At 42.2% G+C, this 139807-nt stretch overlaps 3 protein-coding genes across 4 annotated transcripts; 2 read left to right on the forward strand and 1 right to left on the reverse strand.

The window, feature by feature from the left end:
- Positions 1–3165: 3165 nt before the first annotated feature.
- On the reverse strand, positions 3166–23955 carry LOC109906907 (gonadotropin-releasing hormone II receptor-like). The gene is made up of 4 exons (XM_020504727.2): positions 23263–23955; positions 12801–13326; positions 3980–4181; positions 3166–3606 (listed from the first exon to the last, which is right to left on the reverse strand). The coding sequence occupies exons 2-4, from the start codon at positions 13323–13325 to the stop codon at positions 3188–3190; spliced, it is 1146 nt and encodes a 381-aa protein (XP_020360316.1). The 5' UTR covers position 13326; positions 23263–23955; the 3' UTR covers positions 3166–3187.
- Positions 23956–49001: 25046 nt separating this feature from the next.
- On the forward strand, positions 49002–95032 carry LOC109907415 (transcriptional repressor p66-beta). Of its 2 annotated transcripts, none has more exons than XM_020505363.2 (11): positions 49002–49377; positions 74700–75074; positions 75583–75712; positions 75923–76054; positions 76683–76811; positions 77519–77686; positions 77992–78376; positions 78741–78943; positions 81339–81449; positions 85502–85718; positions 90426–95032. In XM_020505363.2, exons 2-11 carry the CDS (start codon positions 74701–74703, stop codon positions 90560–90562), a joined length of 1986 nt encoding a protein of 661 aa, XP_020360952.1. In that variant the 5' UTR covers positions 49002–49377; position 74700; the 3' UTR covers positions 90563–95032. The 2 variants fall into 2 exon arrangements, with proteins under 2 accessions (XP_020360952.1, XP_020360951.1); XM_020505362.2 differs by having other exon boundaries at positions 49004–49377; positions 85502–85742.
- A 767-nt stretch (positions 95033–95799) lies between these two features.
- Positions 95800–103054, forward strand: LOC109907419 (DNA-directed RNA polymerase III subunit RPC7-like). Its single transcript, XM_020505378.2, has 8 exons — positions 95800–96021; positions 96518–96653; positions 97020–97149; positions 97774–97842; positions 98217–98273; positions 100919–100989; positions 101131–101250; positions 102254–103054. Exons 2-8 carry the CDS (start codon positions 96534–96536, stop codon positions 102338–102340), a joined length of 654 nt encoding a protein of 217 aa, XP_020360967.1. The 5' UTR covers positions 95800–96021; positions 96518–96533; the 3' UTR covers positions 102341–103054.
- Positions 103055–139807: the final 36753 nt, after the last annotated feature.

Here is a 139807-nt window from a genome sequence, read left to right on the forward strand (position 1 = left end):
GAAAAACACCAAAAGAAAGATGCCCAGGGTCCCTGCTCTTCTGCGTGAACGTGCCTTAGGCATGCCGCAAGGAGGCATGAGGACTGCAGATGTTGCCAGGGCAATGAATTGCAATGTCCGTACTGTGATAAGCCTAAGAAAGCGCTACAGGGACACAGGATGGACAGCTGATCATCCTCGCAGTGGCAGACCACGTGTAACAACACCTGCACAGGATCGGTACATCCGAACATCACACCTGCGGGACAGGTACAGGATGGCAACAACTGCCCGAGTTACACTAGGAAAGTACAATCCCTCCATCAGTGCTCAGTGCTTATTGTCTGCAATAAGCTGAGAGAGGCTGGACTGAGGGCTTGTAAAGCCTGTTGTAAGGCTGGTCCTAACCAGACATCACCAGCAACAACGTCACCTATGGGCAGGAACCCACCGTCGGTGGACCAGACAGGACTGGCAAAAGGTGTTCTTCACTGATGAGTCATGGTTTTGTCCCACCAGGGGTGACCCCTGGACAAGGCAGTTAACCCACTGTTCCCTGGTAGCCTTTCATTCTAAATAAGAATGTGTTCTTTACTGACTTGCCTAGTTAAATAAATGTTAAATAATAAAAACATCACTTTGGATCTAAGCAATTACAATTAATACCTGACCATGAATGCCGTGTTCAGACAGGCAGTCCAATACTGATGATTTTTCCATTAATTGGTGTTTTGACCAATCACATCAGATCTTTTTCAGAGCTTTTGTGATTGGTCAAAAGACATATTTGTGAATAGAAGATCAGAATTGACTGTCTAATTGCAGCCTAAAATACAGTGGAACATTTTAGCCATGCATGGCATGATGACAATAGTTGAATAAATCAGATGAGTAAACAGAGACGATTAGGCTGAGAACAACACAAGACATTGAGAAAACACAAATACCTGTACATACATTTGTTCCTTATTAAACTATGACCAGTTGCCTACTCACTGGAGTTTGATTTTCTGGGGCTACCGGATAACGTCTCTGGCTCCACGGAGACCTACATTGTGAATGTCTTCCCTTTGACTAAAGCGGTAAACATTTATTAGAAACAGTGTATCACAACACATTTTCTGTCTTTATATTATTAGCATCCCCATTAGCTGTTGCAAAAGCAGCAGCTACTCTTTCTGGCGACCACACAAAACATGAAACATGACATAATACAGAACATTAATAGACAAGAACAGCTCAAGGACAGAACTACATCAATTTAAAAAATAAATGAAGCCTATGGACAGACTTACTCGGGAATTAGTTGTAATGAGTGTTTGGTTCAACAATGCATGTCAAGTGTGCCCAGTTCATCTTGATGTAATTCCAGTGAGATGATCCAGAGGACAGAAATTCAAGAGAAGTCCTGAAGTTCTGTCCTCCCTGGCCAAAGTCCCAAAGTATGTGGTCCAAAATATTTTATAATAAATATGATCTTCCTTGCATACATAAGAGTTGTTTGGTTCGTGTCAGAAGCAGAGCGGTTTTCTAGGAAGTCTGCACTGTTCTGTAAATATGATCTCATGTACTGCAAACAGGGTCTTCACTGCAATCTCAAAGTGCAAAGTAATTCAGTGAAGATCTGGACTATTAATCGAAGGTACAAGTTAACTAGATATTCTCCCAGAGACTGGTTGAAAGGAAGGGTTTGAGTCTTTTGTGTAAGACACTGGAGGTCTTTACATTCATAGTGGAACTGGCGAGATTCCCTCAGTAATAAGGGTAATGTTCTCGAATCCTTTCTTAAATTATCCCAGCTTTGTGTAGCTGTATGTGACACAGGAAATAGGGCCAGTTTTCCTGGTCCAGATTAAGCACAAACCAAGACTAAAAAGCTTTTTCATTGGAGTCTCCATTGTCCACGCATTTGATTAAGTCGTCTTAGGTCTCTATTCAATCTGTATCGCTGAAGCGTTACAGATTGCGCAATAGAAATGTAAAGGTAATTTCCGATTGTGCTGACATATGTAGCGTTTACCGTGAATGCTAATGCAGGAACCATACCTTTAAATTTCAATCACATTTTAATGTTGAATTTCAGCGATACAGATTGAATAGAACCCTTAATTTGGGTCTGGGAAATGGGCACTAAAGAGTTCAGGGAGTAAAATAATCTGTATACCACACACTGTAAAAAAATATACAATTTAACCATTTGATTAATCAGCATTATTCTGTTAGTTGAGTGGACTTCAAAAATACAACAATTTGAGCTAATGTTTAAGTGTGTTTACTCAACAATCTCTGCCTGAAGTGAAATCAGCTGAATTTGGAAAAGCTTGTTGAGAAACTCAAACCGATGCCATCATTATCATATTTCCCAGCATGCTCTCCTGCGGGTTAATTTTCAGAATTGTTTGTTTTAATAACTGTGTTTTTGCATGTACTTTTGATTGGTTGATTCATCTTATGCTACACAAACATAAATAACATACATTTTTCGAAACTTATCCAATCTGTTAGTAGTTGGACTTTTCTGAGATAGTTTATATGATTTAGGTAGTCTCAATAATAAATATTCCCTACCCCACAGTCATTCTGAATGCAGGTTTCAGTTGTTGGATATCCTCACTCTGTCTGGATTCCAATAGGGATTACACATCACTGCAAGCCAGTATAATGTGATTTGTAGGTTTGATGTGGCCTGTAAATTAGGAGTTTCAGACTTCTGTGTTAGGGTCTAATTAGGCCCTCAGAGAAAGGCCTTATGATTTATGTAATGTATTGTCATAAAGAGTTGAATTTTAAAGATAACATATTCACTTAGACACTCACTTGGTGAAGGCTACGGTACTGAAAACCATTGAACACAACAACCATGTTTCTGTCGCTAACAAATACAGCCATGGGTGGTAATTACAATTAACTCGAAAGGCTGGGAAATATGAAAATTTCTCTGGGAAATATGCAAATAAAGTAGAATATGTTCTCAAGTTAAATTATATGTTCACTCAACCAAAAATTCAAAGTCGAGTGAACAAATTTTGAGCAACCTCACAATCCTGTTGCAGCTGGTTGTCTTACAATTGTAGGTTGAATCAACTTCAATGCTATTTTGTTGAGCAAACTCACAATCCTAGTGCAGCTGGTTGTCTTATAATTGTAGGTTGAATCAACAATTGTATTTTTTTTTTACAATGCAGTTAAACAAGAGGCCCACCAATATCTACCCCAGGTTTCCACTTGGCTGGTCGCCACTGGGGTTATCAGACTCTGCCTCACCGCTTGCCCTGACCCTCCGACACGCCAGGCGGTCCAGGGACCTTGGGGAGATGTTCTGCGATCGGCAGCGGCAGCAGCAGTGGACCACATCAGCCAGATCGGCCCGGAAGGAGGGCGTGAAAAAGCCGTATATCACTGGGTCGCAGCATGTGTTGAGGTTGCCGAAGACGAAAAGGGCGTGGTGGACATACTCGGGCGTCTCCTGAAGCATGGCCGGCTGGAACCAGTACCAGATACCCAGGAGGTAGTAGGGCGTCCAGCAGATCACGAAGGAAGCCACGATCACGATGGTCATCTTCAGGGTCTTCATTCGGGCCTTGGGGATCATGTCTGTGCCACTTCGCCTCAGGCATGGCGCCCCACCTGGAGTGATTTCAGACATACACATTTTGTGAGGAGAAATGGAATAGTACTATGTAAATTGAAGGTTGTGATGCCCTGAGTCTTCCTGATCATGTGACCCGACCAGGACCTGCCTCTGTTTGATTGATTCATTTGTCCTAGATGTACAAAAATATGAGATTTTCCTGATCAGACAGTAACACATTTTGGCCCTAAATATGACAAGTATGTGTTGTCAAAATGTTCAATAGTCAAATATATCACATGGGAGCAAAGAATGAAGTGTGCAGTCTCTTCACCTTTTACACACACACACACACACACACACACACACACACACACACACACACACACACACACACACACACACACACACACACACACACACACACACCTTTGCCTTTGTGCATCTGACGGCTGATCTCGATGAGGATGCGGGTGTAGCAGAAGCTCATTACTAACAGGGGGACCACATAAAGTGTGACAAAGTGAAACATGTTGTAGGCCGTCTCTTGCCAGCGATGGTGGAAGCTTCCATGCGTCACACACTGAGTGAATTCCACTCCCTCTGCTTTGATTGCTCGAAAGATGAACAGCTATGAGAGAAAGAGAGACAAAGGGGAAGTGAGAAATCATGATAAAGGTATATCAATCTATCAATAAAATGTTTCGTCTCAAGCCCTTTTGACTCTAACAGTTGTCGCAAAGGTCTTTAAAGTAAACTGGACCTATGCATACTAAAGCACAGGGTCAAGGAAAATCTCCCTAGAGGGAAGAAACCTAGAGACAAATGAGATTCAGGGCTCAATTCAATCGAGATAGAGTGATTGAAATATAAAGGCAATGTTTCTGCATCCTTGGAGACTGCATTCACAGTAAACGCTGCCTATGCTGGCTCAATCAGAAATGACCTTAAAATTCCAATAGCGCTATAGCACTGAACTGCTGCAATACGGATTGAATCAAGCCCTCAGAGGGTGGGACCCATCCTCTGGCTGTACTGGGTAGAGGATATGTAGCACCCATCAGAGATAAACGAAGAGTATTTCTGTCTGTAATAAAGCCCCTTTGTCGGGAAAAACTAATTTTGATTGGCAGGGCCTGGCTCCCCCGTGCATGGGTCTGGCTCCTAAGTGGGTGGGCCTATGCCCTCCCAGGCCCACCCATGGCTGCGCCCATGCCCAGTTATGTGAAATCCATAGATTAGGGCCTCGTGAATTTATTTAAATTTACTGATTTCCTTATATGAACTGTAACTCAGTAACATTTTGGCGTTTTTATTTTTGTTCAGTCAGTGGAGTGAAGAAAAGTATAATTACAAAGAAATGACGCACATGCAGCAGCCTTTTAATGACCTAATCACAAATCTATTACAAAATCAATCTATTCTAATCTGTTAGAATTATGATTTCTTTCAATACAGTTTCTGCACCAGAGGTGATATGATATAGTAGTGTTATGATACACCACATTAATGAAAGTTTGTGGACACCTGCTCATTGAACATCTCATCCAAAATCATGGGTATTACTAAGGAGTTGGTCCCCCCATTGCTGCTATAACAGCCTTCACTCTTCTGGGAAGGATTTCCACTAGATGTTGGAAAATTTATGTGGGAACTTGCTTCCATTCAGCCACAAGAGCTCTAGTGAGGTTGTGCACTGATGTTGGGCGATTAGGCTTGGCTCGCAGTCGGTGTTCCAATTCATCCCAAAGGTTTTCGATGGGGTTGAAGTCAGGGCTCTGTGCAACTTCTTCCACACTGATCTCGACAAACCATTTCTGTATGGACCTCACTTTGTGCACGGGGGCATTGTGATGCTGAAACAGGAAAGGGTCTTCCCCAAACTTTTGCCACAAAGTTGGAAGCACAGAATTGTCTAGAATGTCATTGTATAGTGTAGTGTTAAGGTTTCCCTTCACTGGAACTAAGGGGCCTAGCCCGAACCATGAAAAACAGTCCCAGACCATTATTCCGCCTCATCAAACATTATAGTTGGCATTATGCATTATGGCAGGTTGTGTTCTCCTCCACCAAAGACAGATTTGTCTGTCTGACTGCCAGATGAGGACGTGTGATAAATCACTCGAGAGAACACGTTTCCACTGCTCCAGAGTCCAATGGTGGTGAGCTTTACACCACTCCAGCCGACATTCGGCATTGTGCATGGTGATCTTAGGCTTCTGTGCATCTGCTCGGCCATGGAAACCAATTTCATGCAGCCCCCGCTGAACAATCCTTGTGCTGACGTTGCTTCCAGAGGCAGTTTTCAACTCAGTTGTGAGTGTGAAAACTGAGGAGAGACGATTTTTACGAGCTACGCGTTTCAGCACTCAGTGGTCCCATTCTGTGAGCTTGTGTGTCCTATTACTTCGCAGCTGAGCCGTTGTTGCACCTAGACATGTATATTTTTGTCAGCAAATTTTCACTAATCTTCTCCATTACCTGCACTGTAAATAAATACCACCTATTTTTGCACCTGATCTACTGACTCCGTCTCAACAGTTGCTGCTCCACACCAACTAAGTAGGCTGCCGGCTTCTCTATTTTAACACTGAGCACAAGTGTGAGATGGTTAGGCCAATACTTCGTGTTATTGTTGAGGATGGCAATAAATTCATACATTTTCCGTAAGAGCTGGTACTAGATATCAGGAATGGATGAAATTAACTGTCTATGCTTTTATCTTTTACACTGTATTTTTTTCATTTTGCTGTATGATAACTTCCTATTAATGCAAATTCTTGCACATTCTCAGTACTTCATTTGATTAATGACAGACTGTCATACACTCCACTTCTTCTTGCTAGCTGTTTTCCACTTCCTCCAGCACTAGTACACACATTGTCACACCCTGATCTGTTTCACCTGTCTTCTGCTTGTCTCGATCCTCCACCAGGTGGCTCCTATTTTTCCCCATTATCCCCTGTGTATTTATACCTGCATTTTCGGCCTGACTCGGACCAGCTCTGCAACACTGTCTCCCTCCAAGGAGCCACCATTGGACAAGAGGAGTTACTTCATAACCTTGTGGAGAGAAACGAACCTGCCGGGCGCTTCTCTCCCAGTGCTCCCTAATCTTCGAGCTATACCCCTCTTCGTTTCCTTCAGATCGTTTGAAGATAGCGTATCTTATAATGCTGATGTCCGGGAGGGGGCTCGCATAGGCTACGGCAGTGTGGGAGCAGCAATCCACCGTTTGCCTTAGTCTGGTGGATTTCATGGAGGAGGTAAAGAAGGTGTTCGATTTTCTGGTATCCGGGAGTGAGGCGTCTCGGAAGCTACTTTGGCTGCGTCAAGATTCCCGTAGTGTGGCAGACTACACGGTAGTCGACAGTGCCTGGAACCTGGAGTCCCTGTTTGAAACCTTCCTTCACGGACTATCGGAGGGAATTAAAGATGAGCTCGCAGCCCATGGACCTCGGCTCCCTCATAGCCTTGACCATTAGGATCAATGGGCGGTTACGGGAATGCAGCAGGGAGAGGTCTGTTCCTGGCCACACGCGCTTGTTCACGGGTTCCCCCATCTTCACCGGAGCCCATGCAACTGAGCATGGCTAGATTGTCTCCTGAGGAATGTTTACGCAGACAGAGCTTCAAAAGTTGTATTGTGGTACTTCAGGACATTACATATCCACCTGTCCAATAAAATACCAGGCTCATCTCCATGCTATCCTGCTGTGGGGTGACCAGTCTAAATCTCTCCGGGTGCTCATGGACTCTGGGGCTGATGGGAGCTTTATGGATGCTACCCTGGTGTCGGAGCTGGGCCTCTCCACACAACCCCTCTCCATTCCCATGGAAGCCAGAGCGTTGGACGGATGCTCTATTGGCAGGGTCACTGACAGTACTGTTCCCATCAGCCTGCGAGTGTCAGGTCACCACAGTGGTTGTGGTTCTGGCTGCAGGGTTCATTCATGCATCCGCCTCCCCGACTGGCTCAGGGTTCTTCTTTGTCGAGAAGAAGGAAAAGGCCCTGCGCCAGTGTATCGACTACCGGGGCCTTAATGACATCACAGTAAAAATACCTTACCCTCTACCACTCCTCTCCTCGGCTTTCGAGCCTCTCCAGGGGGCAACCATTTTCTCGAAGTTGGACCTTTGGAACACCTGGGAAGGAGATGAATGGAAGACAGCATTTAACACAGCTAGCAGGCACTATGAGTACCTGGTTATGCCATTCGGTCTGACCAACGCTCCGGCAGTATTCCAGGCCCTGGTCAACAACATGCTCCGTGACATGTTGAACAGTTTCGTGTTAGTCTACCTCAAAACATATTTTCCCGTTTGGCTCAAGAGCATGTTCTCCACGTCCAACAAGTCCTCAAGCACCTCCTGGAGAACCAGTTGAGAAATGTGAATCTCTTTTCTGGGATACGTCATCGCTGCAGGCAACATTCAGATGGATCTTAACAAGGTGAGAGCGATGGTGGAGTGGCCCCATCCCACATCGAGAGTGCAGCTTCAACATTTCCTGGGATTTGCACATTTCTACCGGCGCTTCATCGGGGGCTACAGCACGCTGGCTTCCCCCCTCTCTGCACTCACCTCACCCAAGATTTAGTTCATGTGGTCACAAGCTGCTGACTGGGCATTTTCGGATTCACTACAGCCTCCATCTTAATCCATCCGGACTCATCCCGTCAGCTTGTGTTGGAGGTCGACGCCTCAGACGTTGGAGTGGAGGCCGTCCTGTCCCAGCTTTCTGCCCAGGACCAAAAGCTGCATCCCTGCCCTTTCCTGTCCCGTCGTCTTAATCCCACTGAGAGGAACTACGACGTGGGAAATAGGGAACTTCATGCAGTCATGATGTCCCTGGAGGAGTGGAGACACTGGCTAGAAGGGGCGGAACATCCATTCTTAGTGTGGACTGGCCATAAGAATCTGGAATATCTCTGCACCGCCAAGGGCCTCAACTCAGGCTCGTTGGGATATGTTGTTCACTCGTTAGCCAGGCCCCCTCACGGGTCCGTCTGGGAACACTGCACCTTGCGAACCAAGTTCACGATAACCCAGACGAGTGTAGCTGCCAGACAGGAGGTAGGGAGGATGGTCTCTGTGTCAGACAGTGTAGCTGCGGAGTTATGCAAGCGAGAAAGGGCATCAGGCTTCACATTCTTGGATCCAGAGTGGTAGGAGATGGTAAAAATTAAAATGAGTGAACAACAGAGCCCAACGAGCCTGAGTTGAGGTTCCTGGCGTCTCCACGTTCGTCGCCGCCTGCACTGTGTGAGTGCAGAATAAGACTCTGCGGCAAGCTGTGGCAGGCCTCCTACAACCACTCCCCATTCCTCACCGCCCCTGGTCTCATATATTCCTGGACTTTGTCACTGGTTTCCCTCCGTCTGATCGCAACATCACCATCCTTATGGTAATGGATATGTTTTCCAAACCCGCCTATTTCATTCCCCTTCCCAAGTTACTCTCAGCCAAGGAGACGGCCCAGCTATTGGATCAGCATGTCTTCCGGATCCATGGACTTCTGGTTGACATGGTTTCTGATCGTGGTCCTCAGTTCTCGTCCCGATTCTGGAAGGCGTTCTGCACCCTCATTGGGTCATCGGCCAGCCTGTCCTCAAGGGTTTCATCCCCACTCTAACGGCCAGTCGGAGAGAGCCTATCTGGACCTGGAGATGATTCTTCATTGCCTCGTCTCTGCCAACTTGTGTGGAGTACAAACGCAACACCCTTCCCTGCTCGGCCACTGGTCTCTCGCCCTTCGAGTGTTCCTTGGGTTACCAGCCTCCGCTCTTCCCTGAGCAAGAGGAAGAAGTCAGCATATCCTCGGCCCAGATGTTCGTCCACCACTTTCGGCATGCCTGGAAGAGAGCCCGTCCACTCTTCAACCACCTCCATGTACGGGTGACTGGCGGACCACCACTGGACCCCGGTTCCCGCTATCATTTCGGGCAGAGGGTATGGCTCTCCACTCAGGATCTGCCCGTCCAGGTCGAGTCCCGTAAACTTTCCCCTGCTTTATCGGCCCTTTCTCAATCTCTAAAATACTTAGCCCCACTGCTGTTGGTCTTCTGGTCTTCTACCAGAGAGTTTCCTGTTTCTCCTGTTCTCAAGTTCTTGTTTTCGAGTCTTCCCGGTTCTGACCTTTCTGCCTGTCCTGAACCTGCATGCCGTTCTATCCCTGGGTCATATCCTGAGGTGTGACACATCAATGTTAATTAGCATATTTTCTCTGGCTTTGTCAGCTTTGCAGACACCTCTATCAGACACACTAATCTCCTATAATTACACACAACACAATGGCACGGTGAACCAGATGACAATAACTTCCCTTCCCTTGTAACACATTCCATCATAATTTCCTCATATCTATAGCTATCATAGCAGGGAAAAGTTGGTGACATAATTTATCATCATGACATATGATTGTAAATTGGTTTTCTGGTTGTAGAAACGTCAGAGATATTACACCTAGGTAAATGTTTCTTTCTGGACTAGTTTAAAAATAGTATACACCCATGACGTCGGAATAACTTCACTGCAACCAGTTTTGTCAGCTGGGATAGCTTCACTTCGCTATTGTATTTTTGGCACTGTTTTTGATGAGGGTGTTTGCCATTGTTCTGCTGTATTGAAGTGCTAATTAAATCGGCCTGCAGTTACCTCCCACTGAGCACAGACGTCATTTCAAGGTCTACTTTGGATTTACATTTGGTAGAGTTGTCAACTAACATGAATTCAACTTGAAATCAACAAAAAAAATGAAAAATGAAAAAAAATGACCATATTGTTGGGTGAAAAAAATATGAATCCAATCCGTTTCCCACATTGAGTCAACATCATCACATCTTTAAATGACGTGGAAACAACATTTGTGGAAACAACGTTTATTCAACCATGCTTTGTGCTGAATTACTTTAACCGCTTGCCATCTCCACCAATCCTTGAAAGTCATTGGTCAGGCATCCCGGGTGGCGCAGTGTTTAAGGGTGCTGTACTGCAGCGCCAGCTGTGTACTGCAGTGCCAGCTGTGCCATCAGAGACTCTGGGTTCGCGCCCAGGCTCTGTCGTAACCGGCCGTGACCGGGAGGTCCGTGGGGCGACGCACAATTGGACTAGCGTCGTCCGGGTTAGGGAGAGCTTGGCCGGTAGGGATGTCCTTGTCTCATCGCGCACCAGCGACTCCTGTGGCGGGCCGGGCGCAGTGCACGCTAACCAAGGTTGCCAGGTGCACGGTGTTTCCTCCGACACATTGTGGCTGGCTTCCGGGTTGGATGCGTGCTGTGTTAAGAAGCAGTGCTTCCAACCTTGGTTGGGTTGTGCATCGGAGGACGCATGACTTTCAACCTTCGTCTCTCCCGAGCCCGTACGGGAGTTGTAGCGATGAGACAAGATAGTAGCTACTAAAAAACAATTGGATACCAAGTAATTGGGGAGAAAAAGGGATTAAAAAAAAGAAAGTAATTGGTCAATTAGTACGCATGAACAAGGAAACACTCAAAATGAGATGGCTTTAGTCGGCACATATCTACTTGATTATCATAATGTAAAGTGTGTGCCTGCGTGCGTGGGTGCCTAGTAAATTAGATGGACTCTTCACAACCGCAGTCATCAGTGCTGTGTTTAGTCACCATAATATGGGTTGTCGTAATTTCTTAACCAGGAACATGCATTTGCTGTAGAATGACCATCCATGTCAAGCATGTGCGTGTGGTTGGGAAAGGGGGCATATTAATCTGTCCACAACTCACCACCAAACCTCCTGTCTAACATCTGTCCCTTCTCCACGTTCGACTGGCTCCCCCGCCTTGTGCCTCTCCCTCTGTCCCTCTTCCTACAGCAGAAGTTCTGTGTTTTTCCCTTCTTCCTGTTCATTTAGAACACCAGTTACTGACTAGCACCTCAAAGGTCGCATCCACTTACAGCCAGAAAGGTCACCTCTACGAGACTCTGACATTAAGGGGATTGGATTTGTGGAACCTCTCTCTCTGTGACAGTAAAAACAAGGAGGGAACACTCAGCTTTCCTTCCCAGCATGGTTAGATTTCTATTTTCTCTTAGTGCAGTGTAAGGAGACCTTCAACTAGGAACTGTAATTGATGGAGGGTCCAAAGTACTGTACATCCGACTACAAATTGATCTGTGAGCATGGAATAAAATCTACTCCCACATTTAAAAAAATTCAAATCAAATTCAGTGCTTATTGGCATGAAATACATATAAATAGAAAAATATTACAAAATAAATTATTTGAATATGAGTAAAATTGCATAAATCCACATGCTTTGTTTCTAAAGACCAATTGACAATACATCTCATATTTTTGGATATAGAGTACTTACATTTGAGTGAACACAATCTCTTTCTCCCTCCCTGCCTTCTCTCTCTCCCTACTTGTCAGGGTGGGTAAAGGCTATGTCATTCACAGCCCTACTGTTTGGATTGAGGTGGGACTATTATCAATATACAGGTGACCTCCTGAGCCAATTTCACAATTTTATTTGATCATAGCAACACTTTGTTACCAAGCTGACAACTGCTTTAACTGCTTCCATTTCTAAGCCATTCAACTCATATTACTAAAGCTTACTAAAGCATATCAAGAGCCGGTGTGCTTGTCCTATAGAATTAAAGTTGAATACACTGAATGCTCTCTATTTTGCTGAGAGATTATTTCCTAACAATGCACCACCCACCTACCCATAGGACTTAATTTGATTGGCAGATCACTGACAGTATGCTCTATTGTGTGAGGAAGACAGTGAACAACTTAAGCTCGATTGCTGCCCTGCAATCTTACTAGCCAAGAATCCAAACAGAATAGCGCTCCATTTCACTATTGCTCCAATACACTGATTCACTCTGGACCTGTTCCATTAGAAGGGCACTTGGACCGGCTAGAGAGTATTCCTCTAAGAAAATATAGGAATGTTTAGTCTACAACTCACGTGGACAAATGTTGCCCAACAAAGTATTTTTGTGGATGGTGATCCTGTCACCGACCGATTCGTTATGTATAAACGTTACAGACATAGGCGTAAATTATTCATTGAATGCGTGCGCAAGGTGATTCAGGGAAGGGAAAACCATAATGAAATGGAGTGATAATCAGTGTGGATATCAGGCTAGTAACAGCAATCTCAAGTGGACCACTGAATTCCTAACATAAGAGAGAAATACAAGACTTACTAATGAATATCCATGTTGTTATGTTGTAGTCTGAGAACAATGTAGTGGCTACCGTATGTACACCTACCTGTGGGGAGGCCAGGAGCAAGCTGAGGACCCAGGCAACCAGCAGCATCCTCTTGTTCCTGCGTCCGGCGTCCAGCGCATCCAGGGGATGCAGAATAGCATGGTGGCGATCCAGGCTGACCACCACCAGGATGAAGGCAGACGAGTGCATGGCAAACAGCTTGAGGAAGCACAGCAGCTTGCACATGGCATCACCGGCATACCACTGTACGGTGACGTTCCACGCCGCATCCAGCGGCATCACAACGAACGTCATCACCAGGTCTGCAGAGGCCAGGCTGGCAATGAGTGGACGGAGATGGGCAGCCAGGCGGCGCCCGCGGCCCCGTGCCACGCTGAACAGCACAGAGAGGTTGGAGAAGGCAGCGAACACAAAGAGGACCATGGTGGCGGCCACGCGGACGCGGGCAGCGGCGGTGAAGGTGGGAGCCTCCCAGTCCATGAATGATGGAGGGAGGGAGGAGTTAAAAGAGGAGTTCACTACTGGGAACATTGGAGTCGCCGATGACATCCTGTCATCCGACATCCTAGGAGGAAGAAGGGAATAAAATCATTATCCTTATCGTCATCATATCCTCATCATCATAATAGTTTTCATTTGTAATGAGCTTTTCATAGGAAGAAATCACTGTACAAAGTGATTCACTTTACTTGATTTGGTTTATCTGAAAGGGACAATGCACATTAGTCAACATTTCTATAAATGTGCCAGATTTAGCCAGCCGGATCATTTTCAACAGCTCTAAGTGAAAACATTAATTAATGTAACATTGGCCCAACAAGGACAACATTCTCTTGGCACTAATAATTAATTTAGGATGATGAATATAGGAGCACAGGCACACTGCCAGCTTACTGTCTAAGTGCAGTTTCAGCCTCCTAAAGCTGATATATACGGTTTGGCAGCTGATAAATGGTTTGGCAGCTGATAACGGTTTGGCAGCTGATAAACAATTTTCCAGCTGATATACAGTTTGGCAGCTGATATACAGTTTGCCAGCTGATATACGGTTTGGCAGCTGATATACGGTTTGGCAGCTGATATACAGTTTAGCAGATGATATACAGTTTGGCAGATGATATATAGGTTTGCCAGCTGATAAGCGGTTTGGCAGCAGATATACAGTTTGCCAGCTGATAAACGGTTTGGCAGCAGATATACAGTTTGCCAGCTGATAAACGGTTTGGCAGCAGATATACAGTTTAGCAGATGATATACAGTTTAGCAGATGGTATACAGTTTGGCAGATGAGAAACAGTTTGGCAGATGAGAAACAGTTTGCCAACTGATAAACGGTTTGGCAGCAGATATACAGTTTGCCAGTGTATTCCTTTGCAGCTGCAAAGGAAACTAATGATGGGTCCGTTATTTTGACCTCAGTAATATTCCTTAACACCTGCAGTATTTTAAATTATGAAAAAGCTTTATAGCTAAGGCAATATAGATAATCCAGTATAGATAATAGGTTATAGATGGGACACCAACTGCTAAGCTAATGGTGGATCAATTATTTTCTCTTCAGTAATGTTCCATTTAACAACACCCATCTTAATTTCTGAATTAGGCAGGTTCAACAGGTCATACATACAGTACCAGTTTGGACACACCTACTTATTCAAGGTTTTTCTTTATTTGTACTATTTTCTACGTTGTAGAATAATAGTGAAGACATCAAAACTATGAAATAACACATGAAATAACACATGGAATCACGTAGTAACCAAAAAACTATTAAACAAATCATTGTATATTTATATTATTCAAAGTAGCCACCCTTTGCATTAATGGCAGCTTTGCACACTCTTGGCATTCTCTCAACCAGCTTCACCTGGAATGCTTTTCCAGCAGTCTTGAAAGAGTTCCCACATATGCTGAGCAGTTGCTGGCTGCTTTTCCTTTGCTCTGCGGTACAACTCATACCAAACCATCTCAATTGGGTTGAGGTTGGGTGATTGTGGAGGCCAGGTCATCTGATGCAGCACTCCATCACTCTCCTTCTTGGTCAAATAGCCCTTACATAGCCTGGAGGTGTGTTGGGTCATTGTCCTGTTGAAAAACAATTGATAGTCGCACTAAGCGCAAACCAGATGGTATGGTTTATTGCTGCAGAATGCTGTGGTAGCCATGCTGGTTAAGTGTGCATTGAACTTTAAATAAATCACAGACAGTGTCACCAGCAAAGCACCCCCACAACACGACAATGGGCCTCAGGATCTCATCACCGTATCTCTGTGCATTCAAATTGCCATCGATAAAATGCAAATGTGTTCATTGTCTGTAGCTTATGCCTGCCCATACCATAACCCCACTGCCAAGGTTGACATCAGCAAAACGCTGCCATCTGCCCGATACAGTTGAAACCGGTATTCATCTGTGAAGAGCACATTTCTCCAGCTTGCTAGTGGCCATCGAAGGTGAGCAGTTGCCCACTAAAGTCTGTTACAATGCCGACCTGCAGTCAGGTCAAGACCCTGGTGAGGATGACGAGCATAAAGATGAGCTTCCCTGAGACAGTTTCTGACAGAAATTTGGTTGTGCAAACCAACAGTTTCATCAGCTGTCCGGGTGGCTCGTCTCAAATGATCCCGCAGGCGAAGAAGCCGGATGTGGAGGTCATGGGCTGGCGTGGTTACACTTGGTCTGCGGTTGTGAGAAATTAACATTCTATTTTCTGGCAATATCTCTGGTGGACATTCCTGCAGTCAGCATGCCAATTGCACGCTCCCTCAAAAGTTGAGACATCTGTGACAAAACTGCACATTTTAGAGTGGCCTTTTGTTGTCCCCGCACAAGGTGCACCTGTGTAATGAACGTGCTTTTTGATCAGCTTCTTGATATGCTACACCTGTCATGCTACACCTGTCATGTGGATGGATTATCTTGGCAAAGGAGAAATGCTCATTAACAGAGATGTAAACAAATTTGTGCACAAAATATGATAGAAATAAGGTTTTTGTGCGTATAGTGCTGGGTTTTTCATGCGCAACAGTTTTCCATGTGCATCAAGATTGGTCAACCACCCAAAGGACATCGAGGCAACTTGACACAGCTGTGGGAAGAATTGGAAGAATGGAGGGGATGGCTGCCATTTTACCTGCTCCTAACAAACTATGCTATTTTGTTCGTTTTTTTGCGTTGTAACTTATTTTTTACTTATTTTGTACAGAAATTTGCTGCTACTGTCACTTAGGACCCAAAAAAACTTCTGGACATCAGAATAGCGATTACTCACCTCGAACTGGACGAAGATGTTTTCTTTAACGAGTATCGACGAGAAGCATATACTGCTTTCTCGTGAACGGGCCCTAATCCCCATCATTTGATTGAAGAAAAGAAGGATAAAAAGGGGAGCGGAGGACTTGCTGCCTTCTGAGAAATCGTAGGCGAGTGAGTCAACCCCCTATACCATCAGTCCTATTAGCCAACGTGCAATCATTGGATAACAAAATGGATGAGCTCCAATCAAGACAATCCTACCAACGGGACATTAAAAACTGTAATATCTTATGTTTCACAGAGTCATGGCTGAATGACGACATGGATAACATACAGCTGGCAGGGTTTTTCGGTCCTTCGGCAAGATAGAACAGCTGCCCCCGGTAAGACAAGTAGTGGAGGTCTGTGTCTATTTGTAAATAACAGCTAGTGCACGAAATCTAATAGTAAGGGAGTCTCAAGGTTTTGCTCGTCTGAGGTAGAGTATCTCATAATAAACTGTAGACCACATTATTTACAAAGAGAGTTTTCATATATTTACATATATTTATATTTTTCGTAGCTATCTATTTACCACCACAAACTGATGCTGGAACTAAAACAGCACTCAACGAGCTGTATAGGGCCATAAGCAAGTTGGAAAATGCTCATCCAGAGGCTGAGCTCTTAGTGGCAGGGGACTTTAATGCAGGGAAACTTACATCTGTTTTACCTAATTTCAACTAGCATATTAAATGTGCAACCTGAGGGAAAAAAACTCTAGACCACCTTTACTCCACACACAGAGACACATACAAAGCTCTCCCTCGCCCTCCATTTGGCAAATCTGACCATAACTGTATCCTCCTGATTCCTGCTTACAAGCAAAAACTTAAACAGGAAGTACCAGTGACTCGCTCAATAAGGAAGTGGTCAGAGGACGCAGATGCTAAGCTACAGGACTGTTTTTCTAGCACAGACTGGAATACGTTCTGGGATTCTTCCGAGGGAACAGAGGAGTTCACCACATCAGTCACTGGCTTCATCAATATGTGCATTGATGACGTCGTCCCCACAGTGACCGTACAATTGTAACCCAACCAGAACCCATGGATTACAGGCAACATCCGCACTGAGCTAAAGGCTAGAGCTGCCACTTTCAAGGAGCGGGACTCTAACCTGCACGCTGATAAGAAATCCCACTATGCCCGCCGACGAAACATCAAACAGGCAAAGCGTGAATACTAGACTGAGACTGAATCGTACTACACTGTCTCTGATGCTCGTCGGATGTGGCAGAGCTGGCAAACTATGACGGACTACAAAGGGAAGCACAGCCACGAGCTGCCTAGTGACAAGAGCCTACCAGACGAGCTAGATAACTGCTATGCTCGCTTCGAGGCAAGCAACATTGAAGCAAGCATGAGAGCATTAGCTGTTCTGGACGACTGTGTGATCACGCTATCTGTAGGCGATGTGAGTAAGACCTTTTAACCCGTCAACATTCACAAGGCCAAAGGGCTAGAGGCATTACCAAGACATGCACTCAGAGCAAAAGCTGACCAACTGGCAAGTGTCTTCACTGAGATTTTCAACCTGTCCCTGACCGAGTCTGTAATACCAACATGTTTCAATCAGACCACCATAGTCCCTGTGCCACCAAGGTAGCCTGCCTAAATGACTACTGATCCATAGCACTCACGTTTGTAAGCATGAAGTGGTTTGAAAGGCTGGTCATGGCTCACATCAACACCATTATCCAAGAAACCCTAGACCCACTCCAATTTGCATACCACACCAACAGATCCACAGATGATGCTCTCTATTGCACTCCAAACTGCCCTTTCCCACCTGGACAAAAGGAACACCTACGTGAGAATGCTATTAATTGACTACAGCTCAACGTTCAACACCATAGTGCCCTCAAAGCTTATCACTAAGCTAAGGACACTGGGACTAAACACCTCCCTCTGGAACTGAATCCTGGACTTCCTGACAGGCCGCCCCCAGGTGGTAAGGGTATGTAACAACAGTTATTTCAAACCGTCTTCTTCAACAGAAGATGAACAGCAGAGGAGATAAGAATCTTGGAGATGGGGAAAGGGCCAATAAATGTGGGGAAAGTTTGTGGCACTCCACCCGGAGGGGCAGATCTCGAGTGGACACCCATACCCTCTGCCCTAGACGATAGTGGGGAGCCGGGGTTCGGTGGCAGTCCGCTTGTCGTCGAGAACTGGAGGTGGTCTTGAGGAGAGCCGACCGGGCTCTCTTCCAGGCACGACGACAGCGGCGGATGAATATCTGGGCCAAGGGTATACCGTCCTCTTCCTCTTGCTTCGGGAAGAGCAGGGGCCGATAATCCAGGGAACACTCAAAACGCGAGAGACCAGTGGCAGAGCAGGGGAGGGTGTTGCGGGCGTATTCAACCCACACGGGTTGCTGGCTCCAGGTGGTGGGGTTGGCGGAGACAAGGCAGCGAAGAGTCGTCTCCAGGTCTTGATTGGCACGCTCCGACTGGCCATTAAACTGAGGGTGGAACCCTTGAGGAGAGGCTGGCCGACGACCCAATGAGTGTGCAGAATGCCTTCCAGAACCGGGACGAGAACTGAGGACTCTGGTCAGAGACCATGTCCACTAGGAGTCCATGGATCCGGAAGACGTGCTGCACCATGAGCTGGGCCGTCTCTTTGGCAGAGGGTAGCTTGGGGAGAGGAATGAAATGGGCGGCTTTGGAAAATGATCCACTACTGTCAGGGTGACGGTGTTGCAAACAGACGGGGGAGAGGAGAGGGAGAAGTTAAACTGGGTGAAAAGCAGGGCCCCCTAGCTTGCCCTATGAGACACTTGTTGGTGCAGAGATATTCTAAGTTCTTATGATTTGTCCACACAATGAAAGGATGTTCTGCGCCCTCCAACCAGTGCCTCCACTCCTCCAACGGCATTTTCACCACGAGAAGCTCATGATTCCCCACATCGTAATTCCACTCCGTGGTGTTAAGACGATGGGAGAAGAAGGTGTAGGGATGTAACTTGAGGTCCAGGGCAGAACACTGGGACAGAACAGCCCCCAGTCCGACAAGCGTTGGCCTCCACCACGAACTGACGGGATTGGTCAGGATACACCAATATGTGAGCTGTGGTGAAGCGGTGCTTGAGGTCCCGGAAAACCCAGTCAGCAGCTGGGGACCACGTGAATAGAATCTTGGGAGAGGTGAGTGCAGACAGTGGGGAAGCCAGGGTGCTGTAACCCTGGATAAAGTGTCGATAAATGTTGGCAAATCCCAGGAAATGTTGCAGCTGCACTCTGGACATAGGCTGGGACCAATCCACCACCACTTTTACCTTTCCGGGATCCATCTGTACATTCCCCACAGTGATGATGTAACCAAAGAAGGGCAAGGTGGAGCGATGGAATTCACACTTCTCCGCTTTCACAAAGAGCTGATTCTCCAGGAGCCGCTGGAGGACTTATCGGAAGTGGAGCACGTGTTCTTGGGCTGAGCGGGAGAAAACAAGGATGTCGTTGAGGTAGACAAAGAGGAACCGGTTCAACATGTCACGGAGAACATCATTAGCCAGGGCCTGGAACACAACTGGAGCTTTGGCAAGACAAAATGGCATGACCAGATATTCATAGTGACCGCTGGCCGTGTTGAAGGGAGTCTTCCACTCGTACCCTTCCTTATCTGCACAAGGTGGTAGGCATTCTGCAGGCTCAACTTGGAGAAAATGGTGGCCCCCTGGAGCGGCTCAAAGGCCGAGGCTATGAGTGGTAGCGGGTAGCGATTCTTAAAAGTGATGTCATTGAGGCCCCGGTAGACAATGCACGGACACAGGGTTTTGTCCTTCTCCACAAAGGAGAACCCTGTGCCGGCGGGGGAGGCAGAAAGACAGATACACCCTGCAGCTAGGGAGTTCTCGATGTAGGTCTCCATATCCTTGGTCTCCGTAACCGACAGAGAGTACAGTCATCCCCGAGGTGGTGCCTGCGGGAATTGCGGAGAGGTCTGGGGCAACTTCCAAGCCCACAGGAAGACGTCCCAGGGCAGTCTGCGCTACCTTTAGGCAATGGGCATGGCAGAACGGGCTACAGCCCATGATGGCACCAGCAGTACAGACAATGAGGGGATTGTGTTGCTGGAGCCAAGAGAATACCAAAACCACGGGAACCTGAGGAGACTAAATTAGCATGAATTGGATAGCCTCGTTGTGGTTCCTTGACACTCGTAGGTTGATGGGAGTGGTATTGTGGGTGACCCGGCCTATAGAATACCCGTCCAGTGCTCTAACATCCATGGGAATGGAGAGGGGCTGAGTGGGGAGGCCCAGCTGGGACACCAGTGTAGTGTCCATAAAACTCTCATTGGCCCCAGGGTCGATGAGTACCCAGAGAGATTTTGACTAGTTCCCCCACAGCAGGATGGCGAGTAAGAGGAAAGGAAAAGTTCTCTGTATGGCCCATCAGAGTACTAGCCCCTAACAGTGAGCCTGATCTTTTAGTGGGCAAGAGGACACAAAATGACCAGTAGTCCCGCGATACAGGCAACCCTTTTTGTGAAGCCTGTGTAAACGTTCGGCTGGAGACAGCCTAGCTCTGCCTAGTTGCATCGAGTAGCCTCGGGTTCGGCAATGGAGACATTGGGGACTTCTGGGATGCCTTGGAAGCGAGGTGGAATCCTCGGGCGGGTGAGTGGAATTGGACCTCCTCTCCTTCCTACGTTCCCGTAGCCTCCCATCGATCCGGATGGTCAAGGCGATGAGCGAGTCGAGATCCATTGGTAGTTCCCGGGCTGCTAGCTCGTCCTTAACTTCCTCTGATAATCAATGCAGGAACATGTTGAACAGCGATTCCGGGTTCCAGGCACTCAATTTCCAACATGCGGAAAACCACCGCATAGTCTGCCACACTGCGGGAATCTTGCCGAAGCTGGAGTAACTTCCAGGCAGCCTCTCTCCAATGGAGAATCGAAAACCTTCTTCACCTCCGCCACGAACTCTTCCAGACTGAGGCATTTGGCCGACTGTTGTTCCCACACTGCCGTAGCCCAGGCGAGAGCCCTCCCTGGCATCAGCGTGATGAGGTACGCTATCTTTGAGCGGTCCAAGGGGAAGGAGGAGGGCTGCAGCTCGAAGATGAGAACACTGAGCGAGAAACGCAGACATGTTTCCGACTCTCCAGCGAAACATTCTGGGGGAGGTAAGCAGGGTTCTCGGGAAACTGGGGTGGCCGCGCTGCTAACAGCCTGGTTACTGAGGGGCTGGGAGGTTACCGTCGTGGTAGGCTGCCTGACAAACAACCCGCGGAATTGCTCCAGCAGTGTGTTCAACGCGCGGTCATGGCATTCGGCCAAGGTCTGGAACCCCTCCATAAAACCACGAAGCATCTCCTTGTGCCTTCCAATGGTGGCTCCTTGGGAGGAGACAGCATTGCAGAACGGACTGGGTCCGTCATGGCCAGTTCGTACTATCACAGCTCAGGAGAAGACCCAGATGCAGACAGTTCGAAGTAACAAAAGGCAGACAAACGACAGGTCAAGGGCAAGCAGAGGTCATTAATCCAGAGCAGAGTCCGAAAGGTACAGAACGGCAGGCAGGCTCAGGGTCAGGGAGGCAGAATGGTCAAAACCTAGAAAACAGGGACTGGGGGAAAAAAACTGGAGTTCGACAAGACGAACTGGCAACAGACAAACAGAGAACACAGATATAAATACACGTGGGATAATGGGGAAGATGGGCAACACCTGGAGGTGGGTGGAGACAAGCACAAAGACAGGTGAAACATATCAGGGTCTGACAGTAGGAACACTTACAGCAGTCAACACACTTAAAGCTCCTGGTTGTTTGTGCTACAGTATATTGGTTAATATAATGTAGGTTTATGTTCCCTGACAGAATGATTGAACCTGTATGTAACTTATTCCTTCTTAGAATAGAAAGAATGCATCACTCCAATTCATGTACTGTAATTCTAATGAATGAGTTCAATTGTTAGTGATGAACTAATTGGGGTTTAAAGACAACCCTCTATGGCTATTGAATACTAGCAAGACAATCATAGTATCAATAAAAGGGTTGTTCATAGAAGGCATGAAACTTGCTACATTGGGTCCAATAAGGAAATATTGGACCAACAGCTTTGAAAGTGTCCACCTATACAAATATCATCTTTTAAAAGTACGAGACTAAATAATTTACTCACATTTTCGATAAATGATATAGCTGACTGTAAGGGAGATTGGGTTGAGTTGAGCAATATGTGTAAGTTGAGCCACCATTGTTTTCTAGGAAATCATACACAAAATTAATTATTTGATCAAATATTTAGGAAGAGTTCATCATTTCATGGAATCAGTGAAAGAAGAAACCCCATTGAAAAAGTGATACGCATGTTAGATCTAAAAATAACAGATTTTCACCAAGTCAAATTAACTTATTGTTTGCCTGTATCCTTACCAAAGTAGATCATTTTAAAATTGTTCTAGAAATCAGTTGGGGTCTCTAAAGCTTCAATATGAGATCCTAAACCAAGCATGGAAGTGCATCCTTGTAGCTGTGTGGGCTGAAATTTTCAAAATGTTTGGTTTGGGGTTAGTTGATCCAGTCCAATGGTTGAGCAAATTCAAGTGTTTTCTATTGAGGTAATAACACAGCCTGGCCTATGGCCTAAGTGTTTAAGTGTTATGCCTGTGTTTAAAAAAATGCTTAAAATGCTTAAAAGGCAAAAGAAAATGAATGTGATTGTGTTGAATTGTGTTTGGGAAATAAAGATCGACATGGTTTTTAAAAGGTAGTGGTAATATTTCATTCAGTACAGAAATCTGTAGGCGGCTGAACTTATCTGGGTATATCATATCTGGGTAAATTGTGCCAAGAGGCCGCTTTTTGTTGGACATGTTACTAAAATTATGTTACTAAAATGTGTATTTCAAGTCATTTAGACATGAGACAGACAATAAAGATGCATTATTTAATATAGGACCTTTCACTATAGGCTATGGGAATTAGGTTTATCTTTTCTATACGCTGCGCTGCCGCTGTCCATGGTACTGTAGCTGCTCTGCTCAAGGCATGGATAATGTTCCTAAGGCTTTGACAGGCGGACAATTATATAGCAGACAAAAACATATGTAGGCTAAAAATAAGTGATTATCAATGTCAACTCCTTAAGATTTCAAACAAAAAAATAATAATATTTAGATGTGAGGAAATGCAACGCAAGAAGCAAAAATGACTTAAGGATTCTCTGATTATCAAGACACATGCTTACCCGATTAGTTTGGCACAACACAATTGAACAATTAAATAATTCCAAATAAGTCCGATTAGTCGACTCAAATCCCACGAATTCAGTCCTTCCAAATTTGGGCTTTTTTTCTGAACTGTTTGACACAGTGCTTATGTTTCCATCTCTCAAAAACATGAACAAAAGCGTTTACTCTCAAGTGGTCGTGGTCAATGACGGCTCAATTCCTAGTCCTGACAAGTCTGCCACGATATTCCACAGTTGTCCAAACTGACTGTTGTCAAAATATCTCTTTAAGAAATATGAGTTCATGCATTTACAATATAGTGCACTTCCAAACAATGCACACTGTAGGGTAGGCTACTTACACCGAAAGAATAGAAGAGGGTGGGTGTGCATGGCACTGCGACAAAGACCAACCTGGCAGCATAGAGAGGAGCTGTCCGTGCACCAAAGGTTGAAGCGCGACTTTTTAGCCATCTCGCGCGAACGTGTTAAAGAACCTCCACATGTCAATCCATATATATCGAAATTCACTATAAAAACAACACATTAAATGAAGCATTCAATTCATATGCGATTAATATGGGATTAATATTTCTTATCAGCATCAGAGAAAAACGAAACTTAGTTGATTTATTCTGTAAGAAATGTTCAAATCTATTGCCAAAGATTGATAGACTCCAGTACAGTCCGCTATTCGAGATTTATCTCACTGACACAGGCGCCTCCCCTCTTCCCATCCCATCCTCCTCGTCACGCACCAATGACATCTCAGGCAAAACTTCACGTCTGACCTATCAATATTTCACTGCATTGGAAACAGGACCGCCTGCGGTAGCCAAATTTTGCGGTAGCCAAAAATTCATAATTCCATATGTCTTTGAGGCAATTATTCTATTTTAGGACTCTTTTTAAGACCCTTTTTGTGAAAAGAAAGACATTAATAATGATTTAGATCTATAAAAATGTGTGAATAGTCTTTTGGCACAGATCTAGGATCTGTTTTTACCCTTCACAAATTCCAACCACTACCATTAGTGTATAATTTTTCATACATTTTTGGAAAAGTAGAGTCGTCAGGAAGGGAGGAATGCGTCCCTTGAGAGGGCAAGAACAAGATGTATGTCAGGAGAAGTGTCGTATTATCATAAGGAGACGTATACTTGGAATATGGATGAGGAATGGAGGGAAAAGGAGAGGCTGAGGAGGTAGAAGAGAGAGAGGGAGGAAGAGGGTGAACTTGAATAGGTTAAAAATGGTGGGAAAATGGGACATGGTTTGTTTTATAGAAGAATGGTAGAAAGTGTAAGCGGAGTGAGCTGTACACCGGATCTAAGACAGGAGGAGAAACGGAAGTGTATGAGCACCGAAGGTTAGGATTAAGATGAGTCTGTGATGGTAGGAGTGACATTTTTGGAAAAAGTGGACCCTTGCCTTTTGGCTGATCCATTTGTGGTTTCAGGGTGGGTGAAAGCAGAATTACGTGATGTGGAATCGGTGAAGGTAACCAAAACTGGTCTTGTGATAATTGTTTGTGTTTCTGCTGGTCAGAGGGAGCAGGCACTCCGCGTCAAAGGAATGTGAGGAAGAGATGTGAATGGTTTTGCTCTCAAGAAAAGGGCACCATTGAAATGAGTGATTACTGGGGTAGCGGTGAATGTGAAAGTTCACAACTGAAGGGGAAGATTCCTGGTGTTTGTGATGCTCGTTGTTTGGTTCAACGCAGACAGGGTGGCGTGAGTGGTGAAACAGAAGAGTCGTTGTCTGTTCTTTTGAGTTTTGATGTTGAGTCTTTGCCCGACGAAGTGATGTTAGGATATTTAAGTTATCCCGTACACGCTTTTGTGTCGAATACATTACGTTGTTAGGGGTGTCAAGTTTCTGGGCATGTGGCAGCAGTGTGTAGGAGGGAGATGCCTTATTGTGAGAAGTGTGCAGTAGGGCATGAGACAAAGGAATGTGTAGCATTGAGGAAAGTAGTGGTACGTGTTAATTGTAGGGGTACCTATGGGGCTTGGGATCAGAAATGTCCAGTGCGAGAGAGGCAGGTTGAGGTTTCCAGGGTTAGAGTATTGCAGAAGATCCTGAGAGGAGTGGTCTGAGTAGTAGATCTTTACCAGTATGGAGGGATAGGCCAGCAAGTGATATATGCTTCAGTAAGATTGGATTTTTAGCATTTATAGCAATGGTTATCAACTGTACTGCAGGGGTAGAATTTAAGTCGCAGAAAATGGAGGTTGTGGTGGCAGCTACAGAGAAGTATTTGGGTGTACAAGACTTGATGTCAGAAGAGTTACAGGGTGTGTTCAGTGGTGCTGTCCCATCTTTTCAGGCTGTTGGCCTGATGTAGGACCAGATAGATTTAAATAGTGGAGGAGGGTGGTGGGGTTTTAGTGAGTGTAGGGTTAGATGGTATTGTATTTGTTTATTTACAAGCAAAGTATAAGGGAGTTATACTCCAGTCTAGTAGGCGGTGGTAATACAACATTCTTTGGATGCCAACTGCCATTAAAACTCATCGAAGAATAAGAAGAAGAACATGAGCTAACTAGAAACAGACAGGAAATATATTAATGGCATAATCATAACGAAAGTTATTTTAATTTATGAGGAGACATGCAACGCACAAACACACAGATTTCATTTTCCTGATTAAAAAGTGATTTCCTCTTTCATTTTCCATCCGCCCTGTAGGTCATTAACAAAATGGCAACTGTGGACAAGACAGCCTGATCACTAGTAAAATGCTGTCTTCTAAGTTCAAAGGTTGCTGATTAATAAAGGCCAATTATGCCACTTCCTGCGCGTCAAGTTCCCACAGTCAACGAGACTTTAGTCTGGGCATTTCTCAAAGGAATCTTTGGATGCATCCTACTTTCCTCTATAGGCTACTCGCATTGTTTATCAGCGGACTTGACTGCTTTTGAAAATACAGTCAAAATGATTTCGTAGCCCTACACAGGTATAGTAGGCCTAGCCGAGTGAATGATTTTGGAAGTTGGAAAAATATATATATTCTTTGTTTCTACTTAGATCTGTTAGATTGGTATGACTAGTGTTTCCTGAGTGCAATAGTTGTTGTTTTTCGGGTTTGGGTTTAGGGTTTGACTAGAGCAGGTATTCCCAAACTTGTTAAAGCAAGGCCCCTGAACTCTCATGTATTTTCTGCATTATGCAATGATATGGGCAGAGACCATGTAATGCTTTTAGAACATACAGAAGTTATGGTTATCAAGGGCCAAAGTATTGACACGTTTTTTTGAATTGACAGACGAGCATAAAGTTTTATTTACTGACCATAATTTTCACTTGTCTGACCGCTTGAATGATGACACGTTTCTCACACAATTGGCCTATCTGGTTGATGTTTCTTCTCTCCTGAATGATCTGAATCTAGGATTACAGGGATTCCCCGCAACTATATTCAATGCGTGTGACAAAATTGAGGCTGATTAAGAAGTTGGAACTCTTCTCTGCTTGCAACACACAGGTCTTTCCATCGTTGTATGATTTTTTGGGGTTTGCAATTGAACTCAAGTTTACGGACAATGTCAAATGTGATATAGCGAAGCACCTGAGTGAGCTGGGTGTGCAATTACGCAGGTACTTTCCCGAAACAGACGACACAAACAACTGGATTTGTTATCCCTTTCATGCCCTGCCTCCAGTCCACTTACCTATATCTGAACAAGAGAGCCTCATCGAAATTTCAACAAGCGGTTCTGTGAAAATTTTATTTAATCAGAAGCCACTGCCAGATTTCTGGATAGGGCTGCGCTCAGAGTATCCTACCTTGGCAAATTGAGCTGTTAAGACACTAACGCCCTTTGCAACCACGTACCTATGTGAGAGGGGATTCTCGGCCCCACTAGCATGAAAAACTAAATACAGGCACAGACTGTGTGTGGAAAATTATTTAAGACTGAGACTCTCTCCAATACAACAAAACATTGCAGAGTTATGTGCATCCTTTCAAGAACACCCTTCTCATTAACCTGCTGTGAGTTATTCACAATTTTTGATGAACAAATAAGGTTTTGTGTAATATGGCTAAATAAAGAGCAAAATTATTGATTATTATTATATTATTATTTGTGCCCTGGTCCTATAAGAGCTCTTTGTCACTTCCCACGAGCCGGGTTGTGACAAAAACACTCATTCTTATGTATAATAAATGTATCGTATAGTGTGTGTGTGGCAGGCTTACAATGATGGCAAAAAACAACATTTGAGAGTGAGCTGACCCTGGTGCTAGAGGGTGTACGCAGCTGGAGGTTGAATGTTTGAAGGGGTACGGGGGTATAAAAAGTTTGCGAACCACTGGACTAGAGAATTAAGTAAGTGAAAGAAGAATACTGACCTCTGCTGTTCATATTCATAAGGTGCAGCTGGGTGTGCTCTTTATTTTGGGGGGTTTCCAATCGTCACATAGTGGCACCAGGGCCCTGTTCAAACACCTTTTTCGTTTTTATAAGGAGTGGAGCAAGTCCAACTCCTTACACGTTTTTATTTACTGGATAGGAAAGAAGTAGAGAGCCATGAGGAGAGTGTGTTGAGATAGCAGTGGGCCTGCTGATTAAAATCCACGATGCAGTGGTATATGTGCACTGTAGACAGCGGCTTCGACCGCTAGGCCACACAAATACCTTTAAAAGTACATCCATCTTTCCTCCCTTCCTTGCGGTAATCAATGTCCTGGAAGTGGATAGGTGAACATGTATTTTACCATGTCAGATTGGCGGTTACCTTGGGGAAAGAAGGGTGCATTGTTACATTATTAATCAAACTGAGCCCAGATATAGTTAAAGGTAGGCACCAAGTTCGAGCCTTTCATTTATGCTTTTATTTTGAGCCCAAATGTCACATCTATAATGCTGGAATTGTCCTTATCTGTTCACACGTTATTACACCTACCCTTCACCTATTAACTTTATGAATGTGAGTACACTAATCTGACCAGATATCCTGTCTCCTACAATGTAATTTCATTTTCAGACCAGGCCTCAAATATGTTTAGACCATTTTCATACATACGGTGCCTAGAGACAGTGCTCACTTGCACAATTTTTTCCCCTTAAATTAGAAAATTCATGAGATGTGTATTTCTTTTCAGCAATCCCTTTCTCCACACTCGCAGATTCTCTTCATGTACAGTGGGGCAAAAAAAGTATTTAGTCAGCCACCAATTATGCAAGTTCTCCCACTTATTAAAAAGATGAGAGAGGCCTGTAATTTTCATCATAGTACACTTCAACTATGACAGACAAAATGAGAAAAGAACATCCAGAAAATCACATTGTAGGATTTTTTATGAATTGATTTGCAAATTATGGTGGAAAATAAGTATTTGGTCAATAACAAAAGTTTATCTCAATACTTTGTTATATACCCTTTGTTGGCAATGACAGAGGTCAAACGTTTTCTGTAAGTCTTCACAAGGTTTTCACACACTGTTGCTGGTATTTCGGCCCATTCCTCCATGCAGATCTCCTCTAGAGCAGTGATGTTTTGGGGCTGTTGCTGGGCAACACGGACTTTCAACTCCCTCCAAAGATTTTCTATGGGGTTTAGATCTGGAGACTGGCTAGGCCACTCCAGGACCTTGAAATGCTTCTTACGAAGCCACTCCTTCGTTGGCCGGGCGGTGTGTTTGGGATCATTGTCATGCTGAAAGACCCAGCCACGTTTCATCTTCAATGCCCTTGCTGATGGAAGGAGGTTTTCACTCAAAATCTCACGATACATGGCCCCATTCATTCTTTCCTTTACACGGATCAGTCGTCCTGGTCCCTTTGCAGAAAAACAGCACCAAAGCATGATGTTTCCACCCCCATGCTTTACAGTAGGTATGGTGTTCTTTGGATGCAACTCAGCATTCTTTGTCCTCCAAACACGACGAGTTGAGTTTTTACCAAAAAGTTATATTTTGGTTTCATCTGACCATATGACATTCTCCCAATCTTCTTCTGGATCATCCAAATGCTCTCTAGCAAACTTCAGACTGGCCTGGACATGTACTGGCTTAAGCAGGGGGACACGTCTGGCACTGCAGGATTTGAGTCCCTGGCGGCGTAGTGTGTTACTGATGGTAGGCTTTGTTACTTTGGTCCCAGCTCTCTGCAGGTCATTCACTAGGTCCCCCCCGTGTGGTTCTGAGATTTTTGCTCACCTTTCTTGTGATCATTTTGACCCCACGGGGTGAGATCTTGCGTGGCGCCCCAGATCGAGGGAGATTATCAGTGGTCTTGTATGTCTTCCATTTCCTAATAATTGCTCCCACAGTTGATTTCTTCAAACCAAGCTGCTTACCTATTGCAGATTCAGTCTTCCCAGCCTGGTGCAGGTCTACAATTTTGTTTCTGGTGTCCTTTGACAGCTCTTGGGTCTTGGCCATGGTGGAGTTTGGAGTGTGACTGTTTGAGGTTGTGGAAAGGTGTCTTTTATACTGATAACAAGTTCAAACAGGTGCCATTAATACATGTAACGAGTGGAGGACAGAGGAGACTCTTAAAGAAGAAGTTACAGGTCTGTGAGAGCCAGAAATCTTGCTTGTTTGTAGGTGACCAAATACTTATTTTCCACCATAATTTGCAAATAAATTCATTAAAAATCCTACAATGTGATTTTCTGGATTTTTTCCCCTCATTTTGTCTGTCAAAGTTGAAGTGTACCTATGATATAAATTACAGGCCTCTCATCTTTTTAAGTGGGAGAACTTGCACAATTGGTGGCTGACTAAACACGTTTTTGCCCCACTGTAAGTTATTTTTTATTCACAGTGGAATAGGGTAGAAAGCAACTCTTTTCATTTTTGATGCAGACAGGGTTATGTAACCCTCATAAGCTCATAATGTATGCACCCTCTGTTTGTTTACATAACTTGTGTGTGTCAGACTACAGGTAGATCCTTGGTCCCATGCCCTGTGCTATTGATAGTGTGGGATCCTCTGTTTCACACGAACAATGATTTCATACTTTGGCATTCCTTGTGTTATGGAAAAGAAGAGCAGGAATATGTTTCCTAAACCATACTCCAGGATATTACAGAAGTTAGAGTATGGAATTATTTTGGAGTACATTGTCAGAGGTAACTTAGAAGCTGCCAGTCATATTGCAAGTGATTAAAAGGGTACACGAATCCCCAGTGTTTCTTTAGGGGTTACTGGGAATTAAAGGGATAGTAGCTAAGGCTTCATTTATCTAATGGTTTGGTCTGAAGATGAGGAATGCAACCACTCTTAAATGCATAGACAGAGCAATGGATGCAAGGACTGACAATCCATGAGATCTATGATAGGGTAATGTCACATTCTGACCTTTTATTTCCTTTGTTTTGTCATTATTTAGTATGGTCAGGGCGTGAGTTGGGGTGGGCAGTCTGTTTGTTTTTCTATGATTTGGATATTTCTATGTTTCGGCCTAGTATGGTCCTCAATCAGAGGCAGGTGTCATTAGTTGTCTCTGATTGAGAATCATACTTAGGTAGCCTGGGTTTCACTGTGTGTTTGTTCCTGTCTTTGTGGCACCAGATAGGACTGTTTTGGTTTTTTCACGTTTCTTGTTTTGTAGATTGTTGTACTTTCATCTTTATTAAAGATTTACAAAACTAACCACGCCTCATTTTGGTCCGCCTCTCCTTCAAGTCAAGGAAACCGTTACAGGTAAGGCAGTTGTTATAAGCCCATAATGTATTTATTCCTTTGATTGCGTTCTTCAATAATCAATGGTCATATCATTCATTTAAATAAGCATTGAACAATAGGAAACATCCCAGATTGCTCCCTTTTAATGTTAAATTGAATATATAGAATATCCAATATGAACCAAAGCACGTGGCCTTATTAGACAAGAATACTTTTAAATATACGTATGTGTATGTACTATTTATAAGTAACACTTTATTTCACAGCCCAGCTTTTTAACAGGTAGTTACTTTGAAAGCACCTGTAAGAGTTTAGCTAATAATTACAAAGTAGCCTAATTAGGCTACACTTTGGTTTCTTTGAGATGCAATGACAATACAGGGTCGCTAGCTTGCTTGATATGTTGAATAAAGTGTGTTATTGTTCTCTTCATATTAATGTGTTGCATAACAGTCTTGAGGACATCCATATTCATATCCAAACATTATACAGTAGGCTATTAATGAGTTGGTCACATTGCTAAGGAGGAGCAGGCTGGAAAAGTCGTGGATACAGTTTCAACCGTCAATGGTGTTCTGGAAGCGGGCATCTTGTGAAAATCTCCCCGTGAAGCATTTTAACAAACACACCTACAATATGGAGGACCGGACCATCCACACCCTTACTGAATACAGGTTGAGCAACTCAAAACTGATTAAAGGAATTTATGTAAAGGAATGCAATGCCAGAATATGGCCACTAGATGGAGAACTCCCTTTGAATCTTCTCTTTCATGTGTTCATGTATCTGAATCCCCAAACCCCGAGTCACCAGCAATGGGTTGATACATTACATGTTTTTCTGATTGCTTAGGCACGATCTTTGAAACTATAGGTTATTTTTACAAAACTGTACACACTCATCACAAAACCTTACGCCAAACCAGCAAAACATTATACAACTCTTGCAAAAGCAAACAATTCTTGCAAAACTCTTAACTCTTTTTAAAGAATTGTGTTTTTGCATCAATACAGTACACAACCATCATTTGAATAAGCACACGAAGCACCAACTACGCACTGACAGTATAAATGAAAAACACTTGTGGCTTTTTTTTCTGTGTGCAGGGCATAGGAGTTTGCAATAAAGTTGTCATACATGTAAGCACACACGGATCCAAATGAGTAAAGTATGGATGTGTATTCTGAACATAACACACTATCAATACAAATAAGGGGGAAAAGTTCATTACATTTTTTTCTCAACATTTTCTAACACTCATACAATAAAAGTGCAGTTGAAGAAAACAAAAACAATTGTGCGAGGGGGGAAAAAAAGAAATCTTGCCTTCGTTGTGGGTCTGGCCAGAAGACTTCATCCACATTACATGCGATGTTGTCTTGAGTTAGGCAGCATAGAAAGTATCGCCTGGAGTGCCGTATCCAGGCCTAGTGTGACCCCTGATCTCCACAAGCTGTTACATCTGCTCCTACCATGCCCTCTACTTCTCATCTTGGACCTCCCTAAATATGCCACCACTTCCCCAGTGCTCGCTCCCTCTCTCTCTGTGTGTGTGTGTGTGAGTGGAGACAGGTGTGCTGGAAGCGGAGCAGATTCCCACCAGCTGCAACCTGTTCCATAATCCAGAACCCTACAAATACTCAGCCCTGCCACTTCCTCACTGCCAGATCGTAGCCTCTACTCAGTCAGTATCTCTAGTTGTTTGTTCCTGCATAGATTTTGTCATCCTGTTGTGTCTGCTTTCCCTAGCCTCACGCTGCTTTTTCTCTCTGCTACAGTACAATTTGTTCTGACTCAGGTACCTGTCTCCTCAGTCCTGCTTCCCTGCCTTGGATCCACGCTCTACTGCTTCTTTGGATTCCGCTCCAGAGCTGCTTACCCGGTTCCTAATCTCCTTGCCCCCAGCCTCAGTCCGGATTCCCTGCTACCCACCTGATATTCCCCAGGACTGCACCCCATCTCCTCTCCCGCTTTTCAATAAACACATTGGTTACCTATCCTTGTCTCCTCGTCTGAGTCTGCATTTGGGTTCACCTGCTCCGCCCCATTGTATCACAAGCCTCCTCCATTAATTGTAGAAGGGGTATACGTTGGTGGGGCTGGCGATCATACACCTTCCAGTGCCACGCAGAGAATAATTCTTCAATAGGATTCAAGAACGGAGATTATGGGGGGAGATTGATTGCAATAAAAGGCGTTGACCTGTGAACCAATTGTGAACCACAGCAGCCCGGTGGAAACTAACATTGTCTCAGATGATAATGTACCTGGGCTGCTCTGGCCCCTGGTCATTAGGGATTAGTCTGTTGTGGAGGGTGTCTAGAAATGTGATAATGTGTGCAGTGTTGTATAGGCCTAGGATTACATGATGACTAATAGCCGCACACATTGTTATGTTGCTACCATGTTGTCCTGGGGCGTTGATGATGGCACGGTGTCCTACGATATTTCTGCCGTGGCCCCTTGTTTTTGCAAGGTTGAAACCTGCCTCGTCCACATATATTAGCTCATGATGCACAGCATCTGGTTCCAGCTCCATGACTCTCTGAAAGAGACAAGACAAAACAATGTAGCACGGTACGAAAAGACAGGGATCAGTCAATATGATGTAGCACCATACACTTCCAGATCCAGTGTAACCGATGTGAAATGGCTAGCTAGTTAGCGGTGGTGCGCGCTAATAGTGTTTCAATCGGTGACCTCACTCGCTTTGAGACCTTGAAGTAGTGATTTCTCTTGCTCTGCAAGGGCTGCGGCTTTTGTGGCGCGATGGGTAACGATGCTTCGAGGGTGATGGTGTTGATGATGTGTGCAGAGGGTCCCTGGTTAGGGGCGAGGAGAGAGACGGAAGCTATACCGTTACACCAGCACCAATGATAAGATAGTATAGCTTACCTGCACATATTCATATCTCAGTTGTTTTACACGGTCTGAGTTTCTTTCGAAAGGGACTCTGTACAGCTGCTTCATCCTAATTCTGTTGCATTTCAGTAGACGAGACAGTGCAGAGAGACTGTAGACGTTTTGGAATATGGTGTTATCTGCCATTATGTGGTCCTGCAGTTCTCTGAGTCTGATGCAGTTATTTGCAATGACCATATTTACAATGTGGGTCTCCTGCTCAGGGGTGAACAGTCAACCGCTTCCACCAGATACTTGTTCTTTTGCAGTTTGGTAAAAACATTTGAATGGTTTTAGTGATAGTACCTTCTCAATATGAAAGCACAGTACATATTACCGTGCCAGTAAGACTACAGCACTTACAGTTACTTACCGGTTCTCATTTCTGCAACAGTATAACGGCTCAGATTTGGTTGAACCCGTTGCCCAGCCTCCCTCCTGCTCATCTCATGGTTGACAACATGGTCAACCACAGTTACTCTGATTTCATCAGTTATTGTGTTCCTGACTCCCCTTTCTCTTCCTTTTCCCTGTCCTCTCCTTCTCCTCTTGTCACGCCCTGATCTGTTTCACCTGTTCCTGTGATTGTCTCCACCCCCTCCAGGTGTCGCTTCTTTCCCCCAGTGTATTTATTCCTGTGTTTCCAGTCTCTCTGAACCAGTTCGTCTTGTATGTTTTCAAGTCAACCAGTGTGTTTTTCCTGTTCTCCTGATTTTTGCATTCTCCTTTTTCTAGTCCTCCTGATTTTGACCCTTTCCTGTTTCTGGACTTTGTACCCGCCTGGACTCTGATCTGGTTTTGACCTTTTGCCTGTCCACAACCATTCTCTTGCCTACCCCTTTTGGATTAATAAACATTGTAAGACTCCAACCATTTGCCTCCTGTGTCTACATTTGGGTCTCGCCTTGTGCCTTGATAACGCTGTCCTACTTCATCTCTTCCTCTTACTTCTTCACCATCTCGTCCACCTCGTCATCCTCTTCCTCCTCTAGTTCTCACCCCTCTTACTCTCTGGCCAATATTGGCCTCCATAGTTGTCCAAACCAAATGTTTACCTGTGGCCTATTATTTTTTAAATTTAATTTCACCTTTTATTTAACCAGGTAGGCCAGTTGAGAACAAGTTCTCATTTACAACTGCAACCTGGCCAAGATAAAGCAAAGCAGTGCAACACAAACAACAACACAGAGTTACACATGGAATAAACAAACATACAGTCAATAATACAATAGAAAAAGTCTATATACAGTGTGTGCAAATGAGGAAGGATAAGGGTGGTAAGGCAATGAATAGGCCATAGTGGTGAAATAATTACAATATATCAATTAAACACTGGAGTGATAGATGTGCTGAAGATGCGTGTGCAAGTAAAGATACTGGGGTGCAAAGGAGCAAAATGAATAACAGTATGGGGATGAGGTAGTTGGATGGGCTATGTACAGGTGCAGTGATCTGTGAGCTCCTCTGACAGCTGATGCTTAAAGCTAGTGAGGGAGATGAGTCTCCAGCTTCAGTGATTTAAAAAAAAAAGTGCAGTTTGTTCCAGTCATTGGCAGCAGAGAACTGGTAGGAAAGGTGGCCGAAAGAGGAATTGGCTTTGGGGGTGACCAGTGAAATATACCTGCTGGAGCGCGTGCTGCGGGTGGGTGCTGCTATGGTGACCAGTGAGCTGAGGTAAGGCAGAGCTTTACCTAGCAAAGACTTATAGATGACCTGGACCCAGTGTGTTTGGCGACGAATATGAAGCGAGGGCCTGGCAACGAGAGCATACAGGTCACAGTGGTGGGTAGTATATGGGGCTTTGGTGACAAAACGGATGGCACTGTGATAGACTGCATCCAATTTGCTGAGTAGCGTGTTGGAGGCTATTTTGTAAATGACATCGCCAAAGTCAAGGATCGGTAGGATAGTCAGTTTTACGAGGGTATGTTTGGCAGCCTGAGTGAAGGATGCTTTTTTGCAAAATAGGAAGTAGATGTTAGATTTAATTTTGTATTGGAGATGCTTAATGTGAGTCTGGAAGGAGAGTTTACAGTCTAGCCAGACACCTAGGTATTTGTAGTTGTGCACATATTCTAAGTCTGAAACATCCAGAGTAGTGATGTTCGACGGGTGGGCAGGTGTGGTCAGTGATCGATTGAAGAGCATGCATTTAGTTTTGCATTTAAGAGCAGTTGGAGGCCACGGAAGGAGAGTTGTATGGCATCGAAACTCGTCTGGAGGTTAGTTAACACAATGTCCAAAGAAGGGCCAGAAGTATACAGAATGATGTCGACTGCGTAGAGGTGGATCAGAAAATCACCAGCAGCAAGAGCGACATCATTGATGTATACAGAGAAAAGAGTCGGCCCGAGGATAGAACCCTGTGGCACCCCTATAGAGACTGCCAGAGTTCCGGACAACAGGCCCTCCGATTTTACACACTGAACTCTGTCTGAGAAGTAGTTTTTATAGCACTCAAGCTCTGATTTGTAAGTGAACTCCTTATCTAAAAGTGTTTTCACATGTGTCAATGTGGAAAGGCAATTGGCGAAATAGTGTAGCAATGCAGAGACCAATGTTTACAGTTTTGCTAGAAGTGTGTTGTTAATTTGCAAACTGAGTGTAAAGCAGTGAGTTGCGTTTACAGTTTTGCAAAAAGTGTGTTATAAAATTACAAACTGAGTGTAAAGCAGAGAACGTGCATTATTTGGCACACTTAGTAAATGCATTGGCTACAAGTGTTAATGGTTTCAGAGAGAGTGCGTCAATAATCACTGTCAGTGTTTAAGCATTATTATTTTTTAAATGTCATTGGTCTCTAGGCACTCCTGTAAATCTGAAAGCATCAGGTGGGTTTGAGGCAATATGGTAATTGCTTCACTTTGCCCTGGGTGGAATTTTCAGCACAGTCCATACATTTATTCAATGATTTTAGACCTGCAGGAGAGCCTAGGGGTAAGCAGTTAGGATTTGATTTGGATGCCAGCAATCCAGATGTTAACAGGTTACAGTATGAGGTTTCAAAGGGTCTCTCTATAACTGTGATTGGTTCTTATAGACCCCCCTCTGCTCTTGGTGATGCATTTTCTTCTTTAATGCACCTTATGTCTAAACTTCTTTACAGTGAAATGATATTGATTGGTCTTCTCAACTGGTGTTGGTTAAAGCCGGTGTCTGATGATTTAAAAATGTTTTGTAATTCTATGAATCTTGCCCAGTTGATTAACTCACCCACTCGCCCAAATCTTAAATGCCCAGATAAATCTACCCTGATTGATTTGATATTGACAAATGTTCCACATAATTATTCTGCGGTTGGTGTTTTTTCAAAATCTAAAAATCGAATCAAATCAAATGTATTTGTCACATACACATGGTTAGCAGATGTTAATGGAAGTGTAGCGAAATGCTTGTGCTTCTAGTTCCGACAATGCAGTAATACCCAACGAGTAATTTAACCTAACAATTCCAAAACTACTACCTTATACACACAAGTGTAAGGGGATAAAGAATATGTACATAAAGATATATGAATGAGTGATGGTACAGAACGGCATAGGCAAGATGCAGTATATGGTATCGAGTACACTATATACATATGAGATGAGTAATGTAGAGTATGTAAACAAAGTGGAATAGTTAAAGTGGCTAGTGATACATGTATTACATAAAGATGCAGTAGATGATATAAAGTACAGTATACACATACATATGAGTAATGTAGGGTATGTAAACATTATATTAAGTAGCATTGTTTAAAGTGGCTAGTGATATATTTTACATCAATTTCCATCAATTCCCATCATTAAAGTGGCTGGAGTTGAGTCAGTGTGTTGGCAGCAGCCACTCAATGATAGTGGTGGCTGTTTAACAGTCTGATGGCCTTGAGATAGAAGCTGTTTTTCAGTCTCTCGATCCCTGCTTTAATGCACCTGTACTGACCTCGTCTTCTGGATGATAAAGGGGTGAACAGGCAGTGGCTCGGGTGGTTGTTGTCCTTGATGATCTTTATGGCCTTCCTGTGACATCGGGTGGTGTAGGTGTCCTGGAGGGCAGGTAGTTTGCCCCCGGTGATGCGTTGTGCAGACCTCACTACCCGCTGGAGAGCCTTACGGTTGTGGGCGGAGCAGTTGCCATACCAGGCGGTGATACAGCCCGACAGGATGCTCTCGATTGTGCATCTGTAGAAGTTTGTGAGTGCTTTTGGTGACAAGCCAAATTTCTTCAGCCTCCTGAGGTGGAAGAGGCGCTGCTGCGCCTTCTTCACGACGCTGTCTGTGTGGGTGGACCAATTCAGTTTGTCCGTGATGGGTACGCCGAGGAACTTAAAACTTACTACCCTCTCCACTACTGTCCCATCGATGTGGATAGGGGGGTGCTCCCTCTGCTGTTTCCTGAAGTCCAGAATCATCTCCATTGTTTTGTTGACGTTGAGTGTGAGGTTATTTTCCTGACAACACACTCCGAGGGCCCTCACCTCCTCCCTGTAGGCCGTCTCGTCGTTGTTGGTAATCAAGCCTACCACTGTAGTGTCGTCTATAAACTTGATGATTGAGTTGGAGGCGTGCATGGCCACGCAGTCGTGGGTGAACAGGGAGTACAGGAGAGGGCTCAGAACGCACCCTTGTGGGGCCCCAGTGTTGAGGATCAACGGGGTGGAGATGTTGTTACCTACCCTCACCACCTGGGGGCGGCCCGTCAGGAAATCCAGTACCCAGTTGCACAGGGCGGGGTCGAGACCCAGCTTTATGACGAGTTTGGAGGGTACTATGGTGTTAAATGCTGAGCTGTAGTCGATGAACAGCATTCTCACATAGGTATTCCTCTTGTCCAGATGTGTTAGGGCAGTGTGCAGTGTGGTTGAGATTGCATCGTCTGTGGACCTATTTGGGCGGTAAGCAAATTGGAGTGGGTCTAGGGTGTCAGGTAGGGTGGAGGTGATATGGTCCTTGACTAGTCTCTCAAAGCACTTCATGATGACGGAAGTGAGTGCTACGGGGCGGTAGTCGTTTAGCTCAGTTACCTTAGCTTTCTTGGGAACAGGGACAATGGTGGCCCTCTTGAAGCATGTGGGAACAGCAGACTGTAATGATTTAAGTGACCATTGTGCTGTTGTTGCTGTTAGAAATACTAAGGTTCCTAAGACAAAGCCACGTTTTATTCGTAAGAGAAATTTGAAGCGTTTTAATGAGCAGGCTTTCTTTCATGATTTGTTTTATTTTGACTGGAGTGAGATTGAGTTTATCCCTGATGTGGAAACTGCCTGGAAATTCTTTCTTGATGGTTTTTCCCAAATAGTAAACAAACATGCCCCATTCCGCAGGTTCAGGGTTAAAAGGCGGGATAATCCGTGGTTTTCTTCTGAGCTGTCTTGTATTATTCACGACCGTAATCTAGCCTGGGCAAAGCAAGGAAGTCATGTTCTGATGCTGATTAGCTTATTTTTAGGCAGTTACGCAACAAGTGTTCTTTTCTTCTCAGGAAGGCCAAGTCTGAATATTTTATGTCTGTTACCACTGATAACCTGAATGACCCTAGTAAGTTTTGGAAGGCTATTAAGTCTATGTCTGGTAATGTTAATGAATTACCGTCATGTGTTTTGAAGGACTCTGTTGCTGTATATGACAAAACTGAAATGCTGAATTGTTTCAATGAGCACTTTGTATCATCTGGTAGGCTGTTTGATTCAGTGTCCTCTGTCTCTGCACAACCCTGTGTGGATGAACCAGTGAGAGCTGGTCAAACGTTTAGCTTTTTGCCATTCTCAGTGCAGGTGGTACATAAAGCACTGAAATCCTTAGATCAGAGAAAGCCTGCAGGTCCTGATCTTTTGAATCCCTGATTTTTAAATCTGGCAGCTGATTTCATAGCTGAACCACTTACATGTCTGTTCAATCTAACCCTGGAATGTAATGAAATTCCAAAAATCTGGAAATCAGCATTTGTCCTACCACTTTAAAAAGGGGGAGATCCAACTCTTTTAAATAATTATAGGCCAATTTCAAAGCTGTCTCCTCTGGTGAAAATAATTGAAACCCTTGTGAGTAAACAGCTAATAGAGTCTTTATTTACTAACTCTATTTTATCAATGTACCAATTGGGCTTCAGGAAGAAGCATAGCACAATTACAGCAGCCATGAAGGTTTTAAATGATATCACTGAAGCCCTTGACAAAAAACAGCACTGTGTCTCACTTTTTATTGATCTCTCTAAGGCTTTTGATACAGTTGATTATGCTATACTAAGGCAGAGATTGCCGAGTGTAGGTCTTTCAGTGCATGCAGTTGCATAGTTTGCTAACTATCTGTCTGATAGAACTTTGTGCACTCAATTTGATGGGCTTATGTCTGTTAAATTGTCTGTCCTGAATGGTGTGCCCCAAGGCTCTGTACTTGGTCCTCTCCCATTCACTATTTATATAAATGATTTAGACAAAAATTTCCAAAATGGGCAACTTCTTTTTTATGCTGATGACACTGTTATTTACTGTTGTGCCTCATCTCTTACAAAAGCTTTCCAGAACTTGCAAACTGCTTTTTATACTGTTCAACATACATTGTGTCAATTGAAACTAATGGTGTTTTCTAAAGCAAGAAATAGACCTCTGAACCTTTCACCTATTACTACCTGTCAGGGCAAGGAGATGGAGGTTGTAACCTCATATAAATATCTTGGAATTTTAATTGATGATGGCCTCTCTTTTAAATAGCATATTCAACAACTTACAAAAAAATTTAAGCTGAAATTGGGATTTTATTTTAGGAATAAGGCCTGTTTTTCTTTTGAAGCCAGAAGGAGGCTAGTTTCAGCTACATTTATGCCTTTACTAGACTATGGGGATATTTTATATATGAATGCTTCCGCTCAGTGTTTGAGATCAATTGACACCCTTTACCATGGCACTTTGAGATTTATTTATTTATTTAAACTGCAAAACCCTTACGCACCACTGCACTTTGTATACCAGGGTTGGCTGGCCTTCTCTAGTCACTCGTAGGCTCAGGCACTGGTATACTTATATTTACAAAGCCATTTTGGGTTTACTGCCTTTTTATTTGAGCATTTTATTGTTCAGAAATGTGGTGGGTACTCTCTTCGTTCGCTGGACTTTTCCTGCAAGCTGTTCCAAATGTACAAACTGAATTTGGTAAAAGGGCTTTTATGTATTCTGCGCGATCGTCTTGGAACACCTTACAAAATACTTTTAAACTGGAAGAACTTGTCCCGATTGGTATTTTTAAATCACTGATGAATGATCTTGAGACTGATTCCCTGACCTGTCAATGTTTTTAATTAGCTGTTTTTGATTTTGTTATACTCTTGTGAATTCTATGGTTTTTACTAGATTACTTGTAGTTTTTCATGTTGTTTGTAATTTTTGTAATGACTTGGTGCTGCCTATCTTGGCCAGGACGCTCTTGAAAAAGAGATTTTAAATCTCATAGAGCCCTTCCTGGTTAAATAAAGGTTTTAAAAAAAAAATGCTTTCAGGAACAATCGACAAGACAGTTGGACTATTGTGTCAATGTGAGTTATATCTTCTCTTCAGTTAAAGTTTCTTTACTGTTTTATGTTCTCACATGGTGTGTCTGTCTGCTTGTCCACTGTATCTACTGTCTGGAACACCACTTGTTCCTCTCTCTAACATATGGCAGTCTTACCAAAGTGTTTGCTGCCTTATCCGTATTTTGTAGTATGGGTTTTTAATCAGGAGTTAAACCTCGTAATCTATTTAGAGTCAGTATTTAATGTGGGCCCCATGTCGACACACCAAATTTAGAGGGGGCCGGATTATAGAATGAATTTGGGCAACCGTAATGAAGTGTTTTTTTGGGGGCAAAGACTGGACGCGGGGCCAGTTGAAACCTACATACTCCATCAGATCTCCCTATGTGTGATTGTTTGTCCCTTTCTACCCTACTGTATGTCGACGAGAGGTTAATGTCAGATTAGGCCAAACAGCACATCTAATTGTTCGTGTTAACATATTTCCGTGTCAACCGGGGCAATGTTTTTTCAAACAAGTGTTTTTGAGTGATGACAAAACCCCACTTTGATCTATAGAGACAGGGCCGCTGCCAAGAAACTCTGTCCATCAATTAGATGTGAGAAAATGCCTATGAAGGGATAACAAAGCAGGTATCTTTAACCCCATTATTTTAGGGGTTATATCCTTCCTGTTTGGCCCTGTCCGGGGGTGTCCTCGGATGGGGCCACAGTGTCTCCTGACCCCTCCTGTCTCAGCCTCCAGTATTTATGCTGCAGTAGTTTATGTGTCGGGGGGCTGGGGTCAGTTTGTTATATCTGGAGTACTTCTCCTGTCCTATTCGGTGTCCTGTGTGAATCTAAGTGTGCGTTCTCTAATTCTCTCCTTCTCTCTTTCTTTCTCTCTCTCGGAGGACCTGAGCCCTAGGACCATGCCCCAGGACTACCTGACATGATGACTCCTTGCTGTCCCCAGTCCACCTGGCCATGCTGCTGTTCCAGTTTCAACTGACCTGAGCCCTAGGACCATGCCCCAGGACTACCTGACATGATGATTCCTTGCTGTCCCCAGTCTACCTGGCCATGCTGCTGCTCCAGTTTCAACTTCCACCTGACTGTGCTGCTGCTCTAGTTTCAACTGTTCTGCCTTATTATTATTCGACCATGCTGGTCATTTATGAACATTGAACATCTTGACCATGTTCTGTTATAATCTCCACCCGGCACAGCCAGAAGAGGACTGGCCACCCCACATAGCCTGGTTCCTCTCTAGGTTTCTTCCTAGGTATTGGCCTTTCTAGGGAGTTTTTCCTAGCCACCGTGCTTCTCCACCTGCATTGCTTGCTGTTTGGGGTTTTAGGCTGGGTTTCTGTACAGCACTTTGAGATATCAGCTGATGTACGAAGGGCTATATAAATACATTTGATTTGATTTGATTTGATTTGATTTAGACTTCCTGTCCCTTAGAGCAGGGGTGGGCAACTCCAGTCCTAGAGGGCCTGATTTGGTGTCACACTTTTTCTCCATCCCTAGCAAACACAGCTGATTAATCAAATTGCATACTAAACTGAAGATCATGATCAGGTGATTGTTGAAGTCAGGTGTGTTAGCTGGGGTTGGGGCAAAACTGTGACACCTATCAGGCCCTCAAGAGGAGGGGAATTGCCCGCCTGTCTTAGAGGGATGAACAACCTGACGTTATTGGTGGCCCAATGTAAGCATGCTTTTTACCTGCATGGTTAAGCAACTGCCAGACAACCATATGAGTGGCAGAATGTACCTGTACTGGCTGCAGTTCTCATCAGCAATCAATCCATCAATGTTTGTGATAGCACAGTTTTTCTTTGCCATGCATGCTATTTGCTTAATAGCCAATTAACCAAACTATTTTACTGGAATGTCAGGGGAATCTCCAGTGCTGTAAACAAAGAATATGGCCGAGATTCAATGCATGGAGCTGCACTATCATTGACGTTAAAAAGTCATTTAAAAGGTTATTTAAAAGGAACAACTGTGTTGCTCTCTTAGACTGAATCCTGGCCTATGTCTTCCGAATGGTTGGGAAGGGCAAGGGTTGTGTTCATTAGGCACCAAACTGCCTAATGAAGAAAACTGACTGAAAGAGGGACTTCCTGGACTTGTTCAATATGAATCGCAGATAACATTTTCCACTAATGAACATGACCCAGGTTACACTGCTGTGCATCACCCTCCCTCCGTATCTGCAGTGTTTTGAGCGGTCCCTCACCCATGTAGCTGTAATTTCCTGTCATGTAATCAGAAAAAACTTTTCAGAACCCTTAATCCCCACCTCCTTTGATGGAGAGCTTTGGTCACGCATCCTTTCATATGGGGTCAGGAAGTCACTCAGTGTCTCGGTTGGAAATACTTTGAAGAGGTGTTCTTCCTCCCTTTCATTGGAGGAGTCATTGATTTAACATGACTGTTATGTGTAAGTTCTGTGTAGCCATGTAAAACAATACTTCCCCTCTCTTCCTTTCCACACAAAAATGGCCAACCATTAGAGAACAAGTTGTTGGATTTACAGTGGGCATGTTTGAAATGTATCTGTAATCTATTGTAGGAAATCACCACTGAATAATCACTACAGAGGAAGTAGTGTTCAAGTAGGTGCTTCACAAGGGGAATACTTTGACAAAATGTTGCAGGGAAATATGGAACTTTACAAAGGCCTTTGTTGGGCCAATAGTTGACAAATACAGTATTCAAAAGGTTCATATCTAAATCACACTGCTGGCTCAAGCAATGTGCATTAAGGCACTGAGATTAAATAATGCATGAGATAAGTCACACAGCATCCTCTCTCAAAGCAAGGTACAATGAATCTAATGTAACATAATGCAGTTGGTGGACTACTGCAGTGTTGCGGTGCTGCAACCCTCCAGATGCCTTCTCTGTTTTCTGTTGATCTCTTGTCCAGTTGCAGCTCCCACCTTCACATGAATGATTTAGAGCAGGCACCGGAGAAGAACACTCTGGCTTGCACATTTTGTGCCCTGCATGGTCCTCTGATAGTACAGCTGCTCCATGGATGTTAACGAGACGTTCGGTGCAGGGGACTATGTCGCATTTCATTCCTACTAGTACATTTCATTCCTACTACTACGTAATGTGTACCTACCATTGCAAAACCACTGCCTTGCGCACAATTAGCGCTTTACTCTAGAAGACAAAGCAGGCTACCGAAAACAGGTTGACTTCTTGTGTTTGTGGGTTATTTTTGGGCAGCAGTGGTAGATCACTTCTGGGAAAGGTTCTGAATGTGTTGGAAACGTACAGTACAGTACTGCAGTTAGAAAGATGACCTGGTGGCTAGGGAATTCGGATAATGAAAAAAAGGGAAGCGTTGTGTCTGAATTTAGAGTAGGGGGCATAACCGGGAACTGACCCCTATCAAGGTGCACTTGACCCTGACAAACTGCAGAAAAGTAATGTTTATATTCTGTGATGATTTTCCCTGTAATCTTAATTTTAGGATTCATAATTCTTTGGTGATGAGAGTCCTAAAAGAGAGAAGTAATCGACATCAGCATCAGCAAAAAAACTTGCTTCTCACTGAGCGACAGATGCATTTATCATATTTGGAGTCTCCTTTCAATATCAAGCAATACATTGATGGCAGGGGTTAATTAGAAACACACACACACACACCATACACATGCACACAGACACACAAACACACACATTCTAAACATGAAAAAGTGTCCACAGTCATCATATTCTGCCCATAAAGGGTGACAAAGCTCTTATTTTCACTGTACAATACTGTACATAGGGACTGAAGAACCCTGAGCAAGAGTCTCCTTGTTTTGGAGGCACTACCTCATCCCATTGAGTAACAGTCAGTTAGTGAACAAAGCTCCCTAACCAGGTTTTCTTGTCTACTCTTCCTGGGGTTAATCGAAAAGCAGGATAAGATGACTTCAATATTTTAAATGCTGACCCTGTGGCCTTGCCATCATTATATCAGTGGTTGATAATGTGACGTTCTATTTTACATGACATGGCTAAGCCAGCTCGGGTTATAAGACCAACGTGACCCAGTTTAATATTTAATCGTGAATAATTAATTAAAAACAGTGTATGGTAAATAACAAAAAAACTGATGTGAAACCCATAATTTACAGATGGTTAAGCCAAAAATGTGCATCACTTACATGAGTAGCATAGTGTTTGTGATTTTATACAATCGCCTGATAGGCCTATTGCACATATAGTTTCATGACATATAGTGTCATGTGTTGGCCAAGTGCCAAGCGAGGGTTCCTTTGCACGTCATAGAGGGCTCCGTTACCTCTGTTGCCAAACGTAATGATATTTAACAGTGAAGATCAACACAATTGCGATTCATATCAAGAAAACTGTGGCTCTGCACGCCTGCATAGGGTTGCAGAGCTACGGATAATATACCAATGTTTACCAGAATCTTCAGTAATATTGGTAATGAATAGAAAATGCATGGCAATCTATCGTCACGTTGGTCATTTATACTAATAACTTTTATAAAATGTATTCATATGGAGTATTCATGTTTTATATCTGTGTCCATATTGTCCATGAATTTCAAGAGATAATAGCCTAATTAATGAAAAACAATTGCCTCTGCAACTCATCCAACTATTGACTTTTTCGCAACTGCCACCAGTTGGACACCAAAACATTGACAACAACTAGATATTGACATAATAAAATAAATACAGTTTGTAAAAAAATATAAAGGATATTTAATGCTGAAGCCCTCATATTAAACAGCAATGGTATTTACTAAGTTGATGGTTTATATTTAGGATAATATTTTACAGCTTTGTCATTCAATTGTTTATTTAAAAATAATATTATTTCATTATTTTACATGTGATAAGACCAGAGAGAGGGCCTGAGATAATTACACCTGTAACAATCTGAAGTACCCAAAAAGGGCCACTAGATGTCCTGTGATGGATTAAATAAAATCTTCGAAAGATACCAAAATTCTGGTAGTTTACTGGTAAACGTCGAAGGTTCCAAGTAATATACCCTCACTTTGCAATGCTGTGCCTGCACGTGCATGTAAAAATATATGGGTATATTTGTCCAACATAAACATTACTCCAATTAACCATTAACTTGCCCCACAGAAACACCAAGCTCCAGCTGTTGACACACATTTTGACACTTGAAGACAGGATAGTGGTTTTGATTAGATGGCTGCTTATTTTTTAGCCATTAACAATAATATACAATGTCATAATAAAATTTTGCATTTGACAGAATATACAGTTCAAGTCAGAAGTTTACAAACACATAGGTTGGAGTCATTAAAACTAGTTTTTCAACCACTCCACAAACTTCTTGTTACCAAACTATAGTTTTGGCAAGTCAGTTAGGACATCTACTTTGTGCATGACACAAGTAATTTTTCCAACAATTGTTTACAGACAGATTATTTCACTTATAATTCATTGTATCACTATTCCAGTGGGTCAGAAGTTTAGATACACTAAGTTCACTGTGCCTTTAAACAGCTTGGAAAATTCCAGAAAATGATGTCATGGCTTTAGAAGCTTCTGATAGGCTAATTGACCTAACTTGAGTCAATTGGAGGTGTACCTGTGGATGTATTTCAAGGCCTACTTTCAAACTCTGTGCCTCTTTGATTGACATGATGGGAAAATCAAAAGAAATCAGCCAAGGCCTCAGAAAAAAAGTTGGAGACCTCAAGTCGGGTTCATCCTTGGGAGAAATTTCCAAATGCCTGAAGGTACCACATTAATCTGTACAAACAATAGTACGCAAGTATAAACACCATGGGACCACACAGCCGTCATACCGCTCAGGAAGGAGACACATTCTGTCTCCTAGAGATGAACGTACTTTGGTGCGAAAAGTGCAAATCAATCCCAGAACAACAGCAAAGGACCTTGTGAAGATGCTGGAGGAAACAGGTACAAAAGTGTCTATATCCACAGTAAAACGAGTCCTGTATCAACATAACCTGAAAGGCCGCTTAGCAAGGAAGAAGCCACTGCTCCAAAACCGCCATTAAAAAAGCCAGACTACGGTCTGCAACTGCACATGGGGACAAAGATTGTATTTTTGGATAAATGTCCTCTGGTCTGATGAAACAGAAATATAACTGTTTGGCCATAATGACCATCATTATGTTTGGAGGAAAAAAGGGGAGGTTTGCAAGCCAAAGAACACCATCCCAACCGTGAAGCTTGGGGGTGGCAGCATCATGTTGTGGGGGTGCTTTGCTGCAGGAGGGACTGGTGCACTTCACAAAATAGATGACATCATGAGGGAGGAAAATTATATGGATATATTGAAGCAACATCTCAAGACATCAGTCAGGAAGTTAAAGCTTGGTCGCAAATGGGTCTTCCAAATGGACAATGACCCCAAGCATACTTCCAAAGTTGTGGCAAAATGACTTAAGGACAAAAAAGTCAAGGTATTGGAGTGGCCATCACAAAGCCCTGACCTCAATCCGATATAATTTTTTTCGGCAGAACTGAAAAAGCGTGTGCGAGTTAGGAGGCCTTTACAATCCTGTCTCAGTTACACCAGCTCTGTCAGGAGGAATGGGCCAAAATTCCCCCAACTTATTGTGTGAAGCTTGCGGAAAGCTTCCCGAAATGTTTGATCCAAGTTAAACCATTTAAAGGCAATGCTACTAAATTCTAATTGAGTGTATGTAAACTTCTGACCCACTGGGAATGTGATGAAAGAAATAAAAGCTGAAATAAATCATCCTCTCTATAATTCTGACATTTCCCATTCTTAAAATAAAGTGGTGATCCTAACTGACCTAAGACAGACATTTTTTACTAGGATTAAATGTCAGGAATTGTGAAAAACTGAGTTTAAATGTATTTGGCTAAGGCATATGTAAATATCTGACTACAACTGTATGTGCAATGAAGGGGAATCTGAACTCGGTCACTGAGTTCACATGGAGCTGTCTATACATACAGTAGGCTAAGCTTTAAGTAAAACTTGCTCATGCACCGTGAGCTTTTTCCACGTTTTCCCCTGCAATATGGCTATAGCCTACTGTATAGGTAATGGTTATTATCACAGCCATGGCGGCCATCAATAAACTATGACTGAAGTCCTATAATTTAGATTATTACAGGCTATGGCTATACAATGCTTACATAGTCTATGCATAACCAATGCAAACATTTTTTTTAATGAATAACAATATTGCTTGCCTTGTATGGACGACCTAAAGTGGAGTTCAGCAATACTGCTGAGCCAAATCCCTGTTTTAACAATCCTATTTTAGTTCCAAATATGCATATTGAAACATTTACATTCGACTGGGTTATAGTTTGTTAAGTAGGTCAGCAAGTGGAAGGCATTTTATTGTTCATAATCGATTATTTTGAGTATATTTCTATTGTAGCCTAAATGATAGGCTACTGATGTTACATGGTCATATGTATGAATATGTATGTGCAAGCCCTATATGTAGAATATGTATATAGGCTATATAGCCTATATTTTTTTAATACAAATCCTAAATTGTGTAAAAAAATATACAATTCGAAAATAGATCAATTATATAATATGTGTTATCTTATTTACGCTTTTGCGCATATGATTTACTGCCGTATCAAGCGGTTGATCTAGTGTTCTTGGTAGAAAGGCGATACAACAAGTTAATTGAAATAAAATCTGTGGAAAAAATACTAGGTTCAAGATGAGTCATAGAAACGGCATTGTTCCTTGGAGATTCAGTCGATGACCATCGCCGAATGAAGAGGGAGTTCATATGGCTGTCCACTATCTGTCAATGTTGTAAGCTTGCCTGGTGCTGCCGACACGGCGCGCATAACAACCCATTTAGTTACCATCATTGCACTGCTTCTTGTCCCCTCCCCTCCAGACATAGACAACAACACACACCTTAATAATAGGGGCGCGCCTTCGACATAGCCGGCGACCAATAACCCGTCTGTCTGGACTGAGACCAAGGGGATGAGCGCTAGCCGAGGCCCAATCAGCGCTTTTGTGTTGCCTACCGGTGCCGGGGACTGGTCGCGAGGAGCTACTGCAGCGCTTCAGGATCTGAAAGAGAACCCCGAGCTTGTGGAACCTGAGGGGAAAGTCGAGTCAGGTGAGTCCGAGGATATGGATAAGGCCTAGCTGAGATGGAATATAATTTTTGAAATTGCGGCGGCAGGATTTGGATTCTTTCGGTTGGAGTAAACTCTCATTGGGTAGTAATAATCGCATCCAAGGTTATGGGGGGGTGAGAGGTGGGGGTGCTGCTGCTGCAAAGACAGACAATACAATAACATGGTTCATATATTGATGCAAGCTGATTTGCAAGCGACCAACAACCAACGGTTCAAAGTGACTAATCAAGGTCTGGGATCATTTGATAGGCATTTTTTGGATACATGTCGCGCTTTGTCATAAAGGACTCATGTGAAAGAAACAAAAGTTTAGAGAAATATTAAATATTCGTGCAATGGCAACATCCGTTTCATTGTTTAATTTCGCGTCTCTGGGGGTTAACTCAGATTGGCGGAGAAAGCCCTGCGTGTGCCCGGGTGGATACACAAGCAAAGCATGTGCACACGGTGAATCCTCTAAGTATACACAAATATTTCGCTTTAAAAAACCTTGTATGAAGCATATCCGTGTGTAAAGACCAACGTAGTTGTAGACACAAGACTAAAGTGATAGCTTCACAGAGCTGTGTGGATGAGGTTACGCTGCACTGTAGTTGAGGCTGTACAAAAAAAAAAAAAGATCCGAAAATCTATCAGCCATATACGTAAGTGAGGACGTTCTTAACTTGTTCCATATGCACTCAAATGGCTGCCTGACGCATGACATGTTGTAAGACTTGAAATGTAATTCTAACGCGAATGCATGCATTGATTGTCACCAAGGGGCAACCACTGATTAGCAGCGGTAGATGTCTAGATGACTTTAGGAAAGAAACGCAGATCAATAGCTAATATGGGCCGGCTATTATTCTCGGTGCGGCAGACAAGTCAATAGTGAGACAGCGCCTAATTTATTTAGATAGGCAGACTGGGTAGAGCTGAGGCTACTCAACTGGGCCAAGCCTAACTGTCTGATCCTTATGCGGCTTTGGCAACATTTTGGGGAGTCCGTGTGTAGACTCTCTTGTCAGGCATCTGTTGGAATATATATACATTGGTTCCCACTGAGAATAGGTTTCACCCATTTATTAGCCTATCGATGGGATTGCCAAAATACTTGGATTGAATTCAATTTAAATTATTCTACTTCTAAAATGTAATCTGACAGCGGGAGCGCAGTGTCTATGTAGGCCTGGCTATTGCCTGCAGTTTACAGAACAATGTAAGGAAAAGTCTGCTGAATTGATGAAGACTAGTTGGAACACAGGAGAGACCATTCGTAAAAGTTTCAAATAAAGCCTATATCCATAGCCACAGGAATTAGGGGTGCTAAACACCCCCCTAATTAATCAGAATTGAATAAAAAATAAATAAAATAATACAAAATCATCATGTACAAAACATATTTGTCACAAAAATAGTGCACTGGGCCTTTTACATTATATATTATACACGTTTGAAGCATCTCCAGCACAGGGTAAACATATTTTTCTCTGCTTTGGCACAAAAAGGTAGCTGTATAATTAAGAACAGTATCTTGCAGGATTCAGTAGTTGGAATTGTAAGAGTTGTTGCCTTGTCCCTTTCTCTGTGATTGTCATTATAATGGGATCCAGAACAAACAAACTCTGTCCTTGAGTATTTACATCAAAAGGTGCAAAGTTATGGTCAAAGACACAAAACAACCACATCAAATTTAAAATGGGAAACAACCACTTTTTGTGCAGTATTAATTTACCATCCTTACAAACCACTTAATGTACATTACTGTATTGTAAATAGGCTGGTCATCTAGGTTTGTACCTGTAGACTTTCCATCAACATAAAGAAAAACAATGCACAATATAGTAATTGAGACACCAAGTGGTTTGAAATGAGATGTGATGATGTGGCTCAGTTGGCAGCATGGCACTTGCAACGCTAGGGTTGTGGGTTCCCATGGGGGACCAGTACGAAAATGTATGCACTCACTAGTGCGAAGTATTTAAAGAAACTGGAAAACATATATATCAAGCAAGTATTTTTATATTCCACAAGTATTATCAGATTAACTGATTTGTGCAGACTCAAATTACAAATGCTGGTAAATACTAAAATACATGTAGTTTTTTTTTAAATCACAAAAGTAGTGCGCTGGGCCTTTACTAGTCCTGTGTTAGCAGACCGATATAGACATCTTCAGCGTGGGCAAAAAAAAAAAAATGCACCACCCCCAAACTACTTCCCCTGGCTATGCCTATATCTGTTCTATTTTGGGATCTCAACTTCAGAATGACGCAGGGGTACTCGGGCGCAATGAACAAGTTCCTTTTGGAGTTAAAACGCTGAAGCCAAGAGGAAGTATTTTCTTTCATATCATATATGGAAATAAGACATGCGTAACCTACTGTAATCTATACCAATCCAAGATATGCAGGAATTAAGGATAAACACATCTAAACATGGATCCTTCATCATGGGTCTTGTTGTCTGAATATTGTATTTTTGCTTATTTAATGTTCCCAGTCTTTATAGGCCTACAATACTCTTTGAGAAGTATTTCAACCTGTGCTTTTCCACCAGACACTATATTCTACCAAGTAATCCAAAAGTACAGTACTTTCTGAGCCCTGGAAAATCGAGTGCTCAGCTCTCTCTCTCTCTCTCTCTCTCTCTCTCTCTCTCTCTTTCTGTATGAATGAAAGTCTGCAGTCTGTGAATGGGACTCCCTGGTGTTGAACACTGTCTAGCAGTATGAATGAATGGTTACGGCACTGCTTTGTCAATGATGGAACATCCATGGCCATGTCCTCTAATGTGTATCACTCTACCATCCATACGCTCCTTCCCATATGTGTATGGAGAGACCTGTGGCCCTGATCACGTTCAACTACATGGGGTAGAAGAGGAATCCATTACAAATCTCTTTTTGGGGTGGCTTTAGCATATTCTTGAATTCTGTTCCTGATATAGAGCATCAATAGGTCATCATCAAGGAGGTTTTACCCAGTTTAGGTAGTATGTGACATATAATGTTATTTATTTATTTGATTTCTTTGCGGTTCTTTAACACAATTGATGTGCTCCAGTACACTGGCGCTGCCCGTGAAGGGATTTCACACAGTGTGCACACTTTAATTTCCATGGTGCCTTATCGCTACTGACTGCCTGGTGTCGCAAAGCCCATGAGGCCTCTGTCCTCCTGCATTTCTGATGCGACATTGTGCCAAGATTCAACCCTGACAAGTTCCTATTGATACAGATTCAGTTCCGCAGAGAAAGGTATGCTATTGCCTTGATAAATGTTCCACTGGTCGGTTTCTGTAGATGTGTATCATCAATGCAATATTTCAGATTCATCACAGATTATGGCTACAGCCAGTCCCTTGGCTCAGTAGAACTTGCCGTTTGAATTTTTATCATCCGCTAAAACTATCAGGTTCTGCATCATTCTAATTTTAAGGATAAGCAACGGCTTCCTCTCCTGGGAACAAATCTGTTCCAAATAAACATTGCTTATGAATGAGATTTTAGGCCTATATCCGACAAACTGGGCAGTTTTATGTAGGCCTTTATCATTTTTTGAGGGAAAGATCACAAAAGCACTCAATGTAGGTGGCCTTGGCTGTGCTTCAGGGTTGTTGACCTTGGTCAAAAGAAAAAAAGGTTTGAAAACGGACGGGCTGCCCTTTTAAACGCCCCCTTTGTCCCAGACACAACAAAGTGACAGCCTCTAAATAAACGACCAGTGCACCTGCGGTTGGATAACAATAAACCAGGTGCCCTCCACTGATGTACTTAGGATGCAGTCACAACGACCTCTGATGAAAGGTTCATGTTGTGTTGGAGAAGCTTCAATGTTGAATATCCTAATATTGATCTCATGACCTTCAGAGGGAGGGGATTTGTCTCATGGTGTGGGGAAAAAATACGGTGTTGATTGCACTCACCCATTGATTCAGACACTCCGTGCTTGTGTTTCAAGAGACCTGTGTGTGTGTGTGTGTGTGTGTGTGTGTGTGTGTGTGATGACCCTACCACTGTGTTGGCATGTCCAGATTGACTCAATGGCCCTGTGTTGGGCAGGGGACTGATGTGCTCTCTCTCACAGATAAAGCATGTGTGTCTTGACACCAGCTGTTCATTATTCCCTGTTGGTTCTATACAAAAGCAGAGTCATGACAACACCATTACCTCAGACTTTCCTATGACAGAGTGTACAGGAAAGCTCTCTGAAAAATATCATGAGTGTACGACTTATTGGTCTGGAGAAGCTATGGCCCGGCAGCTTTCCCACTTAAGTTTTTATCAGAGCTGATTATGAGGGGGTTAGGGTACATTTTAAGACCGTAGCCTTTAATGTTTTACTTAAAGGAGGTCAAATTTGCAGTTGAGTCAGTCAGCTTTGGTACCACTATGTTGCTATGTTATTGTCCAGCATTCAAAAGTAGGCCTATATTTTTGAGCTCAGAAATATTTGCAGTGCAAAAGGATTGTCATACCCAACACAGCCTGTGGTAACTTCTGAAAGCTGCTGTGTCCAACAACTCCTTCCTTGTGTTTTCAGTCATGGGAAGAGGGATCCTTAGCACCCTATTAAAATCTATGCTCATTTAGTGGTCCGTACTTATTTGAAATTAAGAGATAAACGCTCTCTGTTCGAGGGGAGAGAAATCTGTATAATTAGCTCTTAATCAGGAAAATGTAGTTTCTTTAAGAATCTGCCCAAGTGAAACTCCTTTGAGGGCGAGAAGCCTTGTCGGTAGCTGGCACGTGGCGCTAATTGATATGTGTGATGGTAATGAATGCATGTAAAGTGTAACTATAAACAAGGGACTTATCTTGCATAGCAACGTGTGTACAATGGGAGTGTGAAAAAATGTCTTCACAGGCTTCTAATTTGTTTCTGACATGCACAGGAATAATGTTTTGCAAGCGATATCGCAGTTGATTCACATTGCGATTGTGCACATTCAAGCTTGTACGGAAAATTGAGTATTGAGAAGATCACTGTGATGCAGTGTTGGTTTTAGCCATTTTCTCCCTTTCTACGGGTCATGAAAGGTCAGCCCAGCTACTGATGTCCCGTTAATTACATGTGTAAGTTTGTTATGTTTTAACCTATTTAACCTGTGCTGTTCCTTGAAATAATTGTAATTCAAAAGCAGTACCGGTCCAAGCCAATGAGTAAGCCTTCACTTTTACTGAGAGCCAAGGCATTCCCAAAGAGGATTGTTGAGGCATGCATTAGGGGATATCCTTGCTTGTAATGTGGGTTCTGTTCAGTGGAAGTCCTGAATCAAAAATGGGTAGACTAAATGAAATTTCCAGCAGCTGCAGGCTTTACATGCTTACACATATCCATTGGTTTACCAAAATCCGTCATTTTGAATCCGGAGGTGAGAGGGGAAGGTAATTGGCTAGACTTTCCCACAGATATTACACTGGTATTTGGGGTGGCAGGTAGCCTAGTGGTTACAGCGTTGGGCCGAAAGGTTGCCGAAAGGTTGCTGGATTGAATCCCCGAGCTGACAAGGTAAAAATCTATAGTACTGCCTCTGAACAAGGCAGTTAACCTACTTTTCCCCGGTAGGCCGTCATTGTAAATAAGAATTTGTTCTTAACTGACTTCCCGAGTTAAAGGTTTAAGTAAATAAATAAATAAAGCATTTTTCATTTTTTATTTTTATTACATTGGCCCATTTGTTGTCAATCATAGAAGAAAGTACCTTTTACTACTCACCTTGGAATGCCCCTTCTTTCAATGGGCAAAGCAACCTTAACCAGCAAACTGAGAAGAGTATCAATTTAATGAATTAGCAGCATGGGATGTAATTGGTTTGTGAATGGGTCTCAAGAATGCTTGGTTTTGCGTGTTAAGTGTGTGTGTGTGTGTTTGGCGTCGCATCCTTGTTAACACCTGAATCGGGGTGGCTGTGTTCAGTGGGCTTCACGCAAGGCTTATTAAATCCTACGCAGAAACAAACAGCCCAGATGAATGGCTCCCTGCAACTCTTAATTAGCCGGCCGCCCCAACGTTTCGACTCGATAAGCTACAGCGGGAAACGCAGCAAAACGCAGTTGTGGAACACGTGGTCACCAAGAATCACCAGGTCCCGGCTGACTCATACCCTTTCACACTACCATGCCCACCCGAACCTTGCTGTGCTGGAATATATATTTTGTTTTCCAGTATAGTTCCAGCAAAGATGGTGGATGCGTAATCAAGCCAGCCCAGTACGACTTGGCTCAGATGAGTAGTGTGAACAGGATAGCCTTTAATTGGTTCGATCAGATGAAACTGAGACCTTTTAAATGACTCCTTTCATAAGAACATTTTAGGTCCATGGGGGTCCTAATGCCACCATGTTCTGTTGTGTTGGACCTCTGTGTCAGTGACCAAAAGGTTAAAACACGTAGGGCACCATGATGGCTAATTGGCACCCTTGTTCTGGATGAGTAGTTTGCCTCTGTTGGCTTTCACAACATCCCCATTTCTGGGTGTTCCTCGTTGGGTTAATTATGTTTTTTGTTAAGATGAGCTTAAAATGCAAATGAATGGACTGCAAAGGTAGGCTGGGAGGTTGGCACGAAGGGGGTGAGTTGGTAAAAGGAACGATAATGAAAGGCTGATGGACTGAGAGAGAAGTGGTTCTATGCTCGGTCCGTTGATCATTTGCATGACACTCGAGTGAAGATGAGTTGACAGTGGAAAGAAGATGTAGGGATAACGAGGCTACAAGAAAATGCAACTTTTACTTTGGCGTGTATAAAGTACTGCTTAATAGACTTGTAACATCTCCATTTAGGTGAGAAGACCATTATGTACCAATATCCCCTCAGACTTGGTTTGATGAAGAGAGGGTGTGATATGTATGCAGGTTTTGTATCAGGAACTGCTTGCTGTATTGGACTCATAGACTGAAGTGACACTGTAGATTGACATTGGTAACTCACTTCCCACCTGTCAATGCAAAGATGGTTCCCTTCTCATAGCACTTCCCAGATCCAACAGGCAGTAACTTCTCAGATTTTCTCAAGGTTGATTGTGCAGCTGCAGGGCTACACTACTGTAGCTCTCCTTTTGTTGCACTGTGTACATTTCACATCTGAAAAAATACCTTTTGAAAATTGCTTAGACAGGAAATCACTGTTACGCCCTGAAAAAAAAATGTTGTGCCATGTCTTGTTAAATGAAGTTAATTTAATTGTCACCTTCCACAATGTTTTTTAATAAAAAATAATAATAAAAAAAATCCACCAAAATTTGCCATTCACACATCACACCACTTTGACCCTGTGACCTTTTGTAGAACGTGTATCCTGTCACGGCTTTGCTCTTTTGACCTTTTCTCCCTGTGTTGAACTCTTGTGTCCCATGTTCCCAGGGGGAAGTGTCCTGGCTGTCATGTGTATCCCTTATCGTCACCCAAACACTGTCCCCTTCATTTACTGTATCTGTAGTGATGTCTATGCTGTTACGATTCAGCCGGAGATGTAAAGTAGTGTGAACAGAACTGGTTGGTAAACACTGAATGCAAGTTCAGTCTAGTTATAGTTGAATTTCTTTGCTCTCGCTGTCTTAGTTCTCTACACTAAGGTCAGTAGGTGAAGGAGAATCTTTCACTCCATTTTTCTGTCAATAACTGTGCTGTTATAAATGGCGTCCATCTTGGACTCTCCTTCAGGACAGCGTTTCTCAACGTATGTGTTTGATTCCAGCACCACCTGATTCAACTAATCAGTCCAGCCTTTGATTTGTTGAATCCGGTGTGATGAAATGGAACAAATGGCTGCAATGGTTGGGGGTCCCCGAGGGCTATGTCCTAGTCGTCTTCACCCACAGCCCTCTCCCTCCCTCTCTCATATGAGCATGTTTATGCACTGGAACAGATTGCTATTCTACCCCTTGAGTTATTTCCTCATCCGTGTCCTTTATGGCAGTGTCAGCCCACCATGATTACAAAACTACGGTTTACCTTCTGCAATAGGGCACCTTTGTGTGGCTGTGGCCAGACCTCAAATGTATTTTGTTCGTACAGTTAGTGGCGTCAGCCCACAGAAGGCATCGGAAACGAGCAAGATGTTTTCATATGCTCTGTCTTTGTAGCTTCCTTCTCTCTTCCTTCCTGTAACCTATTTTCACCTGGCCCTGTATAGTGGGATCTTGTGTTGTCCTTTGTGTATATGTGTGTGAGTGTATACGTGCCCATTACTCTTAGGTTGAGACAAGTGACTCTGCTGACGCTATCTCCACTTGATGAAGCATCCCTCCCGTAAGAGTGTCAGTTGTGTGATTCAAAGGGTTAGTGCTCACAGGGTTTAATGTAGAAAATCAGTCTGGGTGCGTCTGTGTTGATGTCTTCACTGTACCTATTATTCTCTGCTCTCCTCTCATTTCGTGGAAGACATCGATACCCTCACTGCCCCATTCAACCCCATTTTACAAATCTCTCAGCTACCTCAGTCTCTCCAGGCCTAAGTTCCAGCACCCCCCCCCCTTGTTTAAACAGCGAATGCCCCACCCTGTGGTCTGAAGTTCCGCAATGATCCCATTTTGTCAAGGTGCCAGGTTTTAGAATCAACGTCTCGCAAGAAGTAGATTTTCCTCTTTCTGCCCTGAAAGCACAGGGGCTTCATTGCCCCTCCCCCACCCCCTCTCCCTCCCTCTGACTTTTTCTCTCTCCCTGTCTTCGTGTGACGTCCTGACCACTAACGGCTACATATTAAGAGATAATTCCATACCCTGAGGTTACAAACCGGCTTAGACTGGCTCTCTCACGTTTTTGACTGTGCTGGGTACTCTGGGTAATAAAAAAAGAAAAGTGAACAGAATTGTGACTTTTTTTTAAAGGAACAGGAGACATTTATGCCAAGAGTGACATTAAGTCAGTGTACTGTGTCTGAGAAACACAGGCACATCCACAAATACAAATGGTGGATGGAGTAGACAACAGATTCTCATCACAAAATGTGGTAATCGTGGGGATAACCACACATTCTCAATGAACGAGGCTCAATTCATTAGAGTAGACTTGTTTGCATGGTGAACCAATGACTTGATGGTTTCTGATGCCCTCTTAAAATGCACTTATCTTTTGTTCCACCCTTGCCTCTCCAATTCCTCCTTGAGGAGGCAGAGTACCTCAAGAAACAGTGTCACCAGTCATTGTTATGTACTTACATTACGGTAAGGTAGGTCAGGGAGAATCCAGTCTCAGTGAAAATCGTAATTAGTTCATCTGTATGCTAACCTACTGTATACGCCACAGTGCTGTGTGTCAGCATGCCCTCTTAAAGTGAAAAGGTTCCATGCTTGATATGCACACAAAATCATAATCTATAAAAGCACAACGTCATGTCCATATGACCAACACTCAAAAATGAAACTCATTGGTCTGAATAGACTGGAAAACAGCATGATATTTCAGTAGAAACATAGCTGGAGTATCAATGTTTTTCAAAAAACACATTTTATGTTAGATAAATTATAAACATTATCAGCTAAATATTCACACCTCAGTACCCAATCATTTTCTCATTTGAGCGTATCATGGTTTTCCAGGAAGTGCTGAATAAAAGATGGGTTCCATTGAAAGGAATTCCCAGTCAGGTTCAATTAAATGTATGAAATGAGTTTACGCTCAAATTCAATGTAGAGATCTTACTGGAACTGGAGGTACTGTAACCAATTTCATTTTGATCCCAGTGTATAGGTATGTGTCCAATCTGTTTGTTGTATTATGGAATATGGTGTTTAGGATAAGTTTTTTAATTTTAATTTTATAAAAATAAAAAATAAATGTGTGCATTCGCACTACCCCCAAGCACGGAATATCACACACCTGTCTTTGAGACAACACATTTTGTTAATGGGCATTCTTCAGAACCCATCTGACCTTTGTGACCATGGGTTATGTAATTTATGTCTTTCCCAAATGAAACATGGGAAACTAGCCTATGCCGTAGGGCCTCGGATGAGCTAGATTTGTTCTCAGCAATGTAACCTAAACTTATTGGGTCCTGGACCAATTTGGTCTGTGATTGGTAACCATGATGACCCATTGGGTTCTTGTCCGTTACCGCCCGTATGGTAGTCTCCAAAAACCCAGACGGTGAGGCAGCCCTGCCGTCTGTCGGGACTTATTGGAATTAAATCCTGGGTTGTGTTCATTTGGCACCAACTGGAAGAAAACTGACTGAACTGAAGGGAAGGACAACATGGACTTGTCCAGTAAGAAACGTACATTTTTCTTTTGTGTTGCAAAAATATTCTCAAAATAGTTTAAAACTGATGAACACAGCCCTAGTTGAAGATTCATTCCTCTTTTCGATATTACTGCTACTGCTTGCTGCTCACCGCTGATGGTCCCTCAAGGCCACTGTCGAGCTCCGCCATGTCAGCTACCTCAGGGCTCGCGTTTGTGCGCTCGACTCTTTGTCTCCAAACTTCACACCCCCACACACTTCCTCCACTCTGCCCCCTGCCACTGCCCACCCCCCCACCCCTCTTCACCACCACCCTCCTCCTCCTTCCTAGCCGCCCCTCTCTCCCTCCCTCAGGCGACAGCAGAACAGGAATTGATTAGTGGCATGGCTTAAAAATAGAAGGGGGTCGGTTGTCATGGCGATGACCACAATGAGCTGTTGTCTTGTTTAATGAAGACCAGGGGTGTGTTTTAAGTATTGTGGCTGAGCAGGGGTAGTGCGAGCGGGAGGAGAGACGTAGGTGTGTATCGATGCGGGTGTGTTCGCTGCCTGAAGGAGAGATGTGCGTTTGGTGTTCAGTAGATGAGGGAGACTTGCTTGTATTTTATGTTAGTGTGCAGGTGTGCACATATATGTTTGTACAGTTGAAGTCGGAAGTTTACATACTCCTAAGCCAAATGCATTTAAACTGAGTTTTTCACAATTCCTGACATGTAATCTTAGTAAAAATTGCCTGTCTTAGGTCAGTTATGATCACCACTTTTATTTTAAGAATGTGAAATGTCAGAATAATAGTAGAGAGAATTATTTATTTCAGCTTTTATTTCTTTCATCACATTCCCAGTGGGTCAGAAGTTTACATACACTCAATTAGTATTTGGTAACATTGCCTTTAAATTGTTTAACTTGGGTCAAACATTCTATAGGATTGAGGTCTTATAGGATTGAGGTCAGGGCTTTGTGATGGCCACTCCCAATACCTTGACTTTGTTGTTGTTAAGCCATTTTGCCACAACTTTGGAAGTATGCTTGGGGTCATTGTCCATTTAGAAGACCCATTTGCGATGAAGCTTTAACTTCCTGACTGATGTCTTTTGATGTTACTCCAATATATCCCCATAATTTTCCTCCCTCATGACGCCATCTATTTTGTGAAGTGCACCAGTCCCTCCTGCAGCAAAGCACCCCCACAACATGATGCTGCCACCTCCATGCTTCACGGTTGGGCTGGCGTTCTTCGGCTTGCAAGCCTCCCCCTTTTCCTCCAAACATAACAATGGTCATTATGGCCAAACAGTTCCCTTTTTGTTTCATCAGACCAGAGGACATTTCTCTAAAAAAGTATGATCTTTCTCCCCATGTGCAGTTGCAAACCGTAGTCTGGCTATTTTACGGTGGTTTTGGAGCAGTGGCTTCTTCCTTGCTGAGCTGCTTTTCATGTTATGTCGATATAGGACTCATTTTACTGTGGATATCGATACTTTTGTACGTGTTTTCTCCAGCATCTTCACAAGGTCCTTTGCTGCTGTTCTGGGATTGATTTGCACTTTTCGCACCAAAGTACGTTCATCTATAGGAGACCGAATGCGTCTCCTTCCTGAGCAGTATGGCGGCTGCATGGTCCCATGGTGTTTATACTTGCGTACTATTGTTTGTACAGATTGTGGTACCTTCAGGAGTTTGGAAATTGCTCCCAAGGATGAACCAGACTTGTGGAGATCTACAATTTTCTTTCTGAGGTCTTGGCTGATTTCTTTTGATTTTCCCATGTCAAGCAAAGAGGCACTGAGTTTGAAAGTAGGCCACAGGTATACCTCCAATTGACTCAATGATGTCAATTAGCCTATCAGAAGCTTCCAAAGCCATTACATAATTTTCTGGACTTTTCTGAGCTGTTTAAAGGCACAGTCAACTTAGTGTATGTAAACTTCTGACCCACTGGAATTGTGATACAGTGAAATAATCTGTCTGTAAACAATTGTTTGAAAATTACTTGTGTCATGCACACAGATGTCCTATGTGACTTGCCAAAACTATAGTTTGTTAACAAGAAATTTGTGGAGTGGTTGAAGAACAAGTTTTAATGACTCCAACCTAAGTGTATGTAAACTTCTGACTTCAACTGTATTTATTTGGAAGCCCCCCCACGCCAATTGTACGTGGATGTTGTTGCTTCTGAGATGTGAGACTGATTTTCTCTGTCACAGTCTAACCCTTGATAGGCTTACTCAACCTGAGGGTAAACAAAAAACACCAATATGAAATGAGATGTTGTAAGTCTGTCAACATCTCACGGTTGCAGTGCTTACTATTGACTTTGAACTCACATCCTCTTATCCATAACTCCTGAGCAGTTCAAGCCAACCAATTACAACTCTGTTGCCATGGGCGCAATCTGCCTAATTGGCCTCATTAGTGTCAGAAACTAGCCGTATGCAAATTCTGGTCATATTCCCAGCAGAGCCCCCCATCTGAGTAATATACGTCAGTGTGTGGGTTGATCAGGATGTAGGTCCAATTAGTACATTAACCAATGAGCTGAGCTGCTGCCTCCTGCCCAGACCTCCCATTGGCTTTTAAAAACTTGCTGTGCCTTGTTGTTTTTGCTATTCCCAGACATAACTTTATCAGCACAACATTTGTGATACGGTTGACCTAAAATTCCCTTTCTAACAACAAAAATGTGTTACTGATCAGTCCTAGGCTATAGTAACGTTATATATCTACATTTTTGCGAAAAGAGCACAATAAATGTGCTAATGTGAACTTTACTTGTGATCTGTGTCTACCAAACTCACAGCACTGATGGTCTTTCCAGAAAATGTCTTTTTAGATTTTATTGTGTTGATGAATTGATTGTATATTTATTTGTAAATGGGATCAAATAATTCAGCATTAGCTGCTATTGATACCATGTAATGTTGCTTCATTGAAAAGAATGTATGAACTATTCTCTCTATCTTGTAGCTCAATCAATTGGCCCACTTACCATCACCATTTTATTTTTCTATGTAGTTGCACAACGTTTAGTGCAAAAGCCAAGCTAACGGTATACCTCCCAGCAACTCGTAAAGCTAATTGGCGCATTGTTCCAATTCTCTGCCCTGCCTTAGTGTGCCAGTGAATTTGTCAATAATCCGTTTTTAACAGATTTGGTGACTAATGAAAATGGGCTAGTCTACATTTCCCCTCCGTTTTCTTGAACGATGGGATTTAGACGTTCTCGCTGTTTGCTTCCACTGTTTTCTGCTGACAACATTTGCAGATCTAGGTAGTTTTCCAACCTGCATCAAGGTTTATTCCAATCGTAAGACCAATACTAATCAAAGTATTGATTTCTATCAACTAGATTCGTTTTTTATTTTTATAAACTCATCAATCAATGTTGATTTGAGGTACTAAGCCTGGAAACCAATATAAGGTTATATAATTACTAAGGAATGGGTATGGAGCTCTTGTCGGAAACCTTTGTAGAAACCAAGCTTTGGCCCCAAATGAACCCACATCTCTGGCATTTTGGTGCTGCTCACCATTTGGTAAGCTCATGTTCCCCTATAATGCATTTTCCTTAACTATAAGCACTATAAAAGAAAAAAAGGTGGCTCATCTGCAAATGCTATTACACCGAAGAGATCTTATTGAGTGAAATGGAGGGAAAGGTGGAAACAGGACGTCTGCAACGCCAGCGTTTCTGACCTGTATGGTGTTTTGTCTCCTGCAATACATCTCCTGCGCCGTTACGAGGTGCATGAATGGCTGCAGCATGAGATCATGAAACCACTGTCTGTTGCTGAAGTAATATTTCTGCTTTATGTGCCCTTGGGGATGTCGCACTCTCGCCTGGTGCGTTGTCGCCTGTGTAAGCGAGTTCACAGTGTCTGTGCCCTGCTGTGCAGAGCCCCATCGGACTGCTCTCCTAATCACAAAGGATTGGCTGTTTGTCGTGACGACCTTCAACCCTGAGCAGGGCAGCTCAACTGCCTTAAATCTGGACTTTGTCTCCATTGTGCAGAAATGCGGGTCTGCCGCCGAATGTTAATCATAAATATCCCTCAGGAGTTCAGAGCATACAGCTACGCTAATGAAAATAGGCCCTTATCTGATCCGTTGATACTAGGGTCGCAAACGGCCTGTGGAATTCAGAAGAACTCCAAATCTGAGGATGCGTGAGGGATACTCGGGGATTACAGCCAATTTAAACACCAGTCATGTGTAGGAAGCTATTTTCAGCAACTTAAATCATATGACCTCCACATGATGTCATAATTCCAATAGCATTATTGCCATGTTCAACTGGCTAATAAATGTTCACCAGTTCGTGCAAGGTTCATAGGAGTTCTCTCAGAAATCCATTAATCACAATGTAAAGCCAGTATTTCTATGTTCCATGTTATTCCTCAGACAGTTTATATTTATCTGTGGTACAAGCACACCACCCTATGTCTATAGTTACTCCATCCTGCTTTGGAACTGGGAATGTGGAACTAGAGATTAGTCAGCCATCAATGGCCATGGGCGCTGTGCTCAAATTAAAGATGTCTGCCCTATAGCCTTAGAGAAGTTGACTCATGCCAACACTTACCTTTTCACTTCACCGACCATTATCTTCAACAAATAGGTGCCTATTCCTCATCCGCATGAACTTCCATGAAACACTATAATACAACTTTGAATGAAGTTTGTTAATTATGCAAGCTAGTTAATCAATTAGACTCCTTTTAATTTCAGCATATGTACATAGTTGTGGCACTATCCCTCCAAACCACATACAAGGCCAAGGGGGATAGCAGGACTGGATTGTGCGTTTCCAGAAAGGTCCCAGAGCCCAGCAGCCACCTCGCATCCCCAGAGACTTGCAATGCTCACCCTGTCTGACCCTGTGACAAGGCCAGGCTTTTATAACTCCTAACTGGGTCACAGCCCAAAGCTTTACCATACCACAAATTACATACATTACTTAGAACACCATACATAAGTGACTTATAAGGCCATGGTGATAACGGTGATACAGATGATTTGTAATGACAAATATGTTGACTCGATTAGGGATTCAGCCCCAGAGCATTTCACAAGGGTGAGTGTCCACTTGTGTTATGGTGATGGCGGCCATTTTGTGTGCCTGCAATGCTCGCTCGGCATCAGATGCGGTGAAGAGGAAAAGGATTAATCGAGCCAATTGAGCTGGTGGGTGATCAGACAAGCTGGATGGGTAGAGCCAGAAATTTTTTGGGAGTTTGGCCAGGATCACAGGATAGAGATGAGGGGGCAGGGTGGTGTTGCCCCCCCCCCCCCCCCGCGCCTCTGCGATAAGCACCCCTACCATCAGACGAACGTAACGGTTAATAAATATATACATATATATATATATATATTAGCAAAAGAGGATGCTCTCATAGTCTTGTGTGAAGTTGAGTCGTAAGGGGGTGAAAAATGTCATTCTGCTCTTTCTCTCCCTCTCTCTAGCCCTGGGTGAAAGATGCAGTGCCACCAGCGTTTTGGGTTGGGGAAGGTGGGGTGCAGGAGTTGCGTCAGCCAAATGAAGTGGCATGATGCAGATCATGTGAAATGAGCTGCGGATTCCACAGTCTTGTTGCAAATGGCCTTATTACTGTTGTACCCCACCATCTGGAATTTGGCCTGTTTGGTAAACTCTCCAAAACCAGTTATGTCTAGTAGCATAGGACGATTGATTGTGTGGACGTTTTGACGTTAAGGTGTCTGGAGGTGGTGGATTTTTGGGGTGCAAAATAAAGAGGCGGACATTTTGCTGTGTGTTTGTGTGTGTGTGCTCTGATCGACAGGCAGCAGTTGTGTGCACATAAAGAAAATGGTGTGTGTCGGTGAGGGGGATGGGGGGAATTAATGGTTGGCATTATGACAGGGTAGCGTGTCAAGAGAGCGTTTTTGTATTTTTTTTCTGCTCTATCTTCCTCTGTCCTCGCCCCCACCCTCCCACCTATCTCTTCCTCACACAGCATCCCCCACCACGCACACACAAGTGCTCACACACTTTTTTAGATGGGGGTAGTGTAATGTAAATGCATTAATAAAAAATAAAGCCCTCCGCTGTCAGTACCTTCGAGGGCCCCCAAAAAGTAAGCGTGTGTTTATTTTTACAACGAGGGGGGAGAGATGGGGGGAGGCAGGCAGGCATACTTCTATTTTTTGTGGAGGGGGGGGGGGTGCAGAGGAAGGGAGGAGTCACTTATGCACACTTCTTTGTGGTGTGGCACAGCTGTAGTAGAATGCTGGAGAGGGGAAGATGAGGGTGGAGCATGGATGAGGGGGGTTACAAAAGAGTGCCTTATTTAGGAATGGTCTGTTATGTTCCAGTGACACATTTTTGGGGTAGGATGCCCGTCTCAGCCCCCTCACTGTCCCTGGGTTCTGACTGCTCCGTGTGTGTGTGTGTGTGAGTGAGTGAATGACAGGGTATATTTACAAAAATGTGATTTCCTTTCAAAAACAAGGACATTTCTATATATACTACCGTTCAAAAGTTTGGGGTCACTTAGAAATGTCCTTGTTTTGAAAGAAAAACACTTGTTTTTTTTGTCCATTTAAAATAACATCATATTGATCAGGAATACAGTGTAGACATTGTTAATGTTCTAAATGACTATTGTAGCTGGAAACGGCTGATTTATAATGGAATATCTACATAGGCATACAAAGGCTCGTTATCAGCAATCATCACTCCTGTGTTCCAATGGCACATTGTGTTAGCTAATCCAAGTTCATCATTTTAAAAGGCTAATTGATCATTAGAAAACCCTTTTGCAATTATGTTAGTCCAGCTGAAAACTGTTGCTGATATAAGAAGCCTAAAAACTGGCCTTCTTTAGACTAGTTGCGTATCTGAAGCATCGCTGGTGTTTTGCGTCTACTATTTAATGAAGCTGCCAGTTGGGGACTTGTGAGGCGTCTAGTTCTCAAACTAGACACTCTAATGTACTTGTCCTCTTGCTCAGTTGTGCACCGGGGCCTCCCACTCCTCTTTCTACTCTGGTTAGAGCCAGTTTGCACTGTTCTGTGAAGGGAGTAGTACACAGCGTTGTACGAGATCTTCAGTTTCTTTGCAATTTTTCGCATGAAATAGCCTTCATTTCTCAGAACAAGAATAGACTGACGAGTTTCAGAAGAAAGTTATTTGTTTCTGGACATTTTGAGTCTGTAATCGAACCCACAAATGCTGATACTCAAACTAGTCTAAAGAAGGGCAGTTGTATTGCTTCTTTAATCAGCACACAGTTTTCAGCTGTGCTAACATATTTGCAAAAGGGTTTTCTAATGATCAATTAGCCTTTTTAAAATGATAAACTTGGATTAGCTAACGCAACATGCCATTGGAACACAGGAGTGATGGTTGCTGATAATGGGCCTCTGTACGCCTATGTAGATATTCCATAAAAGAAATCTGCCGTTTCCAGCTACAATAGTCATTTACAACATTAACAATGTCTACACTGTATTTCTGATCAATTTGATGTTATTTTAATGGACAAAAAATGTGCTTTTCTTTAAAAAACAAGGACATTTCTAAGTGACCCCATGTGTGTGTGTGTGTGTCTGTGTGCGCGCGCACACGTGTCAATGGCAATGTGAGGTGAGGAACTCTGCCCAGAGAGGGGGGGTGGGGTAAATGAAAAATGGCGATTTGGGGTAAAGGGGGATGATGTTCTTGTCTCAAATTATCTCTCCTCCCTCTCGCACAGTCTTTCTTTCTTTTTCGATTCCCTTAGCTGCTGCTGCGTTGGCTGGCAAAGTACCCAAAGCCATGAGTCTGTCACGGAATGCGCGTGTGCAGGTTTCTGTGAAAGGAGGGATGGGAGGGCGTTTAGGCGGAGGGATAAGGGGGAGAGTGGTTGGGGAGAAAGAGTCTGGTTTGTGTAGCAGCTGACTGAAACAGCCATTATATTATGTAAAGGCAGACGGGGGAACAGTGGGGGCAAGACTGACGCGCACCACAGAAGCCGCACTGATTGGCTCGGCCAGTGCCATTGATGGCCATGCGCGTGCTTGTGCTCTTTTTTTAATTTTTATTTTCTGTCTCTCATTAGAGGTGGGTGGCTTGGCATGGAGGTTGCAAGGGTGTTTATACATGAAATGGAGACTGTGATTCACATCATGCCTTTTGAGGCATCCAAAATGAAACGAGGCGAATGTGCACTCGCATTGCCTCGACACTCCCTGCGTTCTTATTATTGAGGAGGGGATATTACGTTATCGTAAAAGATTCCTCACTTTTTTTATTTTTTTAAAAGAGAACGCTTCAGATCTGGAGATGATAATATTGAGATGTAACAGAATGACAGGCTGAATAGATTTAATGGTGCCAGCCAGAAGAATAAGATGCTATAGATGAGGGGGAATTATAGAAAGACATCACAAGGAATAATCCACTAATAGGGAAGTGATTAAGCGATAAAAGGGGCCAATTAAATCTCTTATTTGAATTCCAATTGATGAGGCGCTCGCTACATGACATTTTTGTAAAGTTAGATGTAGGGCCTTTGGGATTAATTAGATGATGGTTCCTGTACAACGGTGCAGGTGAACTACTAATGCTGATGGCTCAGTCTTACAAAGGTCAGTTCGAGGCAGGTGTTTGCATATTGTGACCCTTTTGTGGGCCAAATTTTCTAACGAGATTCCGTGCTGAAGTTGAGAACATTTTGGACTAGAAAAAGAGTCTACGCACTCTTCGAACAATGCACATTTCAGTAATTTAATGTGCCAGGCTTTTGACCTTTGTCAGAGCATCTGACTCTCTGATCGCTTAAAACAGAATGTGACTGTTTTGAGAAGCCAGTGAAACAAACTTGCCCTTGAAGAGCCTGACCTTCACATTGCCCTTCACTTGGCAATGACCAGCAATAATTATTTTGACAGTTGAAATCATAGCAAATTGGGATCCATTTTGTCTTTGAGACCCTTAACTTTTGGGCATTACTTTACTGGTGGTGGGTACTTCTGGCTCTTTATTCGGTTTCAAGTTTTGTGAGACTCATTTGCACCAGGACTAAAACCTTGTTTTAGTGCTAAAGTGGTAGGCTATAAACGGAATACTTCACAAGAAAGTAGACCATTGGTATGTGTTGTGAGGACCAAGGATTCAGTGGAACACAGTCACCAGTCTTCTTCAGACGGTGTGTCTGGAGACTGTTTTCTTCTTACCAGACCACATCAAACACCTCCATCTATGTGAGGTCAAGTGCGAATCAGACCACATCCGTCAACATGGCTGAACACACATAGCGGTTACAGTCTAGCATCCTCTGTGCCTGTCACCAAGGCGAATAAGGTCAGAACGTCAGCAGAAAAAACATACTATACAAGGTTGTCCACTGTTAACGTATCTATTTATAATGGCCATTAAAATGTTAGCTATTCAAATCATATCCAAAATTATTATGAAGGGTCTAGAAATCAAAGGTTTAAAAACAATCAACAATCAATCAAATTAAAGTCCTATGCTGCTAGACAAAACTGGTTTGCAGAGTGACTACTCGTGTTTTCTTTTAAATCCGCAATCTGGATCACTGCACAGCCTCCTGGAGTATCTAGATAATTTCTCTAACCTCTCTGGATTATAACTGAACTATGATGTACCATATTGCGTATTAGATCACAAAAAAGTAAACTTTTTCAGATTCCTGTGTAGTTACCAATAAAATAGTCTGACTGTGGACATACTCGATATTCATATAAATGATCTCACTACAATACATTTTTATAGAGTTATCAAAAATGGATAAGATCTTGCTACCACGGAATGGTAAATACCTGTCTTTTTGTGGAAAAATCTCCCTGATTAATTATTTAGTCTTCTCCTAGGTTACCCATTTACTTACAGTGCATTCAGAAAATAGACCCCTTGACTTTTTCCACATTTTGTTACATTACAGCCTTATTGTAAAATTAATTCAATTTTTTAATTTTTTTATGTTGAAATTTTTGCAAATGTATAATAATAAAAAGTCCACAATTACATACAGTGGGGAAAAAAATTATTTGGTCAGCCATCAATTGTGCATGTTCTCCCACTTAAAAAGATGAGAGGCCTGTAATTTTCATTATAGGTACACTTCAACTATGACAGACAAAATGAGGAAAAAAAATTCAGAAAATCACATTGTAGGATTTTTAATTAATTAATTAGCAAATTATGATGGGAAATAAGTATTTGGTCAATAACAAAAGTTTATCTCAATACTTTGTTATATACCCTTTGTTGGCAATAACAGAGGTCAAACGTTTTCTGCACCTGAGCTCAATTAAGTCTCGTAGCAAAGGGTCTGAATACTTATGTAGAAAACGGTATTTCTGTTTTATATGTAATACATTTGCCAAAAAATATATAAAAACCTGTTTTTGCTTTGTCATTATGGGGTATTGTGTGTAGATTGAGGAAACTTTTATTTAACCCATTTTAGAATAATGCTTTAACGTAACAAAATGTGGAAAAGGGGATGGGGTCTGAATACTTTCCGAATGCACTATATGTGGCCCTGCCTACACCGAACAACTTGTTTATTTTAATTATATTGGTAGAAAATAATCTACATTTATTTTGCCAAGCCAGACAAAATTCAATGGGCTTATTTTATATTATGAATATGAATTCGGAGAGGGCTTTAATGATTTAAATATTAAAGCATAGAGAGAGGTTCAAAAGGCTTCAGTCATACAATAGTTATACTTAAATCCAAACTTGTTCTCCAGCAGATTAGTAAGAATGGCTCACCCCGTTTAAAATAAATAAATAATAATAAATGTTTGTTTTTCCCTTTATCCAGATTACAACATCCCCTACTTTCGGTTATTTGAAAATGAAATAATGTACAAAATGTGTTATTTTTAAAACAAGCTATAGAAAGCTGGTTGCAATTCCAGTTTCATCCACCAGAAAAGACAGAACAGATGTTATGGTTAACTCATATTCTAATTGATCTAAAAAAATTATACTTTTTCTTAATGATATCATAAATAGCACTGGTGGAGTTATGTCACACATCGAGCTAACAAAATGACAACCAATTGATTGCAGCATTACTGAAAAAATGGAGGAGGCATGTCAAATGGAGGAGAAGCTAAGGAACTTGTCTGTCAGCCCTACATTATTGACCAAAATTACCAGTTCCATTTAATAAGGACCAAAAAATTCACATCTACGCCATACAGGTTGCAAAATATTTCATAGATTTTCAATGTGCCGATTCCATGCTGCTTGGTTTATGAACTTATGCACAAAACAACGCCTGATTCAAAACTTATTGTTTCAATTTAAATTATTATACAAAATTCTTGCAACCAATACAATGTTTTGTATATGGAGGATACAATCATCCCAGCTCTGCAGATTTTGCTGCAAAGACACAAAATCATTTGATCACTTGTTTTGGTAGCTTGTTTTTGGTCAAAGGTTCAGGAATGGCTGAAAATAGCAACATGTACCTAAAACTAACTCTGCAAATAGCACTGCTGGGTGATTTGAAAATCCGTAGTCAATCGATCAATAATCAAATAATACTCTTCGTAAAAATCTAAAAAATGTGATTTCGAATGTATAGCAACTATGACAATCGAATGGTTCAGAACTGTTGTGAAACATTACAGCATAGTTGAAAAAATATATGGCAATTAGAAATCAAAAGTGGGTGGTTTTCAGAGATAAATGGGAGGTGCTAAGGGTAGCGGAAGGGCGGGACTAAAGGAAAAGAAGGATAAGTAAGGTCACATGTATATGTATACTTTGGAAGTAAAAGTCAAAGTATTGTTGTCCATTAGTTTACTCCAATTAGAGGGGTGATAGAGTTAGGGGAATATAATAATGAAAGAAAATACATTGAACACAAATATAAATGCAACGCGTAAAGTGCTGGTCCCATGTTTCACGAGCTTGTATAAAAGATCCCATAAATGTTCCACAAGCCAAAAAATAGTGTTCACAAATTTGTTTACATCCCTGTTAGTGAACATTTCTCCTTTGCCAAGATAATCCATCTACCTAACAGGTGTGACATATCATGAAGCAGATTAAACAGCATGATCATTACACAGGTACAGGCACCTTGTGCTGTGGACAATAAAAGGACACTCTAAAATATGTAGTTTTGTCACACAACACAATGTCACAGATGTGTTTTGGGGAGCGTGCAATTGGCATGCTGACTGCAGGAATATCCACCAGAGCTGTTGCCAGAGATTTGAATGTACATTTCTCTACCATAAGCTGCCTCCAACATCATTTTAGAGAATTTGTTAGTACGTCCAACCGAACAACAACCGCAGACCCCGTGTAACTACCCCAGCTCAGGACCTCCACCCGGACAGTTGATGAAACTGTGGGTTTGCACAACCAAAGAATTTCTGCACAAACTGTCAGTAAGCGTCTCAGGGAAGCTCATCTGCGTGCTTGTCATCCTCACCAGGTTCTTGACCTGATTGCAGTTGGCGTCATATCTGACTTCTGTGGGCAAATACTCACCTTTGATGGCCACTGGATGAATCCCGGTTTCAACTATAGAGGGCAGATGGCAGACAGCGTGTATGGCGACGTGTGAGCGAGCGGTATGCTGAAGTGTCAACGTTGTCAACAGAGTGCCCCATGGTGGCAGTGGGGTAAAAATAATAACTCTGTAGCATAATAATGCTACTGTCACTTACCGGCCCTGGCGCTTCCCCTATGAACATTTGTAATCTCTCATCTTCAAACCAGAACAGAAAGGGGAATGGGGTGGGAATGGGATGGGGAAGCATCGTGTCACAGAACACCTGCATTGAGGTGGTATGTGTGACTACAGACAAGTCATCCTCCATGGCGGTACGACTACAGCACTGTTTGACTGTTGGTGCAGTGCGCTCATGTATGCATCACTGAAGGCCTCATCTGTCATCTGTTAACTGAGAATGAACTTGGCTCTCCCCGCACATTGTCTGAATATGAATCGGAACAGTTCCTTAATTTGGATGAGTTTTCATCAGATATTGGCTGTGTCTGCAATGGAAATCCATACATATATGCTGCCACTTGAAACTTATCTTTGTAGAAAATCCTGGAAATACCTGAAGCTCATAACAGAGCCATACATCCAGAGATTTGAATGGAATCAGCGTGTTTTTCCCCAACATCTTGTGTTCATACTATCCTTTGATGTGCTGTTGTTTATGTTATGTTTGTATGTCTGGTTGGGATGTTTTATCTAATATATTTCTGACAGCTATCTTGTGTTTTGTCTACGTATAGACAGCGGAAAGCATTTTGTATGTTCCGTTCTGAACTGTCTGCTTATTGTTGGGTCTTTTTACCTCAGAAAGTCCTCTCTATGCAGAGCAAGATCTCAAGGAACCAATGCAGACGTCAGAGCACTATGCAGTGCAACGCCTGATAGTAATGCACTTAATCTCAGGCTTGCTATCTATGCTGACTGGAATACAAATGTATTGGGCAGATAGGGAGTTGCCAGCAGACAAAAGCCGACACACACTGTCTGGGGGTGTGGGTGTGTGTCCTCGGGCCTTCCCATAGCCCACCCAAGCGTGCTTAACTTAGTGTGACTGGCACGCACACACATGATCATTTAGATCGTTTGTACGTGACACATGGTCAAACCCGGAGCAGACTGTATGTATGCACACAATTTAACTCACGGGCACTTAAACATGTACGACCTCATGCGCATATGTTCTCCACACACATTGATCATCCACTATCTAGTATGATCTGGATTGATACTGGCCTCTGAATAATGTTTCTCCCTATGTGTGTATTATAGGACCGTTCTTTAGAATCTAAATCTTACGGCTCTGCTGTGACTGTACCGAGGGCTCATTTCATGTGTGTTATGAAGATGTATGTGTAAAAACGTACAATCTGAAATGGTTGCCTTATTCAGTAAACATGCAATTACTGTGACAATGTGAGTTTTTTTTTTGTGTGTTTTTTTTTTTAACTTCCAGCTTGCATTCCTGACACAGGCTTTTGATTGGACCAAATGTTCAGTCAGTCTACTTATAGCAACCAGTCACATGACAAAGCCGTGTTTGTTAGAGGTCATTGGTTGCCACCCAACTGAAGTCTTCCTCACTGATGTGATCCACATAGTAACCACGCACAATTTGGCTCGCATTTGATTTGAAGTTTTCTGAGCAAAAATAAATACAAATTAAATGTGTTTTTTAAAATTTTAATTGTTGGACTTAAGACTATTAAAAACACTAGCATATCAGCTCCAAGTGAAATGATTGATTGTTTTAGTAAAATATTATCTGTTTGGGCTTCTTGCGGTCAATTTGCAGTCGACAAATCATTTGCAATTATGCTCCACCACCCTGACCATCCGCTAAAGAAAGATCGGCCCACGGCCGAATCTAGTTGAGGATCCCTGTCCTAAAGAGATGTCTTGAGCACCACAATGTAGGTGACTTGAAAATGTCAAGTCAATGTTTAACACGCATTCATTTTATTTGTGTGTTCCTTCTCATGCATTCATTTGCTGGATAGGAACTTGTTTTAATATAACGACATGACATGAATAACTGTCATCCACTTGTTAACATAATTGTCAGTTAGTCACGGGTCAATGTACCTGATGTCATCTGGTGCTGTAGCAAAATAAGGACACCCCCATTCACTGAAGGTGGAAGAGTTCACTCTCACAGATTCACCATTGAGAATGAGAATTCTGTAGGCTTTCAAATATTTTACAATTTCCCTCTTTTGAAAGACTCAAATATTTTTTTACATATCTATGTTGACTTCAATATTAGTGCCATCAAGTGGTGAATATGACTGGTATCTAAATGTAATGCTTGTGTATTTAGTTCATTCGATGCTGTCAACGAGTTGCCTGATTGCGTAGTTAGTCAGTGCGCAGTCAGGAATATAGCAATCCCACACACTCATTTTTACATGGACACACACATAAAGAGCAACAAAGGCCCTATTTTCACTATAAAATACACAGCTCCAGGGCGAGACTGTTCGTTTCGAGGTGTTATCTTCACATAAGCCCCTTCTCAACCATGGTTCATAAGTATCTGTGATGTGTGAAATGCTTTCAAATATTTGGTTGAATTGAATTGCGTTGAATTGAACCTCACGTTCCTCCCTCCCTTCCTTTGTTTCCAGGATGGAGCGGATGTCTGAGGAGGCGCTGCGGCTGAACCTTCTCAAGCGGGGCCTGGAGACGTCCGAGGAGCGTGAAGAGGCCCTGGCCAAGCGCCTTAAGATGGAGGGCCACGAGGCTATGGAGCGCCTCAAGATGCTGGCCCTGCTCAAGCGCAAGGACCTGGCTGCGTTGGAAGGGGCAGCGGTGGCAGCCGGGTCCCTGGACGGCGGGAAAGGCGGACTGGGGGGGAGCCACCACCACCAGAGTATGCTGGCGGGCGCGGCGGCGGCCTATGAGGAGAAGATGAACGGGAGGCTGGGGGGCCACGGAGGGCCGAGTAAGAACGGCAAGGAGAACATGGTGGACGAACCAGTGGACTTCAGCGCCAGAAGAGGGTAAGAATCATATAATTAATCATGATTTAAAATGGACGAAGAACAGGTGATGGGTGGAAATGAGTCGTGCAGAAGATATGGACTTAGGAAGTGTATTTAGTTGGTGTGTTATGCAGATTTGAAAAACAAAAACACCTTATACACGTATTCATGCGATGCGCACTGCAGAGGACACCAGAAGAAGAATTATCACTGGAATATCACAGTGAATTATTGTAATGTTGGTCCCATTAATCCCATGAGGGATGGGTTGCCAACTAATGTAATTCAACATGTAATTCATTCATTGTACAATGCATATTGTTGTAACCTGTTTAGTATTGTGTTACTCAGTGTAGCTCCATGTAGAGGAGGTAATGCAGTGTAGCTCCATGTAGAGGCGGCAATGCAGTGCAGCTCCATGTAGAGCAGGGAATGCAGTGTAGCTCTATGCAGTGCTAAACAGCGTACACCATTCATCCTCTGTTGGACATAATTCGCTGCTGGTCCCCCTCTCTCCCACCTCCAGCGATGTGGACCGTGAGCGACACACTCCGTCCCCGGACGTGATCATCCTGTCGGACAACGAGGCTTCCAGTCCCAGGGGGACGCCCCACCCCGAGGAGAGGCTGCACCAGGCCAACCTGGAGATCTTCAAGGTACGTTGTCACCACTTGGCCTGTGTGGTCTAGGGGTTAAAGCCACTGACTCTGACCCCGGCACACATGTAGACCAGAGTGGGCATGGTTCGAATCTGCTCCACCGCCCTTCATACTCACACTCCTCCTACCTTTCCTGTCAGCCCTTTACTGTCTTATCAATAAACGTGTGTGTGTGTGTGTGTGTGTGTGTGTGTGTGTGTGTTCTAGGGGAAGACTGGCGAGGAGCGGCAGCAGATGATCAAGGCTCTGAGGGAAGAGCTGCGTCTGGAGGAGGCCCGTCTGGTGCTGCTCAAGAAGCTTCGGCAGAGCCAGATCCAGAAGGAGAATGTCGTGCAGAAGGTTAGTACCAGAGTTGACGCTAATACCATTCCGTATTCAATTCAGAAAGTTGATTGAAATATCGTTATAGAAAATGAGACCCAGCACCCCTAGTTTGTGACAATATATTGAGGTTACAATAACCTTAGCCAGCTACCTCACTTTACAATGGATAATCACCCGGTAAACAAAAATCGCAATCAGGGATGCATTATCACTAAAATCAGCATCAAATATCATAATGGCTCCTATATCCCACAGAATACAGGCACTGAAACAGCCTGATACTAGTGAAATGGGAATGGCTCAGCAGGTAGCAGTGTTACCTACGTCCCCTGTTTGAAGTGGTAGTGAGATTGTGCTGACACACAGGCTAAATATCTCAATGTCTCAGAGCAGGAGTAAACATGGCAGAGATCAGTGGCGTTATTGTGTGCTGTGTGCATCTCTGTTTTGAAAGGGAGAGAGAGAGTTTTGCGTGTGTGTTCGTTCGCCTGCCAGACCTTACCCGGCCACGTGTAAAGCATGATATATGTACATATGTACATGATATACATTGCACAAATTGATTTGTAATGTCGGTGTGTAATGTTCTCTATTGTTTTTTAAATTGTTTTCTATTCTAACTGTTCTATTCCAACCCATCCAGGTACCAGTGGTCCAGAATACCCCCTCTTTAGTGCAGCCATCCCCCATCCACAGTTCACAGGGGATGGGAAAGCTGCCGGTGCGCCCTGGCATGCACACCCCGGAGCCCCAGAACTTTCGCACTGCACAGGTGTGTGTGTGTGTTGCAGTGATTTTGGCAGTAGCCTGACCAGAACTCTACCTGCACCTCTGGTCTGAGCCAAACCTGCTATCCACAGCTCCAAGAGCATTGTTGCTCCTTCAGTTGGAACGTCTTGTAATGCATTACATACCAACACTGTAGGATCAATACTCAAAGCTAATTTGTGTTTGCATGCTTAGGCAAATCTATTTCACTATTCTTTGGATCATGTTTGTGTTTAGAAAAGTATATCGTTCCTGGTTAGGTTGATATCTTACATCTATGTTAGGAAGACATTGTTAGGAAGTCATTGCCATGATCCCTTGAATTGCACATGGGTTGGTCAGGTCAGCTTTTTATCTAAGCTGTTCACTGTCTGTCTGAACTGTGACAATAAGGCCAAGTATCTATTGCCCTCTAGTGACCACAAACGGTACAACATATACCCATTCATAGAATCATTACATTCGTGAATGACTAGCTCTCTCTGTTTCAATGGCACACGCCATGTTGCAAATGTGGATTCCTGATCAATTCAATTGTGGAATTAATTCAAATGCATCCAAATTTGTATTGTTCTCATAATTCTCCCCATTTTATTAACCCACTCCTCTTTATCACTTTCTCACCTTTTCCTGTCCCTCTTCCTCCTCTATCCCTGCTGGACATTCATTCTCTTTCTATATCCTCTAACCTTTCCTCTCCTCTCTCCACAGGGTCACACAGTCATCAGGTCGGGGGCCAATTCCTCCCTGCCACCGATGATGATGTCACAGAGGGTCATCGCCCCCAACCCATCCCAGCTACATGGCCAGAGAATGCCCTCCAAGCCTGGCATGGGCCGCTCCAGCACGGGCAGTATGAGCAACATCAGCTACCAGCAGGTATGGTGCCACCCCTCTGCTCTCCACGTTTCAGTTAACACTGGCTGCATTCCGATTCTCTAACCTTCACCCATGAGTATGCACTCGGTCACGCCCCCTCATGCATTTAAAAGCATTGGATCATTGCAAGCATGACTGGAGGATGTTCCCACTATATTCCTTATACCACTTCATCCCTTGAGCATGTTCAAATGTCATAAAAGCCACCCAGAGGACCATTCCGTGTGAATAATAGCAATCACTTCAACTTGTCTCACTGTCTTTCCACTGTGCCCCTTTTCCCTTGTGTGTTGAATGCACCACAGGCCACCAGCCAGCAGGTGGCGGCGTCCCAGCGTTCGGGTTCCTCTGCAATCTACATGAACCTAGCCCACATGCAGGCGGCAGGGGCTGGTGGTGTGGGCGGTGTGGGGATGGGCGGCAGTGGGATGGGCGCTGTCAGCCCTTCCACCATATCGAGCGGCACAGGTGGCGGCAGCAGCTCCGGCGTGAGTTCCCTGGCGGACCAGGCCAGCAGCCAGGCGGCAGCCAAGCTGGCCTTGCGCAAACAGCTGGAGAAGACCCTACTGGAGATTCCCCCACCCAAGCCTCCGGCCCCACTGCTGCACTTCCTGCCGTCGGCCGCCAACAGCGAGTTCATCTACATGGTAGGCCTGGAAGAGGTGGTGCAGAGCGTCATCGACAGCCAGGGTGAGCCACTGGACAGGCACCACTACAAATCTACAAATCACACTGCATCCCAAATAACTACTCATTATATGATCAAGATTAGTGATTCTGCACCTCACCATACTGTCCAGTGAAAATCTCATTTGTTAAAGTTCATATTCTGTTAACTCATACCCAAATAATGTTGTTAACTTATCCTATACTCATATTTGTGGCCAAAGCATGCATTTATGAAAATAATGAAACTACTTTGGAAGGAAACTATTTTGTAATTTAATTATAGCTAATATTTCATAGAAATCTGTAAACACAGGACAGTTAGTTTAAACTGACCCCCTCAAGAATCAAAACCTTAAATAAAGGCCTCTCTCCTGCCTCTCATCAGGTAAGCTGCGGGGGACGCTGTCGCGCATGGAGCCCTTCTTCTGCGGCCAGTGCAGGATCGACTTCACACCCCACTGGAAGCAGGAGAAGGGCGGGCGTATCCTCTGTGAGCAGTGCATGACGTCCAATCAGAAGAAGGCCCTGAAGGCGGAGCACACCAATAGACTGAAGAACGCATTCGTCAAGGCCCTGCAGCAGGAGCAGGTTAGCTCGACCCCTTTTAACAGGGCTTTAACAGGGCTTGCTCTACAGTGCATTTGGAAAGTATTCAGACCCCTTGACTTTTTCCACATTTTGCTACATTACAGCCTTATTCTACTGGTTTTTTTTCATGCCCCATAATGACAAAGCATAAACAGGTTATTAGACAGTTCAGCAAATGTATATATAAAAAAACTGATATCACATTTACATAAGTATTCAGACCCTTTACTCAGCACACAGCCAAGACAAAAGCCTTCGGGACAAGTCTCTGAATGTCTTTGAGTGGCCCAGCCAGAGCTCGGACTTGAACCCGATCAAACATCTCTGGTGAGACCTAAAAAAAGCTGTGCAGCGACTCTCTCTAACCAACCTGACAGAGCTTGAGTGGATCTGCAAAGAAGAATGGGTGAAACTCATGTGCCAAGTGCGTAGCATCATACCCAAGAAGACTTGAGGCTGTACTCGCTGCCAAAGGTGCTTCAACGAAGTACTGAGTATAGGGTCTGAATACTAATGTATATGTGATATTTCTGGATTTTTTTTTATATACATTTGAAAAGTTACTAAAAACCTGTTTTTTCTTTGTCATTATGGGGTATTGTGTGTAGATTGTTTGTTTGTTTGTTTAAATGTTTTATTTTTAAATCCATTTTAGAATAAGGCTGTCAGGTAACAGAATGTGGAACAAGGGAAGGGGTCTGATCACTGTAATCTGATCTAAAAGACAACTGATCCTAGATCCACATTCCAATTTATGAATAGGTGCCCAGATTTTATTTTTCACATGTAATGGCATGGATTAAAGAGATACAGTGCTGTGATAAGGTATTTGCCCCTTTTCTGATTTTCTCTATTTTTACATATTTTTGATACTGAATGTTATCAGATCTTCAACCAAAACCTGGTATTAGATAAAGGGAGCCTGAGTTTACAAATAACAAAAAATATATATATTTATTTTATTTTTAGCAAATTTATGAATCACCCAATTTCCCTGTGTGAAAAAGTAGTTGCCTACTTACAGTCAAATACTGCTTGTGCAACCTTAAGCTGCAATGACTGCCGCCCTTTAATTAAAAAAACAACAACATTTATTTAACTAAGCAAGTCAGTCTAGAACAAATTCTTATTTTCAATGACGGCACAGCGTCGTCAGGATTAGGGGAGGGTTTGACGGCAGGGTTGATCTTGTCCCAGGAGTCGCTCTAGCGACTCCTGTGGCGGTCCGGTTGCAATGCACGCTGAGACGGTCGTCTCAGACACATTGGTGCGGCTGGCTTCCGGGTTGAGCGGCCATTGTGTCAAGAAGCAGTGCGGCTAGGCTAGGTTGTTTCGGAGGACGCATGGCTCACGACCTTCGCCTCTCCCGAGCGATGGGACAAGACTAACTACCAATTGGATACCACGAAATTGGGGAGAAAAAGGGGTAAAACCAATTAAGAAAAGCATCCCCAAACCATCACACTGCCACCACCTTGCTTGAGGTTCTTACTGTGTTTGGTTTTCGCCAGGCATAATGTTGTCTAAAAAGTCATACTTTTGACTCAGCTGTCCAAATAACATTCTTCTAAGAGTCTTGATGATCATCCAGGTGCTTCCAGATGCTTTTTGGCAAACTTGAGTCAACATTTTGGACAAGTCCAGGGGTAACATTTATGTCTGGCAAACACTGCATTCCACTTTAAGAACCTCATAACAACGGTCAAGTATAGTGGTGGTAGTGAGATGGTTTGGGGATGCTTTGCTTCCTCAGGACCTGGACAACTTGCCTTAATAGAAGGAACCATTAATTATTCTATATATCAGAGATTTCTACAGGAGAATGTCAGGCCATCTGTCTGTGAGCTGAAGCTGCAGCACAGCTGGCTCTAGCAGCAAGACAATGATCCATAACACACAATCAAGTTAACAGGAAAATGGTTAAAAAAATGTTTTTATTTTTTTAAGGTTTCAGTATGGCCTAGTCACAGTCCAGACCTAATCCCAATTGAGATGTTGTGGCAAGACTTGAAACGAGCAGTTGATGCTTGAAAACCCACAAATGTTGCTGAGTTAAAGCAGTTCTGCATGCAAGAGTGGGCCAACATTCCTCCACAGCGATGTGAGAGACTGATCAAAAACTACAGGAAGCATTTGGGGCTGCAGTCATTGAAGATAAAAGTGGCACAACCAGTTATTGAGTGTACAGGGGCAATTACTTATTCACATAGGGGAATTGGGTGTTGCATAACTTTGTTAAATAAATAAATATAATAAGCATCAATGACTTTTTACAAGTGTGTGTGTGTGTGCTTTTGTACTTTAATTTCTTGTCTGTTTCTCTCCCCCACAATTTTTTTTCCGTATGTTGTCCATTGTCTCAACCCTTATCTCTTTCTCTCCTCATGTTTAACAGGAGATTGAGCAAAGGCTCCAGCAGCAGGCGGCCCTCTCACCCAGCACGGCTCAGACAGTTCCCAACGTCAGCAAGGCCGAGACCATGATCCGACATCATGCCCTGCGTCAGGTAACGGGCCTACACTTAGACACCTTAAAGTGACAGTTCACTGCGAAACCTTAATTTGTCAGCTGTTGTCAGACCTCAAAAGTAGACTGAAAATCTTAAGTGTTATTACATACAGCCGGGAAGAACTATTGGATATAAGAGTGACCTCAACTTACCAACATAATGACCAGGAATACGACTTTCCCGAAGCGGCTCCTTTGTTCGCACCACCACCCAGGACATTGGATCTAATCCCAGAGGCCGACCCAAAACAACGTCACTGCAGAAGAGGTAGACTGAGGCGCCTCCTGGTCAGACTTCGAAGGCGTGCACACCACCCACCACTTCCGAGTATATTACTCGCCAATGTCCACTCTCTAGACAACAAGGTAGACTAAATTAGGGCAAGGGTTGCCTTCCAGAGAAACATCAGAGATTGTAACATTCTCTTTTTCACGGAAACATGGCTCTCTCGGGATATGTTGTCGGAGTCGGTACAGCCACCGGGTTTCTTCATGCGTCGCGCCGACAGAAATAAACATCTCTCTGGGAATAAGAAGGGCAAGGGGTGTGTGCTTCATGATTAACGACTCATGTTGTAATCATAACAACAAACAGAAACGAAAGTCCTTTTGTTCACCTGACCTAGAATTCCTTACAATCAAATGCCAACCATATTATCTCCCTTCAGCAAATCCGACCACGACACCATTTTGCTCCTACCGTCCTATAGGTAGAATCTCAAGCAAGATGTACCTGTGACAAGAGCGATTCAATGCTGGTCTGACCAATTGGAATCCACGCTTCAAGATTGTTTTGATCACACGGACTGGGAAATGTTCCGGGCAGCCTCAGAGAATAACATCCATTTATACACTGATTTGGTGAGTGAGTTTATAAGGAGGTGCACTGGAGAGGTTGTACGCACTGTGGTTATTAAAGCCTACCCTAACCAGAAACCGTGGATAGATGGCGGCATTCACGCAAAACTGAAAGCGTGAACCACCTCATTTACCATGGAAAGACTGGGAATATGGCAGAATATAAACAACAGAATATAAACAAGTGAAATGTTGGTATAGGGACATAGTAGAGTCGCAATTCAACGGCTCAGACACGAGATGTATGTGCCAGGGTCTACCGGCAATTACGGACTACAAAAAGAAAACCAGCCACTTCACGGACACCAACGTCTTGCTTCCAGACAAACTAAACACCTTCTTTGCCCGCTTTGAGGATAATACAGTGCCACCGACACGGCCCGCTACCAAGGACTACCGGACCCCCTTCTCCACTGCCGACGTGAGTAAGACATTTAAACGTTTTAATCGTCGCAAGGCTGCTGGCCCATGCGGCATCCCTCAGAGCATGCGCAGACCAGCTGGTTGGTGTGTTTATGGACATATTCAATCGCTCCCCATCCCAGTCTGCTATCCACACATGCTTCAAGATGGCCACCATTGTTGCTGTACCCAAGAAGGAAAAGATAACTGAACTAAATGACTATCACCCCGTAGCACTCACTTTTGTCATCATGAAGTGCTTTGAGAAACTAGTCAAGGATCATATCACCTCCACCTTACCCCCCACCCTAGACCCACTTCAGTTTTGCATACCGCCCCAACAGGTCCAGAGACGATGCAATTGCCATCACACTGCTCACCGCCATATTTCCATCTGGAAAAGAGGAATAGCTATGTAAGAATGCTGTTCATTGACTACAGCTCAGCATTCAACACCATAGTACCATCCAAGCTCATTAAGCTTGAGGCCCTGGGTCTCAGTCCCACCCTGTGCAATTGGGTCCTGGACTTCCAGACGGGCTGCCCCCAGGTGGTGAAGGTAGGAAACACCATTCCCATTTTGTTGATCATTAACACTGACGCCCCACAATGGTGCGTGCTCAACCACATGTACTCCCTTTTCACCCATGACTGCGTGGCCATGCACGCCTCCAACTCGATCATCAAGTTTGTAGACTACACAACAGTAGTAGGCTTGATTACCAACAACAATGAGACAGCCTATAGGAAGGAGGTGGGGGCATGCACAATTGAGAGCATCCTGTCGGGCTGTATCACCGCCTGGTACGGCAACTGCACCACCCACAAACGCAAGTCTCCCCAGAGGGTGGTACGGTCTGCACAACGCATCACTGGGGGTAAACTACGTGCCCTCCAGGACACCTATAGCACCCGATGTCACAGGAAGGCCTAAAAGATCATCAAGGGTAACAGCCACCCGAGCCACTGCCTGTTCACCCCGCTACCATCCAGAAGGCGAGGTCAGTACAGGTGCATCAAAGCTGGGACCGAGAGACTGAAGCTGTAACACAGAGAGGCTGCTGCCTACACACAGACTTGAATCATTGGCCATTTTAATAGATGTATCGCTGGTCACTTTAAATAATGTCACTTTGATAATGTTTACATATCTTACATTACTCATCTCATATGTATATACTGTATTTTATACCATCCATTGCATCTTGCCTATGCTGCTCGGTCATCGCTCATCCATATATTTATATGTACATATTCTTGTTCCATCCCTTTTAGATTTGTGTGTTTTAGGTAGTTGTTGTGGAATTGTTAGATTACTTGTTAGATATTACTGCACTGTCGGAACTAGAAGCACAAACATTTCAAATCAAAGTTTGTCACTTGCGACGAATTTCACCTTACAGTGAAATGCTTACTTACAGGCTCTAACCAATAGTGCAAAAAATGTATTAGGTGAACAATAGGTAGGTAAAGAAATAAAAACTGTTGAGAAGCCTTTTTGTCCTAGACTTGGCACTCCGGTACCGCTTGCCATGCGGTAGTAGAGAGAACAGTCTATGTCTGGGGTCTTATGACAATTTTTAGGGCCTTTCTCTCACACCACCTGGTGTAGAGGTCCTGGATGGCAGGCAGCTTAGCCCCAGTGATGTACTGGGCCGTACCCACTACCCTCAGTAGTGCCTTGCGGTCGGAGGCCGAGCAATTGCTTGGGTTTCTGGGATAATGGTGTTGATGTGAGCCATTAAAGCACTTCATGGCTATGGACGTGAGTGCTACGGGTCTGTAGTCATTTAGGCAGTTTGCCTTTTTGTTCTTGGGCACAGGGACTATGGTGTTCTGCTTGAAACATGTTTGTATTACAGACTCATTCAGGGACATGTTGAAAATGTCAGTGAAGACACCTGCCAGTTGGTCAGTACATGCCCGGAGCACACGTCCTGGTAATCCATCTGTCCCCGCAGCCTTGTGTATCTTGACCTGTTTAAAGGTCTTAGTCACGTCAGCTACGGAGAGCATGATCACACAGTCGTCCAGAACAGCTGATGCTCTCATGCATGCCTCAGTGTTGCTTGCCTCGAAGCGAACATAAAGGGATTTAGCTCATCTTGTAGGCTGGTGTCACTGGGCAGCTCGCGGCTGTGCTTCCCTTTTGTAGTCTGTAATAGTTTGCAAGCCCTGCCACATAAGACGAGCATCTGAGCCAGTGTAGTATGGTTCAATCTTAGCCCTGTATTGACGCTTTGCCTGTTTGATGGTTCGTTGCAGGGTATAGCAGTATTTCTTGTAAGCGTCCGGGTTAGAGTACCGCACCTTGAAAGCGCCAGCTCTACCCTTTAGCTCAGTGCGAATGTTGCCTGTAATCCATGGCTTCTGGTTGGGGTATGTACGTATAGTCAATGTGGGGACGACGTCCTCGATGCACTTATTGATAAAGCCAGTGGCTGATATGGTGTACTCCTCAATGCCATCGGAAGAATCCCGGAACATGTTCCAGTCTGTGATAGCGAAACAGTTCTGTAGTTTAGCATCTGCTTCATCTGACCACTTTTTTATAGACCGAGTCACTGGTGCTTCCTGCTTTAATTTAATTTCGCTACACTCGCATTAACATCTGCTAACCATGTGTATGTGACCATGATTTGATTTAGTTGGCAGCGTTTGTAGACCATGCTCCGGCACAGTATCATATTATGTTTTGTAATGTTACAAAAAAAATACATTTTTGACTGGACTGATGTGTCTAGAGGTCACTGATTTCCTCCACTTTCTCTCCACTCTCTGCTCCCTCAGGCTCCCCAGCCTCAGGCCTCCATGCAGAGGGGTCTCTCCAGCTCGGCGAGGGGCGTCCTCTCCAACTTCGCCCAGGCATCCCAGCTCTCCGTGGCCAGTGGCCTGCTGGGGATGACGGGGAAGCAGCGCTGCGGAGGAGGAGGTGGCAGCAGTAGTGGTGGCGGTGGCAGCAGTCGGATCCAGCATGATGGCCGTCGCCAGATCTACAACATCCCCGGTGGGTTTTTGAGAACCCCTTATGGTAACACTTCAATTAGGCCTAAAGCCTGCAGATACAGTGCCTTCAGATTTTTTCCACATTTTGTTGTTGTACAAAGTGGGATTGAAATTGATTTAATTGCATTTACTTTGTCAAAAAATACAAAGTGGAATAAAAACTCTTAAATATGAAAAATAAAACACTAATATATCTTGATTAGGTAAGCAATACATGTTAGAATCACCTTTGGCAGTGATTACAGCTGTGGGGCTTTATCGGTCAATCTCAAAGAGCTTTGCACTACTGGATTGTACAATGTTTGCACTTTATACTTTTACAAATTTTTCAATCTCTGTTAAGTTGGTTGTTGTTCATCGCTAGACAGCCATTTTCAATTCTTAACATAGATTTTCAAGCAGATTTAAGTCTGACTGTAACTAGCCCACTCAGGAACATTCAACGTCGTCTTGGTAAGCAACTCCAGTGTATTTGGCCTTGTGTTTTAGGTTATTGTCAAGCTGAAAGGTGAATTTGTCTCCCAATGTCTGGTGAAAAGCAGACTGAACCAGGTTTTCCTTTAGGGTTTTGCCTGCGCTTAGCTCTATTTAGTTTATTTTTATCCAAAAAAACTCCCTAGTCCTTGCTGATGGCAAGCATACCCAAAACATGATCCAGCCACCACAATGCTTGAAAATATGAAAAGTGGTCCTCAGGGGTGTGTTGGATTTGCCCCAAACATAACGTTTTCTATTCAGGACATAAAGTTAATTTCTTTGCCATATTTTTTGCTGTTTTACTTTAGTGCCTTATTGCAAACAAGATACATTTTCTGGAATATTTGTACTCTGTACAGGCTTTTTTTTACAGGCTTCTTTTCATTGTCAATTAGGTTAATATTGTGGAATAACTACAATGTTGTTGATCCATCCTCAGTTTTCTCCTATCACAGCCGTTAAACTGTAACTATTTTAAAGTCACCATTGGCCTCATGTTGAAATCCCTGAGCCGTTTCCTGCCTCTCCAGCAACTGAGTTAGGAACGACGCCTGTAGCTTTATAGTGACTGTGTGTATTGATACACCATCCAAAGTGTAATTAATAAGTTCTCCATGTTTGAAAGGGTAGTCAGTGTCTGCTTTGTTTTATTTTTACCCATCTACCAATAGGTGCCCTTCTTTGCGAGGCATTAGAAAGTCTCCCTGGTCTTTGTGGTTGAATCTGTGTTTAAAATGTACTGCTCGACTGAGGGACCTTTAAAATGATCTGTATGTGTGGGGTACAGAGAGGAGGTAGTCATTAAAAAATATTTATAAACGCTGTTATTGCACACAGAGTTAGTCCATGCAACTTATTTGTGATTTGTTAAGCAATGTTTTACTCCTGAACTTATTCAGGCTTGCCATAACAAAGTGGTTGAATAATTATTGACATTAGTAAACAATTCTAAAAACATAATTTAACTTTGACATTATGAGGTATTGTGTGTAGGCCAGTGACAAACATCTAAATATAACCAATTTTATATTCAGGCTGTAACACAAGAAAATGTGGAAAAAGTCAAGGGGTGTGAATACTTTCTGAAGGCACTGTATAATGCTATTACATGTATGTATGTGTGTGTGTGTGTGTGAAATATATAGAAGTAACAGTCATGTTTGGAAACCTACTCATTCCAGGGTTTTTCTTTATTTTGACTATTTTCTACATTGTATAATAATAGTGAAGACATCAATACTATTAAATATCACATATAGAATCATGTAATAATCAAAAAGTGTTAAACAAATCTAAATATATTTTATATTTGAGATTCCTTTGCCTTGATGACAGTTTGTACACTCTTGGCGTTCTCTCAACCATCTTCATAAGTTAGTCACTTGGAATGCCTTTCAATTAACAGGTGTGCCTTGTTAAAAGTTCACTTGTGGTATTTCTTTCCTTCTTAATGCGTTTGAGGCAATCAGTTGTGTTGTGACAAGGTAAAGTTGGTATACAGAAGATAGCCCTATTTGGTAAAAGACCAAGTCCATATTATGGAAAGAACATCTTAAATAAGCAAAGAGAAATGACAGTCTATCATTACTTTAAGACATGAATAGTCAATATGGAGAATTTTTTAAGTCGCAAAAACCATCAAGCACTATGATGAAACTGGCTCTCATGAGGACCACCACATGAAAGGAAGACCCAGAGTTACCTCTGCTGCAGAGGATGTTCATTAGAGTTACCAGCCTCAGAAATTGCAGCCCAAATAAATGCTTCACAAAGTTCAAGTAACAGACACATCTCAACATCAACTGTTCAGAGGAGACTGCGTGAATCAGGCCTTCATGGTCGAATTGCTGCAAAGAAACCACTACTAAATGACACCAAAATGAAGAAGAGACTTTCCCTTTGTCCAAGAAACATGAGCAATGGACATTAGACTGGTGGAAATCTGTCCTTTGGTCTGAGTCCAAATTTGAGAATTTTGGTTCCAACCGCTGTATCTTTGTGAGACGTAGAGTAGGTGAACAGATGATCTCTGCGTGTGTGGTTCCCACCGTGAAGCTTGGAGGAGGAGGTGTGATTGTGTGGGGGTGCTTTGCTGGTGACACTGTTAGTGATTTATTTAGAATTCAAGGCACACTTAACCAGCATGGCTACCACACCATTCTACAGCTATACACCATCCCATCTGATTTGCGCTTAGTCCCACTATCATTTGTTTTTCAACAAGACAATGACCCAACACACCTCCAGGCTATGTAAGGGCTTTTTGACCAAGAAGGAGAGTGATGGAGTGCTGTTTCAGATGACCTGGCCTCCACAATCACAGGACCTCAACCCATTTGAGATGGTTTGGGATGAGTTAGACCTCAGAGTGAAGGAAAAGCAGCCAACAAGTGCTCAGCATACATATCCTTCAAGAAAGCATTCCAGGTGAAGCATTGGGAAAGCATTCCAGGTGAAGCATTGGGAAAGCATTCCAGGTGAAGCTGGTTGACAGAATACCAAGAGTGTGCAAAGCTCTCATCAAGTCAAAGGGTGGCTACTTTGAAGAATCCCAAATGTAAAATGTATTTTGATTTGTTTAAAACTTTTTTGGTTGCTACATGATTCCATATGTGTTATTTCATAATTTTGATGTCTGTTACTCTACAATGTAGAAAATAGTAAAAAGAAAGAAAACCCCTTGAATGATTAGATGTGTCCAATCTTTTGACTGGTGCTGTGTGTATAAATACAGTACCAGTCAAATGTTTGGACACACCTAATCATTCAAGGGTTTTTCTTTACTTTTACTTTTTTCTACATTGTAGAAGAAGCTGCAATGCTGCCTAAAAACCCAGCAGCATTGCAGTTTTGACACAAACCTGTGCACCTGAACTTACCCCCGTTCAAAGGCACTTCAATCTTTTGTCTTGCCCATTCACCCTCTGAATGGCACACATACACAATACATGTCTCTCTTGTCTGAAGGCTTAAAAATCCTTCTTTAACCTGTCTCCTCCCCTTCATCTACACTGATTTTAAGTGGATTTAGCAAGTGACATCAATAAGGGATCATAGCTTTCACCTGGTCAGTCTGTCATGGAAAAAGCATGTGTCCTTAATGTTTTGTACACTCAGTGTATAAATGGTTGTGGGATCGATTTCTCCAAGGGACCAGTATAATGTGTAAGGCTCAAAATAAGTTTTGTCTTTCTATGTAGCACATTTTAAACATCTTCCAAATGGCTGTTTTAAATTCAGTCAGGATCATTATGAGATGATGAGATGATAATATGGGGGTCGTACCTGCTTATGACAGGTCTTACAATGCATTATAATGCATTATACCTGAAGGTGATGCCCAATGTTGAGCATTCAAAGAAAGCGTAAGAGTGATACATTTTTCACAAAGATGGCCATACTGAGAGCATTAATTAATGAATTATTGAAATAATAATTGTCATACCTTATGATTGTCTAACAAACTCTGAAATCTCTGGTGAGGTGGACAGCAGGGTTGGGATTAATTCAACAAATTACATTCTAATTAAACTCCCTGTCCCTGTAAACTCAATTCAAATTCCAGGTTAGTCTTTGAATTCAGAGAAGATTCCATCCCTCCAAGTTCCAATGTTAGGTTATAAAAAAAAAAAATATGTAATTGCCAATTCAATATTATCCACAACAATTCCACAAATTCCAATTAAATTCCCTCAGGCTGTTAGGCTGAACATGTCATTGTTCAGACAGTGTAGTTATACTGGACATAAAAATGCAACTTTAAATAATTTAAAAACAAATCCTGCTGTCAATTTTTGATACTAAGTGCATTAACTGTGAAATGTACAGATCTTCAATTAAATTTTTTTCTTTTTACAATTCCAATTCAAAACACACTAATTACAATTCAATCATAATTCCATAACTTGAAGTTTGTTAACTTTAATTGAATTCAATGTAAATTCTCTGCTTCATGAGTAAAATTGAGTATTACATTTTGAATTTCAAATTAAATTGGAATTGACCCCAACCCAGGTGGACAAAACAGACACAGCCACATATTTAAATATGTTGCGGGTACAAAGTTTTTTTTTGAATGTGTTCCTCTTTCTTCCTCATTCTTTTTCCTCTCTCTCTCTTTCTGTCCTTTTTTAACTTCCCTTTCCTTGTTCATTCTCTCAACTGCTTGTTTGAACTCTGTCTCTTTCTCTCCTTCTCTATTATTCTTGATCTCTTTCTCCTTTTCTGTCAGGATTGAACATTGCATACCTGAACCAAGGAGGGGTTGGGGCCCACAAGGGCTCCAGCTTAGCTGACCGCCAGAGGGAGTACCTGTTGGACATGATCCCGCCACGCTCCATATCGCAGTCCATCAACGGACAGAAATGAACCCCGCCCTTTACCCCCACCTTCCCAATCCTCTCCCCAAGGGCCACCTTCTCCCCCCCCCCCCCCGCCGCCATGCCCTCACAAAAAAAAGACCACCTCCCCCCACCCTATTGCATGCAGTGCCTGTCCGTGTGCCTACCTAAACTAACCCATGAGAAACGACACAATCAGCCTGAGAAACGACACAATCAGCCAGACAAAAGACAACCAAACTGTCAGTGCATCTTCTCGACTTTCTTACTATAGCAAAATGATTTAGGAGACTCAAATAATTTGTACTACTATTATTGCCGCTGTTACTATTATTATTATGATAACTGTTACCGCTTCAGTTACTATTACTCTTATTAAGATTTTTTATTGTTATGCTATGTAGAGCGCCTTTCAGTTCATACCTTTACTTTTATTTATTTGGGGGGGGGGGGGGGGCGGCGACTATTGCAGGGTTGCTTTCGGATTTCATTGTTTTTCTTTTGGCATAATTGTATTTTACTTACTCCCCTTCTACACTCCATATGTATGGTTATTTTAGTTTTCAAAATGTTTAAAGCCACCTTCTGTTATGGATTGGATTCTTGTGAAGTTTCAACGCGGCAAAAGAGATGGACATATCGCTATGTAAGAGGGCGATCATGTGGAATGAACCGGATCTAACTGGACACTGGTCCAAATGACTGACTGCCCTGCTTTGAGTCGACCAGCAAAGATGACGGATCATAACCAGGAAGCACTATTCATATTTTTATTTGACACAGTATTAATGGAAGCGAGAAAATCCAGAAAGTGCGCGCTATGGAGCAGATAGATTTTTTTTAAATCTATGAACTAAGCACAGGAAAGTCCACCGGTGTTTGCGGTGAGAAAAAAATACCTGCCATGTCACCGGTGGAGGCCATGGCCTGCATAGAGAAGGAGCGTGGCAGCCATTTTGGACTGTGGCGTATCGTCCCATCTCGCTTCTTGGCACAGGCCTGAAAATGGGGTCATGAAACCTGCCCCCAAGATTCTCCATTGCCCCTCAATGCCTTCACTTATAGAGTATGCAGAGACTACAAACCTTTCTAAACCCAACTGTTCCTTGTGGTACCGCGAGGGAAATGGCGAGGACTCGAGTAGGAGGTGGCAGTGGCATGTTATTTGTTTTCTTGTTGTTGTAGGGTTTCTTGATTTGTCGTTGTTTTTATTTGCGCCGTCTCCTGTAGAAAAGGCTGCGTATCTGTGAGGTACTTGCCCCAGGAGACGATAATGATCAAAAATAGTGAACAGATTGAAACTATTCAAATATCTATATGGATTATGTATTGATGGCTAGCTTGAGAGAAAGGAGACTGAAATGGATTTATCTAGAAAATGGGATAGATGGATCAATCATCGTGTTCAGGCAATGCACACGAGATGCCTCATTCTCGAGGAGCACTTTTCTTATTATGAATAAAATGAAAATAAAAGGTTAAAAATGTTACAATTCCCAGGTACCCCAAGGTGCGGATGTCATCCGATTGTCTTCGGGAGAGAGACCATTGTCCAGAGTGTTCATGTGGACTGTATCAGACGACATTCAATGGGTTAACCCTCTTTATCTTTTCAATGATTTGAACAGTTTTGTTAACGCTGGCACTGACACCAAATTGTTTTTATCCTTTTTATTTTTTTTGCCCCCCGTTGTCCTTTGGGGCATCGGTCATACAAGCATGGTCTCTCACACCTGTCAACACTCTTTTACCACTGCCACACACATTTCACCAGCAGCACTTTCTATGTTTGTCTTTTCGGTTTGGTTTTGAAGTCAAGTTTGCTACACGTCATACAATACATTAAAGCAGTGTTCAGTAAATGTGCAGTATTACTCCGAGAGAGGTAGACCAGCAGATCTTCAATTAGTTTGGGGTTTGTCTGGTTGGCAGAGGAGATACGTTTTTACATGTGTGTCCGTGTAGAAGCTATAGGGGGTTTATGGCTAGTCTTGGGAAGATCAGACAGGGCTTTTAGTTTGTGCTAGGTTCAGCGTCACAGTTTTCAGTCTTTCAGGCTTTTAGAGGATTGTTGCATTATTTACTGCTATAACCTATCTTTGCAATTTCACCTCTCACTGTATCAGGGGTTTAGGTCAACCGTTGAACGACATTAAACATTAGCCCCTGAAGGCCATTGGATCAACAGCGTATTATGTCCGTTTTTGGTCAAATAGGTTATTGAATAAAGGGTTAGGGCACATCACCATCCCAATGGTCATAGAGAGTCTTAAGTAAAGCCAAAGGATCAACGAAGACCCTGCAATAATATTGGCACTTAAAAATGTCTCACCTGTATTGTTCACTGGCCTCAAGAAAGAGTTTGGGGTTTTTCACCCTCTTATGCACTGACAACCTGTATGGTGTGGTTGTGAGATTATGACCAACACTGTTAGAGTGGAAGCTATGAGGAGCTGAACCAAACAAGATGGATTCTTTGAAATGGGGTAATCTGCTGATTTGGATCAATCTCAGGATAGTTAACACTACTATCACTGGGTGTGTGCAGTTTAGCAGGCCTGACATGACAGGCTTACATTTAGTCCTACGGCAGAGTAGTCTGAAAATTGGATACAAGCTCTACCCACTGGATACACAGATTTGGTGTGTCAAGTGCACTCATGCAGTGGCCTATGAAATCTCAAGTTCCCATTTCCTAGTTCTTGTAAGTTATTTATACTGAACATACACCAAGTCATTATGAAACTACCTTGGGTTTGATTGGCAGGTGCAATATGTAGATGTGAATGGAAGTTTACATTCAGAAGAGAAAGTTTTTTTGTTGCTTATACTATTGTCAATCAATACCTTCTTTTGTGGTTGGTTACTATAGGATGTCATTTGAAAAAAAGTTTGTCGGTACATTTTCTTTCCCACCCCATCATATATTTGATTTGACTCGTTTTATTCTATGTCCTTTTGCTACAAAGCTGGACTGTATATTGAAGATCCTTTCTCTCTCTTGCAGACTGTAATAGATGAATCCACACACCTTGGTAATTTCAACCACAATCTTTTATTTTTATGTCAAATGTTTTAGGGTTTTTAAATGTCATTCTTCTATTTCTGATGTCTCAATTCAGTTATTTTTTTTGTTTTGTTTGTAATGTTTTAAGTTTTCAAGAAAAAAATCTAAAAAATTATCAAACATTTTATTGACTGAAATAAAAATGACACGATATTTGCTAGGTCAGAAGTAATAATGACTTATTGTACATAAGCTTTTTTTCTCCCTTAAAAAAAAAAATGGTATATTGTGTAGAAAAGCAAACAAGAAGCCATGGATATAGTGAAGCTTGCCATTTCGTTTTGTGATCACTGTATTATTGTGTAACAAATGTGCAAAATGTATGGGATTCTCTTATTATTATTTTTTACACATTTTCTCCCTGGATGTCTTTTTTTGTTGTAGTGAGTAGGGTTTGCCGGAAAAGTGGTCATTGTTCTGACGGAGTTAGATCCATTCCACAGGCTTTGAGCGTGAAGAATGTCAAGTTCACGTATGTTTGTTGTATGTTCTATTAGAAACTCAACGCTGTTCAGTGTATTTCTTACTTTGGTTGAGCTCATGCAGACTTCATTTGTGAGGACGTGGCATGGGTCAAAGCGCTGACGGACAGTACTACCCCGGGATAGTCAACAAATCCACAGATCTCTCTGTGTTTTGTTGATTTCAATTTCTGTACTGAACTACAGGGCTACCCATGTCTGAAATGACAAGTTTAAAAAAAAATACATTTCCTTTGCTTTCTTCCATATTTCTATGAATATGAAAATGTGACATTTTGTAATGCTCATGCTTTCCATTGGAACATATAAGTTGTCTAAAAAAAAATTACAAAATAAAATAAAAAGTATTTGTTTTTAATCGAGTGTGCCAGAAGCTGTTGGAGATGAGTGAAATATTGCCCTCGTCACCATTTTTGTTCTGGTCAACATCTGTTTTGGGGGATTTTCATGGAGTTATCAAACTGACAATACTATATTGACTGCCATATAAGTGAGTTAAATAATAATGGGGTTGTGTCTAAAACCTTTTAAGGCAGATAAAGCTGCCCATCAGGACAGTGTTAGTTATGGGGTTTACTAATCGTGATGTCATTCTGATGGAGGACTGATCACATTTCCTGGCTACACAAATGTATTATTTTATTGGTATAATTTCATTTACTCTTGGCATTTTAGTTATTGTTGGAAATACAGGTAACTTTTTGAAGGGGAGGGAGGGGGGATTTATTGCAAATCATTTTCTAAATTTGATGTGAATATGCTGAAAGCTTTTCTTTTTATACATATAAAATTAACTGCAATTCCTCAGTTTGAACATTGCATAATGTTGATGTTGTATATTACATTTGTGAGAAAAAAATGACATTGATAATGACTCAATCTGTATCAATTGAATGGACATTGGGGAATGGGTGAAAAGATTAAAATGAATTTTGATCCTATAAAAAAAGCCCTTTTGTTTTATTTTGATTTCAAATGTAAATCCTGACCTTTTGCACATACTTGATATTTAACTGTCTTCAAAAAAAAAAAAAAAAAAAATGAAAGAATATTGATGCTGTTTGAAAACTGCCAGTTGGTTAATAATGATTATGCATTGACAGAAAAAAATAAGCTAATTTTGGAGGAAATAACTTTGTAATATTTATCTCTTGCAAGCTATGTTTAATAAAGGATGGAACGATTTACTTCTGTAGTGTGACTTGTGCTCTGTTAAAGGAAATAACCCCAGTATTTCCTGTGAAGTCACTATAGGGGTAGATGTGAAATGTAAAGTAATTATTTGGCATTGTATACCATTTAAGAGTCTAACCTTTTCAGCATAACAAGCACAAAGCTAACCGGCAACTCTAAAATTCACTCCGAACTAAACACCACACCCTCATTTTCTCAAACAATCATAAATCATTGTACGTAACATTGGCAAATAACAAAAGATGCTAGGAATAATAGCGCCATTAGGTGGCAGCACTGGCCGAGCTATTTTGGGGCGAATGAGAAGAGCATCAATGTCTTGTGAGCTGTTTTCCCTTATTACCCAGACAGAAGAATTAATTAATGAACAATTACTACATTTTTTCTATGATATGGCTCACCACAACTACTCAAAAACACTAACACTTTTTTTCAGGGGAAATTGTATCATGGTAGATTGAATTGGAAACGATCATTCCATATCAGTACTTGAGAGTAGGGCGGAACAATTCCTCACAGAATATGTTTCATGAGACATTCAAGGCCGACGGAACACACGTTTACTCCAGTTGAAAACATCCGGCAGTCTGCACGTGTGGATTTATTCCTAAAATGTTGGATGTTCTACAGTATAAGCTACATGTGTCAAGAGGAAAAGCAGCATATGTATTATTAGCCTGCAGTTTATTAAAAGGCTCAACCTGCAAGCTTAATCGTTAGCTTCATCGCTATCAAACCATTTAGGTAACGTTAAGTGGAAACAATACCATGCCAGAATGATCCTTAGCGGCGAAATATAGATAGCTAGCTTGAATGCCAGCCAATACTAATGTTAGCTAGCTGGCTATACAACAACCACAATGCTGCACTGTAGAGGTCACTGGATGGTAGTTAAAATATCACGGCGAGCTAGCTAGATATTTTGCCTGCTAAAAAATGTGATGTAATCATGTGTGAAATTAATTCTCGAGAACTCAGGCCCATACAGCAGTCAATAGGGAAAGGGTGAAATGCAATAGCTACTGTAACTAGCTTTTCTATTCTGTATGGACTCCCATGTGGTTATTGAGTGCTAGCTACCTGACTAGTTACTAGCAATCTATAAACAAAGGTAAATTGGGGCCAAAGTGTTGGGAGCCCTGTCTCAAATGCTAGTTAGCTATCCATAATACTGACTGCTATGTGCATTTGTGTTTGTTAGGCTACGTCTATAGTTTACAGTTTTCTTTCATGCATTTAGCTACAGACTCATCACCATGGCTGGAAGAGGCAGGGGTCGTGGAAGGGGTCAGATGACCTTCAACCTGGAGGATTTGGGCATAGGAAGGGGAGACAGCCTGCCCCCCACCACCTTTAAGCCCTCACCCCTCTTCCCTGTGAGTGTGCACATGGAGTCAGGGCTTGTAACATAGCCTAGACTTACCTTGCCGCTGTTGCTTATAGTGCTCTTGTCTTGAGCGTCACAAAATTAAAATAATTACAGTTATCTAATATTACTAGTAATGTAATGGATACATGTTTTGTTTTTCTCTTAGAGGCAATTTTTCTCTCCGAGGTACAATATCATTTGTATGGACACTGACTGGTTTAGACACACAATATTGCATACCATCCTCTAACTGGGTTGCAGTATTTTGAAATACTGTTTAGTAATTTAAATGTACTAATGTCTTTACTTAGTGCTATTGTTGTGACGCTATAACAACCCAGCCTCTTGATCTGTTCCCCCTCCCTAACCTCAGCCCATGCCAGTCCAGCCTGTGCCCCTGCAGACAGGAGAGGAGGTGGAGTACATGCTGGCTCTGAAACAGGAGCTGAGGGCCGCCAACAAGACCCTGCCCTTCTACATCAGACGGGCCGCTCCCAAAAGAGGTAAGCCAGCACACACAGGATTGAAGGCAGAGTTAGCGATGCACAAAGTAAACGGCAATATCAGGCCAATTTCTGCAAACAAGTAAGGGCATTGAAGCGTGAGGCTCTGCCATTTTGGTCCCATAGCTATCACGTTATAGCTATTGTCTTGCATCGTGCTCATCTGCGGTGCTGCTCGTTGCAATGTCATATTGCCGAGTCTCATTTTAAGGGGTGGAGAAATCGTAGAATGTTATTAACCGTGATTGAGCTAAGTTCCAAAGTCATATGGTTAATGTTATTTGTAAACTTTTAAAGAAAATTGCAAGTTTTTGTTGTGTCATTTGTCGCGCGTGAAATAATTTTGTAAGTCCCTTTAGGTAGCCAATTGATCAGCTGTCCATGTAAACCGGATTGTAAGGGCAAAGCATGTAAATGTTTAAATCAATCTATTATATTGTCAGAGTATTCACAATAATCGGGTTATTGAATGCATGTAAAAGTACCCAGTTATGATGGATGTTAATGTATGTCAGACAAATGGTATAGAAGGTTTTGTAATGGAGTGTCATACTTGTTTTCCTTTGCTGCTATTATATGAATAGGACGTTGTTAGTTGTAATTATGCTGTTGTTTCCATTGTAGATGTTGATCGCTACTCTGATAAGTACCAGAGTGGAGAGCCCAAGGACAGTGCCATCGAGTGGAGCCCAGGTGAGTAATGATGGGCTGGTTTGTGGAAATACTAGGGGTTAGAATTTGCACCCAACTGATCACAGAACAGTTGTCTCTTTCATTAACTATTTAGTTCTCTGTACCACTTTCCTGCTGCTTGTAGTCTTCAGCGGCAACACCTAGCTAGGCTGAGTCTGTCCCTTTCCTGGCGTTTTCTTTTGATGCAGTGTTGGTATATGTGCAGCAGATGGTGCCAGACAAGTCCCTTTCTGGTTTGAATTTGTCCGATTTTTTATCTTGTGCTGTGGTGTCATTATTCCTTATACTGTGAATAAGATCCATTATGGTGTGTTTTTTGTGATGTGTATTTTTCTGTGTTAACATGTTTCTCTTTTTCTATGGTTCTGTTTCAGACTGGAGCAGATTACCTAAAGAGCTTTGCATTAAAGTGAGGAAGCCTCTGGCTAAAAGTGAGTACTTTGTCTGAAAGGCCTTGAGATTTGTGTGTGGAATTCAAACTTTGTGGACGCCATGTATTGTTTTCAATTGAGAATTTATTTTCCCCCAGATAATACTCAATAAGTGAACTTTTTCAACATATTTTCTTAGCTACTTACTTTGGCCTTTGAATTCCTCGCGAAACACTTTTGAACCGCTTCCCACCCCTTTCTGTCAAGGGCTGTAACCAGGGTTTTAGTGAGGTCGGTTAAAAAAAACCTGTTGAAATGGGTTCTCAACTTGGCTGCTGTAGGTTCGTTCACCTTAGTCGTTCTACAAACACATCGCCTATTAGTTTTATAATTGTAATGTGATGTGAGAAATTGTTCACACTGACATGTAGCGTCAGGGACGAAATGGAAAACCTATGGCATTTTAGGGCCATGTGAGGATGTTCATATTCAAACATCATCATTTTTGTAAGTTCTTATCTTGTTTGATAAGATAAGTACATATTTTCTGAGGCCCAAGTATAGGAAGCACTGTAGTAACTTCTCTCTCTGCTTGCTTCCTCTCTCTCCTCTGCTACCCCCTGCATGAATACAGTGCATTCGGAGTCTGGAGTCTGAATACTTTCCGAATGCACTGTATATACTGAGTATAGCTGGATGTCCTTTGGGTAGTTGACCATTCTTGATACACACAGGAAACAGTTGAGTGTGAAAAACCCAGCAGCGTTGCAGTTCTTGACACAAACCAGTGCACCCGACACCTACTACCATACCCCGTTCAAAGACACTTTAATCTTTTGTCTTGCCCATTCACCCTCTGGATGGCACACACACACAATCCATGTTTCAATTGTTCCAAGGCTTAAAAATCCTTCTTTAACCCTTCTCCTCCCCTTCATCTACATGGATTGAAGTGGATTTAACAAGTGACATCAATAAGGGATCATAGCTTTCACCTGGTCAGTCTATGTTTATTGTTTTGTATACTTAGAGTGTAAAAAGTTAAATACTTTCCAAAGTGTGTGTGTGTGTATTAGAGGTCGACCGATTATGATTGTTCGATACCGATTATTGGATGCCCATTAAAAAGCCGATACTGATTAATCGGCAGATTTTTTGAAAAGTTTATTTATTTATTTGTAATTATGACAATTACAACAATACTGAATGTACACTTTTATTTTCACTTAATATAATACATCAATCAAATCAATTTAGCCTCAAATAAATAATGAAACATGTTCAATTTGGTTTAAATAATGCAAAAGCAAAGTGTTGGAGAAGAAAGTAAAAGTGCAATTTGTGCTATGTAAGAAAGCTAACGTTTCAGTTCCTTGCTTAGAACATGAGAACATATGAAAGCTGGTGGTTCCTTTTAACATGAGTCTTCAATATTCTCAGGTAAGAAGTTTTAGGTTATAGTTATTATAGGAATTATAGGACTATTTGTCTCTACCATTTGTATTTCATCATCAACCATGTGTAGTTAACTAGTGATTATGTTAAGATTGATTGTTTTTTATAAGATACGTTTAATGCTAGCTAGCAACTTACCTTGGCTCCTTGCTGCACTCGCATAACAGGTAGTCAGCCTGCCACGCAGTCTCATTGCACTCCACCGATTTTTATGAAAACTTGAAATCGGCCCTAATTAATCGGCCATTACGATTAATCGTAATTAACCTCTAATATATATACACAGTTGAAGTCGGAAGTTTACATACACCTTAGCCAAATACACGTAAACTCTGTTTTTCACAATTCCTGACATTTAATCCGAGTAGAAATTCCCTGTCTTAGGTCAGTTAGGATCACCACTTTTTTTAAGAAATGTGAATTGTCAGAATAATAATAGAGAGAATGATTTAATGATTTCATTAATTTAATTAATTAATTGTTTATTTCTTTCATCACATTCCCAGTGGGTCAGAAGTTTACATACACTCAATTAGTATTTTGTAGCATTGCCTTTAAATTGTTTAACTCAAGTCAAATGTTTCGGGTAGCCTTCCACAAGTTTCCACAATAAGTTGGGTGAATTTTGGCCCATTCCTCCTGACAGAGCTGGTATAACTGAGTCAGGTTTGTAGGCCTCCTTGCTTGCACACGCTTTTTCAGTTCAGCCCACAAATATTCTATAGGATTGAGGTCAGGGCTTTGTGATGGTCACTCCATCACAAAGCTTTGTTGTCCTTAAGCCATTTTGCCACAACTTTGGAAGTATGCTTGTCCATTTGGAAGACCCATTTGCGACCAAGCTTTAACTTCCTGACTGATGTCTTGAGATGTTGCTTCAATGTATCCACATAATATTCCTCCCTCATGATGTCATCTATTTTGTGAAGTCCACCAGTCCCTCCTGCAGCAAAGCACCCCCACAACATGGTGCTTCCACCCCCGTGCTTCACGGTCGGGATGGTGTTCTTTGGCTTGCAAGCTTCCCCCTTTTTCCTCCAAACATAAGGATGGTCATTATGGCCAAACAGTGTATATACTGTGTATGTAATATATATGTACATGTGTATATAGATGTAGATACATTTATTCACGAGGTCCTGACCTCTGTGTTCTCATATGTTGTTACGGCCATACTTCTGTCTTGTGCCATTTGTTGCCATGTCTGTTCTCCTTTTTTATCTACTTACTTTTCCGTTCTTCTCTTCTAGGACATCCACCCCAAGTTAAACAGCCAAAGAAACCTCCTGTGGGAAAAGAGGAGATTCTCACCAAGCTGGAGGTTGGATACTACAGAAATTACTAACCTTTCTTCGAAAGACTAGAGATCATACATTTATTCCTTTTAGTTACTCCTAATTGAGGGAGATTTGCATATACCCTGCTCTGGTTTTGATGTTTTGTGGAAATTCCCACTCTTCAGACTCTCGAAAAGAAAGAAGAGGCGGTGAACTCTGAGGAAGAGGAAGACGGGGAGAAAAAGAAGACGAACGAGGAAGAAGAACAGCCAGAGGAAGAGGACTACGAGGAAGACTTTGAAGAGGTAAGGGGTATTGGCGACTGATGTGGCCCATTTACGTTTTGTAACCTGATTGTTATGGTCAGGGTTTTAGGTGTAAAAAAATAGTTGAAATGCCAGTTGAGATAATGGGCGGCAAGTAACACTGATGCTAACAACACTCATTTATCATAATAGATACTCAAACGCTATTCACTAAATATAGAAGTGCATAAACGGTGTTTACGGTGTGTTTAGGTTTCTTAAAATCCACACCTTCTCATCAGAGGTCCATTAGCTGGTAATAGCCGTATTTTGGTGGTTAAACCCCCCCCCCCCCATAAAAGCCAAAAATAAAAACATTGTCAGACGCATTGTCCAGCAGAAAATATCCTGATGAAAATACACATCTTCTATAAGTCACTTTGGCTATGCATGGAGATTGGTTCAGGTTGTCTTTCAATCATCAGTCGATTATTCCTGTCTGTCTTGAGCTCGTGCTCTTGCTTGCAAACTTGGCCACATTTTATCAACTGGATCCGGCCTTCAGTTCCCCGTGCCATTGAGTTTGTGACAGACACGGCTGTATTTACTCAGGCCGTAAGGGTTCTATGATGTTTAGCGAGATTCACCTCTCCAAATGAGGACTCACTGAAATGTCATGCAAGTTCACAAAGGGGGAGTATTTTGATGAAGTAAGATGCCTTCCTCTAATGTATGGTTGAATAGCTATGTCATACATGCTAAAAACAGAGCAAATTAAACTAGCTAGCTACTATACCAAGAAGGTACAGACAATTAGAAAAATGAAGCGACACTGAAACAGAATGTTGACAAGCCAGCGGGACCGAGGGAGAAGTGCATAGAGCCATTGTTCCCTTGGTAGGCTATCATTACTCCTTGCATAGCTCACTATTAATTGCAACCGACTCGATTCCATATGTGGTGTCATTTGGCAGTGGGGCACCCTTGCAAATTCAAATCTGGTCTTACAGTGGGTCTCACAAGTTTTTCCTAATGGAAACGCTGCTTCTCATCTGCGTTCCAGGATACCGACTACATCATGTCTTACTTTGACAACGGAGAGGAGTTTGGAGGGGACAGCGACGACAACATGGACGAAGCTACTTACTGAGAGACCGTGCGAGTGCTGATAACACCAAATAGACTAGAAGAGGAGGCCTTAAGTAATCGTCCCCGTGGACGCAGTTACAGTATTTGAATTACTTGTGGAGTCACTGGCCATGGTAACAGACATTGAAGGCCTGCTGCTATTCAGCCATGACAGGTATAGTCTAAAACATGGAAAGAACAATATGCTGCTGTCTGATAACCTAGGTCCAGGACATGGAAGGTGGTGACTGTTGTTGGAAACAGTTGCTCAATGTAGATGTCTAGAGCAAATACTCAGACTTGTTGTATGTGGTGGTTTAAAGTCCCAAAGACACTAACTAGTCATGCTGACTGTTCCCCTTTCTTCAGCTATGTTGAGGTAGTAATGGGAGCTGATTTATTTACAGGCCATTGTGGCCTTTTATAACTTTAATAATAGATTTTAGGGTTTTAATTAACAGATAATGTGCAATTGTAGTGATAGTGTTTTTAGAGTAACGGCATGTTTTAGAGAAAGGTAATTTAGCTTTTACAATTCCTTGGTGTAACAATCTTTTTTTTAGGTGTATACGACAATCAAAGTTTTTAATTACAGTTTTCCATGTCTTAGCTAATCGAAAAATGACCTTTTGTTCATTTTAAATATTTTATTTCTGTAATGTGACATTTCTGTTATGCGAGTTGAACATTTGAAAGTGTTGAATTTGATTCTCTAAATACATTTTAAAGAACCCGAGCAAATAGTTGTGTTTTGTATCAACCAGCAGATGGCATATTACTCCAAGGTAAATCAAGGGGCGGTTTATGTTCACTGTGTGTAGTTGGTAGGTTATGCAGCTAACAAAAAAAAAGGTTATTCACCATTGCCAAGTAAAAGGCAATTTATAGTGGTGAGCTCCCAGAATGTTTTTTTTCTTCTTCTATTTCTACCCTTGAAATAGTGTGATCCTCCATTTCATTGAACAGGGTTTAACATTGTTGCCGTCAGCAGTGAAAAGAAAACCCTAAGGGCAGAAAGTTTCCATTGCGTGACTAGTTTTGAAAAAAGGGCATTGTTTATTTGTTTACTCCCAAGTCTTCTGCTCTCTTACCATTGGATTTTGAGAAATTCTCTATCCAAAACAACATCAATAACACTTAAACGGGGTGCCAGGTAGCCTCAAGGTTAAAGCGTTGGGCCAGTAACTTAAAGGTTGTTAGAATCCCAAAGCTGACAAGTTGAAGAATCTGTCGCTGTGCCCTTAAGCAAGGCACTTACCACTAATTGCTCTTGGGACGCTAGACAATGGTGACCCTGGCTGTGACCCAACTTCCTGCAGGTGTCTCAGGGGGAGTTTCTGTTACATACTTATGCGTAACAGGACAAGTATAAGCCGTCCCCTCAAATAATAATAATTATTATAAAAAACAATGCACAGTCTGTTTACTACTCATTTAATCATAATTTATAGATCGGCAGGTAAGGGTGCTGTTGAGCGGCTAAATGTGCTTTACCATTTGGCCATCAGATTTGCCACCAATGCTCCTTATAGGACACATCACTGCACTCCTCTGTAAACTGGTCATCTCTGTATACCCGTCGCAAGACCCATTGGTTGATACTTATTTATAAAACTCTCTTAGGCCTCACTCCCCCCTATCTGAGATGTCTACTGCAGCCCTCATCCTCCACATACAACACCCGTTCTGCCAGTCACATTCTGTTAAAGGTCCCCAAAGCACACACATCCCTAGGTCCGCTCCTCTTTTCAGTTCGCTGCAACTGCAGCTAGCGACTGGAACGAGCTGCAACAAACACTCAAACTGGAGAGTTTTATCTCAATCTCTTCATTCAAAGACTCAATCATGAACACTCTTACTGACAGTTGTGGCTGCTTTGCGTGATGTATTGTTGTCTCTACCTTTTTGTGCTGTTGTCTGTCCCCAATCATGTTTGTACCATGTTTTGTGCTGCCACCATGTTGTGTTGCTACCATGCCGTTGTCATGTGTTGCTGCCTTGCTATTTTGTTGTCTCTCTTTATGTAGTGTTGTGAAATGTTTTGTCCAATATTTATATATATATATATATATTTTTTTTTATCCCAGCCCCCGTCCCTGCAGGAGGCCTTTTGGTAGGCCGTTATTGTAAATACGAATCTGTTCTTAACTGACTTGCCTAGTTAAATAAAGGCAGACAAGTGGGTTGAGACCTTGTGTGATTCATAATCATCCTCACACAGATCTGACGTGATCCAGACGAGCCTACTGCGGCTGCACTCCATCTCCTCTCCTGCTGGGTGTACATCAAGGAGGTATACCAAATGCCAAAGATATTCTTTGGTATTTTTGTTTGAGCCATAGCACTTGCCACGTTGTGCACGTATGCAAAATGTGCATCTATGCAAAAGTGTTAGCTTACATGTTGGCATGGTTGCATCTGCAATCTAAGCATTCCCTCGTTGGAGGCTCTCGGGGCAACCTGGGTCCGGTGCTTCTCCTTTTCAAAGGCACGTTGTAGTTGCTAAGGGAGTTGTAGTTGCTAAGGGAAGTGATACCCATTGCTACAGTGTTGGGACCTAGACCTGGGGTTAGTTCCTTTTTAGGAACAGAAGACTGTAGTCAGCATAGGCTGTGCGCAACAAATTGACCGCTTGTGTGTGTGTAAGCCCACTCTGCATAGCCCCCTGGCTGCCGTTTAAAGAGGATACCCATAGACTTCCAGTCATTGCTCATTGGCTCGCAAAACTACCTCAACTTCCTTTGTACTGGGCACATAGACATAAAAATGGTATCGACAAGTTCATCTTGTATCACTTTAAGTAGACCAAATGTTTCGGGTGTGGACTTAAACATTTACAGTTGTCCTTCCTACAGCAGCAATGTGGGCTCCGAGTGGCGCAGCGGTATAAGGCACTGCATCTCAGTGCTTGAGGCGTCACTACAGACACCCTGGTTCGAATCCAGGCTGTATCACAACCGGCCGTGATTGGGAGTCCCACAGGGCTGCGCACAATTGGCCCAGCGTCGCCCGGGTTTGGCCGGGGCGAGGGCCTCATTGTAAATAACAATTTGTTCTTAACTGACTTGCCTAATTCAATTTAAAAAATACTTCCTTTCATCCAAGGTGTGGAAATACATGTGAACAGCACAACTTCCGTTGCCTGAATTAACCAGTTGAGCAGCAGATGTTGCTTCAGATAAGGTTAACTTAGCATTGTATTGCCTATGGTTATATGGTTTAGCCTGAGCTAAGGAGTACAGTTCCTCCAAAGTCATAGTTGCTGCAGTCTACATTGCTTTCAGTTCTGAAAAGCGCAGCCTAAATTGAGTCATGTTATAGCACGAGTTTCACATCACTAAGCATGTAGCTCATTTGTGCCTTCGCATACACAGACCTAACCCCTAGCAAAGATGTCCCCTCCCGCTATTGTCAACGCAACTCAGATAGAGCGGGCGGCCTTCACATTCATAAGTTCAGTATGGGAACCATAGAGCCACAGCCAGCGGTAAACAAGGCTCTGTGGGCCTTTCTATTCGTGGTGGCAGCCCCACCTACTGTCACATACACAGAAGGAGTGAAGGCGACGGTGCACCTTTGTCGGTTGGTCACACCGCCATGAGTTCTGTTTACACACCTGCATATCTCATCTGCTCTTTCTGCCGAATGACTCTTCGCTGTGCAACGTGTTTTTCTTGGAGGGAAGACGGTATACTACACATGTGTGGCCCACGCACCGTTGTCTATAGATTGCACAGGATTGTTCTGGACACCATTTGTTTTAGGGTGAAAACACCGCTTTATCAGGGGCTCTGGTGAAAAATGTATTACATAAAACTTCATCCTGTGATCTTCGCTGAGTTGGTTCTGCAGTTATGATACTGCTGGGGATTCAACTGTTCTCATCTTTGACTCATGTAACTCTTTTGATTGAGGGAAATAATGTCATTGAGTTTATGATTAAATGTCACCAATTCAGTTTCATCACTTTATTGTGCATTTTATCCACTGTCAATAAAGAAGAGATTCTATTTGATTACTTTATTACCCAATTTGAGATTGAACCTAAATAGACGAGGACATGCAAACAAACAGCCTCGACTGATTCTGAAGAGTTTGTCGTCAAAATCACAGAATGCTCCTTCAAAACAAGGTTGTGTTAATTTTGGCACCAAACAGAAAGGGAGTACCTGGGCTGTTGAGAGCAACACAAACGTTTGTTTTCCGTGGCAAAATATTTTCTGTTGTGTGTCCCCAATGAACATGACCGTGGACTTGTTCACCACACTCCTTCCATGGGTATCCCACTTTCTGGAATCGAGCCATGCTGCTCCCCCTTGAATCAGGGTCATGGGACGTAACCAGAGAAGATTCTAGGGTCTGGCCAAGCAGGCGACAATTTACAGCTCTCGACAGCACCTACATTTGAACTGCCTACAAGAATGTCAGCCTTATGGAGTGGAATGCCCTGTGGCCATAGTGCTGGCAACCCTTTTCACAACAAGCGACACCCTCCGGTTTTTACAAGGGCACACACTTATTTCTTTGTCCACAACCTAGTGTTTGAACCGTATATAGGTTAGTCCCTGTTACCCTCTGTCCCCTACCATGCTCGTCCATTTTCTCAGTGTCTTCTACTGGGTTTATGTTTGGGTGCTATCTCAAAACATTTGGGAAAAGAATTGGTGGTTATTGATGCAAGCCTAACAGTGCAATAAGGCATGCAAAAAAAAAAAGGTGAGCAATATCGCGTTTCCTCTTTAAGGGCGGAAGTGGTATTGCGGTTTGCCTTTTGTTTATGATGGGAGAGAACATGGCTGGAACATTGTGTGCTGTGTACTCTACTGAAACCTTTCATGGGTGGGTGTCTGCAGAGAAAATGAACTCTTAGAACAATAGACTCATCAAACTTGTGTATAGGGACAAGCAATGGAAAGTGCTTGTTAGGAGTGTTTTACTCCATGTGTCGTGTTTTCCCAAGGATATGGCACAATATTGTGCGGCTGCAATGCTTCCCTAGCTTTGCTATCACAACTGCTTTCCTTAGCAAGTGACTAAGACAACACATTTTTGCCTCCTCTGATCAGATGTAGTAGATTTGTATAATGCTTGTTCAGTCAAATCTGTATCTGATGGTGCAATTCCACCATCATCTGCATGGGGGCAGTATACTCTTCTGAACTATGTTCAAAACAGTTCATAGGAGGGGAACTTGTTGTTTATCTCACTTTCTCCTGCCAACCATGGAAACAATGTGAGGTTATGCAACACATGTTGTTCTTTCTTTACTTAAAGTAATAACCATCATATGAAATCAAAAGAAAAGCATTTGCTGCAATATCTGTAGCTATGTCTGTACAAGGATGAAGGAGCATCCAACTCGTGCTGTAGCTGAGGTTCACTTGAATTATTTGTTACATTGAAGAAGTTTGTTATTGTGTCCTTCATGTCCCGTTGTGTTCACTCAGCACACCGTATGTTTGTGTGCGTGGCAGTGCACAGGTGTTCATAAGCTACCATCAACTTTGTGGAGGTTAGGGTGAACGTCTCTATTGTTTTAACAGTTCATTGATAATGAGACTGACGAGGGCAATCGGGATGTGTGTGTGTGTGTGTTTTGTTTTTTGGTGCTTGCTAATTTGTTAGTTTGTTTGAAACTGTACCATACAAAAGATCTACATGAAATCCTGGACAACATGAAAGGACACCCTGTATTTGTACCTTCTATTGTAGCATTGTAGTAGTGGCACAAACTGAGACTACACCATGCCAGGGCAAGAGCTGTTTGAATGTCTGGTATCATACACAGAGTATCCAAAACATGTTCTTTCCATGACATAGACTGACCAGGTGAATCCAGGTGAAAGCTATGATCCCTTATTGATGTCACTTATCAAATCTACTTCAATCAGTGTAGATGAAGGGGGAGACAGGTTAAAGAAGGATTTTTAAGCCTTGAGGCAATTGAGACGGATTGTGTGTATGCCATTCAGAGGGTGAATGGGCAAGACAAAATATTTGCTTTTGATCGGGGTATGGTAGTAGGTGCCAGGCACACCGGTTTGTGTCAAGAACCGCAACACTGCTGGGTTTTACACGCTTAACAGTTTCCTGTGAGTATCAAGAACGCCCCACCTCCCAAAGGACATCCACCAAACTTGATACAACTGTGGAAAGCATTGGAGTCAACATGGGCCAGCATCCCTATGGGAAACGCTTTCGACACCTTGTAGAGTCCATGCCCCGTCGAATTGAGGCTGTTCTGGTCTGACTCAATATTAGGAACGGGTTCTTAATGTTTTGTAAACGGTGTATATTTATTGGCCTAATGACATGCTTGGTGTTTCATATATCAAACCCCAATCGGTAGGACTGCAGAAATGTTGTGTAATTAGCTACTTCAACTATGTCAACGGCATCGGATGGTCCTGGTAGTAGACAGTGCCTCATTGTGTTTTCAATGACACCCAAAGACATAGAAATGTAGATACTAGATAATTACAGTTAAGCATTAACAGTAAGGGAATATCTTTACATTAGCATTACTGGAAATGGCCTCAACCCTGATTAAGGTTAAATCCAGTCTGTATGTGACTTAGCAAAGAAACCCTTTGGTTCTAGGCTAGTTCTGCAATGTTAGCCTGTTTAGAGGTTTTGTTTTCTGCCTGGCTGACCCAGCTGAGTTCTGCTGAGTAACACAAGCGGGTTAGGTTCCCAAGCACCTGTCATGCTTGGAGGAGCTCATCACTAATCAATAAGATTTTTGCCTTGACTACCCTCATCTGTATCCACTGTAATGAGAGACTAGTTTTGACCAAGGCAGATGCGATTTGTTACAATGGCTAAAACAGTGGAGACTGATTTGAACTGAGGTAATGGTCGTTTAGGTTGAGGAACTGAAGAAGAAGAACTGAGTTGCTGCTCGTCATTGGTGTAAATGCAGAACACTAACCAGTATCTTTGCTCACATTCCCACCATAAGGTCCATAGTAGACTGTCTACATTCAAAGATGACGTGTTATGCTACTACTTATATTCCCCAGTGCCTGTACTTTCCAAGATTTCACAACCAGGTCAAGTGTACAGACTCACGCACATGCCACAGCTAGTCTTGCAGCTCATCCTATTGGCTCCCAGAGGCTCTTTTCACAGGTGGCCATCCAATAAAAACACCATTTATTTTTTGAGCGTCATCACCGCTGGTCATCCAATCACTGCGCTGGCCCAATTGGATGCTTTTTTCACCGTTAGAGGCTAAGCCAGTCCTGGTAGCATGCGGGATGACCGGATGGGCTTATCCGATTTCAGCCTTCTCATTCTACGTCATCACCCCCAGGTCACCAAGCTTTGACCCCGCCTTTCAGGTGACATAACATGGCGCAGGTTTCCACCACACGACTAAAACAAGACAGATGAAAGTAGAGGATGGAAGAGGGGATACAAAAAGGGGCACTGCTAGAACGCAGTAAGTAAAACAAAAAATAGGATTTGACCAATGAGAGTGAAGAGAGGGTGCACATGTCACCACTTCCCATGGTGTCACTCCAGCCAAGGAGAGCTGAGCAGAAGGAGAGAGGAAGAGGAGGACGACAGGAGGAAAACAGCATGTGATCCCTACGAAGTGTGCCCAAACCTAAGTTTACTGACGCCATTGTGTTCTTGCTGCTCTGGTCTGTCCATTAATCTGTTATTCCCTAATGGAGAGAAAAGCTTGAAACAGCCGCAATTGTCTGCCGGACCATTACTACCCTTGTCCGAACCTCGTAAGAGTCAATTTAATTATGCTCTTATTTATGTCCTAATGGGCTGCCGTACTATTGCAGCTCTGGCTGTGAACTATGAATTCAGCCAGGCATACCTATAGAAAGGGAGTATCACAGGGTAACCGAGAGCCGTTACTCTGCACTAGAACTCCTGACCTCTTAGTTGAGCCCTAAATCTTATACCTCAGGCCACAGGCTGACTTGGATGTCTGGCACTGCGCTTAAAATATGAGGCCGCCTACTTTGGCCACAGCAAAGTTATCCCCATATGGGCCCGGAGCAACAGCTCCAAATGACAGTGAACCAATTTGTGCCATTAATTGTTTGATACTCTGTCTAACTGTGAGGATAGAAATAACTGGCGGCCAGTGTCATGTCTTTTTTATATAGTGATTCAAATCAGAGAGATACTTGCTTGCCAAGAGGCATCAGCTCATTTCCCAATCAACTTAACATTTTGCTTTCTCTCATGATGTCATGGCTTCAAAAAACATAAATCTGAAGTTTTGTGGGGCTGACAAAAAAGTATCTCTTGTTGGGGATATTTGGCTCACAGCCAATGTCTTCTTGGTCTGATAGACTCTGTCTTGTGACTAGTTTTTAAAAAATGTTTAAAAAGGAATGCCGTGACCTCTGCCATTTTATGAACACAGCCACTGGTGACTTAACGCATGTTTCCTCCTACTTTACTTGTCTTACGCTGTAAGATAAACTGAACTGAGTGTAATAAACTAATCTAAAAATAGGGTTTCAGGTTCATGTGAAAGCCATCAAGCCACCATTGGATTATAATGTTTATGTCATGTAATCAGTTTATGCTGTTAAAAGGGGCAGACGTGGTAAGTCTCCCCTTGCTGAAGCTGGCCCTTATTTCCTATGCTGATTTGGTGTGGCGTGTTCATGTCTCCTGACTGCCACGAGACTACAGGCCAACAAACCACTTCCTGTTTCGCCCACAGTGCAGAACAAGCCATTTAAAAGCGTTTCCTTTCAGGATGGACCCTGACTGTGGGAGGGTCAATGTTGGACATCCTCTGTTGGTTTTGTTTTACAGCTTTTGCTTCCTCAGGATTAGTGTCGTTGACATGGGCTTGCTACCCTGACACTGCACACTCTTATTTCAACAAGCAAAGGAAATATTAGTGCTAAGGTTGAATTAAATATAAAATATATCACATTTCTAATCGAATACCTCATTGTTGTTATTAACCGGGCATATGACGTAAAACCGGTTTGACCCTTTCCCCTTTTCTTATGTTTCTCATATTTCCTCTGTTTTGGATATCTAAGAACACATAGCCTTTATTTATAGGTTATTACATTACTATGTTGTACTGATCCAGTTTCTTACCTACTATATTATCAACATCAAAGGTTTGTATGTTCTTTATAGAGGAATCACTGATCCTATGAAGGCCTTGTCCCCAGTTCTCATGATGACTTTTCTCCTTCGTGTTTTCATCCAATTACTCTATGCATTAACAGTCGGCCATGGGAACAGCCTGGGAGAGATGAAGCCCCTACGAGCTGTCAACACCACCTATGTGTGTGTCCGTGCCCTCGATAGAACTCTCGTTGATGGCAGTGTACTTCCTCAAGAGCAGCAGATCATTAACCTGTAATGCTTCTGAATGAGGAAGTCAATGCTGATGTCATTGCCACCTATAGACCTATCAAGGCACCATGTTACCTATCATCTTTAGTGCTGTGTAATGCATAGTCATTTTAAATCATTGCCATATTCTACATACTGTACCTTTTTTGGGGTGGATCTGGACATTTCACATTGCTGTGAATGTAATGTCATGGATGTAGGACTAAGCTAAAGATCCCATTACGTGTCATCTTTGCTAGGAAGAGACTGGAAGTACACTGATATCAACGTAAGTGTAACTGTATTTTGAGGGTCAGACCTCTGAAGATTGATGTGCCATTGCCCTTTGAATACATCGCACGTGGCAAAGTGAAGCGTACTCCATCTTATCAAACCAAATCATAAGCAGTTTACAGCCATTTGTATCAGTGAGCATATGCAGTATCCATGACAACAAAGCAGGCCATAGCCATATACATTATTTTGGATGAGTACATGGAAAAAAGAAAACGACAATATGCTGAAATTTAGCCGTGAGCCGTAACGGAGTGAAATACTCAGAACAACGCAAGGTCAGTAGTGTGTCGATAAAGGGACTGGTTTTCTTCCATCGAGGCCTTGATGACGTCACACTCTGTCTGAGTGATATATAGACTTCTAGTCCCCCAATCCCTGACCTTTCCTATGGGAGGATTCCAGTACAGAACAATAACTTAGCATAACAATAGCTTCCACATTGACAAATCTGTGTCCTGAAACAATTCCTGTAACGTCATGCAGTCATTCAAACAAATTAAAGTACAGTCTACCCTTTTTTTCAATGGAAACCATTTTATCTGCCTGTCTACTATCATATCAATCCATCTTTGTTTCCTCAAATGGCTAAATCAAGACCTATAGTTCCTCCCATTACAGTTTTACAGAACAGTGGCATGGGACTTCCAGGCCTGTTTCCCTGACGTCCTGTCAAAACCCTCCATGCTCTGTAACCTCTTTATTCCTTTCATTAAAGCTTCTCTCTACCACTAAGAGGGCCAATCAGCGACATATCGTTATTCTGCCCCTTTGCCAAGCCCATGTCAACAAGTTGACACTGAGACAACTCAACCCTGACCCATGATGAGACAGCGGGGACATCCGCGCTCCGTACTGCCACAACCAGCAGAGCTCAGCAGACCATGATTGATGCTGATGCTATTATTAGCCTAGGTCAGAGGGACCGTGTCATGGTATTGTGAGAAGGGCATTTCTCTGCGAGTTACAAGGCACTTTTAGAGGTAAGGGAACTCTCTGGCACATGCAATGCTGTCTAGAGCTTAAAAACATCCTCCAGCAATTTCTGATCTTTTACAGTTGAAATGTGATATCTCATGTATAAATACAGTAAAGTACACATACTAAAGGGTAAAAAGAAAAAGTATAATTTTGAGCAAAATGGTGTGTTTTAGACACAACTGCAAGCTTCATTCAGGTCTCATGGGGATGCGTGATGTAATCGGCATCCCCTCTTGCTTGAGGGACAATAAAGAACAAATAGAGAACAGGATACCCGGACCATGAGGATACCCAGACCATGAGGATACCCGGACCATGAGGATATCTGGACCATGAGGATATCTGGACCATGAGGATACCTGGACCATGAGGATACCCAGACCATGAGGATACCCGGACCATGAGGATATCTGGACCATGAGGATATCTGGACCATGAGGATACCTGGACCATGAGGATACCCGGGCCATGAGGATACCCGAACCGTGAGGATACCTGGACCATGAGGATACCCGGACCATGAGGATACCTGGACCATGAGGATACCTGGACCATGAGGATACCTGGACCATGAGGATACCTGGACCATGAGGATACCCGGACCATGAGGATACCCGGACCATGAGGATATCTGGACCATGAGGATACCTGGACCATGAGGATACCTGGACCATGAGGATACCCGGACCATGAGGATACCTGGACCATGAGGATACCTGGACCATGAGGATATCTGGACCATGAAGATACCTGGACCACCTATTGAGATGTGCCTTTTGTTAAGAAAATCAGGTGATAAATTAGCTGAAATGGCGACTGGAGTATGACTTTAAAGGGACATTTAGAAATCTTTAAAGTGGTATATTTTCAGGATATGTCTATTTTCAAAATCATCTGTTGTGGCAGTCCAACTACCAGCATGTGACTCAATCCCAAATTAATGGAAAAGGACATTGAAATACAGTTGCATTACACTTGACTGCCGTGTTTTGCAACGTTATCAACAATCAAGCAGTACAGTGAGGTCATTATCAGATAACTAGGGCGGAGCTAGACTTTGCGAGGGGAGTTAACCTCGTGGTGTCTTGTTTTGCTCTTTTTCAACTGGTGTGCTGAAGCTTCAGGTAAACGGCACATTCTGATCCCTCACCGAGTGTGGGAGGCCTGTGTTTGCTCAGTCTTGCTCTGCAAGCCTCTGCACGTCCACACGCAAATATGTGCACACATACACCACATGCATGCAGGACACACACACACACACACTCTGTGCACATTCATTAACGATCTTGCCCAAGATGTTTTGATTCTATCTTGAAATTTTCTTAAAGGAGAACCAAGTGTATTCTGGTCATAGATAGACCCTTTCATTACTGTGATCCAGACAGAAAATGTGTTAATAGCCAGTTTCATATACATGGATTAAGTCTAGTGTAGTTTAGTCCTGGAATAAAAAGCTTATCTAGAAATTCTTCACTGAACATCAATTTTTGTCCAGGATTAGGCTTAATCTGTGTCTGTGCGAAACTGGCCCCATAGAGTTTAACCAGGCAAGTAGCTACAGATTATGTCTGTGTGTTGTTGGTTGGGCGGAATAGCAGGTACTTTCGCTTACTTCTGCAGAGGGCATGTACTGTACATGACATCATTTAAGACATGTGACTGCAGTATCTCAAATTCCACCAGCCCTCATCCTGTTATTTCTCTCACCAGTCCCTGTGTTGCGTTTTCTCTTTTACAGTTTTGCTGTGTTAGCGGATCAAACCGGTTTAATGCAGCCTGAGTCTCATGACTATGTGTAAGTTAGCACAGTCCTTGACCATGAAAGCACCTTCATTAAAGAAGACATGCGGTTACTGCTGCGGGACGTATTGTAGTGGTTCAAGTGTGAAAGAGTGTGAAAGAGATGTCAATAGATGAGGCTTTGATTTCAGCCGTCATTTGTTGTAACAAAATGTCTTATGTTACCTTTAATAAGCATTTGAAGACGTGCTTATCTAACTATTTAACTGTCTGATTTCCACACCCATTGAGAGTGAGAAGAGACTCATGGTCAAGAGATTCATGACTGGAGCAAATATCTTTTCTCCCTCTTCATTAAAACCCCATTTTGCCATGGAATGTCACACACAATAGAAAAAAGTACTAACTACATATGTTTAGCTTAATTATTTAACTTTTCCAACTTCACAATTTACTACAGTGGGCACAGTAAAGTAAATGGGACACATCAGAGTATGGTTTCAGATGAGTTCTGTGTTATGCCATAGACAGGTTGGTTGTTTAGCAACAACAACAACGCGTGCGCAACTATGGGGCAAAACTGACAGGATTGGCTTAGATTGTTGACAACATGTATATTTCGTCGACAATGTTTATTGAAAACAAATATACGTTTCCAATGAGCACTTGTCTCTCAAATACATCGCTACCGTTGTTGGTTAGCTAGCTAGCAAATCTTTGTTGTGTTAGCATAGACATGACATCAGTCAAAACAACTCAAAACAAGACATGGTATCAACAACAATATAAAACCAGCTGAAACGGGCCACCTACCATTCCCCACATGGCACCTTCTTGTCATTGTTGCTAGCAATCAGGCCATTCTAGAAACGCAACACACGGCCTTCTGCCCCATTGAAGCGCGCACATTTTTTTTGTGACGTTGTAAGCTAACCTGTCTATAGATAGAGCATATGCTAGAAGACTTGGCCCATATAACTGACAGATTTGTGTCTACTCAATCATGGAGATTCTTCAAAGTAACCACCCTTTGCCTTGATGACATTTTTTGCACACTCTTGGCATTCTTTCAACCAGCTTCATGAGGTAGTCACCTGGAATGCATTTCAATTAAAAGGTGTGCCTTGTTAAAAGTTCATTTGTGGAATATCTTTCCTTCTATATGCGTTTGAGCCGATCAGTTGTGTTGTGACAAGATAGGGTTGGTATACAGAAGATAGACCTATTTGGTAGAATAAGCAAAAAGAAACGACCGTCCATTATTACTTTAAGACATGAAGGTCAGTCAATCTGGAAAATATCAAGAACTTTGAACGTTTCTTAGAGTGCAGTTGCAAAAAACAATAAGTGCTATGATGACACTGGCTCTCATGCCACAGTAAAGGAAGACCCAGAGGGACCTTCCTGCGGAGGATCATTTTATCAGAGTTACCAGCCTCAGAAATCAGCAATTCACTGCACCCCAAATTGCAGCCCAAATAAATGCTTCACAGAGTTCAAGTAACAGACATATCTCAACATCAACTGTTGAGAGGAGATTGCATGAATCAGGCCTTCATGGTCGAATTGCTGCAAAGAAACCACTACTAAAAGACACCAATAATAAGAAGAGACTTGCTTGGGCCAAGAAACATGAGCAATGGACATTAGACCAGTGGAAATCTGCTCATTGATCTGACGAGTCCAAATTTGAGATTTTTGGTTCCAACCTCCGTGTCTGTGTGAGACGCAGAGTAAGTGAACAGATGATCTCTGCATGTGTGGTTCCCACCGTGAAGCACGGAGGAGGAGGTGGGGTGGTGACACTGTCAGTGATTTATTTAGAATTTAAGGCACACTTAACCAGCATGGCTACCACAGCATTCTGCAGCGATACGCCATCCCATCTGGTTTGTGCTTAGTGGGACGATAATTTGTTTATCAACAGGACAATGACCCAAAACACACCTCCAAGCTGTGTAAAGGCTATTTGACCAAGAAGGAGAATGATGGAGTGCTGCATCAGGTGACCTGGCCTCCACAATCACCTGGCCTCAACCCAATTGAAATAGTTTGAAATAAGTTGGACAGCAGAGTGAAGGAAAAGCAGCCAACAAGTGCTCAGCATATGTGGGAACACCTTCAAAACTGTTGGAAAAGCATTCCAGGTGACTACCTCATGAAGCTCGTTGAGAGAATGCCAAGCTGTCATCAAGACAAAGGGTGGCTACTTTTAAGAATGAAAATATGAAATACATTTTGATTTGTTTAACACTTTTTTGGTTACTACATGATTCCATATGTGTAATTTCAGAGTTTTGATGTCTTCACTATTATTTTGCAATGTAGTAGAACATAGTAAAATAAAGAAAAACCCCTGAATGAGTAGGTGTGTCCAAACTTTTGACTGGTACTGTATGTTCTGTTCAGTTTGAGAAGGAGAGCATGAAGATGAGGACCTGCGGTCAACTTTGATAGTTTGCTCCAACTAGAATTGTTTTTATTAAAAACATTATGTTCCTTGCCCATGATGTCGGCCTGTTTATCAGAGTTATTGACCTCACAATAAACCAGATTTTAGTCATTTACGTTGTGGTGTTGAAACTTGAAGCACAATTAATTGGAAATGGACAGCTCATGTGGCTGAAATTCTAGTAGGCCTAATTCACTAACAATTTAGTGAGCTTTGTGTTGGAGCCTTTTTCTTCCTATTTAAGAAATAAGAGGTAGGCCTACATGTTTGACAAACAAACTTAGGCTATAGGCTGTTATATTCATAGATTTGTCGGTCAATTCCTCCACCCAACATGCACTCTTAAATTGTGAAGGGCTGTTAAGTTAAAACCAAGACTCGAATTGCGAGGGTATGACATAGGTCTACTTTTCATTAAAGAAAATAATAAAATAAAATGGATCCGATAAAGTTATCTATAACAGCACTTTGGTCCGTGATGCTTTATGCTGGAAACAAGATGTAAAATACTTGGAAAAGACTTGACCCAGATGCACATGCATATGAGGATATCATTGTTTTGTTTCTTTGTGACATTCAGAGGCTGAGCTACAACCTTCTATAGCTGAGGAGACAAAACAATTACTTTGCTTGGGAAGTAATGTCATTCTGTCACTATCAATTGATTACGCTATTTACTTTCTGTACAATAGAAGATGTTTAATCCCAGACAGCTTTTAGGAGAATACTTGTGACCTCTCGTTTGGTTAAGCCACAGAAGAAGAGTAGCCAGCAATTAAAGCTTACATTTTTGCTGCATCGGTAGGCCCACTCTGTCTGGTGTGGAAAGGTAGGCCTAACTTTTGAAAATGCCATGCTCAGATTTCTAATGATGTCTCAGATTGAATTATTTGCTAACAGGGACAGTTTCTTTGCAAACAAGACACACTGATTTGTCATGGGAGAAATATGATAAAATGAACACATAGGCCTATCTCTCTGTCCATTCTTAACCTGTCATTTTGGTGTTTTGCCTGATATAAAAAAAATATTCTGCTAATATGTAGAATTGCATGACATTTTTATTAGTCATTTTTTTCTCGGACCTGCAAATAAGATGATAGATTCATTCAATGCTTTTACTGTAAAAGAGATCTTTCAACCCATACTTTTGTCGGCAGTGGTCTGCAAACCCACAAACTTTGGCCTGCAGCCCTGTGCTCTGTCAAAATCCCTGCATTGTCATGTATTTGTATTTATTATAGATGTCACGTTCTGACCATAGTTCTTTTATTATGTCTTTGTTTCAGTATGGTCAGGGTGTGAGTTGGGTGGGTTGTCTATGTTCTTTTTTCTATAATTTGGGATTTTCTCTGTTCGGCCTGGTATGGTTCTCAATCAGAGGCAGCTGTCAATCGTTTGAGTTGTGGGTGTTTGTTTTCCATGTCAGTGTTTGGTCCACACGGTACTGTTTCGGTTTAGTTATTTCACGTTGTTGATTATTGTTTTTGTTTCAGTGTTCACGTTTCTTATTAAATATCAAGATGAACACTTACCACGCTGCGCTTTGGTCCTCTCCTTCGTACGACAACCGTTACAATGGATCCCATTAGCTACTGCCAAGGCAACAGCTGCTCTTCCTGGGGTCCAGCAAAATTAAGGCAGTTATATATTTTTTAAAACATTATAATACATTCACAACATATTTCACAACATTGGGATATGAATGAAGTTGCACTTCCTAGGGTTTCCACTAGATGTCAACTGTCTTTAGAAACTTGAATGAGGCTTCTGCTGTGTTGTGGGACTGAATAAGAGCTGAATGAGTCAGCTTACTGGCAGAGAGCCATTTCCTGGTCATGCGCATTCCACATGATATCGACTTGCGTTCCGTTGCTTCTGGAGACACAAAGGAATTCTCCGGTTGGAGAACTTTATTGAAGATTTATGATATAAACATCCTAATGATTGATTCTATACTTAGTTTGGAATGTTTCTTCGACCTGTAATATAACTTTTAAAAGTTTTTGTCCGAAGTGTTTGTCCAAACACACGAGCGTTTGGATATGTGTACCTAACGCTAACAAAAGCAGCTACTTGGACATAAATAACGGACATTATCGAACAAATCAAGCATTTATTGTGGAATTGCCATTTCTGGGAGTGCATTCTGATGAAGATCATCAAAGGGAATATTTATCATGTAATTTCAGGTTTCTGTTGACTCCAACATGGCGGCTAATATGATTCATTTTCTGAGCGCCGTCTCAGATTATTGCATGGTTTGCTTTTTCCGTAAAGTTTTTTTGAAATCTGACACAGTGGTTGCATTAAGGAGAGGTATATCTATAATTCCATGTGTATAACTTGTATTATCATTCTACATTTATGATGTATTTCTGTTGAATTGATGTGGCTATGCAAAATCACTGGATGTTTCTGGAACTAGTGAACGTAACGCTCCAATGTAAACTCAGATTTTTTTTATATAAATATGAACTTTAGCAAACAAAACATACATGTATTGTGTCACATGAAGTCCTATGAGTGTCATCTGATGAAGATCATCAAAGGTTAGTGATTAATTTTATCTGTCACGTTCTGACCATAGTTCCTTTGTTTTATCTTTGTTTACATGGTCAGGGCGTGAGTTGGGGTGGGCAGTCTGTTTGTTTTCCTATGTTTGGTTTCTGTGTTCGGCCTAGTATGGTTCTCAATCAGAGGCAGGTGTCGTTCGTTGTCTCTGATTGAGAATCATACTTAGGTAGCCTGGGTTTCACTTTTGGTTTGTGGGTGTTGGTTTTCCGTGTGTTTGGTCCACACGGTACTGTTTCGGTTTTCGTTTGTTCACTTTATTGTTTTGTATTTCAGTGTTCAGTTCGTTTCATTAAATATTACATCATGAACACTTACGACGCTGCGCTTTGGTCCGATCCTTCTTCCACCGTTACATTATCTCTATTTGTGCCTTTTGTGACTCCTCTCTTTGGCTGGAAAAATGGCTGTGTTTTTCTGTGGCTTGGTGGTGACCTACCATAATTGTGTTACGGTTTTCTTCCGTCGAAGGAGAGTCGGACCAAAATGCAGCGTGGTAAATATACACATCTTTAATAAAGATGAAACACGAACAATACAAAAACAACAAACGGAATGTGAAAACCTATACAGCCTATTTGGTGAACAACAAACACAGAGACAGGAACAATCACCCATGAAACACTCAAAGAATATGGCTGCCTAAATATGGTTCCCAATCAGAGACAACGATAATCACCTGCCTCTGATTGAGAACCGCCTCATGCAACCATAGACTTTTCTAGACAACCCTACTAAGCCACAATCTCAATACCCACTAAAACCCCAATACAAATACACACCACAAAATAAACCCATGTCACACCCTGGCCTGATCAAATAAAGAAAGAAAACACAAAATACTAAGACCAGGGCGTGACAAATTGTTTGTGGTGCTGTCACCGTAAAGCCTATTGGAAATCGGACACTGTGGTGGGAGTAACAACAAGATTACCTTTAAAACGGTATAAAATACATGTATGTTTGAGGAATTTTAATTATGAGATTTCTGTTGTTTTGAATTTGGCGCCCTGCACTTTCACTGGCTGTTGTCATATCATCCCGTTAACGGGATTGCAGCCCTAAGAAGTTTTTAAGAATGCCTCTCTCCAAAAAAAAAAGCTATGTCTCAAGACCAGAGCCTGAACTGATCAGTGTACAGGGGATGCTTGCATGCCCTCCTCGCATGGCAGCCGCATGCGCACGCCCTTCAGCCAATCAGAGAGCGAGTGACAGTACGTGTCGGCCAATGGGGGCTCACTTAATTTCTGTTGAGGATATGCAGAGAGGAAAAGGCTGAGTTCACCTCAAGCCAGGGCCTGTTGTACTGTAGCAAATGTTCTGAAGGTCAGACAAATTCTATCACTTCATACAGTACATGATGTGTTTGTTAGATTCTTCTAAAACAATATAACCTTTACACATTTAAATCAACTTTAACCTGTGATAAATTCATTTTTAGCCTATTCCTTTTCACCATCAATTCCAAATGTATTTCAATTAGTAATTCCCCATTTAATCAGTGAAAAATATGTACAACAAGGCTCTACTTTGACTTTGATCATCCCTGCCGTAAGATCCTGTACTGCTATCAGATCAGCTCTCCTTTCTCAGCATTTACACTGACCTACCCAGTTCCCTATTTCGGAGTCAGACTGGGCTATAATGGGAATGAAAGGGGCCATGCTTGCATAAGAGGAAAACAGTTACCCTATACTTGCTCTGATGTGTCACACTGTGACTCTAGTTATCTAATGCCCATGTCAAAATGGTTGTCAAGTTAACATTCACCTACCCATCAAATATCCTGTGTGTCATGTAGTCTACATACAGTAGGACTACATCACTAATTAGACAAGCAAATTGTTACAATTGAATAAGGCCTTAGGGGTAGTCTTGGGTCAGTATTTACAATGTTCAATAGTCAAACGTGTAGAACCGAACTGTGATGTAATGTAAAGCCAGCATGCCAAGTAGGCCTACGCATTTATGTGGACATGCTCTCCCTTGGGACCATGAACGAGAAAGGCACAGAAAGGATGATTGCACAGTTTGATGGGGGTTTAGATAGATGGAAATCGGTTGCCCTGCCAGTATGATGGCTTATGACAGTCTTTCACAGATCAGGCTTCATTGTTATCTTACACATGCTTTTTTTCTAACACACATGTGCTCCACCCATCTCTTTGTACAATAAATATGTTATATATTTGTAAAAATGTAGAAGTCTTTTACATTAGAGTCTATTGTAAACCCTTTTATATTAAACTATATTGTGTGCCCTGCCATTTATCGAGGTCTTTCAGTGGTGCCTATAAACCTAATAGTCGTAAAAGCATGTCAATAACTGATCAGAGATGTTTGTTTTCTATAGCAGCTAACTAGCACATGGTGGCCTGGATTCTCTCAACCAGCTGTAATAAAAGCAGAACAGAGAGGAGGAGGAGGAGTAGAGAAGAGAGGGAAGCTTGCTTGACTCAGGCCCCTAGAACATAAACAGGAAATCCACAAGTGGGAGGGCAGGGATTTCTTGGGAAGGGTGTGGTGAACACGTGCTGAATGAATGGGAGCCCTCGTGAACAACCGGTTAGACCAATCACAATGTGAGTGATCAAGGGCCTGAGCCAATGAGAAGACCTATAAAGAAACCAGAGAGTGTGACTGCTGTTTTGAGTATGATGGTTTAGTATCATCAGAGGGTTTTGTGTTAGAACGAGGGCAGGGTTGTGTGTTGCAATGTTTACATTGAGGCTTATTTCCAAAGGTATTCAGAAAGTGAATAGAGTTCCAAGGGATCATTATTGTAATTTGTGTTAATTGTGTGTTATCCTGGCATATCTTCCCACAAAATGTCATTATATTTATTGTATCATACCTGCTTATTTCTGAATATGGAATGATCACTGAAGCGAAAGATATATACCAGGGACTCCAAAATCTGATTCAAGATTGACCAACATAACCACACAATGGGTACAATTCTTGTGTCGGTGACTGAAAGTTAGCTGCGAAATGAACTATTTCTACAGTAGCTTCAGCGTTAACAGTTTACTAGCCTTGTCATGCGAGGAAACTGGATGGGGAGTATTTCCTTTTTTCCTCGAAAAACGGCTGGACATATCTGGGAAATAGACCAGTGTGAGTGTGCGTGTGTTGGGAAGTCTTGAAGCACAGGCCATAGTAGTCAAGGCATACCAGAGCAGCACTGAACAGGGAATGAGAGCATTGCAGCAGACAGACTAACCTTGTTTGGTCAGAGAGAACGGATAAGAGAACATTGGGTACTTTGACATGGCGCTTCTCTCAGCTTTACAATGCTGGCCAAGCCTTTGGTCACAACACAATACTTAACACCAACAGGTATATTATATTATGATGCATTTATAATGCATTGTCAGACTTGCCATAAGTACGTATGACATCCTTACTAAATAACAGCCATTTAGAGTCCAACAATTTGCTACATAGACATAACATATCATACAGGAATCCTTAAAATAATAACACATTATAAAAGCTCATACATGTTTATAACAAGTTAATAAAGCATTATGTCTGTCAACTTTATGTAAAGTAGTTCCATTTTATCCATCGTCTCCCTTAAATAACACTTTTACATGAATAATAGCTCATTTGGTAGATCATGGCGCTGGTAGCGCCAGTGTAGTGGGTTCGATTCCCGGGACCACCCATACGTACAATGTATGCACGCATGACTGTAAGTCACTTTGGATAAAAGCGTCAGCTATATGGCATATTTTCTAATGCATCCTTTCTGACAGTTTACCAAATGACTCATCACTTCTTTCACAGAAAAGCTATAGGGAACATAAATAATCACTTTCTATTATTATTAAAAGTTTAAGGACATTTTGCATGTTGACTTTGTGTTTGTTACAAATGGATGAAAATCAGTTTTAGTCTGTCATTTCAATTGTTGTTCATTGTGAAACAATTGAATGTCCCAACAGGATATGCCTGAATAGTGAATGGTAAGGTGACTAATATGTTCCACATATACAAATGTTCTAAAATAACAGTCAGAGGGAAAGAGACTTCTAAAGTACCTTGGTTTCTGATATTTGTCATCACTAAGGATGTCCTCTTTCTAGTGCTGACTCAACTTGTTTCTGATTGGTCAGAGGTCTAAATCACTTGCAACATCATTGTCTGAGGCCAGTTTCACTTGTCTGAGGCCAGTGCCACTTGCACTCTGCATGCACAGCACTTCCCAGAGCTCTGTGTCAAGCTGGATTTATAATGGGATTCATAATGATGAAATTCTTGATTGATTAAAATGAACTGGCAATAAGGCATCGTCACACATGGGAGGCCCCCTGTCCGAATTATTTCCCCCTTCAGGAATTTTCATTGAGCAAAAACTTAGAAAAGGCAACGTCTTCAGCTTTCTCATAAACAGCCTCAATTGCAGAGTTCAGTTGACAAAACTATACGTTCAATATTTATTTATGACTTAACTTTATCTAGTTTCAGAGTTTTGTTTTTCTTACAAAGTTATATAACGTTTTGTGAGATTAACATACTGCGACAGACCCAAAACTTTCATGAGAGATGTGGTGATAGACTACTGGAGCCTGAGGCATGTTATATTGCGAAATAAGAGTCTTTCTTGAAATAGTTGCCTATGAATATGGAAAGTAAATGCAAAAGTAGTACCAAAATCCTCCTTCACCACCACTATCACAGAAATCCCCCAAGAGAGGAAACTCCAAACTAACCAGACAAAACAACAGTGAAACTCCAACATGTCACTGAGAGGTAGTGACTACTCGATTGTTCCCATTAGCTGAGCTAATCCACAGCTACAACCGGTTTTCCCCATGGCCAAGAGCCAAAATGATGGCACGTGTGTTTGTGTTAGTGCATGTTTGTATATTTTTCTCTGTTTGGGTGTACAAAAGAACTCTCTCTCTCTCTCTCTCTCTCTACGAAGCCCACAGAAAACCATACGCCATCCTATTCACTCTGTAGCCTCTAGACCATGCCATGCCTCAAGATGATTCTGCAATCCGCGAAGACAAACAAGACAGTAAAACAATTAGTGCATTTACTTTGTATCTCAACCTCTTTGGCACGGGGCCAAAGAAATGTATGAAACTCAAGACGTGTTCCTCCAAACTGTCAGTTGCCAAGCAAGTGTCTGGGACATGGCAGCCAATGGGAAACTGCATGAACAACTCCCCTTAACCAATCAGAGCTCTGATAAGGAGCGTGTGAAACGCCTTTAGCTACCTGAGATAAATACCAAACTTCCCATGTTGTTTTTGCTCCAATTACCTTGAGATTCCCAGAGCCAAGCCATATAAACAGGCTTTCTAACCTCTCAAACATGTTTTTATAGTGATGCTGTTTTGTAGTGTTGTCAAATGATTTCTTTCAAAAAGTTAAAGTAAAGGTTGATGAAACCAAAAATCTAATTGTTCCTTTCACTTTCTTTTATACCCCATGTTTTTAATCTAATTTGACTGGTCGTGAACTTGGCACTGTGACACACTTCCATGAATTGATTGCAGGTGTAATAATACTTTCTCCCATGCTGGGGCCTCAGAGCACTAATGAACGCCGTATAAAATTAGCCCCCACTTAATCCAAGGATTTCAATGTCTTAATCAACAGGCTGGTATCTGACAGGGTGCACACTTGCCCTGTCCTTGCAAAGACATTCCAGCACAGAACGGATGGCTCAGCAATAGGAGATAACTCACAATGCTTGCATTAACAGATGCATATTTAAAATAGATTAAACAGATCTAAGTTGCATCATATTAATGTGGTCTGGTGGTGCTGGTTGCAATGGCTAGCTTTACACCTACTGCCCTGGGGTTCAGTGGAGTGGAGTGTCTTCTCTGTGACGTCATTCTCAGATGAGTTTCCTGAATGTTTTGTGACTTTTATGGTCCTTTATTTCTCTTGACGACCCAAACACACACCACTCCTGGAACCGCTTTATTTGATGAATTTGGTTTGTTCATTCACAGAGGATTGACTGTCAAATTGATGTTGTTCTTTTTACCCTATAATGACCTTTTACTGGACCTATAGAGAGATGTGGATCTTTATCAATAACCATGCAGTTTCTGTTTAGATCTCAATACACATTTTTTGGGATTGATTAGGGACAGAATACATTTCACAAATCAGAAATAGAATCCACTTTGTTCCTGAGAATCTTTGCATTGCCAACTGGGTGAAAGGGAAGCTGGTAATGAGATCAGTCTAGATGGTGCTACTCAGTCAGACTCACTTTGATATAATTCTCTCAGACAGATCCCAGAACAGGTCTCATATTACGTCCTCTCGGCTCAGGGGGTCGCTGGACATGACCTTGTTTGTTCCACCTCTAGGCTTTGCTTGCCGTTGAACGTTCCAAAACAAATGCATTTGTACCACGTGTTGCATGTCACCCGAGTGCCTGGATTTAAAACGATTTAAGCAATGTGATCTCCACTGTGATGTCGCTGGCTCCCCAGCAGGTGATAGAAACTGGAGAACAGGTTTATCTTCTGTCACCTTTGTTCCACATGGCGTAATTGAACGTAAAATAGGTCTCATCGGGACAGTTTCCCCTCTTACACAGTTCACATACTGTAGTCGCAGCTCATGTTGTTCCACAGGGCATTCAGTTCCATTTGTGACGGGGATGCTGACGATATGCCTCTTCAGAATTGAGGGATTCTGAGTTGAGTGTTGAAACAGAGAGTTGAAACATTACAAAGTGGTTACCCCTGTTTTGGTCAAAAGCTGAGGGATGGGGCTAGAGAAAATGTAACTACTCTCAATTTATGCTATGGATGCCAGGACTGGCCATCCATGATATACAACTTATAGATTTAAGCATGTTTTGAGGCTACACAATATTTGTTTACTTTTGCTATGTTTACAAAACATTGGAGTGAAACAAGCTTATATTTTGGGTTCTGACAGGGTATGAAAGTTTAACTATGCTCAGCATATTCCCCAAGAATCAATGGGTATATATATATCATTAATTTACAAGTCCAAAAATTGATGTAGCAACTGCAGATTGCCGCTTTAAGATTAATTTTGTTATTTCCATAGACCATAATGCAATAGTTCAACTAATAGTTCCACAAATATCTGAAGGATCTCAAGAAAAAACCTTAAAAGTGGAGTTCTCGGTTTGATTAAGGGTTTATGGGATGTAGGGGAGAGTATGAAATTGTTTAGATAAACATATATCATTCGTAAGCATTTTTTATTTATTCTTTTTATATCTCAGGTGGGTTGTACCAAAAGATTGTTCGGAATCAATGACGTCTAACAGAAGATTCTACTAAAATAACTGTCACATTTCCAAATTCCAATAAGTTTCTGGCTCCATTCATCTACACTTTACCTCCTCTCACAAACACAATAAAATACCCATGGAAAAAGCATGAACCTGGATCCTAGCCTTGTGAGGTGGGGGCATGTTAACAAGGTTGGTACTGTTTGATACTATCATTACAACAAAGCCAAGTGTCATTAGTTGACGAAGAGAGGGTCGGAAATGCTCAGACATAATAGGGAAGTGGTGATGGACCTGGCCTCACTTGGACCCTCCCTCGTGTCTGGTTTCTCCTGTCTGTAGTTACCTGGACTGCTATTTTGACAGCTAGGGGGTTGGGTAAGGGTAAAGAGGTGAGAGGTCTGAAGGGGAGTCTTCCTCTATTCTAAGAACAGCTGCAGGTGAAGAAAACAAGTGTTGGGTTGCTCATATGGTGTCTGTACGGGCTCACTAGGACACTGACCAATGGGACTGCAGGGGTATGTTGTGGAATCCGAGAGGAAGAAAGTAAGGAGCTGCTCACACACTAAACTGTTTATATAAGCAGAGGTCACACAGATAAGATTTCTGCCCTTGTGCTTTGTAAAGTACTGGTTGCTCCCAGTGCCCTATATTTCCCATTGAGGAGCACTGTTTACAGGACACGCTATGTACGTATATACGATCACAGGTTTTGTTTCGGGATAAACACACGCAAGAGTTATCTAATGACAGCAATGTTGACACCTAGCAACAGCACGTCGATTGTGGCCATAGTGTTGTCCTCTTCATAACCTGGTATGACCATGTGAAAGACGACCATACTGTACCACCGGAGATATCTTTCCACACTCGGATGAGAAATAGCTTCCGTCCTATGCCAAGGGAACATAGCGAGGCTTCCAGTAGTGTTTCTAAGAACTGGCTTTAGAGTTCAGTTGTTTTAAGGGGGCCTGGTTTATTTGCATACATGTCTGAAATACATATGGGTGGTATACCCCATTACATAACACTGGGTCGCTGGTCAGCCAATCGATTGTGAGATTTAAAGAAAACAAGGGGCTGCAGACAGCTTTGGTGGTAGCTCAGTCATCTATAGATATATACACTGTGTACAAAACATTCATAACACCTGCTCTTTCCATGACATAGATTAACCAGGTGAATCCAGGGTGAAAGCTATGATCCCTTACTGATGTCACTACACTTCACTCAGTGTAGATGAAGGGGGGGAGAGTTTAAAGATGGATTTTAAAGCCTTGAGACAATTTAGACATGGCTTGTGTATGTGTGCCATTCAAAAGGTGAATAGGCAAGACATCATATTGAATTGTCTTTGAACAGGGTATGTTAGTACGTGCAAGGCGCACCGGTTTGTGTCAAGAACTGTAACACTGCTGGGTTTTTCCACGCTTAACAGTTTCCTGTGTACCAAGAATGGTCCACCCCCTAAAGGACACCCAGCCAACTTGACAGAACCGCTGGAAGCATTCGAGTCAACATGGACCAGCATGCCTGTAGAATGCTTTCGACACCTTATAGAGTCCATGCCCCGACAAATTGAGAGCAAACTGGAGGGGGGGGGGGGGGGGGGGGGGGGGGGGGGGGGGCGTTCCTAATATTTGGTAGACTCAGTGTATCTGGCTCTTTCAAGAGATGGTACTTGTTTTCATAACGATGACTCTGGGGGTGGATTGTAGGGGTAGGAGTTGATTAGTTGGGTTACAGCAATCTCTCTTCTACACTGCGATTATAAAATACTCAGAAGCAGGCTGTGTCTGAATAGCCTTCCGCTGTACCCAAACTACAAATAAACTCTCTCATGACAACAACAGGTGTTTCTACATTTAAAGAGCCAATGAACATCCAGATTGGCACGTGGGTTTTTCTGTTGCTCATTAGAAAAAAGTAGCTTGCCGTCTTGGATGTGTTTCCTAACCAAATTCATGTTTGTTTAATGATGGTTGTCCTCCATGAGACAATGTAGCTTATTTCACTTCCTCAAAATCCCCAGAATGAATCGAAGATATCTCAAGAAATCTGTCATTCATTTTGATGTTTTGATGTTTTAGTTTTAGATGTTTTAGTTACACAATTGTACATCTAACTAAGGTGTTTGGTGCAGTATTTCGCAACAATGTCGGAGCTGCTAGGCAGATCTTTCTCACTGTCTATAGATGGGTCAACTGACAACTTCACGAAGATGATGTGCATGCTTCAATGGGGCAGAAGTCCTTGTTTTGTTGTGATTCTGGATGGCCAGATAGCTACCAAAAATGACAAGAAACTGCCATGTGGGGAATCGTAAGCGGCTCGTTTGTATCTTGTTCTTGACACCATGTCTTGTTTTGAGGTGTTTTGACTGATTTCATGTCAATGAAATATGGCTACAATTCACTGCTAGCTAACCAACCACTGTAATGATGTATTTGAGAGATAGCAAGTGCAAATGTATTTATGTTTTTCATCAACATTGGAGACTAAATATACTGTAGTTTACATGTTGTCAACAATCTAAGCCAACCCTTTCTGTTTTGCCCGATAGTTGAGCATGCGTCGGTTTTGTTGCTAAACAACCAACCCATCTATTTATTTTATTTTATTTCACCTTTATTTAACCAGGTAGGCTAGTTGAGAACAAGTTCTCATTTGCAACTGCGACCTGGCCAAGATAAAGCATAGCAGTGTGAACAGACAACACAGAGTTACACATGGAGTAAACAATTAACAAGTCAATAACACAGTAGAAAAAAGAGAGTTTATATACATTGTGTGCAAAAGGCATGAGGAGGTAGGCGAATAATTACAATTTTGCAGATTAACACTGGAGTGATAAATGATCAGATGGTCATGTACAGGTAGAGATATCGGTGTGCAAAAGAGCAGAAAAGTAAATAAATAAAAACAGTATGGGGATGAGGTAGGTAAAATTGGGTGGGCTATTTACCGATAGACTATGTACAGCTGATCGGTTAGCTGCTCAGATAGCAGATGTTTGAAATTGGTGAGGGAGATAAAAGTCTCCAACTTCAGCGATTTTTGCAATTCGTTCCAGTCACAGGCAGCAGAGAACTGGAACGAAAGGCAGCCAAATGAGGTGTTGGCTTTAGGGATGATCAGTGAGATACACCTGCTGGAGCGCGTGCTACGGGTGGGTGTTGCCATCGTGACCAGTGAACTGAGATAAGCGCTAGCTTTACCTATGCTATTGGATAAAGAGCAATCACCGCAGCTACACACAATACACCATAATAACAAAGTGAAAATAGTTTTTTTGTGCCTCAACAGAATCCTGAGCTCAATTTCAAGTCTCATAGCAAAGGGTCAGAATACTTATGTAAATAAGGTATTTCTGTTTTTATTTGTAAGAAATGTGTAACATTTCTAAAAACCTGTTTTGTGTGTAGATTGATGGGGAAAAACATGTATTTAATCCATTTTAGAATAAGGCTGTAATATAACAAAATGTGGAAAAAGTCAGGGGGTCTGAATACTTTCCGAATGCACTGTACATATAGTTATCATCAGTTATCTTCAGTGAACGTTTCAGATACAGTAGATGCCAGACATGGATACTATAGTATTATTATATCACAGTCAATAGTCAGTCCTCTGAATACTGTAACAGAGAGTCACATTTTGGCCACTCAGAGATGGGAAGGGCTGACTCGTCCTTTGGCATTGTCTTTTCCTTGTGTTCCTGGACTATTTGCCATGCAGCTCCAGGTGTCAGAGAACACATAAATTAGGGCTGAGCCTTCAAATCCCCCCTGGACAGAAGCTGTACATGGACAGCCTGTGTCCAATATAGGAAAAAGATGGCCCCCACCACATGAGAGTACCTTCTTGAGTCTTCAGTCCAATTTATGGAACCCAACTTATTGTCCTTGGGCCCATGACATCAGGTGTGTCTTCCATGGGATCGTTGACGATGTGCTTTTGACATCCAAATGCCCCTAGGTACACATTTCTTCAACCAAGCTCAATAAAACATAATTCTTTGTTAATTAACAGCAGAAAGATTACATCAGTTCAATCAGTTCTCAACATTTGATGAAACATTATTAAAGTCAAGATTTACTAGTCACAGTGTGGCTTCGTAACACTAAACAATACATTAATTGCACTCAAACTGTTAGGGCCTACATAAAGCTGTCCCGACAGCAGAGCTTTCTTTTCATGGAGTGAATCCTTACCACCACTACACCTGGCTATCAGTAGAGCCTTGTCTGGCAGTGAAACAGTTCATTCAGCCTCATTAATGACATGGGACAAGGACAACCCGGCCTGCGCCACTCGGGAGGCCCCCTGATTTCCTTATATGAACTGAAACTCAGTAAAATTGTTGAAATGGTTGCATGTTGTGTTTATATTTTTGTTCTGTAGAAACTTGGTTGCAGTTTCTGTGCTACTTGTTTAAAAATGCCATTACAGTTTAGCTAAAACCATGATATTGTTTGCCAGTGTTAGAGTAGCCTGTCATTTTGGTCATTTGTGTGGTATTAAAAAATATTTGTCTAATGTCTCCAGTCATGTAAAATGACATAGAATTGCTTGAAATTATTTTATGAGTCATTTTTGCTATCAGCAATCTCACCATGTCAGAATCAGATCAATGATGGAAAAGTGAAAAGAAGGAACAGTAGAACCATCTCATCATTGATGCTGCTTTTAAGGGTTGATAATTATTCAACCCCATTGAGTTACCAGTGAACATGTATCTAACTTGAATATTTTACACATGTCCATTTTCAAATGTATTCATTTGAATAGATCAAATACAAATTAACCGTTGAAGCGGTTATTCAATACAGTGTATCGTAGTTTAAGGCAGTTTTCAACACCATTTGTGATACAATTTGCTGATGGCCACCCTTTAATTTCTTATATTTTGAGAACATGGCAACAACATTCTGGGAAAATTATCTTTGACATTTTGGGAATGTTCTCCTAACTCTAACCCAAAAACATGCTAAATAGGTTGTCAGGAGGTTTTTGCTAACATACTTAAAATGTTCCCCTAACTAACAGAAAACTGGACACAAACATCTGGCGAACATTATGGGTAACATTACAAAAATATTCTCTCTCCCTAGAATTGTTAGCTGGGTTACCTGTCAATGACAGTCGATAAGCTAGCTATTGGCTGGCGCAAGTGGGGACACTTCACACATCCAAATCTCCATGTACTACACAGGCAGGTAGGGACAGCTATCACACACATACAATTATGCAGGCAGGTGTACGCACACACACCTGATCTTGTTGCTGATGTCTGCTGGGGCTCTCTCAATGCTCGAACTCGACATCCAACTCAGCTGCCAGCAGAATACCTTTAGATGCCTTCACCAAGCACAGGCACCATCTGAAGCTCGAGACTTGATGCTTATGGTTTTTTACTTTTAAAGCAATGTAAGATCATTTGTTTGTTTGTGTGTATGCTGTGTACTGCATTTCAGCTTTTAGCTGCCAAGTATGGCCTACATGTAAAATGAAATAAGCTACTGCTATTCGTACAGCTACCCTTTGGTCTCAACCAAGCCCAGCCCGGCTTAGCTATGATATTTGTCACTGACTATTACCAATGTGCTATCATGTGAATGATTGCTGCGAGAGCTCCACTTAAAAAGGAAATAGATTCACGGGTGCTATCGAAGTCATTCCAAAGGGTAGGTTTAACAGAGCAAATTAAATGTAACAATACTATATCACTCATATATCATCAATGATGCTATTTAGGACTATATAACATTTGCAAAGTCCTCAACAGCTATCGTTTCAATTAAACCCAGAATTCAATTAAATATAGACAATACAATAGGGTTATGGTTACAAGCTCTGGTTGATTTCAAATGTTAGAATATTTAGTGATATTGTCAACACAACCAAAGATCAACATTTGAAGGATGTATCTTCTGCTTGTGTAGTTCCATCTGTGCCACTGACTTAGTCTGGGCTTTAATTCCAGTTTGTCTTCAAATAAAAAAATTATATTTTGGATACCTGTCTCCATCTCAACCAAATAAAAAAACTAGAGCTGTGTTCGAATACTCATACTAACCGTACCATTTGTGTCTTAAATTGAGTGTACAGGCGTTGGCAAAAGTTTTGAGAATTACTCAAATATTAATTTTCAAAAAGTCTGCTGCCTCAGTTTGTATGATGACTGTACATTCCACACACATTGCCTTTTTCACCAATTAATTTCAAATTGCACATACTCCAGAATGTTATGAAGAGTGATCAGATGAATTGCAATTAATTGCAAAGTCGCTCTTTGCCATGCAAATGAACTGAATCCCCAAAAAACATTTCCACTGCATTTCAGCCCTGCCACAAAAGGACCAGCTGACATCATGTCAGTGATTCTCTCGTTAACACAGGTGTGAGTGTTGACAAGGACAAGGCTGGAGATCACTCTGTCGTGCTGATTGAGTTCAAATAACAGACTGGAAGCTTCAAAAGGAGGGTGGTGCTTGGAATCATTGTTCTTCCACTGTCAATCATGGGTAACTGCAAGGAAACACGTGCTGTCATCATTGCTTTGCACAAAAAGGGCTTCACAGGCAAGGATATTGCTGCCAGTAAGATTGCACCTAAATCAACAATTTATTGGATCATCAAGAACTTCAAGGAGAACTTATCCTCTACAGCAGAGGTAACTCTGTGTCTTCCATTCCAGTGGCGGTCCTCATGAGAGCCAGTTTCATCATAGCGCTTGCTTGTTGGTTTTTGCGACTGCACTTGAAGAAACTTGCAATGTTCCAAATTGTCTGACCTCCATGTAATGATGGACTACAATTTCTCTTTGCTTATTTGAGCTGTTCTTGCCATAATATAGACTTGGTCTTTTACCAAATAGGGCTATCTTCTGTATACCCCCCCCCCACACACTTTTTTGGTTATTTCATAGTTTTGATGTCTTCAATATTATTCTACAATGTATAAAAAAAGAAAAAGAAAGAAAAAAGCTTGAATGACTAGGTGTGTCCAAACTTTTGACCAGTAGTGTACATCTCCTTTAAATGTTGATATTTCCGTTGTCAACCAAACACAATTCAATATTATTAATAATACAGTAAATAGCGTTAGTTAATACAAGTTAAGGCAATCTTACAAATTAATGTAACATTCAACCTTAAAATGAGTAATACATCCATGGCCACATTTTGAGGTAACTGTAACTATACATTTCTTCTTTATGTTTAAGTGATAATGCACGAGAAGCCGGTGTTTGGAGGATATATTGACACAGGTGTTGTTAGGCCCGAGATGAAGTCAAGGGCTGGCGAACCGTGTCAATAAATCCTCCAAACAACTACTTCGATGGCATTATCACTTTTATACAACGGGTTACCAACATATTCAAATAATGATTGACATAGTTTCATTCAGAACTTTATTTTGATGAATTTATGCATACTATATCATCCTTCCACAAGATATAGTCCCGAAACAATCAAGTGTTGCTACCCAAGCCGGCTGGTCATTTGTTCTATTGGTTTGGTTGCCAGAGACGCGACCCAGCCGTTCAGTCTTTTTGTTCTGTAGCTATGGATGCAACCCAGTCGTTCGTTCTAAATGTTCCATTGCCATACTGGCTGGCAACGTTCTTATCTCTTGAATGTAAGCTAGCCAACTATGGCTAACTTAGAGTCATATCAACCGGTGCAGACAGAATAACAACAGTAGCTGCATTTGTTTAATCTGTTTTGTAGTGACATTTATTTGATACATCCATAACAATGAGCTAATGAGGCACGATTTCGTCTGGCGAAAATGTGCTCTCTTGTTAGGACACTGTTGTTCAGAGGAGCTAGCCAACAACACAGCTAACAGAATAACTTCAAACTAAAGCTGAAAAAAGTGCAAACTAGCTGCACTTTGTTTCGTTTGACCTTTTTTCAATTGACATTTCTTTGTATATCGCTTCGTTTGACCTTTTTTCAATTGACATTTCTTTGTATTTATCCATACAAATGATGATTCATGATTTAGACTGGCTGAGAAACACTGACTGCCTCTCTCTCTCTCTCTCTTGTCGCGACTCCTGACTCCTACACATCCATTACTATGGGACAGTTGGAGATCGAATTTGAATATTGTAACAGACAGTAATGTTTATACAAATCTCCACTGTTGAAAAGTAAATGTTAGTCTAAGTGAAATGTGAGATCATCTCTAGATGCTTTTTATAGTGGAGATCAAGTTTATAAATTGCCTGGCTGGGCTGATGAGACAGTGGATTGCGCAGTTAGACGGAACAGAGTAAATAGGCATTTTAGCGTCATAGATTTAGCCAGTGGTAACTTGTGGAATAGACACCGGCTGGAATGCGCTTTTAATCAATTAGCATTCAGGATTAGACCCACCCATTGCAAAGAATCATAGAAACCATGCATGTTCAAGATCGCATGCATATGTCATTGCAGGTCTGTGGAGATCTTCACAATTGCATTATTAGCATTTGAACTTTGCTGAACTTTGCTATGGTCAAAACTACAGTGATAGACATTTGGGTGACAACTAAACCAAAAATCTTAAATAGTTTTTCTATTGGAATTTTAGATGGTTGAAAGCATAGTGGTAGATTGGAAAATCAGCCAACTTTGGGCTATCTTTTTGAGTGGGTGAATATAGGTTGTAATCTTAGTGATTAACGTCTCAACCAAATATTAACCAACTATCCACGTTGAAATGATGTAATGTACCCAGTGGGAAGTGACTCACACCCCACTGGGCACAGACGTCAATTCAGCGTCTATTCCACATTGGTTCAACATAATTTCATTGAAATATCATGGAAACAACATTGATTCAAACAGCGTGTGCCCAGTGGGACAATACTTTACCCTGGTGAGTGGGCTGTCAGAAACGGGTCCCCTTCCTTGACCTCATGGTAGCAGAGCTGTTATAGGAGGCATGGTCAACAACAAGGGTCTGAGATGAATGACCTGAGGTCAAAGACTGTAGAAGGTCAAAGGTCAGTGACCCAATTGAAAAATACACATGCCCGAAACATATTCTTGCTTTTGTGCCTTTTTGCATGTATCTACCTTCATTGCCATACCTCTGACCAGCCTTTATCCACTATGAAGGTTGCTGTAAATTGTTGTTCAGATGTATAAGATGTGGAAGTTGTTATGAGTGCGGAATATGGCTGAAAGGCCTTGCTTTTCCCAGGACATGCAGGGCATGTAGCCTACTGTGTTCGTTCAGTGTCCCTGTGTCTGGCATCCTAGGTTTAAAACAATACCCCTGTTGGTATGAAGAACAGCCAAATATAGCTGTTGCACACCCCAGGTCTGATTTTACCTTCTGGGGATAGGGTGCATACAATGACTGGTTTGTAACTATGTGTCACACCCTGACCATAGTTTGCTTTGTATGTTTCTATGTTTTGGTTGGTCAGGGTGTGATCTGAGTGGGCATTCTATGTTGGATGTCTTGTTTGTCTATTTCTATGTCTGGCCTGATATGGTTCTCAATCAGAGGCAGGTGTTAGTCATTGTCTCTGATTGGGAACCATATTTAGGTAGCCTGGGTTTCACTGTGTGTTTGGGAGTGATTGTTCCTGTCTCTGTGTTTTGCACCAGATAGGACTGTTTTAGGTTTTCGGCACGTTTGTTGTTTTGTTAGTTTATTTGTGTACAGTGTCTTTATTAAAGTACAATGAATAACAACCACGCTGCATTTTGGTCCGCCTCTACTTCACCCCAAGAAAACCGTTACACTATGCAGGAGTTCCATCCTAATGTGTTGGCACCAGTGGTGTAGTGCTATTTTTTTTAGGTGCAGAGCGCCTTAAAAATATATCTAATTTAGACATAATTTCTCTATCAAAGTTTGTACCAAATTTTGAATATTAATATAGACTATGCATGAAATGCATCCTCCAGTTGAAATGTCTGTGTATGCCCAACCATATTGTCTCAAGAAAATGTCATATTTTTAATACCCTCAAACACCAAGTTAGGTGTACCTAATTTCCAAATAGGCCATCATCACTGTCAATTGTTAATTATAATTCTTCACCTTTTACTGGTGAAATGTTCAAACTGTGTCTGCATGCCAATCATTTGATCTTAATCAGTTTCACGGGAATATGCGCTGTTGAGAAAATAAATGTGACTATTCAGCTTCAGTTAACCATCCTAAAATCTCACTCGACAGTAAGTGTTTTTGGTGTAACAGGAACGTTATAGGCCCACTATGCTATGCTATTATATTCGGTTCTGTTATGTAAAATATCATTATGTGATCTTGCAGGACACTTCAGAATTTTTTTATCAGAAATATTTTTACCAGCTCAGTGGATATAGCGCTGCAATATATATACTTTGCCAGGGAGGCTTTATTTCAAGGGAAGCAATCCTTAAAAATGTTTTTGCAGACTTTAGTCTTCAAAAAAACGCTACAGTGAATACTAGTATTTATACCATATACCATAGTATTTTTTCATGTGGATATATCTGTTATCTGCTGTTGATTTTTCTTCCACAGCAACCACGTTAGCCGTACCCACTCATCAAGTTCAGAATGGGCAAGTAATGGTGACTCAATGGTGTGGAACGATCTCAAGGAAAACAGTCATTAGCCGATATGCGTTGGTGCGTTTCAACCATTTCAGTTCACCATCTGCTACTTCTTTGGTCAACCATTAACTTTGGGAATGTTTTTATCCGTCCTATGCCACACTCATCCTTTGACCCTATATGCACCTGAAGGCTGTACATGTAAATGCCTACCCACGACATATAACCAAGCCAAACAGTTTGCCCATGTACATTAGTGCAGACGTTGGCAGAAATTGGTACATGTGCACGAAGATGGGCACATGTACTACGAACATGGGTAGTTCTTGTGAGGCATGCCTGAATGCAAACGAAGGATGCGCCCAGGAAATGGCCTTGTCAAGGTCTCCCCAGGTCATGTGACCACTAACCCTATGGTGTCTGAATGCCTCGCGGATCTCAAGTTAGGCTCAACCCCATACCTCTACGCAGACGACACCATTCTGTATACTTCCGGCCCTTCTTTGGACACTGTGTTAACAACCCTCCAGGCAAGCTTCAATGCCATACAACTCTCCTTCCGTGGCCTCCAATTGCTCTTAAATACAAGTAAAACTAAATGCATGCTCTTCAACCGATCGCTACCTGCACCTACCCGCCTGTCCAACATCACTACTCTGGACGGCTCTGACTTAGAATACGTGGACAACTACAAATACTTAGGTGTCTGGTTAGACTGTAAACTCTCCTTCCAGACCCATATCAAACATCTCCAATCCAAAGTTAAATCTAGAATTGGCTTCCTATTTCGCAACAAAGCATCCTTCACTCATGCTGCCAAACATACCCTTGTAAAACTGACCATCCTACCAATCCTCGACTTTGGCGATGTCATTTACAAAATAGCCTCCAATACCCTACTCAACAAATTGGATGCAGTCTATCACAGTGCAATCCGTTTTATCACCAAAGCCCCATATACTACCCACCATTGCGACCTGTACGCTCTCGTTGGCTGGCCCTCGCTTCATACTCGTCGCCAAACCCACTGGCTCCATGTCATCTACAAGACCCTGCTAGGTAAAGTCCCCCCTTATCTCAGCTCGCTGGTCACCATAGCATCTCCCACCTGTAGCACACGCTCCAGCAGGTATATCTCTCTAGTCACCCCCAAAACCAATTCTTTCTTTGGCAGCCTCTCCTTCCAGTTCTCTGCTGCCAATGACTGGAACGAACTACAAAAATCTCTGAAACTGGAAACACTTATCTCCCTCACTAGCTTTAAGCACCAACTGTCAGAGCAGCTCACAGATTACTGCACCTGTACATAGCCCACCTATAATTTAGCCCAAACAACTACCTCTTTCCCAACTGTATTTAATTTTAATTTATTTATTTATTTTGCTCCTTTGCACCCCATTATTTTTTATTTCTACTTTGCACATTCTTCCATTGCAAAACTACCATTCCAGTATTTTACTTGCTATATTGTATTTACTTTGCCATCATGGCCTTTTTTGCCTTTACCTCCCTTCTCACCTCATTTGCTCACATTGTATATAGACTTGTTTATACTGCATTATTGACTGTATGTTTGTTTTTACTCCATGTGTAACTCTGTGTCGTTTTATCTGTCGAACTGCTTTGCTTTATCTTGGCCAGGTCGCAATTGTAAATGAGAACTTGTTCTCAACTTGCCTACCTGGTTAAATAAAGGTAAAATAAAATAAATAAATAAATATATTCAGACAGAAAGTGAAAATGAAGCATATGCTTTAGAGGTTGTCAGAGAAGAGGGGGTGGAGCGTGGTGTACTATACCTTGTCTGCTGCTGCTGGACAGAAGATAAGCGATGGCCCTTATCACTCAACCCACAGAAGTAGCACTCATGCACGTCAGCACCGAAACACAGAGTAGAAAACATGCTTTGGAAAAATTTGTTAATGTGTGGACCCTCAGTCTTGACTGCATGCATCACTGATCAGACAAGGGCAAGAACAATTAAGGAGTCTTCTCCAAACTTCATCTCTCTTCATCTTTCATCTTGTCTCCCTCAGTCGATTGTTAAAAGGCCAAATTACCAAAATAGTCTGGCCACAGGCTTGTAGGATAACCAACACATTTAGGTAACACAGTATAAGCAAAATTACATGACTTTGGATTCCCGAGCTAGAGACAGACGAAACTGAGAAAAACATTTAATTGGGGACATAGTTGAATAATTATGAGATGAAGGGGTAGAAACCTGGGGAAAACATAATTGGGATCACTAGACATGGAGGTAACTTGAAAGGATAAAAGGACAAGCTTCCCAAAGACAATGCATTTGCC

The sequence above is a fragment of the Oncorhynchus kisutch genome, linkage group LG17 (genome assembly GCF_002021735.2).
Source record: "Oncorhynchus kisutch isolate 150728-3 linkage group LG17, Okis_V2, whole genome shotgun sequence".
Classification (NCBI taxonomy): domain Eukaryota; kingdom Metazoa; phylum Chordata; class Actinopteri; order Salmoniformes; family Salmonidae; genus Oncorhynchus; species Oncorhynchus kisutch.

Bases quoted from the DNA above. Each gene is read 5' to 3' on its own strand.
- LOC109906907 (XM_020504727.2), bottom strand. From the start codon at position 13,325: ATGTCGGATGACAGGATGTCATCGGCGACTCCAATGTTCCCAGTAGTG. The intron at 4,182-12,800 runs GTAGGTGTACAT...TTTCTCTCATAG, and splicing joins TGCTCCTGGCCTCCCCACAG to CTGTTCATCTTTCGAGCAAT. The intron at 3,607-3,979 runs GTGTGTGTGTGT...AAATCACTCCAG, and splicing joins TCAGATGCACAAAGGCAAAG to GTGGGGCGCCATGCCTGAGG.
- LOC109907415 (XM_020505362.2), top strand. From the start codon at position 74,701: ATGGAGCGGATGTCTGAGGAGGCGCTGCGGCTGAACCTTCTCAAGCGG. The intron at 75,075-75,582 runs GTAAGAATCATA...TCCCACCTCCAG, and splicing joins GACTTCAGCGCCAGAAGAGG to CGATGTGGACCGTGAGCGAC. The intron at 78,377-78,740 runs GTGAGCCACTGG...GCCTCTCATCAG, and splicing joins GAGCGTCATCGACAGCCAGG to GTAAGCTGCGGGGGACGCTG.
- LOC109907419 (XM_020505378.2), top strand. From the start codon at position 96,534: ATGGCTGGAAGAGGCAGGGGTCGTGGAAGGGGTCAGATGACCTTCAAC. The intron at 97,150-97,773 runs GTAAGCCAGCAC...TTTCCATTGTAG, and splicing joins ACGGGCCGCTCCCAAAAGAG to ATGTTGATCGCTACTCTGAT. The intron at 101,251-102,253 runs GTAAGGGGTATT...TCTGCGTTCCAG, and splicing joins ACGAGGAAGACTTTGAAGAG to GATACCGACTACATCATGTC.